This window comes from Abramis brama (assembly GCF_963993115.1).
Source record: "Abramis brama genome assembly, chromosome: 13".
NCBI classification, from domain to species: Eukaryota; Metazoa; Chordata; class Actinopteri; order Cypriniformes; family Leuciscidae; genus Abramis; species Abramis brama.
In genome coordinates, this window is record NC_139975.1 from 6,862,707 (window position 1) to 6,980,033 (window position 117,327).

General features: G+C 37.6%; 9 protein-coding genes across 18 annotated transcripts in view; 6 read left to right on the forward strand and 3 right to left on the reverse strand.

Annotated features, from left to right (window-relative positions):
* The window catches only part of LOC311095302 (uncharacterized protein), a 5,528-nt gene extending 2,484 nt beyond the window's left edge, over nucleotides 1–3,044 (forward strand). For both annotated transcript variants that reach the window (XM_084133771.1, XM_084133770.1), the window contains 4 exons: nucleotides 987–1,191; nucleotides 1,293–1,394; nucleotides 1,783–1,854; nucleotides 2,308–3,044. In XM_084133771.1, the coding sequence (XP_083989897.1) occupies nucleotides 987–1,191; nucleotides 1,293–1,394; nucleotides 1,783–1,854; nucleotides 2,308–2,541 (613 nt within the window). In that variant the 3' untranslated portion in view covers nucleotides 2,542–3,044. The remainder of the gene's footprint in view (nucleotides 1–986; nucleotides 1,192–1,292; nucleotides 1,395–1,782; nucleotides 1,855–2,307) is intronic.
* A 4,943-nt stretch (nucleotides 3,045–7,987) lies between these two features.
* On the forward strand, nucleotides 7,988–23,459 carry nxf1a (nuclear RNA export factor 1a). The gene is made up of 21 exons (XM_084133131.1): nucleotides 7,988–8,150; nucleotides 12,576–12,771; nucleotides 12,869–12,986; nucleotides 13,346–13,429; nucleotides 14,441–14,545; nucleotides 14,626–14,706; nucleotides 15,118–15,187; nucleotides 15,351–15,439; nucleotides 16,408–16,515; nucleotides 16,681–16,790; nucleotides 18,483–18,519; nucleotides 18,867–18,935; nucleotides 19,020–19,075; nucleotides 19,182–19,286; nucleotides 20,343–20,401; nucleotides 20,489–20,604; nucleotides 20,691–20,733; nucleotides 20,811–20,883; nucleotides 21,134–21,316; nucleotides 22,650–22,710; nucleotides 23,106–23,459. Exons 1-21 carry the CDS (start codon nucleotides 8,114–8,116, stop codon nucleotides 23,142–23,144), a joined length of 1,839 nt encoding a protein of 612 aa, XP_083989257.1. The 5' UTR covers nucleotides 7,988–8,113; the 3' UTR covers nucleotides 23,145–23,459.
* An 805-nt stretch (nucleotides 23,460–24,264) lies between these two features.
* On the forward strand, nucleotides 24,265–47,080 carry atg2a (autophagy related 2A). 2 transcript variants are annotated; one of them, XM_084133223.1, is made up of 42 exons: nucleotides 24,265–24,803; nucleotides 25,708–25,870; nucleotides 25,980–26,129; nucleotides 26,487–26,589; nucleotides 27,546–27,684; nucleotides 27,964–28,167; nucleotides 28,580–28,682; nucleotides 28,885–29,052; nucleotides 29,578–29,702; nucleotides 30,303–30,378; nucleotides 30,482–30,734; nucleotides 30,823–30,964; nucleotides 32,146–32,244; nucleotides 32,357–32,524; nucleotides 32,631–32,895; nucleotides 33,271–33,358; nucleotides 33,467–33,635; nucleotides 33,709–33,851; nucleotides 34,031–34,185; nucleotides 34,796–34,950; nucleotides 35,104–35,254; nucleotides 35,347–35,531; nucleotides 35,774–35,854; nucleotides 35,950–36,056; nucleotides 36,144–36,236; nucleotides 36,319–36,389; nucleotides 36,472–36,548; nucleotides 38,072–38,242; nucleotides 38,316–38,442; nucleotides 39,241–39,464; nucleotides 39,620–39,849; nucleotides 40,753–40,888; nucleotides 40,960–41,172; nucleotides 41,252–41,353; nucleotides 41,455–41,539; nucleotides 41,870–42,023; nucleotides 42,106–42,175; nucleotides 42,368–42,450; nucleotides 42,549–42,670; nucleotides 42,796–42,950; nucleotides 44,864–45,016; nucleotides 45,148–47,080. In XM_084133223.1, the coding sequence occupies exons 1-42, from the start codon at nucleotides 24,633–24,635 to the stop codon at nucleotides 45,382–45,384; spliced, it is 6,066 nt and encodes a 2,021-aa protein (XP_083989349.1). In that variant the 5' UTR covers nucleotides 24,265–24,632; the 3' UTR covers nucleotides 45,385–47,080. The 2 variants fall into 2 exon arrangements, with proteins under 2 accessions (XP_083989349.1, XP_083989350.1); XM_084133224.1 differs by having other exon boundaries at nucleotides 28,888–29,052.
* Nucleotides 47,081–47,704: 624 nt separating this feature from the next.
* trmt112 (tRNA methyltransferase activator subunit 11-2) lies at nucleotides 47,705–49,759 on the forward strand. Its single transcript, XM_084133250.1, has 4 exons — nucleotides 47,705–47,923; nucleotides 48,417–48,518; nucleotides 48,690–48,782; nucleotides 49,408–49,759. Exons 1-4 carry the CDS (start codon nucleotides 47,849–47,851, stop codon nucleotides 49,504–49,506), a joined length of 369 nt encoding a protein of 122 aa, XP_083989376.1. The 5' UTR covers nucleotides 47,705–47,848; the 3' UTR covers nucleotides 49,507–49,759.
* Nucleotides 49,760–52,321: 2,562 nt separating this feature from the next.
* On the forward strand, nucleotides 52,322–60,274 carry tgfb5 (transforming growth factor, beta 5). Of its 2 annotated transcripts, XR_014608746.1 has the most exons (8): nucleotides 53,332–54,403; nucleotides 55,331–55,494; nucleotides 55,683–55,815; nucleotides 55,925–56,035; nucleotides 56,315–56,492; nucleotides 58,230–58,380; nucleotides 59,486–59,694; nucleotides 59,805–60,272. XR_014608746.1 is itself a non-coding variant. In XM_084133239.1 (7 exons), the coding sequence occupies exons 1-7, from the start codon at nucleotides 54,058–54,060 to the stop codon at nucleotides 59,642–59,644; spliced, it is 1,242 nt and encodes a 413-aa protein (XP_083989365.1). In that variant the 5' UTR covers nucleotides 52,322–54,057; the 3' UTR covers nucleotides 59,645–60,274. The 2 variants fall into 2 exon arrangements, 1 of the variants encoding a protein (XP_083989365.1); XM_084133239.1 differs by having other exon boundaries at nucleotides 52,322–54,403; nucleotides 59,486–60,274.
* A 6,247-nt stretch (nucleotides 60,275–66,521) lies between these two features.
* Nucleotides 66,522–74,665, reverse strand: kcnk4a (potassium channel, subfamily K, member 4a). Of its 2 annotated transcripts, none has more exons than XM_084133233.1 (8): nucleotides 74,553–74,665; nucleotides 73,593–73,719; nucleotides 72,970–73,198; nucleotides 72,206–72,320; nucleotides 71,971–72,131; nucleotides 70,805–70,991; nucleotides 69,392–69,528; nucleotides 66,522–68,466 (listed from the first exon to the last, which is right to left on the reverse strand). In XM_084133233.1, the coding sequence occupies exons 3-8, from the start codon at nucleotides 73,156–73,158 to the stop codon at nucleotides 67,633–67,635; spliced, it is 1,623 nt and encodes a 540-aa protein (XP_083989359.1). In that variant the 5' UTR covers nucleotides 73,159–73,198; nucleotides 73,593–73,719; nucleotides 74,553–74,665; the 3' UTR covers nucleotides 66,522–67,632. The 2 variants fall into 2 exon arrangements, with proteins under 2 accessions (XP_083989359.1, XP_083989360.1); XM_084133234.1 differs by having other exon boundaries at nucleotides 72,970–73,222; nucleotides 74,553–74,662.
* Nucleotides 74,666–77,928: 3,263 nt separating this feature from the next.
* LOC311094963 (uncharacterized protein) lies at nucleotides 77,929–100,027 on the reverse strand. 6 transcript variants are annotated; one of them, XM_084133230.1, is made up of 17 exons: nucleotides 99,786–100,027; nucleotides 97,518–97,736; nucleotides 96,124–96,320; nucleotides 94,976–95,079; nucleotides 94,647–94,690; nucleotides 94,276–94,540; nucleotides 92,133–92,314; nucleotides 91,329–91,454; nucleotides 89,963–90,091; nucleotides 87,860–87,982; nucleotides 85,810–85,945; nucleotides 82,737–85,126; nucleotides 81,240–81,433; nucleotides 80,867–80,999; nucleotides 78,990–79,857; nucleotides 78,714–78,869; nucleotides 77,929–78,596 (listed from the first exon to the last, which is right to left on the reverse strand). In XM_084133230.1, the coding sequence occupies exons 2-16, from the start codon at nucleotides 97,677–97,679 to the stop codon at nucleotides 78,739–78,741; spliced, it is 5,184 nt and encodes a 1,727-aa protein (XP_083989356.1). In that variant the 5' UTR covers nucleotides 97,680–97,736; nucleotides 99,786–100,027; the 3' UTR covers nucleotides 77,929–78,596; nucleotides 78,714–78,738. The 6 variants fall into 6 exon arrangements, with proteins under 6 accessions (XP_083989356.1, XP_083989353.1, XP_083989354.1 ...); XM_084133227.1 differs by having other exon boundaries at nucleotides 80,867–81,002; XM_084133228.1 differs by having other exon boundaries at nucleotides 78,710–78,869; nucleotides 80,867–81,002.
* A 1,743-nt stretch (nucleotides 100,028–101,770) lies between these two features.
* On the forward strand, nucleotides 101,771–106,325 carry LOC311094977 (protein RD3). Its single transcript, XM_084133248.1, has 3 exons — nucleotides 101,771–102,060; nucleotides 102,937–103,238; nucleotides 105,102–106,325. The coding sequence occupies exons 2-3, from the start codon at nucleotides 102,937–102,939 to the stop codon at nucleotides 105,463–105,465; spliced, it is 666 nt and encodes a 221-aa protein (XP_083989374.1). The 5' UTR covers nucleotides 101,771–102,060; the 3' UTR covers nucleotides 105,466–106,325.
* stx5a (syntaxin 5A) lies at nucleotides 106,183–113,718 on the reverse strand. The gene is made up of 11 exons (XM_084133240.1): nucleotides 113,610–113,718; nucleotides 112,220–112,475; nucleotides 111,420–111,487; nucleotides 111,236–111,291; nucleotides 110,424–110,494; nucleotides 110,079–110,195; nucleotides 109,817–109,873; nucleotides 109,523–109,604; nucleotides 108,929–109,035; nucleotides 108,664–108,785; nucleotides 106,183–108,118 (listed from the first exon to the last, which is right to left on the reverse strand). Exons 2-11 carry the CDS (start codon nucleotides 112,286–112,288, stop codon nucleotides 107,959–107,961), a joined length of 909 nt encoding a protein of 302 aa, XP_083989366.1. The 5' UTR covers nucleotides 112,289–112,475; nucleotides 113,610–113,718; the 3' UTR covers nucleotides 106,183–107,958.
* Nucleotides 113,719–117,327: the final 3,609 nt, after the last annotated feature.

The window sequence follows — 117,327 nt, forward strand, 5'->3', positions numbered from 1 at the left end:
CAACAGCCAGTAAATGCCCCACACAGAGATCTTATCTCACCATCATCGAGTTTATCTGTGATTACGTGAAGAAACAGAAAAACTGAGACAGACTAAATCTAGAAGAACTGTGGCAACGTCTCTAAGACGCTTGAAGAATCTTTCCTGCAAAGATACAGTACTATGAAAAGTTATAGGCACTTGCTATAACTGTAAAAATGCTGTAAAGTGAGGATGCTTCCAAAAATAATGTCATAAATTGATTTTATTTATCAATTAACTTCTATTAACTAAATCAAATCAATATTTGGTGTGAGCACCCTTTGCATTTAAAACAGCTTTTGTCCTGATACACTTGCACATAGTTTTTCATGTGCAATCATCTTTGCAGGAAGGTTTATTCAAATGTCTTGGAGACGTTGCCACAGTTCTTCTAGATTTAGTCTGACTTAAAATACTAACATGCCTAAGACTTTTGCACAGTACTGTATATATTTTCAGTTATGGCTGAAATAGTTTTGGAGGGCCGAACCATTGAGCGAAACTGTGACATTTAATTAGCACTTCTCTGATGATTTGCTTTGACCATGTCGTACACTTAACGTGGACAAGCTAGAACAGGTAAACATGGTGGACACACTTCATTTGGACCAAAAGGGATGCCAAAGTAGCAATATGTAAAAACATTTAGGCTGAAATATCGAGAGGCGTCTTGTTAAAGAACTGTACTATGACTGGTTTAATGTATTACCTGGGAACACAACACCCTGAACTGAATACCAACTTTAGTTACCCAATTACCCAAATGTAACTTTATATTCAGTTTTGGTTTTCAGCTATATGAAAACATCCATTTTGGTAAAAATTTTATTTGGTGAATCATTAGTTTTTAATATAACCCATGTGTCCAAAATACCATTTTAGTTTGCTACTCTACTCTTCATTGACCTTATAATCTATTTGAACAATAATACAGTACCATCTAGAATCTTTGGCATTACTTGCAGGACATACCAAGAGGAGGAGATCAATAAGGCCAGGACCAACGCCAGCGTACGCTCTGATATGTATCAGAAGATGGTGAAAGTTGATCCGGCGGCTCCCACTGCAGAAGAACACGCACAGAAAGGAGTAACAAAGCTGCGTTACCTGCAGTGGAGGGATGACAGCAGTTCCACCTCATCTCTGGGCTTCCGCATAGAAGGCATAGTGGTATGAAACATGAGGCTAAAAGAGTTACAAGAGAGACACTGTATGGTCATTTATTTATATATTTTACTGTTTTTCACTGTTTTTTTGTTTTTGTTTTTCAGATTGGGAATGGTAAAGTGTTACGAGACTTTTACAAAACACACACAGAAGCTCAAGTGACAGAAACCCTGCTATCCTTCACCAGGAGCCAGGTTCACATTCTAGTGAGTGGACATAAAAACTCACACACAAATATAAACAAGTCAACATTCACTTGCTTAATTTCTGAAACGACTTTCTTTTCTGGCTGACATCAGCAAGCCCTTTTATTTTACCAATAAATTAAACACTTATTGGTTCCTAATAGGTAAAAACTAATCCCACCTTACATTTTATGTTCACATATCTTGTTTCACTCTGAATACTTCAATTTCAAGGGTAAATTGGGTTGTGAATGGGGATTCATGTTGAATTTAAGCACTGTTTTAGTATGTTTTTGTCCCATATAACTTTTTCTATTATTCAACACCAAATATGCCTACTTGACAATATAATTGCAGTTCATCCCAAATATATCAAAATATTCTTCATTTGTCACTTTGTGTATCTCAGGAGGCCTACGAATCCAGATTACTGGCACTGAGCGAAGCACTAAAGGAGTCAACCTTTTTCTACAAACACGAGGTTATTGCAAAACGTTAAACTTGTCTCGGTTTTCTTATACACTACATTATAGAGCTGTTCACTTTGAAGCTTTAAAAACCAGAAGAGAACTGGCATTTCAAGCCATTGAGTTTCTTGTTGGTTTTAAAATGGCAAATTTCGATTCATGAGTAAAATAAGACCTAGAGACTATCACGTTTTGTTCTACAACATACATTGGACACAATTATCCCTCAAGCATGAAATTTAAATCTGCATTTAAAAAAAGAAAATAGTTAAAAAATGGCCAAATATTTGGCAAAGGATGTGGGTTTTACGTGTTTGACGGATCACAGCTAATTTCACTCATTTGGAACCAGAGTTTGGCCTACGAATGATCTCACAACTGAACAGCTCTATTTTTCATCTCAAAACACAATTTATGGTAATTTTGTTTCCTCTCTGCCTCTGAATAAACATCTCAACTTCTCACAGATCATTGGCAGCTCTTTACTTTTCGTCCACGACTGCAGCGGCAAAGCAAACATATGGATGATAGATTTTGGAAAGACCATCCCAACCCCAGAGGATGTCCAGCTGAGGCATGATGTTCCATGGGTGGAGGGGAACAGGGAGGACGGGTACCTAATCGGATTGACCTCCCTCATCTCTCTGCTGAAGGAAGCCATCAAGCAAGCAGGGGAGCAAAGCCAAGAGGAACCACTTTGATAGTGACCTCACATAAACTCCAGTAAATGACACCAAAAAGACAAATGATTTCACCTTGGATCCAACAATACACAATCAAACTGTTTTTAGGACATGCCAGGTCTATAAAGCTTTAAACAGTTAAAGGGATCGTTCACCCAAGAATGAAAATTCTGTCAACATTTACTCATCCTCAAGTTGTTCCAAACCTGTTTGAGGTTTGATGATATTTTGAAGAATGTTGGTAACCAGACAGTTGACGGTAGCCATTGACTTCCATAGTAGGACCAGAAACTATTTGATTACCAACATTCTTCAAAATATCAGAAGAAAGAAACTCATAGAGGGTTGGAACAACCTGTGGGTGAGTAAATGATAACAGAATTTTCATTTTTGGGTGAACTATCCCTTTAATAGTATTAATGAAGCACTTCTGTTGCTATGGTCGTTGTAAATGTTCTTGTGTAAAGCATGTTACTGTTTTTTTTTTTAAATATTTGTCTATTAAATGTTTTATATACTATAGTTGGTTCTACTTGTGTATTCCTTCGGTTTGATCCACAGCTAATGGCTGTTTTATAAAACATCATCACTTTATTGCTCATATATCACATGGTGGTGGAAAAAATATGGGATGGGAGGAAAAAAATATTTTTCAAAGCTTATGCATTCCCCCATGAAACGTTGTGTTCTCTCGCAAAACTTTTGCATTCTTTTGCAAACTTTGCATTCTCTCGCAAAACTTGTGAGTTCGGACAAACACTTCCTGTTATTTGTCCAGCTAGAAAATATTCTTTGTGAGAGAACGCAAAAGTTTTGAGAGAGAACAAAGCAAAATACATATTTTTTCCTCCCATCCCATATTTTTTCCACCTCAATGCCCCCTTTAGTGGCTCCGTACATATGAGTGTGTTACCTTGCCACATATGCACATGCATAATACCTTAAAAATAGCTTGTTGAGGAGAGATGAGTTATTAATTTTCCAAGCAATTAGGCTTACGATTTTCACAAGCATATGAATTATTGTACCTATTTACTTTGAAAGAGGGACCAGAGCCATATCTAGAGACAATTACATAGAGACTTGCATAGAGACTCTTTTTACTTGGATAAGCAACCACCAACACCTCAGCAACTGCATAGTAACACTCTAGCAATAGCCCACAACACAAACAACTCACATTTTCTTAAAAAAAAAAAACCTAGTTAAAAAAAATGAAACCCTTTTTTTAAAAAAAATCTCAAAGCATAAAACTGATGCTTAAGTTATTAACTCAGCTGATAATAAATTATGCATTTTAGATATTTTTGCTCTTGCCTGTTAAATATGCACGCTGCCACGCACATGTTTTCGAAGCAGGATGAAGCAGCACGTTTGCACAGAGTCCACGTGCATCAGTGAGAGCAGTGCACGCGGTCGCGCCCGCGGTTCACGTCACGATGATTCGGTCTCGGGAATTGTACCCCAACCTGTCTGTGATGATAACACGGGTTTGCTCTAGTTCAGGTACTAAAATGATCATGATTTAAGTCTTTAAATGAACCGATATGGTTTGGTGTCTTGTTAAACTATAGTACCGAATCGAAGTTGCACTCTGCATGATATTGATTAACGTTAAGGCAGTGATTGACAGGTTGTTCATGGTCAGCTGCTCATCTTTACATTTTTATCGCGTTTTTATATTACTAACTTTAACACGTCAACGTTGGTTATTTGGTGCAAAAGGTGAATCACCTCTCCTATTAAGAGGTCGTACTGTTCTTTGCTAATCCTGCACATTCATGGTGAATCTGGGTCAAATGAAACCCAATCTTTTGAACAGGATGCAGGTTTTAAACGGTTAGAATACATTTTAAAGTTAGATTACATGTAGGACCGCGTGTAACTTGTTTCTGGCAATGTAGTTGCTTTTTACACCACTTAGCATAACAAATTTGAATACAAAAATATATATATTATATTACCTACAGCATGCTTATTGTTAATGTTTAATTGTCAATTAACAAAAAAATTCTACCATTAATATAACATGTATTTGTATGTATATTATATTTATATAATTGTATGGTATGGATTATATTTAAATATTACAATCATATAAGTTTATTAATAATGTACTGTTAAATTGGCGCTGAGAAATGTGAATGTCAGTGCATTTTGGGAATAGTAGTTTTCATTAACTTTTAAAACGAAATAACGTCTTTTAGATTTATTAATCTCAATTAATCATATTCTACTGTTCGTTTTGAGCTCTTTGCATATTCCCTATGGTTGAAAAAAAAAAATTTTTTAAATACACTGCTCAAAAAAATTAAAGGAACACTTTGAAAACACATCAGATCTCAATGGGGAAAAATATCATGCTGGATATCTATACTAATATGAACTGGGTAATGTGTTATGAACAAAAGGATGCCACATCGTTTGATGGAAATGAAAATAATCAACCTACAGAGGATTGAATTCAAAGACACCCCGGAAATCTAAGTGAAAAAATGATGCAGCAGGCTTGTCAATTTTGCTGAAATTTTATTGCAGCAACTCAAAATGGTTCTCAGTAGTTTGTATGGCCCCCACGTGCTTGTATGCATGCCTGACAACGTCGGGACATGCTCCTACTGAGACGACGGATGGTGTCCTGGGGTATTTCCTCCCAGATCTGGACCAGCGCATCACTGAGCTCCTGGACAGTCTGAGGTGCAACCAGGTGATGTCAGATGGACCGAAACACAATGTCCCAGAGGTGTTCTATTGGATGTAGGTCAGGTGAGCGTGGTGGCCCTTCAATGGTATCATTCCTTCATCCTCCAGGAACTGCCTGCATGCTCTCGCCACATGAGGCCGGGCATTGTTGTGCACCAGGAGGAACCCAGGACCCACTGCACCAGCATAGGGTCTGACAATGGATCCAAGGATTTCATCCCAATACCTAATGGCAGTCAGGGTGCCATTGTCTAGCCTTCAGAGGTCTGTGCGTCCCTCCATGGATCTGCCTCCCCAGACCCTCACTGACCCACCACCAAACCGGTCATGCTGAACGATGTTACAGGCAGCATAACATTCTCCACGGCTTCTCCAGACCCTTTCCTGTCTGTCACGTGCTCAGGGTGAACCTGCTCTCATTTGTGAAAACCACAGGGCACCAGTGGCGGACCTGCCAATTCTGGTGTTCAATGGGAAATGCCAATCGAGCTCCCTGGTGCTGGGCAGTGAGCACAGGGCCCACTAGAAGACGTCGGGCCCTCAGGCCACCCTCATGAAGTCTGTTTCTGATTGTTTGGTCAGAGACATTCACACCAGTGGCCTGCTGGAGGTCATTTTGTAGGGTTCTGGCAGTGCTCATCATGTTCCTCCTCGCACAAAGGAGCAGATACCGGTCCTGCTGATGGGTTAAGGACCTTCTACGGCCCTGTCCAGCTCTCCTAGAGTAGCTGTCTGTCTTCCTGGAATCTCCTCCATGCTCTTGAGACTGTGCTGGGAGACACAGTAAACCTTCTGGCAATGGCACGTATTGATGAGCCATCCTGAAGGAGCTGGACTGCCTGCGCAACCTCTGTAGGGTCCAGGTATCGCCTCATGCTACCAGTAGTGACACTGACCCTAGCCAAATGCAAAACTGGTGAAAAACAGTCTGAAAAGATGAGTGGGGAAAAAATGTCAGTGGCCTCCACCTGTAAAACCATTCCTGTTTTGGGGGTTGTCTCACTGTTGCCCATCTAGTGCACCTGCTGTTAATTTCATTAACACTAAAGCAGCTGAAACTGATTACCAACCCCCTCTGTTACTTAACTGACCAGATCAATATCCCAGGAGTTTAACTGACTTGATGCTATTCTCTGATTAAAAAGTGTTCCCTTTATTTTTTTGAGCAGTGTAATTCTCGTTAAACACAGTTGTTTTGTAGTTTTACTATATCAGAAGCTGCTTGTAAGTTAAGTTCATGAACAACAACAATCTGCCTCTGCCTGAATCTTTCCCTCCAATTCCCTTAGATTCGAGTGGCTCTGCTGTGATGAGAGAGGTGTGGAACACTGACAGCTCCTTTACAGGTAAAACTGTAAAACTTATTTATACACTCACACACTAAAAGTCACGAGTTTTCAACCGCAGCAGTGAACCTGCTGCTATTTAGAGCTGAACTGAATATGCATTTGTATCCATATAGTTATTTTGAGTATTTAAAATATATTTACTTTAAAGGGATGGTTAGTTCACCCAAAAATTAAAATTCTGTCATTAATTTCTCACCCTCATGTCGTTCCAAACCCTTAAGACTTTCATTCATCTTCGGAACACAAATAAAGATCTTTTTGTTTAAATCTGAGAGCTTTCTGTCCCTCAATTGACAACTACCAATTTGACGCTTCAAAAAGTTCATAAAGAGATTGTAAAATTAATCCATGCTGTATGAATTGAGCAGTTCAGTCCACATTTTCTAAAGAGACTCGATCACTTAATAGGATGAGCAGATTGAATTTAGTTCATCTTTTATTTTATATTTATTTTTTTAACATACATCAACTCAGTTGTGGTAAACGGAAGCTCAAGCATGTTTGCCTGACGAGCGAGAACCAATGAGGTTCATTCCCATGTTACACAGCACATTTGATCCTCTGCAAGAACCAATGGGGTTTGTTCTCGTGCACCAAGCAGGTTCGGTTGAGCTTCTGTTTATATTCGCTGATCAATGCTTATATGTGAATAAAAGCCTAAATTCAATCTGTTCATCATATAAAGCAATCATGTCTTCAGAAATTTTGGACTAAACCGCTCAATTCATACAACCTCTTTTTATGAACTTTTTAAAGCGTCAAAGTGTAGTTGCGTAGCTGCCAGTGGAGGGTGTGGTAGATTTTTCTTCTTATGCACCTGACTCCTAATTACCTGGGGCGTCTCCAATCGACACCCAAGCGTCTACAGTCGACACTTAATAATATTTACCTGGGGCGTCTCCAATCGACACCCAATCGCCTACAGTCGACACTTAATAATCTTTATACTCTAGAACTGCGTCTACAGTCAACAACTGGCTTCGAGTCGGACGACGTCTCGTCCCTTTTACTATAACACTATCAAAGTGTCTAGTAAGCTTCCCTAACTAACTTTCTGCGCAGCATTAACTAGACAGACTCCAGACAATGCCTTTGAATATGCTTTAATCACGGCTAGAGGATCTCAGACAAATTTCAGAGAGAATCCCACCAGCAAAAAGAATACAACAGTTTTTATAGAATAGGAGCATGGCGAAAATGACATAATACAGTTACATGATTTCCCTACAATTTGATTGGTTTTTCATAGGCAGACCCTTCTGTTACTAGATGGAAGCAAACTCTGTTTTCTTGATTACCTCATTGTTAAGCACAAGTTTTCAAACCTAGACACCTGTCTATTTCATTTCCCCAATTTGTTATTTATACACTCACACACTCAAAGTCACGAGTTTTCAACCAAAGGGTTTGGATTCAAAAGCATATGAATGTTGTTCCTGCAAGAAACATAAACGTTAGTTATGATTAATTAATAAATCCATCACAAGGGACAGAAATCGTTCAGATATCATCAAAAGATCTTCATTTGTGATCCGAAGATGAAAGAAAGTCTTTTGGATTTGGAACGACATGAGGGTGAGTAACAATGACAGGATTTTACTTTTTGGGTGAACTAACCCTTTAAATGAAATATACTTTAAATATTCCAAATAACTCTATTATGGGTACAAATGCATATATATATATTCAGTTCCATGGGCGTCGGAAGCAAACAAAAATGTGGGTGGGTCATCCTCCAAAATGTTTTTACTGGAGTAGATTAAGGGTGTTCCCGAAGCCAAATACCTTATCTAAAATCTCTATGCAATAATGAGTGAAGTGAATGAGTGAGAGTAAAAATGAAACAAGTGCATAGATCCGTCTATGCGTGCATCTCTCAGAAGTCAGAGCTTGGCAAGAGTAATATCAACTATAATAGGCTACTACATCATATACATGTTCTACAATATGATATTGTATATTATTGTATGTATATTTAAATGATTTAAGCCTTGTGCAATATGATACTCGAATGAATGGAATAAGCACGGCACGATCACAAATCAAACAGCGCATTAATTGCCGTCTCTGCGCATCTCCGTCTCTCAGCAACCAAACCAGCTCTAATAGCCTATAATCAACTAAGATTCATATACATTAATTACTACTTGATATGTCTATTTAAATGTATTAAACTTATTTCCTGTGTAGCGCTGAGGAGGTCTCTGGATATGCGGCATCTGGATGGTCTCAATGCCAAGCTCAATGATGATAATAATAATAATAATAATAATATGTTTAATTTATATAGCACCTCAAAGACGCTTCACAATAACCATAAAGAACAAATAATCAGTTCATACATAGATGGACAATAGACATTTGCCCAGTCCAAGAAATGAGCGATTACAGTTGCATATCACATTGCAATTGGAATACAGACAAAAACAATAACAGAAATAAAAACAACACTATTTACAGACAGCATAGAAGGTGGGCAGTTGAAGCAATGGTCTGATGCAACAGACTAATGGTAGGTAAGGAAACATTATGACTAATACAGAGTTATGGAAAATGTAAAAAATAAAATAAAAAATTGCTCCATCGTAAAACTGCCCTCGAAGGCAGGACAGGGGCAAGTTTAAGTTCAGGGGCAGTAGGACATCAGTTGCCACCTGAGTCAAATCCATTCCTGTTGTTGAAGACACCTCATATAGACCTATAAAGTCTTGATGAGGGACAAGATTATATAACGGATACATATGGCCTCTTGTTCAACCCCCGACACATCCTGGGTTCCATCAATTATAATGGAGTAGTGCAGGTTGGGCAACCCCTGAACAGTATTTGCAATTCCCCTAACAATGGAGTTGGCGATGAGATTCAAAATCACATTTTGAATTTCAGCACTGGTATAATTGTTGGTGGGCTTTCTTAGCCAGACTTTAAGCACATCGTCATCCTCTGTTCTCAGTTGCAGAAGTTGCCTTACATTCCCTTCATCATTACCATGGCCATGCAGAGCTAGACCTTGGCGGGCAAAAAAACGTATTGACTTCATTATTTTGACCAGGCATGATCTAGCCTCTCTCTGCTGCTGCTCCTTCACTGTGGATAGCTGTGATTCAATGCTTCTTTTTTGGTGGGTGTATGTTGTTGTTGCCACTTTATGAGCTTGACCAATTTGTCAATGGTTCTTTTCCAATTTCGAAACCCAGTTGAGACAATAGCTGGATCCATATTTTTGGCAAGTGTGCTGCTCTGCTCTGTTGCATGGAATGAAAACAAAATGTGCCTTTGGCACTGGGAGAATAATGAAGCCATGGATAGGTTTCAAGAGTCATCCACTTGTCATCCTGACTCTCACTCTCTTCCCTGCCTAATCTTGTGCCGCCTTTCTTTCCTTTCTCACTCCCTGGCTCTCTCTCTGGCTCCTAGAACTGAAAAAAGATGTTTGCCATACTCCTAATTACTGGGACCCAAAACTACTGTACACAACAGCAATACCACTGCTGTTGCTTTGTCAAAGTAACTTATTACACTTCCTGAGTAACTTGCCCAACACTGGCCATAATCAAATCAGTTCAAGTTGAGAAAGAGAACCTTTCATAATGTTGTCAAAAAAAAAAAAAAAAAAATCAAACTTACCTGAGACTCCCTGTCTCTCACTGTCTGTGCCTGCCTATCTCAGGGTTCCCGCGGGGTCTTAAAAAGTCTTAAAAAGTCTAAAATTCTGAACTTTAAATTTAAGGCCTTAAAACGTCTTAAAAACGGCCAGATTTCGTCACTAACTTGAATGAGAAGCAGCAGAAAAAGACGCAGCAGAATACTCAGGTTGTCCCTGACTCTGCAAACGTGGAGAAAAACATGCTGTCTGAACGACGCCTCTGACATCGTAACGTTAGCTATTTCCCCTTACCTAGCTGCTTTGATGCTCTTATCCATAGCTCTTATCTTATACTAACTAGCATGGAAACAAGCTATGGTAAAGTCAGTGAATAAAAGACTAACACAATGATGAACAAGTAAAAATAATCGCAATAACATGTGGTTTTACTGAATAATTAAGTAAATATAATTTAAAGAAACCTCATTGCTTGACTTGCTACTCTCTGCTGACTCAGACGACGACATCTTCCGATCCTACGTCGGCCACCGTAGCTTCTCATTCGAGTTTGCAATTTGAATGCTTGGCCTTGAGTGACTGACTGTTTGGAATTCGCAAATCTCACCACTAGATGCCGCTAAAAATCACACACTGCACCTTTAATTCTTTGAGATAATAGGCTATAGGGTTCTTACTTTGCGTTTCGGTGCACTAAAAAAAAAGTCCTGATGTCTGTCTTTTTTCTGCCAAGATGGTTAGCTGGCTGGCTAACACACACACACACACACACACACACACACACACACACACACACACACACACACACACACACACACACACACACACACACACACACACACACACACACACACACACACACACACAGTGTTCAGGTTATTTACAGTAAGAGAAGGACTTTGTTCTTTCATCTATTACCTTCTATAATGGGTTTCAATGTTGCTAGTCAGTGAGGATAACCATACAGTAGCACCTTAGCTTTAATATCAACACATAGCACTGGTACAACAACAAGCTTTTCTCATTGACCAGGATTCAAAGAGCTGCTAACACAGGTTGATTGATGTACTGTAGCTAGCTAGCAAGCCTGGCAAAAACGTCAGATAACTGTAAGTGTTATAACAACATAGTTTAAGTGTAACTGTAGTTCAGTGCTGCAACAAAGACTACATGATGCCTTTAAAAGCAACAGGTGATCAAATTATGAATGAACATTCACTTAAAATACCAGCTTGTTTAGTGATAGTATGTGAGCACACAAGCAGACCCACCAGAGCTAGATATCAAAGACTAGAAAGACAGTTCACTTCTATTACTTAAGAATGGGAGAAACTGTCCCGCCTTCTAAGTAAAAGAGCCAATCACTGATTGGTAAAGTCATTGCATCACTACATCGATCTGTTAGAAGCTACGGTTCCCATAGGAACCTGAGACTCGCGCTTAGGACAGCACATGTGCATTGGCTTGTCTAGCCTGAAAAGTAAGGGTTTGGTGGGACTCTGAATGTATCAAGTGGAATGGATTTGAGCAGCTGCATGGAAATCAATGCTGTAGCTAAAACACGGAATGGAGTTTAATTTGACTGACGGCGCTCTGAAAAGTGAACAGACATATGCGCTGAATTAGAGACGGTAAAAGTGAGTAGGTCCAATATCATTGGTCTTAAAAAGTGGGTGGGTCTTGTCCCACCCATATACAATGGTTCCAATGCCCATGTTCAGTTCAGCTCTTCGGCATGTGCACTTAAAGCAACACCAAAGTACCTTTTTGTACCTTAAAATAATGTTTCCAAAATCGTTTCAGTGGTTCATCAACTCGTAACAGGGTGAATGGATCTTCTGCATTCGCTTTGCGACCCTCTATCGGCTATAACCGCACCATGCAAGTTTGCCAGATCGGGTAGCGAATCTGTAGTTCGACTGAGACGGCAAGCGTTACTATAGCCGATAGGTGGAGCCTATATAAAAAATAGCTGTTTCTGATGTCGCAATTTTATAAAATCATGCAACATACTCTACCTTAGTTTTTTCCAAAGCCGATGCTGGATAAACAAATGGCGTGCGTGCGACGGTAGGCTGCAGTAGGCTAAATTATTTATGATAGCGGTAATGGACAATTCTGCTTCCAACCTGTAGGGGGACCGAAGAAGAAAAGTGCTTTGGTGTTGCTTTAACTCAAGCATATAAAATGCAATACATGATAATTCTCAAATACAGTAATTCTAGATACTATTTGCCATGTACCTTGTTATGCGTAATAACAGTAAGATAATTTAACTAAAAACATAACTAGCCTCTACAGAAATTAATTCCTCCTGATAAACATCATGAGTTGTCTTGTGTGGCTTGAGTGTATCTTTTTCATGTCTTTTCAACTTTGTGTTTTGTGTGTTTAAGATCATGACGGCCGCTGGTTGGGGGTCCATCAAAGTTGGGGGTCCGTCAAGGCTAGTTTACACAATGATCCAGTACACTTGCAGCATCGTGGTGGAGCCCCAGGACCGTCTTGGCCGGGACCCCGCAGCAGGTTTCAGAACGGCTGTGTTAATGTGTCTGTGATGGGTGGTCAGAATGGGATGTCCAAACAGAGATTGTAAGTATTGTTGCAAATGATTCAGCTTCATAAATAAGGATTGGATGTTTGTAATGTTTGCATGTAACTCCCTGCCCATGTTATGCTTTTCCTGCAGTTCTCCATATGGACGTCCCAGTTGCAAAGGAGAGAGGCGAATAGACATGATCAGAAGTGCACACAGATTCATTGCAGAGGATAAAGGGAGAGATGAAAAAACATGGTTCAAAATTACAGTAAGAGTTCAGCAAGAGTTCACCCAGACATCATCATTTTTTCAACTTTACAGTGTTCCTAAATAAACCCCATATAATTCTGCTAAAGATCTCTTTTGTGTTTCACAAAGAATTAAAAAGTAGAATTGGATTAGAATGACATGATGGTGTGTAAATGATGAGAACTAGTCCTTTAACATTAGTGTTTACTACATCACAATAGAGTTAACATCATATTAACCACCCAGTGGTAAATGAATTAAGTATTAAGCTCCACAGCAGAGAGATTTATCCGCAATAAGATATTAAACCTAACAAGCAAAAGCCATTAATTTATCTAGACTCCTGATGACTGTGTTGTTCATACTTTTGTTTCACAGATCCCACATGGAAAAAAGTATGATAAAAGATGGCTACTAACATCACTACAGAATCTCTGTCCCATTGCATTTACTCCATTACACGTAAGTGATCGTAATGATATATATCGTTATTCTCTATATCTGTGCGCACTGTTTCTGAACTCCCCGAAACGCCTCCATTGTAGTCTCGAGTTTTCTTCCAGGGACATGCGTGTCACCTGGGCTGGGCTTACTTGTTTTTTTTTTAATAACAACAAAAAAAAGTAATATTTTTGGCAAATGTAAAGGCACTTTCACACCAGAAGTGACCTGAATAAGCCTCAGGCTAAAAGAAATGCAAATTCACGCCTGTACACTAAAGGGTGCAATAAAAATAAAATAAAAAAACGTTTCAGCTGTTTAGCCTTTCTGGATTGAAGAAGAATAGGATGCAAGAGGAGAAAGTTCAACACTTACTTGAGCATTAAATAATTTTAAAAAAAATGAAACAGAAATGTAATGTTTATCTAAAGTAATATTTGTTTATTGTTATGGTTGAAGTGGATCTCTGAAGGTCAGCAGCAAAGGCATTGGTTAATAAAGTGAGATAAATACATTAAGTATATTTGTGTAATTTAATATATTTAACTATTGCAGTTTTGCGTAAGATTCTGAGATTGCATTTCACTGTTTTAATTCATTTTATGTAATACTAAATCTGTTTTTGTTTTTTGTAAGTGAGATGAGTAAATGGCTGCTCACATTTATTCTAAGACTACAATAACCATCATGTTTACACATCAAACACAATGCCTGTGAACTTACGATTTCTCTCAAAATGGGGACTGGAGAGCTGCCAGTCAATAAATGGGAAAAAAAATAACTTTGTGTTACTTATTTGAAAAAGTAACTCCGATATTTTGTTGTAAATTAATAAAGTAATATGTTACTTTATTAGTAACTTGAAAAAAAGTTATCTGATTACATAACGTAACTCAAGTTACTTGTAATGCACTATCCCTAACACTGGGCATAATAGGTCCCCTTTAAATCACCAAATTACCAATACATTGTTTTCAGTTGATGCTTCACATCTTTGTTTGTCTGCTTGTGTCTCTCTGTGTTTTTGTCTAGTACTCCACAGAGGGACATGCAGTTCATTTCTATCTGGAGGATATTGCCACTGCCAGCGCTCTGTGCAAACTCACACGCAGAGTTACAGACAGTAAAGGGCAGAGGGTACTGTCCTGCTTCATGAGTTCTTAAAAACATTCATCTTGTACTAATGGATCCTGAATTCCATGTTTTTTGTTTTCCAGGTGGTCGTGCTTATGAGCCATTGTTCCAGTCTCCCCTTCCTCCAAAGTGAGCTGAAACCACAAGATCTGGAACATTTAAAGGTCTGACCGACAGCTGCAGTAACATTTGTGGCCTACAGGTGGCAGCTGCTCCATTCAAAGTCAGCATGAAATGGAAATTGCAATAGTTTTTTCTTCCCTATTGTGATGTATATCCAAGTGAAACGGCTTCTCAAAAAAATGAAGGGTGGGACTTGATTTTGTCCATCGGGAATTGGATGGTTGTGGTTTGCTATTGGTGGATCTCATGAGTGACAGGCTGTCAGAGAAGAGAAGTCGCTGCAAGAGGGAGGGGAAGATATTTTGATTAAAGATTATGATGGCACATGAATTGAAAATAAAATGATGTGCACGGTTAAATTATTTATAATAAATGCTGCAATATTCCATGAAAACAAGAATTGTGAATTTTGATTTCATGGCAACTTTAACTGTTGCTATTCTTTTCTGCAGCATTGCATGTCCAAACGCTTCGATAGTTCCCAGAAGTCTCTCAACCTGAGCAGCATCCGCACTGATCCAGGTAAAACTATACTGAGGGTTTGAGTGCTCAAAACACTGACACTGCACAAAAAAGTTCAATAAATTCCCCAAGTCAAGATTAATACAGTTATCCATTTGTCAGAAATGAGTTGAGAGCTTTTCAAAGTGAGAAATTAGATCTTTACTTTTCTTTTTTTCACCAGACTTGGTTTCTCATAATATTGAGATAATCTTAAACCGAAAAAGCTGCATGCAAGCTGTGATCAAAATCATACAGGAGAATATCCCAGAGGTAAGACTTGGGGGCGGTTTCCCGGACAGGGTTTAAGTAGTCCCAGACTAAAATGTATGTCAGAACTGTGTAAACTAAAAACAGCGTGCACTGACATATCTGCAGTGCCATTGTTTTGTCTCAATATACACAACATGTAATGTTTTTTGTAAGGTAACTCTTTAAATGTCCTAATATAACTAACGCAAAGTCCTGGCTTAATCTAAGCACGTTCTGGGAAACCACCCCTTGGTGTTTGGGGTTTGTTCAAATTATTAACCAGAAATATAAGCAATAGTAATACTGATTGATGCCTTAGCAAATACCACTGATTATTCTCTTTTAAAGTGCATTTAACTGGGTAATGTTGGCGACAGAGTAGCTTTAAGATCCTTTACATTCACCATGATGTTTCGAGAAGTGTGTCAAAGGCCTGGTGTTCATTGCATCACAACCTTTTTCCTTCATCTAACCACCGTGAAGTATAAATATAGCAGCTATATCTAATCAAGCCAAGCTCAGCCATAGTGTCTAGACAAAAATAGGAAATCAAAACATCCAGCTGGTGGAAACGTTGAACTATGTGGTTATATTTCTAGGATAAACAGCTGTGGGTACGTCACGGTCAGAAACTTATTCCAGGAAACATTTGTCAGGTGTCTCAGAGTGATATGGGGTCAGAGCTTATTAGCACATGCATGATAGTAGGGCCTGTCCAATACCAACACTTGTGGTCTTGGCCACTTGACAGCGTGTACATGTGACAGGAAGTAAGTGCGCAAGAATGTCCCAGGTCGGAATAATGCTCAAAACTCAGCGCCCTTCTCTATCTCTAATACCGCTTCAGAGCTGTATCTAAAGTTAAACGTATCCCATCATTCATCATGTTCAGGAACCCAATTTGGGAAACCCTGCTTTCATGTAAACAAACGTTTAAAGTTTGAAGGAACATTTTTTTTCTGTCCCAATCTCTCTTTGATCCTTCACAGATGTTGTGCTTGAACCTGAGCAACAACAAGCTGTATAAGTTGGATGACATAGCAGAACTGGTGAACAAAACCCCCAACCTGCAGTCACTGAACCTGTCTCATAACGAGGTGAGAGACGCTCAGGCCGCTGCTATTACGCTCTTCTATTTACATCGATAGTGAGATACGTTTGTTATATTATTAGCCCACTTAAATCTTTAGCTTCAATTTATTCTGCAAGCTACACAGAATTTACTTTCAGTGTCTGTTTGACCTGATTCTCTGTCTCTGTAGCTGAAGTCGGAGCAAGAGCTGGATGTGGTGAAGGGGTTCAGGCTGGTGGAGCTGTGGCTGGACAGGAACCCTCTGTGTGATCACTTCAAAGATCAGACCTCATACATCAGGTCAGTGCCAGTGAGCTGGGACACACATTGTGAGGTTAAAGGTCAAGGTTGATATGATTAGCTGACAGATATACTAAATCTCGGTTCCTTATGAGACATAACAGCAGACCTGTTGGTTACGTAACTATCGAGATGAATTCCTTCACAGGTTTTTCTTTGGAGATCCAGGGTTACCATGGCCTTGAAAAACTTGAATGTCTAATTTTAAAAGTGTGATTTATAGACCTGGAAATGTCATGTTAATTAATAAAATCTTAAATATATCTATCTATCTATCTATCTAAAAAAACATTTATTTATGCCAAGCTCCAAAAAAGTTATCAGAGTAAATGATTACTCGCATATATTATATATTTTTTAAATATTGCATTTATTATTTTATATCTGAATGACATCCATGATGATCCACCTAATTTGTCAACATGGCCGTAAGCTATTTTCTGTGAATGTGCGAGACTTCTGATTCATTAGCTGCTATAGGGAAATAACTAGAAGAATAACAATGTGCAGTAAACGTTTATGACTATGATGACCATGTCTACATGCCTAAATGCATTGAGCTGCTGCCATGTGATTGGCTGGTACACTAATAAAGTGTGTGCGTATAAACACTATTGTTCTGTTTTTGCAAACAAATAAAACTATATATACATATAGAGAGAGTTTTATGTGTTTGCAAAAACAGAACAATGGTGTGAAAACCATTTTTATCTGGTTTGCTTTTCATTTTCATATATATTTTTTTAATTCCGCAAAACTAACTGAACTAAAAAGAATAAATAACTGTTAATATTATACTTGCCCTGGTCAGGTTATGGGACTCCAATTAGGATCAAACTAATTGTTTAAATTAGTGATAAACTGATATATCAGGCCAATTAATTGGCTGATATTTGTCAGTCAGAACAAGTGTAAAGGCTGACTCCCCATTCACTTTATTACTGTTTCTCTCCCAACTAACTCCATTCTCATGGCTAAATGAAGCTTGCTGGAGTTCGTTGGCTATTTCTCTATGGGATGCTTTTTGATGGATATCAAGTCAGCAGCCATCATTGCTTCTGAAATGCACTCATCCAAAGTCAGCATTCATAAAAACCACATCAACAAAACCACAGCATCCACAGCAAGTTTGTTTTGGTCGTTTGATTGTGTCATTGTCTTATTTGTCATTTCTTCCCTGCGCTTACATGGCTTTCATTTACAAAGTCATTTGAGAACTTGTCTGTCTGTTAAAGTAAAAATTCTTCTCTTCTTCTAGTTTAATATTCAGAGACTGCTGCAAATAAGCAGTTTTTAGGTGAAAGCATTGCATCCTGAAAGTTATAGTCCTTTTTACTTTCAATAATGGTGTTTTTTTTTTTTTACACGTTGGGGTGTAGTTGGGTGACAGCAACAGGTAAGTGAAATTTGGGTTTAAAACTCTAAAAACTGAACCAATCCATCCAGAGAGTGTTGAATAAAAATAGGGTTAAAACTATTTTTTTGGGGCTGATCTTGCCACGATATTACTTCTAAATATTTTATTTCATTAGTTTCTTGATCAAAACACATTTCAGCAATCATTCATTGTATTTGCATAAAGAATAAACACAAATCGATTAGGAGAAATTACTTGAGAATGCACATGTGATTTTGGTGTGTCTGCTGTAATAATGAGGTGCATCACTGTTTTCCTCTTGTCTCCCGTGACAGTGCTGTTCGGGAGCGATTTCCCAGGCTTCACAGACTGGTGAGCTTTTTTTGATTTGTCAATAATGTTTTGAACCAACTGGACTGAATGTACGGTGCAGTTATTAGTGTTTGTCAGAAATTAAGTCAGTCAATCATTGATTAGTCAAGGACAGGATGCCTGATTCCAGACTGGCTTCCAAAAGAACACACACCGATTAAGTGTCATCAGACACTCTCCTGACTGGAATAAAGCAAACGTAAATCAAAAATGTGCATGATTCATCAGTTCACATTATTACAAAGAAAAAACAATGTTCAAATTTATATCATCAAAATGTAGTCACTAACAGTTGCATGATGTGAATAAAACATGCAGTTTTCTTTGTAATGTTGTTATTTCCATAGGACGGTCATGTGCTTCCACTTCCGATCTGCTTTGACTTGGAAGCACGCACACACATCCCTCCTTGCAAGGTAGCCTAGAAGTCTGCACTGTTATATTGACCTGAAGCATGTCAATTAAGTGTTTGACTGGATGTGTCTGTAACACTAATTCAGGGCAGTTGCTTTGTCTCCGATGAAATCCAGGGTCTCATTCAGCGTTTTCTGCAACAGTAAGTGCATGTGTGGAAATGTTTTACCAGAGGTGCCTCTTAATGTTTTCCACTGTAAGCATGCTTTTATCAGCAGTGATGTGTGTTTGTGTTTGTTTTGTGGAAGTTATTACTGTGTCTATGACTCTGGGGATAGACAGCGGCTGCTGGAGGCGTATCATGATGGTGCCTGCTTCTCTCTCAGTCTGCCACCCATAAATAATCCCTCCAGGTGCAGTGTGATCGCTCTCTGTCCTTAAAACACTACTCGTCGAGATTAGCATTAGGCTGTCTTTAATATGCCATTTATCAGATGTATCACAAAATCTAACATAAACAGGGTAATATTAATTTCAAAATGAAAAGAAATAAATGGCATTAAAATTGTGTATATATATATATATATATATATATATAAATATATATATATATAAATATCACATATGCATGCATGCATACATACATGCACTATATTGAAGAAAAATGTGATATGCGATAACTTGTTTAATGCAATACGATAATGCTTTAAGTGTAAAATCAAAAAATTAATGAATTAAATATGTATTGATTCATATTAAAGCTACAAAAGTTATTCAGTCAAGAGCAGTGAGTGATTTTCTGACAGACCGCAGCAGGTTTACTGTATTAGGCTGCTGTCACATAAGACCCAATGCATGAATCCTATTGACACACAACCGATTTCTTTCACAACTGTTTACGTTACTCAAGTCTTAAGACATAACTGACTGTGTTAACATGAATACTCTCTAAGACAGGCATTTTGACATAACTGTGTGTATCTGACTGTTTGACTGCAATAAGCCGCAAAAGAAAGTTGAATTGGGTTTTGTATGCTGTTCGAGAGGCGTTTTTTGTGTGTGCACTTCTGGTGTGTGTCAGACGCAAGAACCACAATGAGTTGTTTTCCGCAGCTTATTGAGCTTAATAACTCTTTTTATCATCAAGCAAGCCACACATAAGTAACAATCGCGTACCCGGTCTGTTCTCTGCAATATGCATCAACCTAAAACTTTGACTTTTCGCAACTTTTTGAAGTAGCCTATTATAACAAAAATAATATTTTTAAATTATTTATAAATATATATATTGTTTCATTATTTATTTTGGGGGTGAAATGTGACCCAGACTTTTGTTAGATGCATCCACATTGTACACTTTTATTAGTGGGGAAGTACATTTAAATGAAAAATAATTTTTAATGTTTGTAAACGTTGCAAAATTGTACCGTTTATTTGTGGTCTCATTTCTTTTTCCTATAATTTTGCAGGTGCAGGTTGAAAGATTATCATAAACACAGCCGCAATATCAAGAACATCAAAGATCCCTGTATGTTTCAGGAGAAACAAGCAAATTAGAGTTTACAGTGTTAAAAATATATATATTTGTCATGTACAGCCATCTTCTTCTTTATAGCCGGTCGGTTTCGCTTGCTAAAACGCACTCGCCTGACTCTGGTCGCCTTCCTGAGTGAGCTCCCAAAGACCCAGCATGACATTAATTTAATCAATGTTGATGTCAACACATACACAGTAAGTTCCTCAATGATTTTAACACTGTTATCACTGGAGCTATTTACAATTTTTGACGTCTTGTTGTTTTCCTGTCTTTTCCATAGAGCACTTTATTAGTGTTCACAGTGAGTGGAGTGTTCAAAGAGGGTGAGTCTTGCTTGAACACAGTTACATGTCAAAATGACAGTGTGTTCATCTCAAAATGTTTATTTTCTTCTCTTCAGTTGATGACAAATCGAGAGACTCTGTCAGGGCGTTCTCTAGGGTCTTCATCACAGTTCCAGCTCAGAATTCTGGGTAGGAAAAGCCAACAGTAAATCACAACCGTGACTAGATAAAAACACTGTCTTGCTTTTATATGGTTATCTTAATTTACTGGCTTCTCCCTGTGGACACACTGTCCAGCTGTTGGGTGAATTTCACAGAATGAATGTTGACTGTCCAACAGCCAATTAAAAGAATCACCGTTAATCACTTGAGCAAATATCCTCTTGGTAACATAAAGTTGATTTGATGCATGTTTATTGGTATCTGTTGCATCTTGCAGCCTGTGTATCGTGAATGACCAGCTCTTTGTGAGGAACGCCACCACTGAGGAGATCCGCAGTGCGTTTGCAGCACCAGCTCCAACCCTCTCGAGTATCCCAGTGCCCAGCATCTCTGCACCCCTGCAGGAAATGCTCTCCGCCTTCTCTCAGAAGTCTGAAATGAACCTGGAATGGTCTCAAAAGTGAGCAGTGAGGAAAAACCATGCCCTTACACTTGTAGGTCTTACAGTGCCCCTATTATGCTTTTTAGTTTATTGGCTTTCATGAAAGCCCGGAGATTCCGGAAAATACATGGATAATGTGTCCCGGGATCGTTTGATTTTGGTTCATTCACACTGCCAGTGATTTTTCCGGAATCTGTGAGTGCATTCACACACATCCCGTAAAGATCCCGTAAAGACACGTGACGTCAGGATGTGTTGTAGAAAGACAAGTCTAATCTTCCGCTACGGCTCTTTCCATTGTAGTCGTGCACTTGGTGGATTTTTTTTTACGCAGCGTCTTAAGTTTACTAATGATCTGCGCTTTCGATCTCGAGAAACCAAGCTCGAGGATTTTTTTCCGTACCGTTCCACAAAGCTGGCGAACAATCTCAGCTTCAGCGCGGATAATAGGAGCTCCTGGTCTCTGCTTCATTCTAGTTTGCACACATTTTTTCGTTCTTTCTTTGTTGATGACGAACACAAGCAACATTGGTCCTGGATTGATGAAATTTATGCATCATTATTGTTCGTATCACTGTGTATCACGGAGCTGAAATTCAGATGTGGTAATGGGCGTTTGGTTTTCTGATACGCCCTGTAAGTGGTCGACCAATCACAACAGACTGGGCCATCTGACCAATCAGAGCAGAGGAAGCTCTCGGAAAGGAGGGGTTTAGAGAGACCGAATCCTTTATCGAACAGTTTCAAACACAATGAGAAAAGAGCTGATGCTGCAATGTGTATTATGAAAAAATCTGTGTTTTTTTTGTGTTTTTTTTACTTTAGATGCATGTAAACCTGTTGAATGAGACCTCCAGAACAAAATTAGGAACCTTTAAAATAGCATAATAGGGGCACTTTGATTCTAGAACTAAATATGGATGTTTCTATGGATGATGTGTGAAATGGTAGGGCTGGGTGATATCAAAATCTCTGCTTTTGTAAATAGCATCATATTTATTTGTTTCCAAGGATGTTGGGCTGTAAGTTATACTACAGTAGATATATTTGTGCAGTTATTTGTAGGACTGCTTTGCATTATTTACAGGTGAGAGTCCCAAAAAATGAAGTACCTTCTATTTGAAAAATATTTCATTTAGAAATGGGCATTATCACATGGTTATTTAGGATATACATTTTTTTTTTTTTTTTGAATTTCCAGTGAAAATACTATACTATACTATACTATACTGTTACTTCGTAAAGTTGCATTTATTTTAAAAGACTTACTAATATAAGATTTTGGTCATACCGCCCAGCCCTAGTCAATATTATCCTGATTCTGTTGGTAAGGCTTGTGTGTTGCTGTTAGATGTCTGCAGGATAACGCGTGGGATTTTCACAGAGCAGCTCAGATTTTCACGGAACTAAAGGTATGAATCTGCTTGGCCGACAACAGAAATGACAGTTTTTAGTAAATGGTGTATAATATGTCCTCATTTCATTTCAGCAGTTCTGTGCTGTCAATAAACCATTTTTTAAAATGCATTAACTATTGAAAACCTGACTTAGTTTAAAATGTTCCAAAAGCTGATTAACCATCTCTAAACATGATGTCTATCTTTGAATAGTCGTGCTGAAATTTTAATTTTAATTCCTTCTTTGAGATCAGGTGATTTGTGAACATGTAAATCATTACAGTAAATTTATGTTGGTTTTACAGTGATCAGATATATAGTTTGAGGTGGACCGTGTGCTATTGAAATCTCGTCACATCCATTTGAGACTTAAAAACTAGCCATTCATCATATATTTTATTCTCTTTTAGGCTCAAGGAAAGATCCCAGAAGCTGCTTTCATAAAATGAAAACAACAAACAAACAGAAATATATATGAATACCTGTTTGTATGTACATAGTTTTATTTGTTGTTTAACAGGCATTTAATGTGTGATGTCAAACTGAAATGAAACAAAATCTTGTTTTATATTAATTGTATTATTTTATTTTATTTTTTCCTTAAAAAGGATGATACATCAGGTTTGTACATTCTACAGCACTGTTTCTGTATTCATTTTAAAAAGTACATTTCTGTTTTAATTGTGATTGTCTAAAATATGTGCTGCGCTTTTGTTGGTGTTGAGCTAAATTTTCGCAGAAATAAAGTTTGTTTATTCAGGCTATTCTCAGCAAGATAATAAAACATCAATACCTAATTAAGTCTTCACTATATTAAAGAAAGATCATTTTGATTATTGCTAAATATAACTCTACAATCATGAGAGAACACAGGAGGAATATTTGGCCCTTAGAAATTCCAGATATGTTTGGGAACATGTGACTGAATTTATGTTGGAGCAAATAAATGAAAAGCAGCCAACAAGTGCATAACATACATCTGACAGTGGCTAGTTGCATAAACTTAGCCTCTGTTAAGACTATCTTAAGAGATAATTTGACCAACTAGAAATTACTCAAGAGGTTATCAGACTTTTCTGATTCAGATTAGAACAATCTAACTTTTTATGCAACTGACTTTTAAAAAATTAGGACCAGTCTTCAAGAAAATCTTCAACTAATCTAAGCATTTTATGCAACATGATGCACTCCTTAAATACTGTTAAAAAGTTTTGATTTGTTTAACATTATGGTCACAAAATCACATAAGTGATTTCATAGTTAAAGTCTCACTATAAAATGTGAGCATTGTAATAATGTTTTAATGGTACTGTAAGCGCTATTCTGTTATAGTACAGTGATTACATATAGCCTACATATGGCATATATGGTAATTCTATGTAACGATACTTGCGTTATTACATAGTGTTTATTACACAACGCTCTTCGCCGTAAAATATAAATAATATCATAAATCTACATAATATTTGGTACAAGACGTTTGATTATTTGTATGATTGGATGAGGTGTTGACCGTCCCAACATGGCGGACTGACGCCTCCAACTTCTGGCATCTGCGCCTACGTCATCACGCACTCTCGTTCAGTCTGAGTATGAAAACAATAAACAACCCGTTGACCAGAGGAACCGCAGAGGACCTGTCGCAAATTTGAGTGACATATTATTATAAGACAGAACCGGAGTGACCATTTTCGACACAAAGAATCTCTTGTAAACGCTGCTGTGGACAAACTTACGCCCGAAAACGAACAACCGGGGGATTTTGGTGTCAAAAGACAGGAAGTTAGACGGTTTCACCCGCTCTTGTCCATCCTAGTTGGCTTGTATTATTGTATTCTCACTTTCACACACTACCGAGGGGGGTTTAAGTCTGTTATGCAGGACTGGTCTCTTGTTCCACCACCTCTCAGCTCCCTCTCCCCGTCTGCTCTGGCCCTATGTCTCGGTGGCTCTTCCCCTGGTCGGGCTCAATAAAGAAACGGGCCTGTCGGTACCTCCTGCAGCACTATCTGGGCCACTTTTTGGAGGAGAGACTCAGTTTGGACCAGCTGAGCTTGGACCTGTACAATGGCAGCGGGGTCATTAGTGAAATTAACCTGGATGTGTGGGTAAGTGTGGGGTAAGACATGCCCAGGCCGGTTTCCTTGTCCCCTTATTGCCAGTGTTTCGCAATATCTGGACTTGAGTTTGAGATCAACACATCTTGTTGAAGGAGCAACTCGTGTTTCCAAAGGTTTGATGACTTGTGCAGAAAAGACTGCATCTTAGATTCTCTTCCTGGTCTCAAGACACAGTGACAAAGGTTTACTAACTTTTGCTTTCGCACACTTATGTGGTGGTGTCATCTGGGGGTTGGTGGAAAAGTTGAGAGAAAAACTAAATAAATAAATAAATAATGAAATGGAAAAAAGATTAAAATAAATAATAACAAATTGATAAATGAACAAATCTAACATTATGATAATATATTTAAAAATATGTATATTTTACATATTTATAATATACATTTTTCCAGAGTATAATTTGTGTTTAAAAGTTCAACAAATCAGTCAATATACTACTATTGAAGTAGTTAAAATTGTCATTCATATCAATTAATGCATCACCTATTTTCATCATAACATATAGGTCTGGCCTACAGGAAAGAACAGTTTATGTTTAATCTATCTAATATTGTGTTGGTCATATTATACAATGATTTATTGCATGTCTTTGTTGAATAATACAGAAGATAAAAAAATAATTGTATATTAAATTGCAATATTGGTAAATAAATAAAAAACCCAATTAGATTATTTTCCAAATTCGTTCAGCCCTACTTTATACAAATATATTTCATAATTTTAAATTTTAAAATAGGGGTCAATTGAACAAGGATGATCATATTTGGGAGCATGGTTCATGAATTAACACAACATCTTCCTGTTTCACAGTAATTTTGACATCATCTGTTCTTACATGTGATAATTTGACCTTCAGATTCACTAACTATACTCTGAATCTTCTTTTCAGGCAGTGAACGAGTTGTTGGAGTCGTTGGGAGCTCCGCTGGAGATTGTTGAAGGTTTTGTGAACACCATCACAGTGACTATTCCCTGGGCAGCACTTGTGACCGAACACTGCACCCTTGAAGTCACTGGATTGCAAATAACATGCAGACCCAAATACAGAACCAGTGAGTTCTGTTGACCATTCTTTGTGGACTCGTTTGGTTTGATACGTATAGCCATATTTTATACAGGATTGAGTTACTGCTCAATTAATTGTTCTCTGATCTCTGTTAGACGGAAACTGGGATTCTCAAGGGTGGTCGTCATGCATGACGTCCAGCATGCAGCTGGCCCAGGAGTGCCTGAAGGACCCGCCCGAGGCGTCAGAAGAGCCGCCTGCTCCACTGGAGGGGCTGGAAATGTTTGCACAGACCATCGAGACAGGTGTGTGTCAGCTCTTGAGTCTAGTACATTTGTATATTGATTCATGAAGTTAACCTCTGCTTAACTTTCCTTGATCTATGACAGTTGATTTTCATCCATAGCTGTTATAGTTAAAAATAATTATGTATTTATTTCTATTCTTATTTAGTTTATATATTTAATTTAATATATATTTTTATTATTAATTTAAAACAACAAATATGTACATGTATTAATTTACATGGTTAGTATGCATGGATAATATACTCTCAGCCAGTGATTATCACTAAATAAGCCTTACCGGGTGATTGAGACCCTAATGTGTGGCAGACAACCAGCTTACTGCAATTTATCACATGAACATGTGTGTGTTTGCAGTCCTACGTCGAATAAAAGTCACCTTCCTGGACACTATAGTGCGAGTAGAACACCATTCCCTGGACGCTGAGGCTGGGGTTGCCTTAGAGATGCGCATTAAACGGTGAGGCCATCATCCTGATACATCTAGGGATGTATTTTGTTTTTGTCTGTTTATTTATAAAGTGTGATGAATTAATAGTGTGCCGGCTAATGTAAGTCGGTAGATGTGCCATTAATAAATGGGTCAGTATGATGTTTTAATGTTTGTGAGAAGGAGTTTCTCGTGCTCACCAAGGCTGCATTTATTTGAACAAAAATACAGTAAAAAAAACAGTAATATTATGAAATATTTTTACACTTCAAAATAACTGTTTTCTATTTCAATATATTTTAAAATGTAAATTAATCCTGTGATGTCAAAGCTGAATTTTAAGCATCATTTCTCCAGTTTTCAGAGTCAAATGATCCTTCAGAAATCATTCTTATTTTCTGATTTGCTGCTCAAGAAACATTTCTTCTTATTATTATCAATATTGGGAACAGTTGTGCTGCTTAATATTCTTGTGGAAACTGCTACTTTTTTTGTCAGGATTCTTTGATGAACAGAAACTTGTTTTTTTGTAACATTCTAAGATCTGGTTTCACAGACAGTGCTTTGATTAAGCCAGGGTTAGGCCTTAGTTCAATTATGACATTTAATTCGCTTTTATAAACATGCCTTAGAAATTACTGGTGTGCATCTTGAGACAAAACAATGGCAGTGACATATTTTAAGATATCTCAGTGCAAGTTGCTTTCAGTTAAAACAGGTCTAACATGCATTTTTGTCTGGGACTAGCTTAAGCCTTGTCTGTGAAACCGGCGGTAGATGTCTTTACTGTCACTTTTGATCAATTTAATCTAAACAAAAGTATTGTACTATGTTATTGTAAAAACATTTTTGCCAGTCGAAATATTTTTGTTTTACATTTTTTACATTATTTTAGTCGATTCACAGGTTAAGCTAAAAATACTCATTGGCTCATGTGCATTCCATTGTTTGTGTTTTGTCCCTGGTTGTGGTGTGTGGTACTGCAGGGTGGATTATTGTGATGAGGCTGTGAGAGACTCAAACCAGACAGTGCCTGTAGACATCCACCAGCCACCAGCCTTCCTGCACAAGATCCTTCAGCTCAACTCCGTACAGCTGCTCTACGAGACCCTGGGAGGATCACAGGTGAGGAAACTATACAACCTGTTAGTGTTTACGTTTAGTATAACTCCCCTTTTTTCTGCATTTCTGTTCTAGCTTATGTACTAATCTAACTTTTACTTTAAACTTAAATATTGTGTACCACAAATATTGTTGGCTATTATGATAAATCGCTTGTGATGTTCCTTATTTTTAAGGCGCTTTGTTTAAAAGCATCTGTTAAAAGCATAAATATAAATGTTGCTTTGGCAAGCATACTTTTCCTGTCTGTAATGGACATTGTCATTCAACTCATCCATTTAGGGGCTGATTAATTCTGATGTCATGGCGAGCAGCAGGGAGACGGATAAGACAGATGAAGATGATGAAGAGGATGATGCCTCCGATGCCCCTCAATCATTGCATCCCACCCAGAAGCCCCCTGAGCCTCTGCTGATTGGACAATGCTCTGGATTCATAGAGACAACAGTCAAAATCAAACAAAATGAAATGCTGCCTGGGCCCAAGGTTTGTGTGCACAATAAGGAATAAAAAAGACTGAATAAATGAATAAAGGCTTTTGCCATGTTTGTTGTTAGATATGTTAACTAACCAAATAACATGTATAATATTATAGCTGTATATTACTGCCATATGGATACACTCAATTTCGTTGATACACTCATATCTGGCAGATAACAGAATACTTCCTAATTGTATCATTTAAACAAAGCAACTTATTGAATTGAATTAAACAAATATTGAATTGAATAGGAATTGTTATGTGAGATGGACAATCATGATTCTTTTTAATCAGATTAAATGATTAGATCATTGCTTGAGCATGCATGTAAGATTTTGATGAGTTCAACCCAAAAGATCCATCGTTGTTTCATTGTTCACACAGACAACTGTATTCTGAACTTCTTTTTCCTCTTAGTTTGAGTTGGATGGTAAAGTAGGGTGTCTCCACCTGCTGCTGTCCCCCAGTCAGATCACTCAGCTGACAGACCTCCTGTCCTCCCTCTGCATCGAGACATCAGGTAACATGAGCACTCTTTGTGTGTTTGGTCATCGTCTTTTAACATGCATTATAATTCACTGTCCCTTTTGAAACATCTTAAAGTATAGTACAAATGAGACGCATCAACAGTCATTATGTGGCTGTTTGCACCAGCATGAATTTAGCCATTTTCTTGTATGATTGACAGTGTCCAGTGCTCTCTCTCTCTCTCTGTTTGTCAGAAGGCAGTGGTGGTGCTGGTCTGTCTGGTGGGGGTGTTTCTAGGCCTCTGGGTTCTGATGATCTGCGATTGATTGAAGAGGATCTTAGTAAGCAGCTGAACACAGAAATGTATGACAGAGACCTGGAGTTGGACTCAGAGCCCTATATCAGCACCATGGTGAACGGAGGTGAGGATAGGCAATATTGAGGTTGAGGTTATTATAGATGACTGATTATAATTGTGGGTATGTTCAGAATGGCACACTACTAGATGACTGTTTTTTGCAGTAATCTACTGGTCTAAAGTTTGGAATAATAATTATGATTTTTTCTTTTCTTCAATGTTTTCGAAAAAAAAGTCTCTTATGCTCACCAAGGCTGCTCATTTGATCAAAAATACAGTAAAAACGGTAGTGTTTTAAATTTTTATTGTTACAATTTAAGAGAACTGTTTTCTATATGAATATATTTTAAAATATAATTTATTCCTGTGATGGCAAAGCAGAATTTTCAGCATCATTACTCCAGTCTTCAGTGTCACATGATCCTTCAGAAATCATTCTAATATGCTGATTTGCTGCTCAAGAAACATTTTTTCTTATTATCAATGATAAATACCTCTGGAACTATTTCTAGTTCTGTATTTTGCCAGAATTGCTTCATTTTTGTTTGTTATTCTGTGTGTTTTGATCTTGACCGTTCTTCTGTCTCAGACATGTTTTATTCAATGGGTCCTGGCTATATGACCAGCAGTGTGTTGTCGACACGCTCTGGGAGTGAATTATCTGACAGCGATATGGAGTCGTCCATTCATAGCCAGAGCAGCCTGACTCCACAGGTCAGTGCTTATATGTGCAAAGGTGTTGTCTCATCAAGTTCACAATGATTCATTCAGGTGTCCGAACTTTCTTTCAGAGAATGACAAAAACATTTTGCCTTGTTACAAAAACATTTATACTTTTCTCTCGTTAAGTCACATTAGATTTTGCTCTATTGTATTTTGCTGTATTAAAAACAATTAGCTAATTCTTTAGTATTATGCATGCAGCTTTTCTGACCACATATTAATTGAGAGACTACATTTTTGAATTCAGTTCAGTAAATCAGCACCAAAACAAATCTAAAGAAATTGACCATACACAGTTCCTGTATCTTAGAGCATGGCACTAACAACGCCAAGGTCATTGGTTTTATTCCCAGGGAATGCATGAACTGATAAACAGTATACCTTTTTACAAGTCACTTTGGTTAAAAGCATCTGTCAAATGCATAAATGTATAATATACAGGGTCTAAGATATCACACTTTCCCTTGTACATTCAAATACATTCAAAACTTAATATATTGATGTTGATCAAGTCCATAGACCTGTTTTGCATCAGGTACCCATGTATGTATGTGTATGATTGGCCTGCTCTTTATGATGCGTCTCTTTCAGGGAATGCTCAACTGTCCTCGTCGTTATCCTGTACCAGGATCCTTATCTAGTTTGCCTCAATGTAGCAGACCTCCAAGTATGTATCTAAACCTGTTTTAAACACATGTTGTGTGTTTCTGCATTCCATTAACTTTTCATCTTGCAATCCGTCAACAGTGTTTTCGTTTCTTTCCCAATAGAGCGGTCATCTCGAGACGGCCAATCAGAGCCGATGAAACCAGATTCGTTGCTTCGCCTCTCACTGGGCGGAGTCACCCTGACTCTTTTAGAGCAGGACCCGCCTCCTGGGCCGGATGGGCTCTCCTCATTGGCTGAGGTGTCAAAGTTGTTTTTCCGTGAGCTTGCGTTCTTTAAGGACAGCATGTTCAGCGAGAGAGACTTTCAGAACCTGAGAGGAAGCTTTGCTAAAGCATGTGCCCACTCCCACATCAGGTACGACAGGAATCAACTGCTATGCTCACTGATTGTATATGTAACTTGCACACACTTCTTTTGACTCCCTCTGACCTCTGGTCCTCAGGGTGACCGGTGCAGCAGTGCAACTGGCATGTGAGATGCGTAGCGCAGGGCGACACATCCGAGCCACAACCTCCGACCTCTCCTTCAGCAGGCTGGAACTGCTGGAGTGCCTGTGGGACTCGGGCGGTCCGCAGTACACAGAAGTAAACAGCACATCTTCAGACTCTTACACCCAAATGCTATTATCTATCAGGCTTTCTGGGTTGGGTGATGGGTTCACATTTTATGTGTTTTTAATTTTCTTCTGAAGTCCACTCATAAATTTAGTTTCTTTTACCAAAATCAGTCCTTATTTATATATTTGTTAATCTTTACTATAAAGTTCAGCAACCATCTTCCCAAACTTTTCATGAAAAATGCTTATAAACCAGTTGTTGTCAAAAAAGAGAAGTCAGTGTCCACTTTCCTGCAGAGTTTTGCTCCAATCCTAATTTAATCAAGGTTAAAGCTAAACTCTGCAGGAATGTGGACCTCGAGGGACAGAGTTGAGAAACCCTTGCTTTATAGGCTTCCTGCAGTTTTCTGCCCAAATAAAAGAAATGTTGGATGTTTATAGAATGAAGAATGACGAAATTAAGACAGTCATAAATAGAATTGAAATTTTTGTTGTACTGTAAAATAAAACAATATATTTTGTAAATCATTTTTTACAGTTAAATATTACAATAGTTATTTTGTTTCATATTTCTATTTAGAAGTAGTAGTAATAATAATAATAATAATAATAACCATTAATAATAATAATAAATTAAATCTAACTCATTAACTAATGTTAACGAATTGAGCAATATTGTAAAGTGTTACCATTTTTTATGACCATTTTCTCCCTTCTCTCTGACCCTTAAAATGATAAAAAGCTTAGAATTAAATAGCTGCCATTTTAAGACATGTAAATGACTTATGATTATGATTGTCTGGCCTCATACTGACCTAATATTTGAACTCTTATTTCACGTAAAGTGCAGTAATGTCCTGTTTTTCATTAGATGTCCTCTTGAAACACATTTGCTACATAATTTTGTAGAATATTTTGTTTAATTATATTTTTTTTACCCTGTTGCATTCTGGAATACAATCTGGATGGTCAAAACATCCACACGGCCTTATTACCAGAAATTTACCAGTTGTTCACCAGATTATTACAGTGGTGTAATGGTTTAGTATTTCAGTAGCTTTGCCAACTGCTCAAGGATAATCTTAAACAGATGTGAATACAGTTTGAGTTATGACAAGTCAGACTTGCAAATCCCCAGCAGGAAACATCTTGCAGGCTGATGAAGGTTCTGGAAGTTCTTTTGAAATGCATGTGTGTTTCTTCTCCCAGCTTTTGCAGTTCCAGTCAGCCGGTGTCTTCACGATGGGCACCACTGCCAGACCCTGTGCCCAGTTCCACCACAGTCTTTCTGAGAAGCACATGCGTAAGGTACTGCAGCTTGACAGAGTCTTGTGGCATTGACTTGTGAGAAGTGTTCTTGTCTTTTATACTTTCGCTATAGGTCTATGTTAAACTGTTCTTGCTGTTTTCTGTCGTGTAGAGGGGAAGCAGGCGGCGTGTCGTGCGCAGAGACAGCTCGCTGCGGGTCGAGCTCGGGGAGCTCAGCTCCGAGTTGGACCTTGATATTCTGGGCCGACTGGAGGACATCCTGCAGGCCCTGAGCCACTGTCCATCGCCACCACAAAGAAACACAGCTCATGCTGCAGAGGTCACTAGATGCTCCTGTTCAAAAATAACCCATTCCTCACCAAAAAGGCATTCACAATGAAATTGGCTCTAATGTATAGTTTATTCCTCTCTCTTTTTCTCTGCAGTCTCATTTGTTGGAGCTCCACTCTTCTCTCCTGCTTCAATCTCCTTATGCCGTGCTGAAGGTCCGTTTCCCCATCCCTGACCTTCGACCCCCGGGGCTGAGGCGGCCTTTAAGCCAGCGGGCAGTGCGAAGTGAGATCTTGAGTCTGCAGATCTCTAATCTGGAGCTGAAGTCTCAGCAGGGGCCAGACGTTCAGCAGGACGGCCCCTGCAACACAGGAGCCAAACTTACCAAACTACTAGAGGCCTGTTTTACCGATCTGCACGGTAAAGCATCCAAAGATCATTTATTCTTTTCAGTCATCACATACACTACCACTCAAAAGTTTGAAAGAAATGAATATTTTTATTCAGCAAGTAGTGTGTCTCTCTAATGTCTCAGCCTTATATGCTGGGCTAAATGTCTTTTTTTATTTTATTATTATTTTATTTTATTTTTACAAATGAAATTCAATTTCCATTTCCATTTTTTTTATTTATTTTTTTATAAATGTTGCTGGTCAGTGCACATTTTTCTAAAAGTAAAAAATATATTTGCTGTTACATTTTATTTCTGTTTATATTATTTCTACTGTCTAGTGTTGAGGATTCAGTGTTGTTTTCTTTCTAAATTAATTTGATGTGTGTTTGTGTGTGTTTTAGGAGTGTATGAAGGCTGGAAGGGAGAAGCATTTCCCTGTATCCGTGTGCAGAAGAGCCCAGATCCGCAGAACCCTGATGGCATTCCCAGGTGAGTCAGTGAGTGTATGTGTGTCTGAGATTATGCTTTGGGTAAAATATAATACAATATGTTACACAAATCTTTAGATTCTTAGCTCCCTCTCTTTTCCACCTGTAGGATTCAGGTGCGAGTGAATGAGGGAGCGGGATCTGACGGTGTGGGTGTGTGTGAAGGGGTGAACAGGGATCTGGGGCTGGGCTCCATGTCTCTGGAGAACCCATGTGAACTACGAGAGAAAAACAGCTCTCCCTTCTCATCCAATCGCACCATGTTTGAGACGGAAGAGGTACGTCCAGTCTGCCCGTCTGTCTTTCTTTCATTCATTCCTAAACTTCACTCATTCTCTGCCTCTTTCTCAGATGGTGATCCCAGCTGACCCAGAGGAGATGGAAGAGTTTCAGTCTCAGTGTATATGTCAGTGTCAGTATGTGGTTGATATCACGTTTCCTGTAGCTTACATCCTTCTGCCGAGTAAAGAGGCTTTTCTGAGCATCTATAACAGGTATCGCTCAGCACTTACACATTCAAAAGAACATTGATTTCAAATACCCTTTTCAGCATAAATTAACATTTTAGATTATATGCATGTTGTGTCAGGTACAAAATTAACTTTTTTGCCAGCCAATCCTTTGTATTTTCCAAAATAAACTAAAACAAATTTCTTTAACTCTTTCTCCCCAGGATTAATAATGATCTGTTGATGTGGGAGCCTCCTCCACCTCCTCCGTCCCCTCCTCCTGCTCCTCCTTCTTCTTTTCAAAGTTCTCGTAGTCCCTCCCACCAGCACAGATCTGAAGAGGATGAATTTTACCTCTGTAAATCTGCATTCAGGCTGGGTTAGTCATGATCATCTGTTTCATATTTCAAATTATGAACAGTTTAGCTCAGGGTTGTTTTAGTATTATTTATATACTACATAGTGTATATTCATATTTTGAATTTCAACTAATTTCAATTAATTGTCATGGCAAGTTTAAAAAAAACATTTTTTCATTCAATGTTTAGATTTTGTTTTAATAGTTTTAGTGAACAATTAGTGTTTTGGATTGTGCTGTGTTGAAAATCCTTTACCTAATCATTTAAAAAATGATCTGCATTTGAAATTGCTGGTACATCTCCCATAATGCTAAATTATCAAATATTGGATTAAATCTTTTTGTCACCTTGTTTTCTTTCAGTTAGCACAAGTTTTTAGCACAAGAGCTGACTGAAGCTTATTCACCTAAAAAAAAACAGATGTGCATAAGCTCAGATCAATAAAGTTACAAGGTGGGGAATGTTAAAAAAAAAGTTGTTATACCCTGTGTGAGCAAAGTAAGTAAATTTAGTCCAATGCGATAACATCAACTAGCATTTTCAGGAAAAAGAAAATCCTCTCTGGGTCAAAATGTCCAAAACACAACATGAGGGTTAAAAAATAATTCCTAGTGTTTTCATTCATGCCAGAATCTGACTCTGAGGAAGAGGAGCCTCAGTTCTACTCAGCCAAGCAATCAAAAAGAAGGAAACACTCAGAGCCTCAGTCCAGCCACGCACTGAGTCTGCTCTGTTTAACAGTGCTGATTGGAAAAGGCCGCCTTCAAGCCATGACAGACAGCAAGGTAAATTAAATGGAAAAATAGCATGATACATTGGTGTGGCTTTGGTGTAGAGTTTGAAAGCAAAATTTCAGAAGTAGACACCAATACCAGTAAAATTTTACTTTTCCAATTCAATTCACATTTAACAAATCCAATTTTGATATCATTTTAAAGAATGAAGCTGGACGTAAAGTGGACCTCTGTCACGGAGAACTCATTTTGGACTTGGAAGGGGGGAAGATTTTTAGTGTGACGCAACACCAGAACAATCCCAATCTCAACTTCCTGACCATAGAGAGCAAAAGAGTGGAGCTGTATCATAAAGGTGAGCTGTTAAAACTCTTCCTGTAGTTTTTGCATGGGGGAAAAGTGTTCTGAAATGACTAATTATTTGTGTGTCTTTGGCTCTTTATACAGCGGAGGTGCCGGACTCCCCTATTCCTGTGAAACTGGAAATGCCCAGGTTCACTTCCCCAAGTCATCTGGACCCTACCATTTACCCCACAGAGGTGGGGGTGAGCAGCGTCGGTGGCCGAGAAACCGGCGTTCAGATGCTGTCAACTGCCATTAAAATCACATTAGACCTTGAAAGGAATGTCAAGGTTAGTGTATTTACTTTATCAGCATACATATAGCATACTTGCAAAGTGTAAACTATATTACCGCACAACTCTGATTTGCTTAATGTGACTATTATGCATTAAGATATTATAAACATTAACATCAGGATTTTTTGTACTGTGTACTGTGAAAATTATTGTTTAATCTGCTTTTCGCCTGTCGGTTCTGTTAATAATAGTTTTTTGTTTGTCACCTATAAGTATTAATCTAATTTTCTCTGTAGGAGTTTGTGGTTGCGCTGCGACTCCATGGTGCTACTTTACGACATCACATGGTGTTGACCAATCACAGCTGGCATGAGCAGGTACCTGTTGGGAACTAGATTAGATACGTACTTTAAACATGCGTGTGGATCTGTCATGAACGTCTGGCTGATGTCTCTCTTCATTCTCTATTCAGATTGTTGATTTCCTTGATGTCATTGATGATGACATTTTAGGCTACACCCCACCTGCCGTCATCACAGTTCTTCACACACACCTGGCCACCTGTGCAGTGGACTACAGGTATTGCAGTAACACTGAATGTTTGGAGAAGTCTGGCAAATGCTCTTTGTTCTTTCTGTCAACTTTCTTTGTCTTTTCTCCCTCCAGGCCTCTTTATCTTCCTCTGCGAGTTTTGTTTACAGCTGAGTCCTTTTCTTTATCCAGCAACATCATTGTGGACACCGCAACCTTTCACCTCAGGTACTGGTGACTGTAGTGTGATCCTAAACGCTTGCACGAAGATTAATTGATTGGATCTAACCACTCTGATATCTACTTTTAGGTTTATCTTAGATGACTCTGCATTGTACCTGTCTGATCAATGTGAAAGTGATACGGTGGATTTGAGGCGAGGTACAGAACAAGCATAGCTTTTAAAATCTGAATTTGCATTAATGTGGGACACCTCTAATCACACTGTTTTTATGTGTCTCAGACTATGTTTGTGTATTAGACATTGATCTGCTGGAACTGGCCATAACGACTTGGAAAGGAACTGACTCAAGTAAACTGGTTAGTTTCATGCTAATCTTCACCGGCTTGAAGATTTCATAGCATTTGACTTATATTAGTTCATATATTAGTTAGGGGTGCACCGATCCGACTTTTTCAGTCCCGATACCGATACCGATGCCTGGGCTTTGTGTATCTGTCGATACCCGATACCGATCCGATACTATAGTTGAATTAATAATAAACTGTATACCTTCCACCTTATACCTTCCTTGAAGAGACTAAAGGCACCAGACTTTACTAACTAAACATAACTAAGACAAAATAACAGATGTATGTAATGTGTTGAATTTTTATTTATTTAAAAAACAATTGTGCATTCAAATCGAAAATAGCATATAATCAAACTTCTTTGAATAAATGTAAAAAAAAAAAAAATGTAGCAGTGGAAACAAAAAAACAGTGTATTGGTCAAACATACAATAGTAATCTGACAGTTTCCAAAAATTGTAAACATGTAAAAATATAAAGTGCAAAGTCCTGCAAACAGGAATTTAAAATGCAACATAGCAGCTGAACCTGAGAATAAAAAAATAAAAAGTTGGTCGAACAACAACTTGATCACACATACAAATAATAATAACCAAACATTGTAATGTAGTGCAGTGTCACACCACCATCACAAACATGACCTGTGAATGCTCACTTAATAAGCAATGGCAAATTTAAATGTCAGTTTTAATGATCATTATGTTTCATATTTTTAAAAATGAAAACAAAAAGAAGCAGGGTTGTGTTTTATATTTCGTGTTATAAATATATGCAGTAAAGATAATCAATGTACGTGTTTGCCTGAACCACATTTATGTGGCCATTAATATGTTTAAGATTTTTTTTAAATGAAAAGAGGCAGAGTGGTGTTTTATAACATACTTCGTTTTATTGTTGGCAAAAATATACATAAAGAGATGACCGGAGTAGCCAGAGCGAGCTGAGTGACGCGATCAAGAGCGCTGCTGTTCCATTTGCAGAATAACCGGACTCGCGTCCTCTCGTCCTCGGGAGTTCGTTCTCCTGAGTCGAACTTGGCAAGTCCGAACTACCAAGGACGGACGCAAGTCCGAAGTTTGCGTACTTGGTATTGAGAAACGGCCTCTGGCTCGCTCCATGTTGCTTCTAGCATGCGACACACGTGAAGCTGACGAATGATGTAGGTTCTGCTGCGACGACAAAAACAAAACAAAAACCTGGATCGGCCCGTGGATCTGTTATTTTTTTCCGATCCCCGATCCAGCTATTTTATCAGTATCGCGGCCGATATCCGATCCTAATATCGGATCGGTGCACCCCTAATATTAGTGACTTGCAGTGCATTTTTTTGTAAAATAATTTAAATATGACGAGTAAAATCACCAGTAAACATCAATATTTAAGGTTATATATTTATGTTAAATAATAATATTGCAGGACTTCTGCTGCTTAAAATTGAATGTCAACTTCTCACAAATGTTTTTTTGTTTTTGTTTTTTTAAATCTTCCATTTTTGTTAATAACTATCTGTCTGTCTTTATGAATATTTCCAGACTCAGCCGCTGTTTGAGCTTCGTTGTTCTAATAATGTAGTTCACGTACACACCTGTGCGGACTCGTGCGCTGCTCTAGTTAACATGCTGCAGTACCTGGTTTCCCAGGGCGATCTACACCCTCCCCCTCGCCACACATGCCCCACGGAGATCGCCGGACAGAAACTTCTGGTGAGATTTGTCTTTTAAAGTTGTACTATAGCTTCTTTCCCCCTGCTTGTTTTCAACAATGTCTGTCTTTTAGCTGTCAGAAAGTCCCGCATCCCTTCCGTCCTGCCCACCAGCAGAGACAGCAGAGATTAACCAGTGCGACCTCACAGATGCCTTGATCGACACTGAGAGAATCCTTCAGGAAGAGACGCAAGATTCTGGTGAGACTTTGTCAGTTGTTTATATAAATCTAAGAAAAGAACATGTAGAAATCAGTTAATGTTTTGTTTTATGACTAATATTTTATAATATATCATTTTAGAATATATTAGGAGTTTGTGGTCGGTAATGTGTTTATGAAAGAAGTCTAATGCTCACCAAGGCTGCATTTTTATGATGATAAATACAGTAAAAACGGCCAAATATTGTCAAATATTTTCACTTCTGTTAATAATAGGATGATTGTTGTTTGTTTGTCACCTATAAGAATTCATCTAATTTTCTCTGTAGGAGTTTCTGGTCGCACTGCGACTAAATTATGTTTTTGAATATATTAAGACTAGTTTGTGGTCGGTAAAATGTGTATGAAAGAAGTTTCTAATTGCATTTTTATGATAAAAAATACAGTAAAAACAGCGATGTTGTGAAATATTATCAAATATCATTTTCATGATAACAAATACAATAAAAACAGCAATATTGTGAAATATTATTACTATTTAAAATAACTGTTTTATATTGTAATATATTTTAAAATGGAATTTATTCATGTTATGGCAAAGCTGAATTTTCAGCATCATTACTCCAGTCTTCAGTGTCACATGATTCTTCAGAAACCATTCTAATATGATGATTTGCTGCTCAAGAAACATTTATTATTATTATCGATGTTGAAAACAGTTGTGCTGCTTCATGTCAAATTACTATTTAATGCATCCTTGCTGAATACAAATATTAATTTCTTGACCTTTGAATGGTATAGATTAACGGTTATTCAAATTTGTGTATTTGCCCATCAGGTTCTCCTTCCATCCGGCGAGCCTCGCCTGTCTCAGTCTATCTGTTCCCGGGAGAAGCCCCTAAGCTCCGCCCCTCTGTTCTAGAAGGGGAGGAGTCTGATATTGATGGACTGGTCACCACAGCTTTGGAAGCTCACGCAGATATTATGTCAGAGGAAGGCTCAGAGGGTTCCACCGACAACGATGATTTCTGCATCCTAGAGGCTCCTGGGATGGGCATCCCAGTATGTACCCTCATTTGTAATGTTCTTTTAAGTTGCTTTGAAAAAAATGGGTGTACATTTTATTTTATTTTATTAGAAAAAAAATATTTTTTACACCTTATTTCTTTCTTGTCCTTTTCTCTCTTGTATAAGTTAATAACTTGTCTCTCTGATAGCCTAGAGACGGTGAGCCTGTGGTGACCGTGCTCTCCCAGGGTCTTATAAAGGTGCGGGATGGATACTACTCTCGGCCACGGGGCAGTTCAGATCTGCTTCGCGCCCCGGCCCGTTTCCCAGTGCCTCAGAACAGAGTGGTTCTCCGAGAGGTGTCCGTTGTCTGGCACCTGTACGGTGGCAAAGACTTTGGCGGCAAACCCAGCTCAGCCCATACACCACACAGCCATAAGTAAGTCTAGCAGAAGGTCTGAGAAGAGAGAATTGTAGGGTGCTTGGTTTGATTACCTGGTCCGAACCTGTGTTCGATTGTTTCCAAAGCGTCAACACATAACGGCAATTATGTCTATCTGCCGCAAATTTACTGCAAATGTTCTAAAGAACTCGGGAGTCCCATTTTTTCTGAAGGTGGGCAGAAATGAGAAATACATTCTCTCTGCTTGCAGTGTGTCATTCACGCTTGTCAGGAAAGTGAGTGAGAACACACACCGGAACTGTGCGAACCATACCAGAGTTTACATGAACCGTACCGCAGACCACCCTTTTTTATGCGGACGGTTTTATTCAGGTATGGTTGACCCGGGTGCGCAACAAAAATGCCAGCATTAAAGCACCTTTCATGAATGCATGGAAACGTGTGGAGCATTTTCAGACCTGTTAATTGTTTGCTTTTATCCAAAACAGGAATTTAAATTGTTGCAGTGTTTCATTTTCTTCTTAGTTCAGTTCGCTTTCACAAGGCAACATTTCAAAGCGTACCAAAATGTGTTTATGAAAGTTTTATGGCTGAGTAAAACCTGTGTCAGAGAAGAGCAATTACACAACATTTCAAAATGAAGAGGCTCATTGGTTCTCAACTGTGATAACTGATGTGCTCACCCACAGAATCTGACACTGCTGCTTTTTTTTCTAACGCATTATGAATTTTGAGTGCTTTCTCATCCCCGAACTGCTCCAGAGTTCGTTTACTATCGGGCCAAGATTAGGCCTCCTCTATCAGGCGATCTCGAACCGATCGTTTAATGCGGATCCAAGTGTGATTGCAGTGTTCATATATGCCGAACCGGCGCCGAAAAACAAATGCTCTAAAGATCCAGGTGTGAAAATTCCTCTCAAGGTTGTTTGTGTCTCTCAGGGTTCGCTCAGCTGCTCCCGGAGCCCGTGGTTCTCCCTCTCGTTCGGCAGTGCCCTCACGGCCCCAGAACTCTTGGCGGTGGGTTGGAGGAAGTGGGCGGCAGCACACACTGCTTATGGAAATACAACTGACAAAGGTATATTGTACTGAAATAAGCCATTTGAAGATTCAGAAAGCCTTGTTTCTTACTACTTTCTCTCTCTTCAGGTCAGTTTCCAGCATGAGACGTACCCAGTGGTGACGCCTCCTGCTGCAGGACTGGATGCAGAAGGACCAGGCCTTGGGGAGCAGCCTGTTTCCCGACAGGTGTTTATCGTCCAGGAACTTGAGGTGCGAGACCGTCTCGCTTCCTCTCAAATCAACAAGTTCCTGTACCAGTACACCAGTGAGAGCATGCCGCGCAGAGCCCACTCCAACATGGTGAGTTACAGAGAGGAATAGGAAGAAAATAAGATCCTGTTTGTGCTTGTGTTCTCACCTGTCCCACTCGCTGCTGTAGTTGACAGTGAAAGCGCTACAGGTGATGCCTGAATCAGGTCTGGGCGGACCGGAGTGCTGTCTGAGAGTCAGTCTGTTACCGCTGCGTCTCAATATCGACCAGGTACACATTACTCATTATATAACATTTTTTCAGCATAGAGCAAATAATGTTTTATATCAGGCTCGGTTAAAGCCAAATACACATTTGTTTTCATTTCCCAGGATGCACTTTTCTTCTTGAAGGACTTTTTCAGTAGCATGGCTGCAGGAGTTAATCCTTACTTACCCGTCGACCCTGCAGCTGAGGGTAAGTCTGCCCCCTGTAATAGTTTAGATTTAGATTTTAGATTTTAGTTTAGTTCAGTTTTTTATTTCCATTTAGTAATTTTTAGTGCTTAACTTATTTCAGTTAGCCAAAGCAACATTTCTAATTTTCTTTTAGTTTAAGTTTGTCATCTAATATTTACATTTTATTTCAGTGAACAAAAAAAATGTTTTAGTTAAATAAAAACCCTGATATGTATATGTATTTAAATGTATAATTTTAATTGCACACATTTCTTTTTTTAGTCATTTTAAATTTACTTGTGTGTTGTTGCCATTTGTGTGATCTTTATTTGTGATCTTCTGATCCCAGTGAGGACTGACGCTCCTCAGAAGGCTTCAGACGACACAGATCCTGCCTCTGGATTGGGCCATGATCTCGCTGCTTCTGTAGAAACAACCTTTAGTGAGCAGAGTTCCTCCTCCGCTGGCTCCTCGTCCTCCTCTGACCAACCCATCTACTTCAGGTAGAAGATCTGACGTCAAACTGCATGACAAAACAAATGTATAAATCAGAATCAATGTCTGTTCACACTCTTTCTCTTTTAGAGAGTTTCGTTTTACCTCTGAAGTTCCCATCTGGCTGGACTATCAAGGAAAGCATGTAGTTATTGAGCAGGTCGGTGATGATCACCTATATAAAATAACTGATTATTTATGTTCATGTGGTCATAAAGCCAGTTTATCTGTGTAGTTTGAGTGCTGAACCTTAAAACAACAACATAAGCTGTCCCAGTTTTTCTGAATAATATCAGTGGTTTGTTTATCTTAACTGCTGTTATAATAATGCATATCATCTCTGGTTTCATAGGGAACATTTGCAGGCATTCTTATTGGTCTGGCCCAGCTGAACTGCTCTGAACTGAAGCTGAAGAGATTGTGCTGTAGACATGGGTAAATGCTTTCATTCACAAACACATCTTCGTCTTTACTTTTTGCCTGCGTTACTATTTTAATCTAGATCTGAAAAGTGAGTTGTTGTTTTGCCTCAGGCTGCTGGGTGTTGATAAGGTGATTCAGTACGCAGTGAATGAGTGGCTCACTGACATCAGGAAGAACCAGCTGCCGGGGATTCTGGGAGGTGTAGGTCCCATGCATTCTGTTGTACAGCTCTGTGAGTATTTCTGTCTCGTCTCAAGTGCTCTGGCTTTTTTTTTCCAGTGATGTTGGAATTTAATGGCCATGAGATTAATCTTGACTATTCAGATTGAATGCAATCAAGTTTTCTGTCCTCTGCAGTCCATGGTGTACGTGATCTATTCTGGATGCCCATTGAGCAGTACCGAAAGGACGGGCGCATTATCCGAGGCCTCCAGAGGGGGGCGGCATCATTCGGCACCTCTACAGCCTCTGCTGCCCTAGAGCTCAGCAACAGACTAGTGCAGGCAATTCAGGTAAATACACACACATATAACCAAATCATACTCTAAACTACTGTTTATAGATATATAATATCCTTTTTTTTTTTTTTTTTTTTTTTATGAAAGTTGAATGTTGTTTCTGTTTACCATGTTACTAGATATTTTTCTTTTTGAAAAATTATATTTATATATTTTAATTAATTATATTTAATTATTTTATATTTTAAATTAGTTAATTATATTTTAATTATGTATTTTTTATAATATTACTTGTTACTAGATATTTTTAATAGATTTTTCTAAATGACATTTATTTATTTTTGTATTATATTTATGTGCATCATTTGTATATCATATTATACACAGAAATAAATACCATATTACTAGATACGCAGAATTCGTTTTTTTTTATTTTTATATATATATATATATTTTTTATATTTGTATGTATCATTTGTATTAGGGTTGGGCGATGTCCCCTAAATTGGCAGTTGACGATGTTTACAGTAAAACATCGCGATGGACGATGATATCGGGGGGGGGGGGGGGGTGGGGGGGGGTGGGGGGGGTGGGGGGGGGGGGGTGGGGGGGGGGGGGTGGGGGGGGGTGGGGGGGGTGGGGGGGGGGGGGTGGGGGGGGGGGGGTGGTGGGGGGGGGGTGCGCTACGGAATCGCGCTGACCATCACGAAGAGAGAGAGAGAGTAGCTACTTCTACTGTGTTTACGCCACTGGAATACTCGGCTTGGCATTTTGAAATATTTATATGTTTATTTGGCCGTTTAGGCTCGCAACCGAAGACAAAGACTATATGACTATATACGCGCACAGCATCCTGTCAGTACAATTCAGGTCTCTTTCGCGACTTATCGCGCTTTTAATATTTCTTTTCAATATAAAGCACATCCTGCTCTTTTCTTTCTCATTCATTCATGTTTTATTATTAATAACTTTAAACAGAATCGTCAACTGAAATCTGCGCGGATTATCAACAATAGGCTACGACACATTTATAGGACATAAAGGGTCTCTGCGGACTGCGGCAAAAGTGAAAGTACCAGCGGCCAGCGGGTAAAATGTTTCGAAATGTCTCTTTGAACAGTAAAGCACCCGTTTCAATAAAAGGATATATTAAAGTTTATATAGCCTACTTTTACATTTTCGCTGCTGTTCTAAAATGATTTTCGCCATCACCTTAAACAAGCAGCAGCTGCTTGAATCTCAGTGCAGGAGCTGTAACTGTTAGGTTACCACAGAAACGTAAGCGGTTAGTTGATTGCTGTGGTGACTCGTGACACTCGCGAACAGCACTGAACACGCACGTCTTAATTTTTTTATCGTTCGTTGGTAAAGGGTGAGAGACCTTGCGAGCCACATGATTTTTGCCTAAGAGCCAGGTGTGGCTCGCGAGCCAGGTTCCCAACCACTGGTGTACACATGAACACGAACTGCCGTGAGACTGGGCTGGTCTATCACAGGGTGGGGGTGTGGCATCACGATGGTGGCTCACCATCGTGATGTCGGTCAGCCATCACGATGGACGATGATATCGTCCATCGGCACAACCCTAATTTGTATATCATTTATGTTTTTATTTGTGTAAAACTTTTATAATTATATTTATTAATATATTACATAATTGTATTTTTTATGTTCATTATTATATTTGCTGCTGGTTTACCATGTTACTAAATATTTTACTAAATCTTTTATTTATTTGTATTATATTTATATGTATCATTTTGTATATCACATATATTTTGTTTTGTTACATTTTGATAGTTATATTATACATTTATATTCATCCTTTTTTTTGTTGCTGTTTACCTTGTTACTAGATATTTTTAATTTAATATTTATCTGTCGTACCACACAGTAAATAAAAAATAATAATAATAATATTAACCTAATGTAATATAATAAGAAGCCCTTTTCCTGTGTATTTCTAGGCCACCGCTGAGACCGTGTATGACATCTTATCTCCAACCCCACCTCTGACACGTTACATCACTGAGGGACGCCCCACTACCCGTCCCAGACGCACCCCTCAACCAGCTGACCTCAGAGAGGGTGTGGCCAAAGCCTATGACACTGTCAGAGAGGTACGTCCCTATATCATTACAAACATCTTCATCTCTGCGACTATTAAATGTAATAAATGTATAATATAAAGTGTTTTTGGCAAATTCAACTCATTTTATTCAATTTGACATTGCTGTCTTTGCTTTCCCAGGGTGTGATTGACACCGCTCAGACTCTGTGTGACGTTGCGTCTCGTGGACATGAGCAGAAAGGTCTTCCTGGAGCAGTGGGCGGGGTTTTGCGCCAGATCCCGCCCACTGTGGTCCGTCCACTTATAGTTGCCTCAGAGGCCACTTCAAACCTACTGGGAGGAATGCGGAACCAAATTAAACCAGATGCGCGGAAAGAGGAGGACTTAAAATGGCGCACCGAAGTTGGCCAAGATTGAGATTGACGGGCGTTTTTGTTAGTATGAATGTGAGAGTGTGATTGTGAGTTCATCTGTGAGTATCAATGCAAAAACAAATGATAATTGAACCATTTTTAAGTGGCTTCCACATAGTTGCACACTTTGTTTCATGCAATGCAAATGTTTTCCACTTGCACTTTTGCTAGAAGCGAGCGCTCTAGACCGCCAAGTGCAGCTCAGTCTCATCTTGTCGTATTGAAACGTATGCAATCATATCAGTCTGTAACTTTACCTGTGAGCTCAAGACCGGATGTTTCCCCTCTCCGAAATACGCCATTTAACATCTGATTGAATTGTTACTCTCCCTCTGAAGTATTACAAACATAATGTTGAATTTCTTATTTAGGTAAGGTGAAAGGCTCATTAAATACATTGAGGTGGCCTTACCATACTTTTCACTGAACACTAGGAAAGTGATTCTTCTTGTCCACGTGTGTTTTAAACACAGTCCTCTATCTTGATGTCTTTGTGCCATAATTATACTGCATTGACATTTATAAAGATCTTATTTTAAACTGTCCTGTTTAACTCTTTCTTAAAGCCTAAACTAATGCATTGATTATTTGAGTGGTGCAATCAGTCCCAGAGTCTCTGTACGGGAATGATCACTCTTGTTTTCTGTTCATCCTCTCTTCTTTCAGAATGTAATGAAGAATTGTTGTCTTGTCTTTTGTCTTGGTGAATCTTGCAAAATGTCCAGGGCTGGGTTTCTCAAAAGCATTGTGAGCGAAATTGCTTCCACAATCTACTTATGCTTATGATGCTTTTGGGAAACAAAGCCCAGGTCATATTTCACCTCAAAATAAAAACATATGTCATTTATTTAGTCATTCGATTTTACATAAAGAAAATGAAGCCTGTTTTAGAATTTCTTACATTGTGACTTTTATTTTCTTGTCAATTTGCATCTATTGTACATTTAATTCTCCTGATTCTCATTTTCAATGGTGATTTTGATTTCTGTATTTAAATCAGCATAAAGGCAGTACAACAAACACCCTCATTATATATAAATAATATATCATTATTTTTTCAAACCAATTTTTCATGCCAATAATGAGAATTGTAGAGAGAAATGTGCTAAATTGTCAATAAAATAATGTCACAATGCAAACTTTATTTTCTAAAATAGAATTTTCTTTCCTTTATTCTTGTGGTGAAATATGCCCAGATTGAGCCTTTTACCTCCCATTTGCTCCTAAATCAAACATGCTTGCTTGCTATCATCTCATTAGTTGCCTTCCTACATGTTTTAAATATTTGATTTCATATTTGTGATAATGGCTAATGAAATGTAAAAACTGATGATGTTGAGCATTTGATGTACTTGATATGCATGAAAAAGCGTTGGGCAGTTGGTCGGTTGACAAAGGGCTTGTGGGTAATGTTACATTCACTTATTTGTTTTTTGTTAATGGCATAACTGTGTAAGGGAAGTGAGTTTTTGGTGTGTTTTTATGTGTGTCTAAACTGTGTGTGTTTGAGTGAGTGTGTAAGGACATGCATGTTTGTGTATTGATGGTTGACTGGCCGGCTATGTGATTCATGGCTATCGGTGAGTTTCTTCTGTAATTACAACTATATCATACGCTGTAAGAATTACCTGTATAGTACCAAGACAATGTGTAAACAAATTAATACAAAAAAAGGAATAAAAATGTGCATTTGAAAAATATTGCAATTGACTGTTGTAAATGTTGTATACACAGAGACAATAAAGGGATTTAAAAAAGCATTTCATATAGCTTTATAGGGCAGATTTAGCCCTAAAATTTAAATTAAATCAATATTTTTAAACATTTGATAGTTTTACATATATGGCTCACCGTAAATAAATAAAAATGGGGTGTAATGTCTTTTTTGGAGTCTGCCACTAAATATCCCATTATTAAAAATGCCATAAAACAGTTATAGGATACAATTCATAATCAAACTTGTTATACAATGATATCAAATCCTTGTTTTATACATCTTGCCCCTGCCTGACAGTCTGCCTTCATAATTCTGTTGATTCTTGCCTGAAAGTATGCTAGTGTAGGTTTATTGTGTTTACTTGTTTCCCAACATTTTAGTTAGGAGGACAGAATTCACAAACATTATGATCATTTAACAGCTTTGAACAAGAAGTTTGGAATCATTATTCAGAACCACCAGATAAACGCGTGTGTGTAATTGTAACTCAGTCACTAATATATAATCATATTATTACCAATTTCTATTCAACTTAAAAACGTTTTTAAAAAATCCAGTCAGCTCTGAAATCACACCACATGCGGAACCAAACACGCCGCACTTTGTTTCTCGGGGAGTTTGTTTTAGGGGTTGCACACAGTCATCGCGAAAAACGCATGTGGTTGTTATGCTTATGTTTGTAATTCAACGCTTCTATAATCATCAAACTTTCGTGCTTTGGTCCTGAAATATATCGCCACATTCCGCCGAAATGAAGCTGTTAACGCATAACATGTTAACATCGCACGTGAAAGGCGTGGTTAAAGGATATCCACTTGTTATCAAGGTGAGATTGACGTACATTGTTTTCATTACTGGTTATTTATCAGAGAGGCATGTACACATTAATACAACATGCAGTAGTAATTTAATAGCGCTTAAATGCTTTTTCTGCGGACTCAAAAATCAAAGTTAAAGAGAAGTTACATATACATGTCAATGTAACTTTTTTTTTTTTTTTAAGATTGTTGGTGACTAATCGCTTTTTTGAAGTAACTTAGTCCTGCAATGTGACAAATGTTACATGATGTCTCTGAATTACTATGAGCTCGTGGCAACTGTTTAAATGCATAAATTAATCTTTTTTACAATAGTTTTAGAGCATGTCACTGATTGATATCAACTGCCCAAATAAAGATATATCACACTGATAAACATGTCCTACGACCAAAAGACCTCTTTATGTTAAAAATACAGAAATTCATTAAAATAAAAATGTATATACATGGTTAAGTTTATGACAAATCTGAGTCTTGTTCTGTCTTGCCTCATGAATGAAGGCAACAGAAGTGAAAGTGAATGAGTTGGAGTTCAATGCTCAGTTTGTGAGCCGGATGATCCCTAAGCTGGAGTGGAGCGCCTTGATCCAGGCAGCAGAATGGGTGAGTGAACATGCTGCGCTTTATACAATTTTAATTATAATTCATTAAGAAGGGTGAATTTGCACAACTTTTCGGTAAGTACTGTTTGGAAAGCATGCGTTTTGTTGTCTGTGCATCATGCATGATATATGTGTCCCATTGCACCATTAACCTGATGGGTGTTTTTAACAGCTGGGACAATCTCAGGACCTGCCCAGCACACTCATACCAAACTATGAAAATGATGAGGAGTTTCTGCGCAAAGTTCACAGAATTCTTCTAGAGGTGAGACGCATCAGATGAACAGCCTTTTTGAAAGAACCTCATTTATTATTAGAACCATTAAATATCTTAATGTAATTTCCTATGGATCATTTTCACATTTCTGAGGTTCTCAAAAGCAGAAGTCACAGTTCGGGAAACTACAATACATATAATTTGGCCATTTCCATTTGCCTCAATTGCAAAAAAACAAAAAAAACACAATCGCGTTTCTCTGATTTTCCAAAAGAGGAAAAAAAGAATTCAGGAAATTGATTATGTTGGTCAGAAGAAAGAAAAATATCAATTTTGGGTCACTCCATCCGTCATATTAGAAACAATCATTCAGCAGTGTTAACTAGTTTTCAGAAATGTTAATGTCAAGGTGAGTAAACAAAGTATAGTGTTATATTGTCGTGGCCAGTAATTCACTAAGTTTGCTGCTTCAGTTGTTGTAGTGTTGATTCACATTGTTTCTAGGTTATTGTGCCGAGTGACCAGATGCATTTTAAGTAATTGCAAAAGGCTTTATTGGCAAAAAACTCAAAAACCCAAATTTCATTGTCATTTTCACATAAATATTAAATATTTGATGTAATGAGCTTTGTTGAAGTGATTTAGTGCTAATAGCAGTGTTCTCTCCTCGCAGGTTGAGGTTATAGAGGGATGTTTACAGTGTCCTGAATCTGGCAGAGAGTTCCCCATCTCCAAAGGGGTTCCCAACATGTTACTCGATGAAGGCGAGTAGATCAACCCATCCCAGAAGAGAAGATCTAGACTCTTTACTGGAGCCAAATGTTTCTTTTAGAGATCTGGGGTGCCGTTTTCTTCAGACAAGGAGGGATAAAAACGCCATAATTCACTAGTTATTCTGATTTACACAGACATGTTCAACTACTTTCTCATTGAATTTGGTAACTGTGATAATCTACATTGTGTTGTTTCTGTCATTGTTTGTGCTTTGTAAAATATTAAATAAATTTGTATTAATTTACTCTTAACTCTTAATTTTACACTTATTCTATTACCTGTTGGTGCGACCTCCTATTAATAATAATCTTTATTTTTATCTTTATTATTCTATCTATATATATATAGAGAGAGAGAGAGAGAGAATTCAAGTTTAAACATTTTATTATAATATTTGTTTAAATATTTGCTCGTGTCTTTTTAATGGAAATTGACATGAAATAATGCTGATTTGTCTCTAAATTGTGAGGTTTTTATATATGCCTTATGTTTTATATTAAAATTTAATCAGTGTCTTCAAAATTACCATAGTTTTTTTAACATGACAATACTGCTATTATTATTATATTATTCTGTACCATGGAATCACTGCTTCCTAATGAAACTGCTGTAGTTTCATCAACTCTCCTCTTGCTTGAGATTATCTAGGTCAGCTGTAATAGTTTCTTGCCAAAGACTCTCATATCGCACAGAAAGCTCTGTGAGAGCAAGATGACGTGGCAAGGCAGGGACTATATTTAGTTTAAGGGAGGTTGAAGGAAAGAAACAGCATAAGCTGTTTTCGAGGTCTCTATTTTTAAATCTTATATTGCAATACCGCAACTAACCACCAGAGCGTTTCATCCCCCGCGGCCGCCTGGTGGCGCTCGAGACTCCGCATCCACGGCAGATTAGTCCACGTTTCCTCAGATTCAGTATCAGAGATCAAACGTTGAATTCATGTTTGAACAAGAAAATAGCTTTAATGAAAATTCCAGCCCTCTGGTGTCGTTTTCGTGGGGTTTCTAATGTCGTTTCTCAAGGCTTTCGGTGTCGTATACCTTCTGCCTTCACTTGAAGTTCAATTACAGCCCTCTTGGCCAAACTATAATAAAATCATAATGGAGAGGTGGAGAGAGCGGCTACAAAGCTGTTTTTGACAGATTAACGACCATGTAGATGGGGAACTGTAATTAAAAATGAGAAGAAAGATAGGGAGTGGAAGTGAAGTAAGGAAGGGTGTACCTAAAATGAAAGGATGTGAAAGCTTAGATTGAGGCCTTGGATATCTATCATTTCTCTTCAGGAAACAAAATAGAAGGTGAAATTAATATCCAGTAAATCTATTTTAAATGTGCCCAGAGGTTCTTTTTTTTTTAAATGGTTCTGTTAAATGCATGATGGAAAAGATTGGATTAGAAAAGCACATTGTCTTATTTCCAAGGTAAACAAATTAAGAAACAGTTGGTCTGTAATTTCATCCTGCAGTGGTGGATATTTCACTATTTGTAAAGATTTTTGTTAAACGTCTGACTGCTGCTTGGAAACACTTGGGAAGGAAAAATTCCCAAAAACTGTCACCATTGTTATGCAATAAAGGCATCTGGAAAAGGTCGTATGTGAGAAATACTGACATTACTTTTCACAAGAAAACTGCTAAATAGACTTCTGCAGCTTAGTTTTGGTGACTTTTTATAACAACGCTGCCAAACATTATTACTTTATTATATTATTTATATAATACTTAACATGGTTATCTAAAATGTTCAAACAAATTAATAAAAATAACAAACACCTTTTCTATGAAGAACATGTTTTATATTTCTGGATCAGTTAATATGGATACTTCTGTGTGGATAGTTAAAATAAAATCTCGTTAAAATTCTTGATATAAGTTTGGAATATTTCATTATTATCTCTTACACAATAAACAGTAAGGTGATTCAATTTTAAAATAATGATGTTTGAAAAACTTTGGACTAAATCAAAGTAAGTTTGGCATCACCAACATGCATGAAGCCATTTTGATGTGCATGAAAATAATAAAACAGAGATATTGAACATATCTTGTCCTTTAAAAAAAAAAAAAGTCATTTATTTTAAGGTGAAACAGAGCAACCCTAACAAAACTAATAATTCATGTCTCAAAAATATAATAATAAAATATTATTTAACTTAAAATTTGTTAAAAGTTGTGTACACCTCAAATTTATTCATTGTGCAAAGAGTGTTAGAACTTTTACTCAGTGTTTACACCATGTTATGTTTCTAAGAGCTTGACGCATTTAACCTTATGTTGTGTTTGGATGTACTTTTCCCCAAAAATATTAGATAATGTTATCGCATTGGACTAAACCCTACAGCCTTAGCTCACACAGGGTATAACTATTTCCCAAATTCTTTTGGTTCATTTTTGTACTTTTTTTTCCACCTTGTTACACTTGTTAGTCAGTGAGGCCTAATCAATTAGTTCCAAAAAGAAATACCTGTCCTAACTGAGAGAAAACAATTTGACAAAAAGACTGAATCCAATATTTGGTTATAAAATAGCATAACAAGAGATTCACAAGCTATGTTTTTGTAGACCGGTCATTTTTGACCTGGAAAACCACAAGTGTGACTTTATTCCATTTTGTACTAAATAAAAGCATTTCAAAACAAACTTCCTGGTTAAACATTAAAGCACACTAGTGTGATAAACAGTGCAACTTTTTGCAATATTGACAAAATTATCCTCTCTCTCTCTCTCTCTCTCTCTCTCTCTCTCTCTCTCTCTCTCCCTCTCCCCCTCCCACACACAGCTGCTCTATGTTTTTCCTTCCTCTCAAAACTTCAGAAAACTTTAGGGACTTGTTTTGTTGAAGAGAAGTTTTTGGTAGCTGTGAAACCCAAAGAGGGTTGTGTTTTTAATTATAGCCAGGTAGTTAAGTTCACACCTTCAAAGACTCTCTTTGACTTCTGACGTTTTTGTTGATGGTCTTGTCGTTTTTCCCCCCCTCTCTCGTTTGAAACGGATTATTCTTCGCAAAAGATGTATTCTGGTAGGCCAAGCCTATACTAGCTTTTGCTCATTTTGTTTATATTAAATCCAGTTCAACTTTATGCTGCTGGAGACAGTCAGTCTTTGTCATGGGATAATTTAATTTTCCTAAAGCAACTTCAAGGGCTTGATTGAACATTTGGATGGCAGATCTGCATCTTGACTTTGAGGCTGTGAGAAAAGAGAAATAAAATCTGACCTGATCTCTTATAGTTATAGTCTTATAATGGGAAAGGAGCTGGAGAGTCACTTTAAAAGAAATACTAGCGGTCCTCGCTAAAGCTCCAAGACAAACCACAAGAATTCAAAACAGCACTTGGAGTTTCTCTCTGAATCATTGGATACCAGACGAGCATGAGGAACTGTACTGTTTATTACCTTACCGGTAAATACTTAAAATCCTGGGAAGCATGATGGAAAGGCTGTGTTTATAGACTCCATAGAGACTAATATAATTGGGATGGTCTGTAATAATGGACAAATGTAGTATGCTTGTCATTAAAACATGCACAGAAATCAGGCCAATATTTCACATTTGCTTTACCTGAGGTTGCTCTTGGGTTTTTGGGAGGGTCTGAACCATAAAAAAGTCAAATCAAACAGTTGGGGGTCTTAGAAAGTACTTACAGCCCCACTAAGCTGGTTAAATTTAACATGTTTTCAGAAAAAAAGGCTTCTCAAACATTTTAGCGTTCACAAAGCCTAGCTGTAACGTCCACAAAGACCCTCACAAACAGAAATAGTTGCCACCTGAGAAGGTTATACACTGAAAAAAAAAAGTTATGACAACATGTTTTTGCATTGCTTTAACTCATCAAAACAAGCAATTTCCAACTATGTTATACAAGATTCAGCTACATTTTTCAGTCAGTTTAATGTAATTTAAGTTGAAATTACTTAAACATCTAAGTTGCCTGTACTTAAAATTTTAAAGCAACAACGTTTTATTTTTACAGTGATAGCAACGGTACGCTGCGCGAGCAATATCCAATTTTGGTATAGCTACATCACATAATTAGGTGCTTGTTCCACTTTATTGTATTTTTTTTTTTTTAAATTACATGCAGATTACAAAAACACTGTTTTAAAAGAGTTTTGTTGAAGACATTTGTTTAACTAACCGCCAGCGACGCTAAAATAGTTTTAGTTAGCCTACGTAAGACGTACCTTATAGGCTCGAAAAAAAAAATACCTTTAAGATAAAACTGACCTCCTTGAAATTGCTTTAAATTCACACAGTGAACTCAGCTAGTGTCCTCTGCCCAATCTTCTTTCTTGATTTTGACCAGAAATAGATTATACGAGTACACAAATTATACGTGAGGCAGTGTATGAGGAGGTAAAAGCTCGTATCTGTCAGAAGAGGAGCTCATTCACCTGGTGAACAACACAGAGCGCGAGCAGCGCAGCCTACGCACTTTGGGTTTGTCCCATTGCAAAAGACGCGCTCAGTGCGCGCGCTCCCCGAGGACATCCAGTGACCGGGAGTTATAGAGGAGCGCTTCCGACCCTCTCATCTGTCAATCAACCATGTGGTTCATCAATCTAACTTTGCTCGTTCTCAAACTGTCCGTGTCTGCGGAAGGATTCTCCACATGCCATTCCTACAACTTGGACGACCACAAATCCAAAAGGATCGAGGCGGTGCGCGGACAGATTCTGAGCAAGCTACGCATCCGCAGTCCACCGGACCCCGAAGCCAGCCCGCAACCATCGGTCCCGGCGGAGGTGATGTTACTTTACAACAGCACGAAGGAGCTGCTGAAGGAGCGCGCGCGCCAGGCCGAAAGCGCGTGCGAGCGGGAGAGCAGCGAGGAGGACTATTACGCTAAAGAGGTGCAGCGGGTCAATATGATGCCACTGCGCACAGATACGAGTGAGTGATACGCGTTTTATCAGAGATGGCTCATTAATGCACCATTTAAAAATGCATTGGGTTCTGGATGTGTAGTTAAACCTTCATTCTAGTGCATCGTTTAGTTTGGCCATCCGAAAAGTGTTTATAGAATATCATTCATTAGATTGACTGAACCTGAAACATTGTCAAAGAACATTCCTAGGTTGTTTTTCACCCCAAAACAAAAGTAAGAAAATAATTTCAATACATAGCCTATATTTTATTATTTTCATGCCAATACTCATATAAATAGTAATAATATTATGATAATGTTACCAACATAATAATACTACTATATAGATAGATAGATAGATTTATGATGCCATTCTATTTATACAAATTTGTTTTGCGATCTAAATGGTCACAAACGTATTTTTGTGCTTGTTTGAATACGTTAAGCTATTTTTCTTGTGAATACCTTTTGTAAATTTTGTACCATGAAAAAGAAAACTGAATATCTCTATAAAATATTAATCAAACAGATTATCTGTTTGTCTCTAGTTATTTATTGTTTTATATTATAGTAAAAATACATCTGTAAAGCAACATTTAAAAAAAAAATGAATAAGCACATATTGCTGTATTACAGAAATGATAATCTGAGGAGAAACACCATTAAAATGAATGGGAATTACAAAAAAAACACTAAGTACATTACTGATAATTTGGGAGTAAAATGTGCTTAATCTAACAGCTAATACTGTACCTATAATATACAGCTTTGTTGCCAATAATAAGTCAGCTAAAGTTCAGTGAGGCCTCTGAGAGGCTGAAAGGGGTTAGTCATTGCATCTGCTGTTTTGGCACTAAAGCAAGTTTTATTTCCTTGAGGTTGACCCTCTGAATACCACGCTCAGACCACAAAGTGTAAATAAGGCCAAAGTGAATCCTGCTTTTGTTCCACAGACTCAATCAATCCGGTTCCTCAGAGCCCGTACTTCAGGATAGTGGGCTTCGACGTCACCAACGTGGAGCGAAATTCCAGTACTTTGGTCAAAGCAGAATTTCGCATCTTCAGAGCTCCAAACCCACAGGCTCGCACCACTGAGCAGCGTGTGGAAATATACCAGGTAATGTGGTTTTTCCAGACAAAAGGCTCGAGTTGTTCCAAAGATGAGCAGTGAGTCTGTACTGTAGTGACTGCATCTGCAACGGTTTGTTCATGATGTATTTTCATGCTGTACAGTGCAAGAAATAGAACAGCTGATGAATGAATGAGTCAAATAAGCTTGTGGTTTGTTTCCCTTCACACCCACAGATTCTCAAATCTGAGGACGTGACGGCCCCGTCCCAGAGATACATCGACTCCAGAACGGTAGAGCCTCGTGCCAAGGGGGCGTGGCTTTCAGTCGATGTCACGGAGACTGTGAAGGAGTGGATGGCGTTCAGGGGTCAGTGAGTTCATCCAGAAGTTTCAACATATATTTACTTCTTGATGAAGCAGAGGAGGTTGTGAAGCATCTCCTTCTCTAGGAAAAATAATCTCTTTTTCTCTCTTAGAGAGAAATCTTGGGCTCAAGATCAGCGTTCACTGTCCCTGCTGTACATTCGTCCCCTCCACAAACAATATTGTCCCTAACAAGAGTGAAGAGTTGGAAGCCAGATTCGCAGGTCATTTTCTCGTTAATCTAAATGTTTTGTTTGATTTATTTGACTTTATAGTTATAGAATCAATGCTTAAGTTAGTTCAAAAGTATGAATATTATTGCATTAGATTAAAACACAGCACAAGCACACTTTTTCATCACAAAGAAAGTTTAAAACAATAAATACGTTGTTCAAAATGAAGACGAAAAGGGATACTTTTTAGTTGTCTAACGTTAGTGAGAGAGTAGGAAAAACTCTGGCATCATTTGTTGTTATTGACATGTTGGATCGACTCCTTCCCAGGCATTGATGACGACCTTATAAAGCAGAACAGAAGACCAGGTGTGACTAAAGGACAGATTGAATTTAGCACAAAAACCCCACATTTGATACTAACCCTGCTGCCCACCGACCGCCTGGACAACCCTACCAAGAAGAACCGCAAGAAGAGATCAGCAGCGGACACGTCCATATGCTCAGGGTACAGAGAGAGAGCTCAAGCGTGTGTGTGTGTGTTTGAATATGTTATTTATTATTACTCTTGTGTGTGTGTGTGTGTGTACTTGTACAACTATCTTTGTGAGGACCAGTTTGAGTTTTAGACCATTGGACTGAGAATTCAGAATTCACAGTTGCAAGTTTATTTCTCATAATTCTGACTTTTTTTCTCAAAATTGTAAAATATAAATTCGGAATTGCAAGGAAAAAATATGGATAGTGAGATTTAAACTCGCAATTATGAGTTGTAAAATCTGAATTGTGAGATGTACCGAATATGGAAGCTGGTTTCCGCCACAGAATAAAAAAAAAATGCTACTTTTTATCTTATAAATCTGATTTTTTTATTTTTTTTATCATAATTGAGAGTTATAATGTCAGAATTGCGAGATACAAACTTGCAATTCGAACTTTTTTTCTCTGAATTACATCACACAATTGCGACTTTGTCACGCAATTCGAACTTTATAACTCGTAATTGCGAGTTTATATCATGGAATTCTGAGAAAAATATTCACAATTAGGAGATAAAAGTCGCAATTACATTTTTTTTGTATTATTCAGTGGCGGAACAAGCTTCCATAGATATAAACTCAGTTATAAAGTTTGAATTGTGAGCTCACAATTCTGACTTTTTTCTTACAATTATAAGTTTCTCACAATTCTGAAAGTTCCAATTACCTTTTTTATTTTTATTTTTATTCCATGGCGGAAACAAGCTTCTATAGTATGTTCCTTACCATCGCACATTAGAAAAGCTAACTTGTGCGACTCAAAACGGAGTTTAGTATAAAAACAGGTGCAAAAAAACTAGTATTAATGGCTTTGAAGGATTTCAGTATTAAGCTTAATATTCAGTATTTGGTGAGCGTAAACCTTTGATGGATGGCTAGAAGCTCAAAAGTTCCCAGTTAATGCAAGAAAACTAAACATTGCTTGAAAAACAAAAAAACAATAAGAGACACATAGAGCCAGATAAGATCGATCCTAAGTGTGTGCATGTAAAATAAATTCTACTGCATCACACACCCACAGTACGCATGCAGCGACTCGCCCAAGGAGTGTCACGTCTGATATGCAGAATTCATCTCGTCTGCTCTGGAAGTAAATACTCTTTTAATGAGTGTTTGTTATGTGGAGTGCTTCCTCTGTGCTAAGCAACATAGAAATGGTCATTAGAGCCACATTTATGTCAAATCAGAGTTTGTTGCCAGAGTCAAAACTTGGACAGCAACTATTAAAAGGGATGGTTCACCCAAAAGTGAAAATTCTGTCATCATTTACTCACCCTCATGTCGTTTCAAACGGACTAACTTTCTTTTACAGAGCACAAAATGTGAAAAAGAAAGAAAGTCCTGCATGCTTTGTTCAGTTGTTCACTTGCCACGGGAAGCTAGAGCGCAAGATTTTTCTTCTTCTGAATAACGGCTTAAATTTTAGTCTGTTGCTTACATAAAGCTATTGCATGACTTCGGAAGACTGGGAATAAGTCGTGAGGTCTACTTTTATGGGGCGTTTGCGTTCTTTTGCCCATTCGTTGTATTTGCATAAAAAACAGCGACTAGAGCATTATTCAATTTGTTCTTCATTAGGAATAAAGTCGTGTATGTTTGGAATGACACGAGTGTGAGTGTAAATGATGACCAAATCTTCCTTTTTGGGTAAACTGCTCTTTTAACGCACCATAATGCACTGCAACAAATCACTGTACCTCTTCCAGGACTGATCAGGGCTGCTGTCTGAGGTCTCTGTATATTGATTTCCGCCGGGACTTGAACTGGAAGTGGATCCACGAACCCAAAGGCTACAAAGCAAATTTCTGTGCGGGGAACTGTCCTTACTTATGGAGCGCAGACAACCACTACAACATGGTAAATATTAATCAGGCTGAGAATGCTTAGAGAAAAAAAATGTTAAATGTTAAAAGGATCAGAAGTGCTGTCTCAAAGATTATACAGTACAGGTCAAAAGTTTGGAAACATTAGTATTTTTAATGTTTTTGAAAGAAGGTTCTTCTGCTCATCAAGCCTGCATTTATTTGATCAAAAATACAAAAAAAAAAAATGTAATATTAGGATATATTATTACAATTTAAAATAATTGGTTTTCAATTTATTATACTTTAAATGATCATTTATTTCTGTGATGCAAAGCTGAATTTTCAGGATCATTACTCCAGTCTATCACATGATCCTTTAGAAATCATTCTAATATGATGATTCATTATCAAAGTTGGAAACAGTTCTGCTGCTTAATATTTTTTTCATAACCTGTGATACTTTTTTAGGATACTTTGATGAATAAAAAGTAAAAAAAATTAAAAAAAGAAGCAATTTGTTTTTAAATAGAAATCATTTGTAACAACAATATACACTACTGGTCAGTAATTTGGGGTCAGTCATTTTTTTTTTTTTTTGAAATAAATCAATACTTTTATGTGTTAAATTGATAAAAAGTGATAGTAAAGAATTTTTTTCATTTTGAATAAATGCAGTTCTTTTTAACCTTTTATTCATCAAATATATTAGGCAGCAGAACTGTTTCCAACACTCATAATAAATCAGAATATTAGAATGATTTCTAAAGGATCATGTGATAGACTGGATGTCACATGTGACACTGAAGACTGGAGTAATGATGCAGAAAATTCAGCTTTGCATCACAGGAATAAATTATTTTTTAAAGCATATTCAAATAGAAAACTATTATTTTAAGTTGTAATAATATTTCATGATATTACTGTTTTTTTCTGTATTTTTGATCAAATAAACGCAGCCTTGATAAGCATTAGAGACTTCTTTCAAAAATATAAAAAAATGTAATGTTTCCAAACTTTTGTCCTGTACTGTAATGTGCCAAACAAACTTGTGCACTTGAATGTTGGACAGATTAAGTTCAGATTCATTCTGAAACGTTGCATGTCGATGTTGCTTTCGGTGTCTATTTACAGAGTTTCTCTGTCTGTCTTCCTTTCAGATTCTCCCGCTGTATAATAAAATGAATCCAGAAGCATCAGCATCTCCGTGTTGTGTCCCCCAGGACCTGGAGCCCCTCACCATCGTTTATTTCCTAGGCCGAACGCCCCGTGTGGAACAGCTCTCCAACATGGTGGTCCGGTCCTGCAAGTGCCGTTGATTCAGTGGAGAGAGAGACGACAGAGATCTCAGAGAGAGGACAAAAAACAGGTGGATGAGAGGAGAGCAAACACATATAACTCACATCTTAAAGGGATAGTCCACCCAAAAAATGAAATTCCATGTCGTTCCAAACGTGTATGCATTTCTTTCTTCTGCAGAACACAAAAGATATTTTGAAGAATGTTGGAAACCAAACAACATTGAAGCCCATTGACTTTCATTTAGACGCAAAAACTCTTAGACCTTCTTTTATGTTCCACAGAAGAAAGAAAGTCATACAGAATAAAAATTTCTGGGTGAACTATTCCTTCAAACTTGTACAGATGAGAAACCGCATACATCAAGCATCTTGAATACAAGCAACACACCAACAATACAGCATTAACCGTCTCCTGCATTGGTCATAGTCTGATAAAATAAGCTTTTTTGATTAGTATCTCCTCGCATTCTTAGTATCACAACAGTGACTCACACAATATACACCAGCAGTGCATCCTTTTTAGATTTTGTATGAAGTTTACTGTAGATCAGTTTATATTTTTGGAATTTGCAAGTGTAAATAGTTTTTTGTGCGTGTGATGTTTATATGTGTTTATATGCTAAATGCAATAAATTTTGATTATATAATAATATGTTGTGGCTTTTTAATTTATATTCAGCATGTTTATAGAACTTTCTCAAAGCTGTGCATTTATATTTATTTATCACACGGCCCAGCGAGTGGCCTACTCTCAAGGTTTTTTTTTTTTCTTCACTCGCTGAAAATGCAGATTTGACTAGTGGACTCACCAGCCAGATGCGGTTCGAGGTTAGAAAATCTCCGACGTAAACAGGATGTGAACAATTTCCAGACACCGACCACTCACGGAACGCCAGATTTAAACGCTTGGGTTCAGGGTTTGTGGTGACATGGCAGAAAGAACAGTGAGCGAAAAGCAGGCCGTCCCGCTAAGGCGAAATTGCCTGCAGGATGCGTTTTAAACGCACCATGTGATCGCTTTGATTTGTATAATCTTGCAGTGCCCCTCCACACCCTATAATGCAGAGCGATATAATTTAGTCTGATCTGTGGGAAGTCGGAAGGAATTTTGGCCTACATATATCGCCTGTTTGTTTTCTTTCTGCCTATAAAGCCTCAATGTGCCCTTTGAAAACCTATAGCGGCTGGCATGGCGTTAAAAGTTTGTTTCTGAGTGAAAAGCTTTGCTTACATGTTTATCTGTGGCCGGTGAGAATGATCTGTAGGGAATGACAGGGTTTCTGTGTTTGGTTGCCAGGGCTAAAACAAGCGAATTCCTCTCTCTTGCTCAGTGAAAACAACTTGAACAATGAAAAGGGGATGCAAAAGGGAAGAGAGTTAGAAGCACATTGTTACATAACAGTCCCTAAAATGAATCAACAAAAATACTTCTTGTCGCTTACGCAATGTTGACTCAGCGTCCTCCGCAAAAGCAGATTGGGGAGTGCAAATATGAAACCTCAGGGCATGAAAGGGGACGATCAGCCGTCTGAGGGCCGTGTGGTTTGGGAAGAGCAGTCTGGGTGTGAGAGTAGCTTCGGGACACATGGTTTAATGGGGTGTGAATGTGGATGTGTGTCGTGAGAGTTGCTTATGAGACTAGACTTTGATCTCAGTTGCTCAATGAACAATCAGCCACACGCTGAATCCTCTCTGATACTGTAGATTTACATTTTTAAGAGCTTTAACTGCATTCCTGTAGCTCAAACCTGAACGCAATCTAAGTCGCTTTGGATAAGAGTGACTGCCAGAATGCATAAATGAGAAACAGTTCTAAATTAGGGTTATTATAACCTAAAATGTTTGCGTTTCGGTTAAAATGTTATACAAGCCACAAAGTATACAGTACCTGTAATGTTATTAGTTCAATAAATGCTACAGTTTAAAAATATGCATGTGCAAGTAGTTTGTGGCCATACATATAAATTAATTTAATATTATCCCAATTTTTCAGGTAAGTTGTCATCCCAGTATCTGAGAGCAGCTCTGGTTCTTTGCGCATCCAAACTTCACCAAGACAGTTATACTGAATATTGCTTTGTAAATATGCAAACTGCAGCACAAAATGTAGTGCAAGGAAGCCATGATCATAAATGTGATAGTCTAGACATTTTATGGGGCTCCATGTCCACATATCTTGTTCCAGAACCAAATCAACTTCAAATCAAATACTTAAATTGAGATCTTTGGCATTGCTGATTGAGTCTTTGTTTGCCTTTGACTGAAGCAGAGTATGGAAAAGTAAAATAGAGAGACAGACAGATATTCTGGTAGTTCATGGATATAAACAGGAAGATTTTTCACCATAGCAGTGTGTGTGTGTGTGTGTCTGTCTTACAACAGACTCAACAAAATCATAGATATGCTTTTATGGAGAGGATGTCAAAAAAATTCTTTATTGCATTAAAAATATTTCACTATGCCCTAATTATTATAAAACTACATGCTAAATTATAACCTCCACTACAGCAGTTACTAAATTACTTGTGAATGCATACATGAATATAAAAATAATTATTTATAGTTTTGTTTTTATATTTACAGTGATGAGGCCGAATGTTGCTTCACATCTGCATTACTATATATAAAGTTAATGTAAAGCTTTAGCTTTCCACCGATATTGCTCAAAATAGGGCTTGAAATTATTAAAGCTAAACTATGTAACTTTTTTTGTTCAAAATTAACCAGTCCATACATCATCAATCCTACTTCCAAAAGGTGTTTTCGTCTTTATGTTTATAATTTAGAACTGCAGGATGGTTTTCGTGGGAAATTACGTACATACGTCACTCGCCCATGTGTCTCGTCATATCTGTAAATATAGAGAAAAGTTGCTCTGGATACTTTGGCGTGTGTCTGGTGTTGGAGTGGCATAGGTTAGTTGTCGCAACGAGTGCGAAATGTTGACATGGAGCAGCTAAATCTCCAACCTCTGGAGAATCACCCGTTCGAGAAAAAAGAAAAACGCTAAACAGAAGAAAGTCTGCTGGAAAAAAGAGAACGAGACAGAGCTTGTAAAAAAACAAGAATCAACATTGGCTTGGCTTTTCAGAGATGGTGAGAACTGAGGGGTTTGAAATGTTGTTTCACGAGTTTGTTTGGCCATATAATCTTTAAGCTTTTAAGGTTAAACGTATTTGCTGTCCGCAGTGGAGGGGCTCTACTAATGCTTGGAAGACGAGTATGGTAGCGAGATGCTTAAATTATGTTGTTGAAGTTGGGGAAGTGGAGGGATGCCAAAACAGCTGTACTGGAATTTATTTAATAGGAAATTCTGTGTCTATTAATGGGTAAAGCTACAGCAAGCGACAGTCATGCAGAGCCGAAGCACAACCAAAACTATGTTCCTCTGCAAAATGCATGCAGTTTTGTTTTATAACCACAAGAGGGCAAAAAGTGTGTACCTAAAAAAAAGAAAGAAAAAAAAGATACTTATCATTTAGCAAACATATTCAATAGTTTTCACCACAAACCGATATATTTGTGCAATATGAGTCGTGTTGTGAGATAAAAACTTGCAGTTGTGAGTTAAAAGGCAGAATTGTGAGATAAAAAGTTGCATTACATTTTTTTTGGTGGCAGAAACAAGCTTCCATAGATTTGTGCATCTCACGCTTTTAGTAAAGGACATCATATTTCTGGAATGTGCCTAAATATTACTGCATTTGCCAATGGGGGAAATTCAGAAAGAGAAGAACACAGAAAGCATTTAGAGAGGAACTGATTTGAATTAAAGTATTATGTCATTTAGGGTGTAATTCGTAAGACTATCAGGTTCCTGGCATCTCACAACATGAAGAGACGTTGGTGTTATTGAAATGTTTGACCCGTAATGCCCATCTGCGGATGAGCGCTCAAGCCAAAAGTGAATCATGGCTTTAAATGTAAACCGTAGCATGGAAACACCAATTAAGTGGTTACGAAATGACTTCATGTCATCTTAGACAACTTCATAGTTAGATTTTGCTTTTGACTCGTTATTGTTGATGGTGGAAATTTAATTTGTTTTGACTTTTCTAGCCACTGTCTATATAAATGTGGTCTTTAGCTAATCAAAAACAGCAATATTGACCCTTCAAAAGTACAAATTTTGTGGTCTCACTCGTTGTATAAAAGAATAATAAACTTTAATTTCCCTTTTGTGGTGTCACAGAGAAGAGAAGCAAATCATTCTAGAACATTCCTCTAGATAGAAACCAGCACACCACCTCAGTGCCAATGTATTTGTATCCTTTCAGTTCATAATGTGATATCACCAACCACACAAATGGAAATGAAAAAATCAGAAATGTCATGGAATTTATGATCTGTAATGTAATGTTCGTGCCGTGAACCTGATGAGATGTGAAGTGCTTTAATGTGTTAAGATTTTCAGAGGTTACGTTAACATGTCTTGCATCCTGTTTTTTACATCAACTCCCAAGACAAAAAGAAATTTGAATATTCTCTGCCAAAATATCTAAACTGTATCTGCTTCAACCATTCTAAAAGCAACAGCTGTTATTGATTAGTCTTGAACTCTAATATAAGTGGAAAGTATATTGCAAATGTACTTGAAGGCCTTTTTTGGGCAGTTATGTCTATGAGGCGGTCTGTACTTAATACTGTACCTAATACATCTTTGCTTTAGCGGTTATATGTTGTTTGATGTACCATGTCATAATCATCTATATGCATAGTTTCATAAAGTCACCCAACAGCAATGTGACAGCTGGCAGAGAGCATGCCAAGACGCATGAAAGCTGTGATTGGAAATCATGGATCATTCCACCAAATATTGATTTTTGAACTCAAAACATTAGTAGCATGTTGTTTAAAAATTAATACAAACTTGTTTTCTTTGCATTCGAGGTCTGAAAACATGGCATCAGTTTTGTGATTTTGACCAGTTGTCATTTTATGCAAATAAATGCTCTAAATGACAATGTTTTAACTTGAAATTTGGAATAAATGTTGGCAGTAGTTTATAATAAAACATAAAAATGCCCATTTACTCAAACACATACATATAAATAATAAATCCAGAGAAACTGTTAATTTTTCAGTGGTCTCTTAAAGGTAGTTTAGGCAATTTTCGGAGAGGCTAGCATTAGCGAGCTAGCTTTGAAAGCATGAGATCACACCCTCCCTTCAGAGCGTCTCCAAGCCACGCCTCCTTCAAAACACATGAATGCTTACAGCAGGGAGCAAACAAAAGCGTCACGAGAGACACAATTAAACTACCTCATGTCTCAAACCACATAACATTAAAATAATAATGAACATAAACAACTTAAAGAGATCCTTCCACAGATGATACACATTTTGACCACTTATTTAGTGATTGCTTTCTGGATATGAAGACTTTCAACCAGCATAACAAAATATGTTTCTGGAACAAATCACCCACCCTGTCTTTAATTCATTCCAGGGCTGTTTTTTATTCAGTTAGGAATACTAATTAATAATAATTCAGTTAGCTACTCCATTATGATCAATTATATTTTACATAATTACATATCTGAATTTTCATTAACACTAAACTCCTTTGCGTGTTTTCCCAAACCACACATCCATGTGTCACTGGCCACTTCTAAAGCAAGACGACGCTAAACATTTTCACTCAGAAATTGATTGCAGTCACGCTCGGGTTACGCAAGTAAACAGCTTCCGATTTGAGACATCAACGTTGTGGGTGTAGAAGTTGTGTTAGGCGGGGCTGAAGTGCAGAGGTAGAATTTAAGGGTACATTGGAAGCCCTGCGGAAAAGCTCCTCTGTAAACCGCCACCATGTGTTTGTCCTCTTCCCTCTAAATACCCCCTTCACTCTGCAACCAGCATTTATCCCCCACAGCCTGGGCCTTACAAAAGCCATTCCTGGAGCGGTCTCACGCTGGGACATATCGTTACTCGCTCCCTCTCTCATTCGCCTCGTCTTCCCACACCAAGGGCATTTAAAATCTCATCTAGCTCCTGCTGTGAAAATTCACCATCGAAACGCTTTCTTTTTGTAAACTTTTTGTCTGTGTAACTTGTTACACGCTGTAAAATATGTTTGGATAGATGTAGATGTCCGCTCTGGGAAGGTAAACATTGTGTTCAGAGCGGGTCCGTGCGTGAATGTTAAGCCACAAGCTGCAAATATAACATTTGTACAAATATCTGAATGATTTAAGCTGTGTTGCGCCTCTTTTAGGCAGGATAGCCTAAAATTTGAGACAGATTTGGGGGGGAAAGGATTAGCCCATATCAGATAACCACAAGGGGGCGCCTACTAAATGTGTCTGTGCTTCAATACTAACTGAGATATATCCAGCTAAACCGTAAGGACTGTAAGCCCCTTCTGGTAGATATTGTAACTACATCCTCTAACCAAAAACATCTTTTCATTGGCCCTTCAAAAGTAGCTGTGTTCTCTGGAAATAAATTATTATTATTAATAATAATAATAATAATAACAATAAAGGTTTGCCATTTTCAAGGTATTATAGACAGTTGTCAAAGAAATAGAAAGAAGCATCACTCAACAACCACAACTGTTTTTTTGTTTTGTTTTTGTATTCATGACAATAAAACTATAACCTAAAATTTGGCACACAAATAAAATGACATTTCAATAATGTGCATCTTATATCAAAATGTCTCTATTTGCTCAGAGTTGGCTATATCATGCAAAATATCAAAAGTGGAATTTTTATGACTGAAGAAATGCAGATTAGGCAAGGCACTTAAAAACAGTCCTAAAATATAACGACATTGATGAGTTTTTGGTTAAAAAGCAGAATACTATCCTATTACATTTACATACAATTTACAGTGAATTTCTTTATTAAATATCTGAATGACTAAATGTGACAAATGATCACTGTGATAGTGTCTTAAAGGGATAGTTCACCCAAAAATTAAAAATTCTGTCTCCATTACTCGTTCCAAACCCGTAAGACTTTCGTTCATCTTCAGAACACAAATGAAGATATTTTTGATGAAATATGAGAGTTTTCTGTCCCTCCACTGACAGCTGCACAACTACCACTTTTATAATTTTTTAAAATATCTTCATTTGTGTTTTGAAGATGAACGAAAGTCTTATGGGTTTGGAACGACATGAGAGTGAGTAATTAATGACAGAATTTTAATTTTTGGGTGAACTATCCCTTTAATCAGTTCAATCAACAAATGAAAAAAAAAAAGATGTTTAACGTGGGTGATGTTACCACAGCTTCATCTGGAAATCGATAGTCAAGGCAAGCAAATTGCATTGTGGGATAGGGATATTTAGGGCATATTTCAGCAAGTGTTGTAGGGCATCTGGGCATTAGAACTTGTTATGCACAATAAACATTTAAAAGTTTGAAGTCAGTAATTTATTTTTTCTAAATAACACTTTTATTCAGCAAGGACGCATTAAATTGATCAAAATGACAGTAAAGACAATTACACTATGTTACAAAGAAATTGCATTGCAAATAAATGCAGTTCTTTTGAACTTTCTATTCATCAAAGAATATGAAAATATGAACTGTTTTCAAAATTTTTGAACGTTTTTTGAGCAGCAAATCATCATATTATGATTTCTGAAGGATCATGTGGCACTGAAGACTGGAGTAATGATGCTGACAATTCAGCTTTGACATCACAGCAATAAATTATTAATTAATAAATTAAGTTATTTGCAATTAAATTGAAAAAATATTTCACAACATTACTGTTTTACTATATTTTTCTAATTAAATAAATGCAGCCTTGGTGAGCATAAGTTCAAAAACATATATTACCAAAGTCCCTTTGTGATTCTATAGATTTTGACATTACTGACCCCAAACTTTTGAGCGGTAGTTTACACACTGCAGAATCAGTATGCTATTCTGAACAAAACCTCTTTATGTTTGTTTAAGCTATATTTACATGCGTATTTGTGATGGTCTGCATCAGTTATGTTTGGCATCTTAAACTGTGATGTGTAAAGCAAAGAGCCAAATGTTCATTTCTCAGGTCTGAGGTGGAGGGGTCGGAGTGTGTGCTGGGGGTTGTAGTTCACTACTGATCTCCCTCTGTAGTCCAATAGGTTGCGAGCGGGGAATCTGTCTCGTCATACTCCTTCTCTTGGGTTTGCGTTTCTTTCCGGCTGGTTTGACACGATCGCTAAGAGCGTCTGAAGACTCGTCGATGTACGCCAAGTTCTCGCCAAAAAAGTCCAGAAGGGAGGGATGGGGCGGACTGCAGTTGTCAACCACGATGACAGGAACATCCTTTCGACTTTCCAGTGATCTCTGAGACCCCTCGGCTCCAGATTCCAGGTCCTCTGAGTTGGGGGAATTGGACTCATATTCCGACCAGGATTCTGAGGGTGTCTCGGATTCAGAGACTGATCCTGATTCAGATTTTGAAGGGGACGTGGACATGGCTCTGGACCCGGGTCTCGATGGTGGTTTCAGGTCTACCCGTGAGATGGATCTTGACGCAGGTCCTACGGTCCGCCTCGATCCTGGTCTCATCTCATACGCCCCGTCTAACCTATACCACGACCTGGATCGGGACAGCACTTCAGACCTATTATCAGACGCTGAGGTATACTTACACGACGGCCACCCGAGGATCAGATGTCCGTTCTCTCTGATGACATCGGCATCGAGGGAGATTCCATGAGCCAATCCTGCCGCGCTCAGTCTCAGGCGGCGGTGATGGCGGTGGCGCTTTCTTCTGCGTCTCCGTTGGAGCTGAAAGGGGTCGTTGAGATCCAGTGGCACTGGAATACGGAAGTCCATGGACATGTTCTGGATGTTCTGAGTCCAGTCTGTGGCATGAGCTCTCAGCTCCTCCATCTAGAAGAGAAATATAGTACCATTAAAACTAATTTATGGGGGGAAAGTGAGAATAAACCCTGCTTTTTGAAATACAAATGGTAAAAAGGTGCGTAATAGCCTAAAAACATGCTAAAAAATGTTGCCATACTATTTGTTGGACAAATCCTAATCTCACACACTATACACTTACCATTCAAAATTTTGGGATCAGTACGATTTTTACAAAAAAAAATCTCTTTCATGCCCACTAAGGCTGCATTTATTTGATCAAAAATATAGCAGTATTGTGAAATACTGTAGTATTACTATTGAAAGTAACTGTTTTATATTTTAATACATTTTAACATGTAATTTATTCCTGTGATCAAAGCTGAATTTTCAGCATCATTACTCCAGTCTTCAGTGTCACATGATCCTTCAGAAATCATTTTTGATGCTCTTTAAGAAACATTTCTGATTATTATCAATGTTGAAAACAGTTGTGCTGCTTAATAGTTTTTGTGGAAAATTTTCTTCTTTTTTTCCAGAATTCTTTGATGAATAGAAATTTCAAAAGAGCAGCATTTATTTGAAACAGAAATTTTTTGTAACATTTAATGTAAACATAAATGTGTTTACTGTAACTTTTGATCAGTTTAATGCATCCTTTATGAAAAAAGTATTAATTTCTTTATTTTAATTTTTATTAACTGTAGTGTATATCTCACATACGATTAATGTGCAAATTGGGATGCAGGCAGCCTAACTGACTCAAATTTGGTCTACTGATTAATCTGTTTTTTTTTATTTTTTACAGTAGACAGAAACATTTAAAGTAACCACAATTGACTTGGATATGATATAATATTTAGGGCTGGATTAATATTGAGTAGTTGGTACTACAATACAACCAGTGTGGAAAAACTGAAATGGATAAATTCATTGTTCATTCTCTCTGTCTCACCTCTGCACGCGTCTTCTTTGACAGCACTCTAAGCCAGTTCCCAATCATAGTGAGGATGGATGCAAAATACGCCAGACCAAACACGATCCACAACCACACCAATGGCTTGTACAGGGGTGTTTCCTCTCTTCTGTTCTCTGGAGAAGAGGAAAGAGAAAGGTAATGACACAGGGCTGGTGCGGCCTGGTGGTTAAAAGCTCAGGACTGGTGAATGGGGAAGATTGAGCCATGATTAATCACCTTTGTGCTCATGAGCAAAGCACTTAAAGGAATATTCTGAGTTAAATACAAGTTAAGCTCTACCAATAACACATTACCATTCAAAAAATTTTAATTTCAAAATTTTTTAATGTTTTTGAAAGAAGTCTCTTCTGCTCACCAATTTGATCGAAAATATTGTTAGACTTTTAAAGAGCTGCTTTCTATTTGAATATATTTTAAAATGTAATTTATTCCTGATGCAAAGCTGAATTTTCAGCATCATTACTCCAGTCTTCAGTGTCACATGATCCTTCAGAAACATCCTTGCGGATTTGATGCTCAAGAAACATTTCTTATTATTATCAGTGTAAATAATAATAATAATAATAATAATAATAATAATGCTTAATATTTTTGTGGAGACCATGATACTTTTTTAGGATACTTAGAAAAATATAATGTTTAAAAGAATAGATTTTTTTTTAATAGAAATCTTTTACAACATTATAAATTTCTTTACTGTCACTTTTGATCAATTTAATTAATCTTTGCTGAATTAATGTATTAATTTCTTACAAATAAACAAAATAAAAAATGTATATAAATAACTGACCGCCGTGACCGGAAATGTATATTGGATGCTCTCAATTACCACATGAATCTGTTACAGGTCTGTTACAGTTTGAGGCCTCATTATCATTGACAAAAAAACAAAAAAAAAAGATAATTTAGTCACTAAAACAGAAAATGGACTTGAATATGGCATGACAAAATACTGACTAAATTTTAAGGACATCAAAAGACAACAAGTATGAAAAAAACTGTAAAAATTAACACAAACACTTCGGAGTTTGATTGTTGAATACATCACATAAAAGTTATACAGGGAACACTGAATTTAAATGGATTGTAAGTCACTTTGGACAAGATTCTGTTAAATGACAAATGATTAACTAACATCTCAAACGATTCTCACAGATAAAAGATTAGTGCAAGCGCTGGTCTAATATTACAGCTATTACAATTAGTGTCTAAAATACAGATCATTAGATGGTATAAATATCTGCAACGTCTGGACCACAAAACATCCTGCAGTTCCTGGCGTAATACAATCTTGAGTTCTTTAACAGAATTACCATACGCTCACATGACATAGTAAACTAAATAATATGTAACGATTATTGTATGTAGACATGATAATTATCTGTGCACCTGCCACATAGTCCCCAAAGCCCACCGTGGTAAGAGTGATCACGACAAAGTACACTGCTTCCAACAAGCTCCAGCTCTCCACTTTCTGAAACACCATGGTCGGCACGGCAATGAAGACTAGGCAGCCAATCAGGATGGAGAAGACAGCGGAGATTACGCGTACACTGGTGGGCTTCACACCCTTGCGCTGTTCAGCAGAAAACAATCATGGTGAAAATTATTAAAAGATAGCAACATCCAGACAACTGTGGGATTATAAATGTAAGAATCAGTTTAAGATCTGCTGATCAAAAGTCCAAACCAAACATCACTTTAACTAGCATTTGGCAATCAAGATGAACATGATGGCATCAGTTTACTAATTAGATTTAATAGTTTCCAGTGAGGAGAACTATCTTCTTATGGAGGCCCTGTTTACACCTGGTATTAAGATGCGTTTTGGTTGATCGGATCACAAGTGGACGAGGATAAATACAGGTGTAAACAGGGTCTAAATTGTTGTCCACTTTCGACCACTTCCAGATGTAGTCGAAAACGCATTCGCCCGGTTTGATTTCGTAGTGTTGACGCTCATGTGGTCGAATGTGTTCGAACAGCCACAAAAGACGCCTACTCTCCACCTACTGACCTAACGCGTGAACATTATGAGAAGAGCTCTAGCCAGACGGGATTTAAACTGTCGGCTGAAGACACAAGTTTGGTTTGAAGATGAAAACGTACCAAGTACAATGTTCTCTCACCATTCCTGATTTCTAACACACACTCACAGCGTTCGGCTGGTCTTGCGGCTGTCAGTGTGTTTTATGTTGTCTCTGGGTGCATTCATATGTAAATTGTGTGAGCTTATTTTGTCCATTAGATTGAAAGATCTGAAAAATACCATGCATTTCCCCGCCCATAGACCCTCCCCTCCAAGAAATCAGGACAGAAGTGGTTGAAATTGTTTCCACAGTTATTGAACTGAACTGACTTAGGTTGAACTGACTGTTGTCTTTTCAGAGCTGCTTTACAGAAGAATTTGTCTCATATTTGATTAAGTTTGATTCTGTTATTTATTTTCCTGTTTATCACTGTAAAGCTGCTTTGAAACAACCTGTATTGTATAAAGCACTGTAGAAATAAAGGTGACTTGACATAATCTGAATTTGTAAAGAGAAGCCACTCACCAAAAACAAAGTCTCAACCCTTGCCACCGCTCTCCGCAGAAGGGTGCCCAGGTGGTCTCCAACCCCGGCTAACAGGATCCCAAACATGGGGATCCCCACCAGAGCATAGAATATACAGAACAACTGACCGCCTTTCGTCTTGGGCGAGATGTTTCCAAAGCCTGGAGAAGTGGAGAACTTGTGAAATCAACCTCACAAGATGATGATGGTCTAAAGTGAAACGTGTTTATCTCACCAATGGTGGTGATGATGGTACCACAGAAGAAGAAAGCATTGGATGGATCCCATCTGCTGGTATAATTTGATGTGCTTCTGGCGTCCACACCTGCCTCAATGGCATCAACCACTTTCTAAAGAGAAAAGATGATGGATTTATCTACGATGCTTCAAAGTGTCTACAGAGAATGGGAAGAATTATATATATATATATATATTTACACTAAGAATTATCAATATCTAGAAGAAGTAGAGGTCCTTGGACATATACTGTGTATATATATATATATATATATATACACACACACTGTATATATATATATATAATTTGAAATGTTGGATATGTTTTTTTTTACTAAAACTGAAATAAAATTAAAGCTAAATAGATTTTTTTTACATAATAATAAAAATGACAAAAGCACATAACAAAATTACTAAAATGTAAACAAAATGTTTTTTTTAAACTAAATATACATACATACATACATGTTAACATGAACTAAGAATGAACAATAATTCTATAGCATTTATTAATATAATGAATATTGACTACTATCTTTTCAGAGGTGCTTTACAGAAGAATTTGTCTCATATAAATTTTTACAGCATTTATTAATGATGAGACCTTTTTGTAAAGTGTTACCAGCTATTCAAAATATGAATAAATACTATAATATTAGGCTATATCAATAATATTGTGCATTTTTCTAATTTAATAAAAACATTTCATTACAAATTCTATTATCAGCAAAGTTGAGTGATTTTCTCAGCATTCATAATGACCTCCATGAACTCTCTCAGTCTGCAATCCGTGACGCAGCTGTGGTTCCGAAGGAAAGCCATTTGAGACGTCATCAGCTCACGGTGAGCCGATTCCTCCCTGGAGGACTCCAGCCAGCCGAACACCAGAGCTCCCAACACCAAATACAGCAGCACGGCTGCCAGGATGGTCAACAGTGTTGAGTTCCGCATGGCTACGAGGGGCTGGTGACGTCAAACAAGATGCTGCATACTGTGGATGAACGTTGTGGAAACACTGACAATCATGTGTCCATCAGGTTAGGTGGAGCGAAGAGAAGAACGTCAAGGGAAATGGTCACAATAATGACATTATCTCTGGTTATCATGATAAAGGTATTTGGCAGAAAGAATTTGGAGTCACTCAAAAGTGTCATGAATCAAATATCTGAATGTCATGGCACTAGATAACAAAATTAAAAACGAAAGTGACTTTTGATTGATCTTGAACTTCTTTTATGTGAAATGTTCAGCTTGAAAAGTGTTACATGTAACCTTTATTTTGTTATCTATTGCCTTGACATTAATTTTTGTTTAAGAGCGGCCTTATGTAACAATATTTCTAAGGTCACGGTATATGTAATAGAAAGCAGAGATTAACTATTTACCTTATGCAATAAGGTTTTCCAAATCCACCGTTTTCTCCTTCTCCTCTTCCATATCAGATGTTTACTGTAGAGGTTTATACACTCTTCTTTTCTCCGTACAGCCTCTTTAACTGGCCCGCACAAAAACCTGTGAGAAATAATGGTCAAAAATGCTCTAGACAACCTGAAACTGACTCCAGATCAGCTTTGAGCTTTTGGAGGCTTGACTCAGTCCAGACACATAACAGGAGAGCGGTGAAGGCAAAGAGGTACTAAGAAGACAACACATGACGCCACTGAAACAGAACTTCTGGCAAAGGTCTATGTAAACAGATTGTTTAACGGTCCTCTGACAGGATCTTGATGCTCACCAGGGCTCTCTAGGACTTGCTTTGTAGATGCATGGTTACCGTATATTATGGTACAAATTATGTTGTCACTTTCTGTATTTGCAATTAATTTTATTTTACTGTGTTCTATTTCATATTGCATTTATATGCACATAAAGACACTTTTTTCTCCCCAGTGGAATAGAAAAATAAAATAAAGTTTGTTACTTTTTGCATTGAATGGTTACGGCTCTTACAAAATGGCATAGCTGAGTATAACAAATAAAAATAAAACATTCTTAAATATTTTATTTATTAAATGAAAATGACTTTGGTATCACAGATAACACTTACATGTTTAAAATAGATGTTTAAAACAGTGCACTCCAACATACCTACTTCAACCAAGTATTGATACATAATAGGCTACAATTGCACACTATCTATATTACGTTTTTTGTTTTATTCAAGTTCATTCAAAATGAATCTTCCAACTCAAAGGAAATTACTTGTTTTTTTATGAGTATTTGCAATGCAACAGGCACTAAACAGTAAGTGTTTACCTTAGGCTAGTATCTACTTCCAAATGTAGCTATTCATTAAATGTGTATAATCCTAAACGAGACATGTTCGTGAAGGAATGTTCTCTTACCTCAGCGCACGGTTCCGTCGGGAGTGTGTGACGGTAAGGAGTTCCCTTTCTCCAGCAGAATACTGTGAAGATACATACACTCACTCATCAGGACTTTCCCCATTCCCAAGTCTTACGTGAACCTGGCAACATGAGAAGAAAAAGAGCAGGGAAGAGACCGAGAGAGGAGGGGAGGAGAGAGCTCGGTTTGGCATAGACACAAATGAAAGCTGACAGTTTATTTTATCTGTTTCAAGTGTTTAACATTTTTGTTGAGCACTCTTCTCTCATCTTTCATCTCCGCTTTGTATAAACCCCTGTGGTATGTCGTGATTTTGATTTTTTTGCATATTATAGGCTCCGAGTCCAAAGGCATAAAAACTCGACGGGTTGGAGTAGAGTTCATTGTTGTTATGAAGAATACAAGTGAAGTTTTCACATATTATAATCCTGGATGCTGATTGGTTAATGCATAGAGCCAGCTAAAGGCTTAAATGTAAGGTAGGCCTTTTTAACGCTTCTTGTTATACTGATTGAAACTCTCTTCACATCCTGATAGCAATCAATAATAGAAGTGGTCTAAATATTAAAAACATGTAGGCTATCTTCTGTAGAATTCTCAGGACCAGCATTTTTTTGTCCAATCACTGCATTCGGTCCGACGACATCACACGTCATCAGCGCATTACGTAAGGCTATGCAGAGTTGTAGACACTGATCAAAGTTAGCCATCCTGAAGGACATCTCAATTCTCGAGGAACGAGGAGTGAAGAAGCTTCCTGAGGAGCTGTGAGAGAGGATTCACAGGTGTATTTCTTGTCGAGAAGCCTGATGAACATATAAATTCTCCTCCACCTTCACGTCCGTCACAATCATTTTAATTTATGCTTTACCTTTGCAGTTTAAATAAACCATATATCACACATATTTCAACAGGACATTTGGCTTTATTATTTATGAATTTCTAAAATAAGCAAACTTCAACATAAGGGCAGATCCCTTGAGTGCAGCTGATGATGCTGTGAAGTGACGCTCAAGTGATCAAGAACATTCCAATACACATATGCGACCCTGGATCACAAAACCAGTCACAAGTCGCACGGGTATATTTGTGGCAATAGCCAACAATACATTGTGTGGGTCAAAATGATCGATTTTTCTTTTATGCCAAAAATCATTAGGATATTAAGTAAAGATCATGTTCCACAAAGATATTTTGTAAATTTCCTACCATAAATATATAAAACATTTATTTTTGTGAGTGAATGCAGGACAATCGTGAACATAAATGGACAACTTTAAAGACGATTTTCTCAATGTTTCGATTTTTTTGCACCCTCAGATTCCAGATTTCGAATAGTTGTATCTCGGTAAAATATTGTCCTATCATAACAAACCATACATCAATGGAAAGCTTATTTATTCAACTTTCAGATGATGTCGAATTCTCACTTTCAAAAAATTGACCCATGTGACTGGTTTTGTGGTCCAGGGTCACAAATAAGATTTCCTTCAATTCTTACGTCCTCGTTTTCTTTATTTGCAGCCGTCCCTCGTAGAGCCGAGACGCGAGGAAAGGAAATGAGGATGCACAAATTAGAAATGAGAAGCACTCACAGTCACAAAAGGCCACAAATCAACAGCAGACACATTTTACAGTTCCTCCTCGACCAGAACAAGCTTATGCTGCGTTCACACTATGTCCCAACCGTAATTACGATTGCAACCCCTGACGCTCGTGCCGTTCACATCCTCAGATTCATATTTATGCGTTTCTACACCAACCGCGAAATGAATCTGCAGCAGTCAGGTGGTACAAGCAAAAGCTCTGTAAGTTAAGTTCATTATTATTGTAATGTTATGTGCTTCAAGACATGAGGTAATTTAACACCGTCTTGAGACACTTTGCAGACTCTGCTGTGTGTTGTGTTTTGAAGGAGGCGTGGTTTTGGAGACGCTCTGAAGGGAGGGTGTGATCTCATGATTTCAATGCTAGCTCGCTATTGCTAGCTTCTCTGAAATTGCCTACCCTACCTTTAAAAATGAATCATAATTAACATCAGAAATGAACAATAATAAATGCACAAAAAATAACATTATAATGTCCGGAAATGAATTCTAGTATTATGAGACATAACTCGTTTAAGGTGATAGTTTCATCCTTACATCTACTATAATACAGTATGTTATGATCTTGAGAGTATTTACATCAATGATTGGACTGGTGGTATAATTTTTGTTAAGCGTGCCAGAGGTTCTGGGCTCTAAATTTGGCTTCTTTTTTTTTCTCATTAAACCCAAAGATGTTCATCAGTGATTGTATATCAAGAGCAGGGAATGATGTCAGCCATGGTGATGACCCAGCACTAAATGGACTAGATGTCTGTCATCTGTGGACAAAAGCTCAATGGTAAATCAACGTCAAACATGAAAGCTCAGAATTCAAAACATTCACTGTAAGGACTGCAGTGGGCTCTCTGGATCCAGCCAAAGCTCAAGAGAGAATAAACAGAAGTCCCTGACCGAGCTGATGTAGAGACCAAAATGGCCTTTAAATCCTTTAAAAGCTCTGATATGGGATATCACATCTCTAGACATGCCTTTGATTTCTGCTCCAACAATGACTAACATTTTGCTTTTGAAAATACAAGTGCATAACACCATGTTCAAGAGTTATCTGAATCTATTATTACATCATTCTGCAAAACAGGTTGTAATATAACTGTGGACATTACTTGTGAATAAAGCAGGTTTGTGTGATGCCAAGTCCTTTTTTTTTTTTTTTACAGATGAATAGAAATGTTGTGAAATAGAGAACACGGACTGTTCGAACAACCTGTTCAGCCAAGACAAAAATGGAGAAACTTTAAAAACACAAGAGATTGGATAACAGTTGCTTATACTTAACTAAGCACTGAATCCACTTCGTTTAGAAAGGCTTGCATATAGATCTGCTGCACATGAATCTAAAAAGTCATTTCAAATTCACAAATAAAATATATGAAATTAACAAATAAATAAAATGATACACAAATAAATGGCTTTTCACAAAAAATAATAGGCTGACTAAATTTGAGTGTAATTTGCAACAATGACTGGCTGATTTTATTATATGGCTACTTACCAAATAAATCAATATAAAGATATTGTCAAAAATATTTGAATAGGAGAAGAGTGCGGATACAAGACAAAACAAGCATAGCTTTGTAGGAGATTATAGTGCAAAACAAGTTTATCTGTCATTTCAAAAATATACATATAAAAAAAAATGCTTTGGTTGACCAATCAAAATTAAGCATTTCAAAGACCCATGTAATAATGCAAATTACCCAAAGAACTGAAAATTAAGCTTGCACAGATTTCTAGAATGCAAAAAGAAAACGACCCATCAACATGGACATTTGGATTTCATTTACGTTTATTAAATGTAAACATTCCTAACTGAAAATTCTACAAACCATTTGACATTTAGAAGAAACGTACACACAAATACTAAGATGACTGAATCAGATAAACAGATTAATCTAATCAAAAACATATCCATTTCTCAAAACTTCTCAAATGCTTCATTACAAACGGACAGTGATATAAATACTCCACTGCGTTATAAAGCTGTTAGATGACAGAGAGAGAGAAAGAAACAGTCTGACAGTGAATCACCATACAAGGAACGGAAACAAGCTCAGGTTGATCTGAGTCATACCACAAACACACACACACACACTCTCTCTCACACACACACACACACACACTAGTGCACAAAGGCAAGTCTTCGAAAAGTGTCTGTCAATAAATAAGGCTATTCACAAAATTCAAGTCTCTAAAAGAGGGGGTATCACCACCTTTACGCAAACAAAAATATATTACATTGGTATTTCAAGCTAATTTGTAAACGGCTCCATTACTCAAACAAAACCATATGACATGAGAACAACAAGGAAAAAGAGAGCGCAAAACTTCAAAATCTACATCACATGACAGGGCAGGACTCTCTGTCTTGGTGATCAGATCGTTGACGCTTACAGTAGCATTAAAGAGGCAGTGAAATTCCTTCAGTGTGGAAACCTGAAAACAAATACAGATGATGCTGCTCTGAAATGTGAATTATATTAGTAGAACCAGTGGAAATGACTTCAAATGCTTCTCTAAATGTGTTTCAGAGCAAGCACAGTAAATACCTACGGGAGGTATCAGGTGTGTGTGAGTACTATGGCTCTATTTCATCATCTTCCTCTTGGGGCGTGGCTTCTCTGCGTGGGAGGGGCAGTGCATCAGTTCCCAGAAGCCCCCTGCGCAGGACATACGGACAAGCGGGTCCACTGGGGATGTCAGCAAATCCTTCAGGAGACAAAAAGGTGCAAAGACCATTCAGTCTTATAATAATGTACAACTTTCTTCATTGGAAAACAAAGAGAGACATTTTGAAGAATGTTCACGCTACTCGGTTTCCCTTCTTACCCTTCATGACGACCTCGGGCAGGCCGTACGGTTCATATTCGGTCTCGTCGTATGCGGCAGACATGCGGTTGCGGTTTTGCCGGATGCGTTCAGCAAGGTGAGCTGGGTCGCTCATGGGGAACACGCTGGATAAGAACAGTTGGTTCGTAACAGTCTGTGGGGCCAGAGAGAGGGGCGGCGAGTCTGCAGACTCTTTCTTGACTTCATCTTGCTCCGTCTCCAGCTGTTCTCCATCTGTCTGAGTGCAGACATGGATGGGGGAATGCTTGTCCCTCAAATCCAGCTCTCGGCTCTCCTCTGTCTGAGTGGACACACTCTTCACCTCTGTTCTGTTAGAAACGCCAATGACCTCGCTAACCTCTGCCCTTTGACCATGAGCTGGTTCATTCTTGAGTGTTTTTTCCACAGAAGCATGTGGTTCACTCTGTTTATTTGTTGCATCTCCATGACAATGCCCATGTTTTTCCAAACCAACAGTGTCTATAGTTTCAATCTCATTATGCCCAGTGCATAACGCATCAGAATTCTGGGAGTCGGCAGTCTCACAGGACTCTGTGATTGGATTTGAGTTGATTACCTCTGTCTGATATTTGGTTGAGATGGAAACACTGATTAAGGCATCTTCCTGGCTGTTCGCACTGGCATCTGCTGCTTTGGTCTGATCCTCGAGAGACACTGAGGCAATCGGCTCTGAATTACTGTAATCTGTTGGTTTGGTCGGTAGAGGGGACAGCTTGTCTTCAGTGTTGCTACTCATTATATTTGAGACACAGACAGGAGGACTTTTGTCGCTGTGGTTAACAGAGCTGCTCTCGCATTCATGTTGAGCATGTGCTTCGGTCATCACCTCATTTCCAGTCATAAGGTTCTGAAAACAATTACAGGAATAGATCTGTGATCATTGAAAGTCTTAGACCAAAAAAAAAAAAAGAAAGCTCTATCGTCATCTACTCACCATCATGCCTATATAAGGGATGCATGATTTGGGGGAAAAAAAATCTAAAGGCGATTTTTCTGAAAAGAATTGTGATTGTGATTTTAATTTTAAAAGGCAATTTAAAAAAGCTCCAGGTTTGCTGTGGGGAACAATGTGGGCTAAAATGTTGTGATTATATTTCATCATCAGTTGAGCTGAATTGGATATGAATATTAAAAGCTAAAAGCAGCTGTTTTATCATATGTATTAGTATTTTTTTTACAATCAGATTCCAAAGGATAGCACATAAATTCTGTTTGGGGGTTCAGGGTTGTCATCTTAAGATAAACTTTTGAAAAATGTAAATTCAGTGTAAATCAATCTGGACCACTTTTATGCTTTCCTTAAAATAAGAATCTACAAACAACAAACAAACAATGTACATAATCTAATAATCAAAGCAATCTCATTACAAGCAGAAAACAAAATTAAGCTAGTCATTTCAAAGTTTCAGTTGTCCATCCATGCCAGAAATTATGATCTCTAACTATTTTTCCTAATTAGAACATTGTTTATTATAAAATGCTCTGAATATGCTAATAAATAATGCAAAATGTACATGGAAAAATGCCTAGTCTTAAGGCACCACGTCATTGATCATTCAACTAAACTAAGTTTGACAAGTTAGAGTCATTGATATATATATATGAATATATATATACACGTTTTTTTTTAAACAATTTTACTTTGCTACATTGTTTTAACAAGTATCAAGTACCATTCACTTTCATTGTGCATTCTGCTAAATTTCTCCTCGTGTTCCACATAAGTCAGAATAGGAGCAACATGAGGGAAAGTAAACAGCAAATTTCCATTCTTGGAAAAGTACAGTTCAACACTTTCACCAGATCAACAATTTCCCATATGTAAATAATGCCATGCGTTATGAAACGTTATTTACCTCAGCAGGCCCTTGAGATTCTCTCACATCATGTGTCATTTGGGTTTCAGGCGACACATGCTCCCCCAAGTTGGTCTGGTCGTTTGTGTCATCTAATCCAGACCGATATGTCACGTCTCCGACAGTGCGCTGTCTGCTGTAGAACCATGATGCACCAGAGCACAAACTGAAGGGTCTTGCATTAAGGGTCCTACATAAACATCCCTCATTCACTGAACCTGTGTTTACTTTCCCCATCTCAGAACCAACAAACCCATAATTCACGTTAAGTACCTCGCACTGCCTTTTAAATGATTATGAACAAACACAATTTACATTTCTATGTCGCTTATCACATAATTATCTTCAACAAATGCCAGTCAAGGGACATTACCTTGTTGTTTGGGACTGCGTTTGCAGCTTGCTGGGACTGCAGGGGAGGAACAGCTCAAACTCTTTTAGCACGATGGAGGGCGAGTTGTTGCCCACTATTTCTTCCATGGTCGAGAGCTTCCAGAGATCTAGTTCTTCAGCTTGTGTCCTGTTCTGCTCAGAGAGGTGCTGGATTAGGTCCTGTAATGCCTGGATCTTTAATATGAATTAAAAAGAATAAATTCAACATAAAATACATGTAAATACATGCAAATAAAGGAAACGTTTTTTAACAATTAGTTAATCTAGGTAACATTAAGGGTTTTAATACTAATAGGGGTTTGTTTAAATGAGCACTTAGAGTAGTGCAGAATAGTTCAATATGATGTTTCGGATTTATCACTTGCTTTATCGTTTTGCACCGGATCAGGAAAAAGTGACATTGAGGGCGTGTTCACACTTGTACTTCAGTTCACTTGGTTAGTTTGGTCCGAAAAAAAAATAAAAAATAAATAAAGGTAGTCCTGATCCGCTTAGCGTTCACACTGTCATTTTATCACCGAACCTAAAGATACCGAACTTAAAGGCATAGAGATAAATTCACAACCTGATTGGTCGGCTTTTATTTTGTATATTTCGTGACAGAACTTACCGAACATCCAACAATGCTGTTTTCTGGGATAAATGCGCTTGTTTTATATGCATAGCCTACATATGATGGTATTTTGACCAGCTGAGAACTCATGAAGAGCTTATAAAATGTATAAAGGAGTCAAAACAGCGGCAGGAATCCCTCCTTCACACAAACAAAGAAAGATCTGCTGCGAGGAGACGCGGTTCAGACGCCTGTAGCGTACTCATGACTAAGACGAGATAACACAGGCATGCTTGATCATTCTGTCCTTTTTAGGGTTGCATCTAGTGACATGTCCTGTTTTTGTTTAGTTTACATGTCTTTGGTCCGTGTTGCGTTCATATTTCTGTTGAACAGCACCAGACAGAGTTCGTTTGGAAGTGGACGAGATTCATCTATTCAGCGGTCTCGGGTCTGCTTGTTTGGTGCACACCAGGGTTCGGATGGCAATGTTCACACTTATTCAAATAAACTGCATTTACAGAGCAATCGCACCAGAGTTCGTTTTAATCTAACCAAACATGCCAAGTGTGAACACACCCTGGCCTGAAGATCAAAGGACAGTTCGTTAAATTTGTGTAATATGTTTATTCCGTATTGTTATGTACAAAAAAAGAAAATAATATTAATAATTTTTAGGGCTTTTATCCATCAGCTGTTGATTGGATGGAGGCAGACCTGAACTCAAACTTGCAGTCGATTGTAAGAAAGCGGTGTGGTTTAAAAGGTCAAAATTATTGGAAAAGACGTACGTCATTAGAGAGAAGTCTATTGTTTCACCAGAAGATTGAGTTAAGACATTCTGATTAAACAAATTGACAAGGTGACTTTCCATTTCATGCCAAGTTTAAAAAAAAGAATATTTCCATTTTAACTAAAAATTACCTGCTCCTGAAGAGACTGAACCTCTGCTTTATAGTTTTCATGAAGAACAACCAACTCCTCCTGTGCTAAAGAGGAGCTGGTTTGTAATCCTTTGTTTGTACTTGACAATTCTTTGTTTTCAGTGTTCACTAAAAGCGAGGCATCTTGTTCCGCACAAGTGTCTTTGCCCAAGTGCTTAAGTTTCAATTTCAACTCTTCATTCTCTCGTTTAACAGTCAGAAGCTCTTCCTTTATCACACCTCCTTGTGAAACAAGCTCCAAATTTTGAGACTTTAACACATTCAGCTCAAGTTGAGTGACTTGTAATTCCTTTGTTACTTGTTCTTGCTCCTTGATATCATCCGTGGAAGGTTCTGGACTGTGATGTTGGAAGTTCAGAACATCCAACTGTTCATCTGGGAAGAGAGAACTTGCATTCTCTTCAATCACCTCAGAAAGCCCTGGTGCTTCTGAATCTGCACTAGAATTTGGAGCATTTTCACAAAGTACGTCTGAAGCGGGACATAATTCAAGTGGCTTGGAAGCTTCAGTCACTCGCAGCTTATCAGATATCTCACTAGTGTTGGTTTGATCAATGTTTTGACTAACAGAGTGTTCAACAAGCAGCTGTGCAGTAGGCTGTGAGACCTTCTCCTTCAAAATCAGTTGCGTATCGTCACTAAACATTTCATGGTCACTTATACTCGTGTTGCTGAAGACAGAATCGCAGCTAAGTTCTCTTGAGATCTCTGTAGACAGTTCAGGCGGCGTAGAGATGTCATTTGGGGTGATGTCCGTCCTAGTGTGTTTTTCTTCAAGACGACGGATTTTCTCTAGACATTTCTGCAGTTCCTCACCCTGCTTCTGGAGGGCGCATTCTTTATCATGCAACTCTCCCAGCAGGTTCTCGATGTGCTTGCTCTGACTTTCAAAAGCTTGGGTAAGGTGCTTAGTCTGAGTGGTCACTTGCTTCTGTAAGTCCTCCAGCTTTCCTTGAGCTAGTTTCGCCTTCTCAGACTCTCTTTCCCGCGCCGCCCTTAAGCGCTCCACCTCCAAAACTAAAACGGTAGTGCTGTCCAAATCTGAAGCATCTGTGCTCAATGCTCGAGTCCTGCCTGTCTCTGCAGCTGAGGTCTTGTCCTCTGTTGGTTTAGTTTGTGCTCCAAGATCCATAATTGTTCTGGTTTCTTTGCAGACTTTTGCATTGTGAAGGTTCACAGAATCACAGATGGACTCTTGAATGTCAGGAGAAGGAACCAAGTCTTTGTTTTCTATAACAGCAGCATTCTTATCATCGTTTGGGTGGCATTCTAGTTGTAAATATGTGACGGGAAGATTGTCTTTTGATATTTTCTCCTCTAAACTCCTAGACTTTTGAAGATTGTCCAGCTCTTCTTGAAGCTGTGCAATCTTTATTGCTTCTACTTCCTCTCTTCTGATCTGCTTCCTTTCCTCATCTCTCTCCCTCTCTCTTTCTTCCCGTTCCTGTGCAAGCTTGAGCTGAAGGTCTTGCAGGTCCTTTTTCATTCGCGTTATTTCTTCCTCCATGTCCGTCTCCTTTCGCTTCATCTCAGCCAAGACGTTCTTCAGCTGGGTTCCTTCTTCCTGGTCTCTCTCCTTCTCTTCCAGCCTCATCTCAGCTTCTCTTTCTAGTGCATCAAGTGTTTCTTTCAGTTTCATGCTCTCCTTCTTCTCTTGTTCCAGCTGGGTTTCCAGCTTCGTCACACTGTCTTTGAGCTCAAGAGATTTGGCGCGTTGCTGCTCTGTCTGGGTCGAGTGCTTGCGGCTCAACTGTTTCAGTTTGGTCCTGGCCTCCGTTTCAGCTTTCCTCTGGGTTTCGAGGTCTTCGAGTCGCTTCTGAAGCTCGGATTTCACATCTCTAAGTTCATCGCGAAGCTCTGCATTCTCCTTCTTTAGATCTTTTAGAGGCATCGAGTCATGTTTTTCTGTCTTACCTGATGTGTCATATGCAATGTCTAACTGTAGGCTGCAAGAGATGTCCGATTCACTTTTAGGCATCATACCGCTGGTTGAGTCAGATGTAAACGAGTCTGTGTCCACATCTTCAATACCAGTGTCTTGTTCTGTCACTGAGGTGTCTACATCTATTTCACTCAGCCTCAGAGAGCCGCTTGGATGTGTTTGACCGCCTTTTCCTTTAAATTTCTGTAACTGCTCAGACTCAAATTTACTGATGTGCTCCGAGTCGATGCCCTCCCCTGGCTCTCTGCCGGAGGGGAACTTCATTCGATCCTCTTTTGTTCGTCCTATTTTAGGGGCTCTCTTTGCCTGGGAGGAGTGGTTGTGAGGAGGAGACTGGTTATGATGGAGGGAAACAGAGGGAGAGAAGCAGTCTCCTGAAGAGCTGGAGTGAGGAGCGGCCACAGCTGGAGGAGGTGAGGCCAGCTGAGCTAAAGGAGAGAGAAATGATATGGTAAATATTCTTCTAAAATTATCGGGTAAAAAAAGAAAAGTCCCTGAATCCCAGGGTAATATCACAGTAAAGCATTGCCTCAAATATCTTACTGCTTTTATTTATAACAGTGGCAGAATCAATATGATAAAAGCCTAATAAAGAGTTACACTTATTCCTATAATAATAATAATAATAATAATAATAATAGACTAATTAATTATACTAATCAGTGAAAATGTGCATCATTATAATAATAATAATAATACAATTATGCTCATATACTCAGAATTTAGAGTTGGAATTTATCCATTTCAGGAAAAAACAGTAAGCCAAAAGAGGCTTTGTATAAGTCATTTTACCATTATGAAACTTTGCTGAACATGTTTACAAGTCTTTAAGAGAATTCTTATATATATATATATATATATATATATATATATATATATATATATATATATATATATATATATATATAAAATGAAGTTTGAGGGGATTTGAGGGTCTACTGCTTTGACTGGCTTGTCTAACCAATCACAGACTTCTTGTACAAAAAGATTTTTGAAGGTGCATTGTCAAAGTCTGGCCAGAAGGGGGAGGCAAACACATAGGATGTGTGTAACAGGGCAGGGCCAACAGGGCAAACAGTTCTCCGTGTGGACGTGATTCTTTCAGACTCACCCTGCAGTTCTTTAATAAGCTTGAGGGCATCAGCAAGCTCTTCGGTCAACCGCTTCACTTCCTCCTGTAGAGCTTTCTCCTGTTTCTTCATCTGCCCCAGAGACACAGTGAGACCCTCGTTCTCCCTCAGCGCCTCCTACAGGACAAGATGAGAAGTGCACATATAGAACAAAGTCAAATGAGATTAATGATTAAAGATACTTTTCATCCATGAACAGCCATAAAACTAATATATATATTAGTTACACAAATAAAATCTAATAGTGAAAAGCAACCAGAATCCTCATAGGTGTTCAGGGTGAGGCATGCTGGACAAAGAAGACACACAACAAAATACACAAAATGAACGTATTCAAGCAGACAAAGAGGTTATCCAACTGCAATCTTGATCTGCATATAACATTACTCTGCACTTAAACATCATAAAAGCTTTTTTGGTGATTATAATACACGACTCTTACATTGTAAGTCTACTGTAAGTCATACGGTCTATAAATAAAGCGCTTAAACCCATTAAACCCAAGCCCCAGTGTGAAACAGAAGTTGTAAGGAGATAATGGTGCTATATCTGAGACTCTATCCAGCTGAGTCAGTAACAGTATTGTCACACTGGGAGCTTCGCCGGTGTGTCCCTCTCTATGTCTGTGTGTCTCTGTTCAAAAGTTTGGGTCAGTAAGATTTTTTTTTAAATATTTTTTTTGTACTATTACTTACTACTATCAAGTAATAGTACAGACTTTTACTTTGCTACAAAAGAGTTAAGTACAAAAAAAGCTATTCTTTCATCAAAGAATACTGAAAAAAATTTATCACAGTTTCCAAAAAAAAGTATTAAGCACTATCACGATTTTCAACACTGATAATAATAATAATAAAAAAAAATTCTTGAGCATCAACAAATTAGAATGACAGGAATAAATTACACTTTTAAATATATTAAAATAGAAAATAGTTGTTTTAATTTGTATTAATATTTCCAAATATTACTGTTTTTGATTAAATAAATGCAATGAGACTTTTAAAAATCATTTTAAAAAACCAACCCCAAACTTGTGAACGGTAGTGTACTTTTGGGGACATTATCAAAAAGCAAATAAAGAAAGTTTATGCATTTGTAAAAATACCCAAACCTGTATATTAGGGTAAGAGTTACAGTCTATAGTAACTATAAGAAGCTTAATTTAGTAGTCAAAATGAAGACTACATTTAAATAGCTGGTTGTGTGCTGTTGTTGATTCTGGTCTCTGTTTGTGTTTCTCTCTCCAATAAAATTGTGTCAGATTGGACTTTGACAATGCTGTTCAATAACAATGACACTCTTGTTGAGGTAAGCTAACATTTTATTACATGACTAATACACTGAACACTGATGCATTTCTTCCCTTTTAATGTTTTTAGAGTGGCCATGTTTGAATAAAGGCTTTTTAACATTTTTGAACCAGAGGAAATGCCTTGGATCTTTTTTCTATAAATGCACAATTTATTATATTTTGAGGAATGTGAAAGAAAAACTGGAGAGGTATGTGTCTGATTGGTTGAACATCAGTGCATCTCTGTCCCATCGTTCATAGTTAGTTATTCTGTACATTTGATCTTAAAAAATTAAATTAAATAAAAAATTGGACCTAGGTGCACCAAAATGCTTATAAATATCCCTAGGAGTTAACCAAATCCTAAGATCTCCTTTTAATGACCTCCCCAGAAAGAGAAACGGTTAATAAAGAGACTAAATGCCTTTATATTTCAGAGCAATATAAATAAAAATGAAAGCCATCATTGAGATACACCACCGTTCAAATGTTTGAGGTCATTTGAGAAATGTTACAATACAATACAATAATAACAGTAATATTGTGAAATATTACAATTTAAAATAACTTTTCTATTGAAATATATTTGAACATTTATTCCTCTGATGCTGCTTTTGTAACATTATACGGTCTTTACTGTCACTTTTGACCAATTTTATGCATCCTTGCTGAATAAAGGTATTAATTTCCTTCCTCAGTTGGAGTCTCTCAGGTCAGTGTGATTATGCATGTTGTTGTACCATGAGTTTGGCCTCAGTCTGTGTCTCTCTCTTCTGACTCTCTCTCAGGTCCGTCTCCGTGTTCTTCAGTTTTCCTCTCACATCCTCTAGATCTCTCTCCAAACTCTGCTTCTGCAAACACACCTGAGAGAAAGACAAACAGTCAGCAGAAAGATAAGACCGTAAGCTAAGACAAAGAGCGCGGATCTTCATCATGCCGTGTTTGTGGCAGATTGAGTCATGTGACTCAATTCCATGCAAGACGCCACACAAACCCATGATGATGAAAAACATGATGAGATTTATTCATGGAATGTAAATGCAAAACATTATTTTCACACATCTTGCAGTTTGACCAGATGATGTACAAACCATGCAATATTTTTTTCAGTTTACTGAAGTGAATCTGAAGGCTTATTCTTGTTAATTAGGCATTCATGCAAACCACACATCTAAAATATTTGTGTGCTCACTATCCAGATTTAGAATCATGTAAAATATCTTAAAGAAGGGAAACATTTCAAAATTCCCATAAGCAAAGTAGAGGTCAAAACAGCACATTCCATCACCTCAAGTCATTTGAATCAGTTTTGTGTCCCACCAGTGTAAGAGACAACATTATTTATCTGTGTATTGACACATTTGTATCACGTCTCTTACTTCAACACACAGTATCTTATCAGCACTGTAAGAATGTCTTATTCTACAAAAGCAAAAAAACAGGGCTCAGACAAGACTTAAATGCTTTAATTATCACCAATCTGTGAACTATATGTCAATAGGGGATATTTTACAACCAACATACACACACCAAACTTGGTCACCTCCATATCTCGTCGTACCCATGTTTCTGGAGGAATATAAGACATTTGTGAAAGAACATGCCATGAGTTTCAAACAGACATCACACTGAGATTACAACACTGACCTTCGCTCTAGTGTCCTCTGATGAGGAAAACAGAAAGAGGAAAAAAAAAAGGAATAGAATTGTGTGAGAAAACACATGAGCAGTGGGAGCATGAGAGAAAGAGAGAGGGGTGACATTAGTGCATTGACCAGCGGACACCCGTTCTGGAGCTCCCATGAGACAGAGAGAATAAAGAGAGACAGAAAGCAGAAGCTACAGTTTAAACTAGAGTAGATGAACTACAATCAGGCTAGCTTTCTGGAAACATGAAATTTCTGCAAATTAGAAATAAGTAGCTGACTGCACTGAAGCTATTTAAGGAAACAGAAGTGGTGCTCGTCTAAACACTAGACGGGACATTATTGCATTGCTCTATGTGTTCTAGTTGGTTGCTGGGGCACTGCTATGTGGTTTCTAAAACAAAAGTACACTAGTATCAGGGCTCTAGACTAACGTTTGAGAGCAGTGGCACCAGGAGCACCTGACTTGTTAGCACCAGGGAGGAGGGGGGTATTAATAATATTACATGTTTTGTCTATTGGAAATGCACATTTGACAGTAATTTGAATTGACAGTATAGTAGCTTCAGCTGAGATGCGGATGCAAATTTATTTTCATTAACAAAAACAACATCTGTAAAAATGAACGACCAAAATCTAAATATGCTGACTGAATTAGGACTCAACTCTAATTAAAAATGTTCTTCCGTAGTATCATACATTTGTAAATCATGATAACCACAGGTAAGATTCATGCATGGCATCTCATTACCATGGTAAAAACTAAATGGATTCTATGTTTTTTTTTTTTTTTAATGAAAAACAGTAGCCTTAAAACTTTTAGTAAATGCAAACACACGAAAACTGCTATAGCTTAAAAAAAAAAAAAAAAACAGGTCTTCATTAATAATATAATAAATTTGATATACTGAAAATATCCCACATTTCTGCCACAATACCATGGTTACTGTTAGCGTTATTACAATAAATCCACGGAAAAGGTTTGTGATTTGTGGATTGAAACGCCTCCGAACTGGATCGTTGTGGCACAATGTTTCTCCTGTTTTCCGTGTCACTGTTGTCGAGAATGCCACCGCTGTTTCATTTGGCTTTTGAATAAAGCTACACTATTTTTAGAAAGGCTGAGCAACTCCTACATTACTGCAGTCAAGTTAATAGGGTCGCTACATTTAGTTAGTCGCTCCTCAGCCCTGGTACCTTGTCATGCTGCGACTGCAGTGTGTTGTGAAGTGTTCTGGCCTGCTGGATCTCCTGGTTGAGTCTGTTGCTCTCCTGCTGATGTTGTCTCTCCAGAGCCTGTCTCTCTCTCTGCAGCTCCAACAGCTCCTACAATACACAAATCACAACCATCTCTTAGTTCAGGGGTGGGCAAACTACGGCCCGTTAGGCTGTTTAATCCGGCCCGTCGAGTATTTAAAAAATTGTCTTAAGATCGCATTCATTTAGCCTTTTTCTTGCAATACTTTGCGTAATATATATATATATCGCGTTGCATATATTTGACAATCGGAATATCAGATATTGCATGCCATAGCTAACAAATGTAAAAAAGGAAAATATGACAAAAGCAGATCATCATTCATTCAGCGCTGTTGTGGCTGCGGTGCGTCACGTAACGTAACAAGCAATGACGCGTCACCATGGAAACCAAACAGACTTAAGCGCATAGACTTGTTGCACGTTAATGTTTTTTTACTTTTTTGGAAACTCACAGAGAAAAAAAAATGTTTGGTAACCGCTTGCACACCTGTTTAGTTTTTCCTTTGATTTGTCTGCTATTTAGTTTCTTTGCTCCTCTGGATTTGTGGATGTATCCTGACTGATTCCGTTTACCGACCTTTATCGTCCGGCTTTCGACTACGCTCCCCTGTCTGCCATGTACAGAACTCGGTTTTGTTCATTAAATGTTCTGATCTGCCTTTGCTTTTTATGTTTTATTTTATTATTCTTAAAATAAATTTGTATATTCGTTTATTTCATTTATTCGTTTTCCACAAATGTATGACTTTTTGAAGTGCAAATTGATTGCCATATGCAGTTTTAATGAAGTTGAATTAACGTAACCTTCTGTCATTTTTACTCTTCTAAGTGTACACTTTCTAATTTACTGTTAGGCCCATTAAATAATAAGGATTAACAATATTTAAAAAGTATAGGCTATAATTATCTAACATATGACTAATTAAAAATTAACCTCAAACATTTTTGGCATATAAATGGCACGAGAAATAAAATTTGTGGTATAGATACGCACTTTCATGAGATCGTGTTTCATAATCTGCTACTGGGCCGGCCCTCTGTCAAATTTTAAAACCCAGTGTGGCCCTTGAGCCAAAAAGTTTGCCCACCCCTGTCTTAGTTACTGTAGGATGTTAAGAAGGATTTTTTTATTAGGCTGCTTTGAATTAACATGCATTGTGAGGAGTGCAATACAAATGAAACAAAATCAATTCCAAGACTGTAAGATCACAACTCAAAGCTAAAAATACAACTGCAATGGAGCTGTAGATTTAGCAGTGCAGGAAACAATGAATCACACGCATGTCCATGTGCTCGGTCTCACCCTCTGATGTTCTCTCTCGAGGTCTTTCCTGCGCTGTTCTGCACTGCAGCGGCTGCTTTCGGCATTCTGCCTCTGACACTTCAGCTCCTCCTGAAGTTGCTTGACTTTTTGCTCAGCAGACTGGACCTACACACACACACACACAGGTATAATTACATTTTCTAAACATTCAATGTACACAAAATGTAGAGACTCATTCTCAAAAAAAACAAAAATAAATACATAAACTTGCTGAAAAATCTATTATCTAACTATATAGTAACACTTCACAATAAGGTTCAATTCGTTAACAATAGCTAATGCATTAGACATAATAAACTAACAATAAATATTTTTACATAATTTATCAAAATCAGCTTAATGTTAATTTATACATACACTACTGTTCAAAAGTTTGGGGTCAGGAAGATTTTTTTTTCCTCAACAAGTATTCATTAAATTGATATTTAGACATGCAATAGGTTACAAAAGATCTGTATTTTAAATAAACGCTGTTTTCGAACTTTCTATTTATAAAAGAATTCCGAAAAAATATTAACCAATAATAAAAATAAATGTTTCTTCAGCAAATTAGAATGATTTCTGAAGGATCATGTGACACTGAAGACTGGAGTAATGATGCTGAAAATTCAGCTTTGCATCACAGGAATAAATTACATTTTAAAATATATTTAAATAGAAATTTAGCCGTTATTCAAATTTATATAAATTTCAATAATATATCACAATATTACTATTTATTGTATTCTTGAGTTACCAGTGATTCTCAAAGAAAAGAGATTCCTGCATTCAGTGTGCGTTTACCCGGTCAGTCTCCTGTGTGATGCGGGTCTGTGCGCGGGTCAGCTGGTCTTGGCTGCGTGTCAGACTCTGTTCTTTGGTGCTGATCTCTCTGCTAGCCTGAGCCAGGCGAGACTCCACGTCCTTCAAGCGCTCAGACTCCAGCTGTGCCTCCCGCTGTAGATCTGATACACGCACACGCAGCGCTGAGAGAGACAGACACTCACTGAATTATTAACGTCATCACTCTGACCTTCTGACTGTTTCTGGCTCTTTTGAAATAAAAGAGTTTGATGTGCTTCTGTATGTGCCAAACACTAATGTTCACAGTGCAAAGCTTCCTCCCCAATACACCAAAACCATTTATGGAAACTAAGCTATACATAACTTCTTTCATTTCTGAATGACACCACAACCTAATTAACATATGGCTGCATATATCCATCCATCGATTTTTTTTCCTTCTTTTTTTCTCCTGACAATTTAGCACTTTCCCGTCATACGCTTATTACTTACAATGAAAAGTATTCTTGTTAATAAATTCAGAAAAATGGTTTTGCTTTATTTTCTTCATGTAAAATATAATTTTTCTTATTTTCTTTTGATTTTGGTCATTTATATTTGGCCATACCACTATACTAACAAAGACAGCCTGTTTAATTATAAAGGGTCTGTTTAATTATAAAAGTAAGGGAATTAGTGCAGTAACTTAAATTACAATAACTTTTGATGCAGCAAGAAAAAAAAAAAAAAAAAACTTGACTCCAAATGCTACCAAAGCGTTGGACACAGTCCCTATAAAAGCCCTCTGAACCACCTGCCACTGTGACCGTTTATTACAGCTTCTTGAGGGGAATTTACATTCCAGAAAATGTTACATTCCTGATCCAGAAGTCATTGGAAGGGAAGTGTTTGAAGAATCAGTGATACTGTGGTGTAGAGCTGTCAGAGTCAGCTGTCTGTGGAGACGGCAAACCCTGATGACCTCACTGATGACTCATCAACACAAAGAAACAAAACAATGGAGAACATTCATACCACACACACACACACACACACACACACAGAGTAATACTGATCTCTCTTGCTCAACAGACACACACCCACTCTCTCACTAAACCACCCCGCATCTCACTATAAATATGGCAAGAGATAAGACCAGCATGTGTCAGAGTGTCCAATTCACTCATTTCATTGTATCCATAGTACACTGCATCAATGGCAACACAATCCTCAAGGCTCTGCAAACTGCATATTGGTCAATATTAGCATATTATGCTAACTTGCGTTATTCATTAGATTATCTATGCCAATACTGGAAAAAGACAATCCCCCGACATTGCATCACAAAAATAAATAACATCATAATCTATATTCAAATAGAAAACAGTTACTTTAAATGCTTTACTGTACTTGTGATCAACAAACATTTTTAAAATCTTACCAACTCCCCAAACTGACAGTAGTGTATTGTGCTTATTTTATACATGGGCAAAAACAAAACTTATTCACTGGCCACCGGTATTGGAAGAAATGTGTATATCAGAATGATCACAGAAATGGGTTCTATTGATGGGTTCTGTTTTGGGCCTCCTTTACTGGGATAGCTTTATTGGAAACCTGACAAAAGCATTCAATATGAATCAGGTTGCTTATGTAAATAAACCTGACATTTAATGAATAAACATGATCCTCCTCACTCAGTTTATGGGCAAACACAGCTGCACTGAATAAATAAAACTACACTTCATTTCCTTAAACTACCTTAATCGTAAACACACACACAGAAATGCAGGTATGCATCCAAATTATTTCCAGCTCAGTCTGAAGCTACGACTGCTGAAGAAATCTCCACCCTCCTTAACATGCAAATACTACACAAATCTGCTCATGCCACGGATGAGGTGGATTAACTTACTCTCATTGGCTGTCATGCCAACATGTTTTAAACAGTGACTGCATTCATTTATGATTATTAAAGAGCAGACAGGCAAATGTCCTGGATTCAAACAACCCAGGAAAGAGAGATGTAACTCAATCTGAAGAGTTCGACACAGTGAAGTTAAGTCTCTGGGTTGGTTTTACTCCGGGATGCCTGAACATTTAAAATGAGATTTTAAATGAATGGAAAACTCCTGAAAGCCCAATGGCATGAGGAGAAGCTCACCATCTATCTCGTTCCTCAAGGCCTCCTCCATACCAGAGTCATTGCTCTTGATTATGATGTCACTGGATGAAACCGAGGAAGCTGGTCGTCCTTTGGGAGTCGACCACAAATCACCACGTTCCCATGGAAACACAGAGGTGGGGGTGGAGGGTTCTGATTGGCGGACGTTGCGTCGAAGGGGTGGGGATTTATGCGGTTGCTGTGGAAACGGGGTGGAAGCCCCGCCCGCTGAGGGCTTGGGAACGTCTCCAAACTGCAGCTGCTGCTACAATGGACAGAGCACAAACAAATGAGTCAGGAAGTATATTCATAAACAAAATATTCCTTATTAAGTGGTTGCTCTTAATAGGGTTTGTGCATTGGAGACTTACTCTGACATGCTGTGTTTTGCTTTCACTCTCTGCTCTGAAACCACCTGCAGAGTTAAACAGGTTATAATAACAGCAAAAGAATAATGATGAAAAGGTCATTCTAGATGGACATCACATGGACAGACATGCACACAGAGCCTGGGTACAAAGTCAAAATGTAATCACATTTTACTACGCAATCAGTCCTCCTTAGGGACACTCAGAAAAATAAAACACCCTTTTGCCTACTTTATGAGTGGATACATTTTGCAATCTTTAAAGAGAGACTTTGTGAACAGACAGTGAATAAAACACTGAAAAACAAAGGGACAGAGCGTGAGGGATGGTACCGTTGTTGTCCCAGGGAGAGCTCAGGTTCCAACAAGGTGTGGAAAACAACGTTGATTCCCCAGAGCTGTTTCCATTCTGCAGCTTTTCCAGCTCCACCTCAAGCCTACATGCAGAGAGAGAAAAAGAGCTTGTTATAGGTCAATATAGGCAACCGAGTAATGGGGCAAACACATTTCTCAAAGATGAATTTAAATTCTTTTTAGTGCTTCTAGGTGTCCAGAAATCACTACACAACACTACTTTAATGTTAATAACAACCTTATGGCTGACTATCACCAGTTACAGTCCTCATCACGAGTGTCAAACCAGTGTTATAGACCTTAGACGGCATATTGAATTTAACGCAGACGAAAACGAGGCTGTGAGGGATAAACTTACAGTCCTTACAATGGTACACATTGTATAACAATCCTAGATCACATAATTTTCACAACTTGCAACTTTTAAAACTGTTCTATGGAGTTTGTCTCAACTCTAAGCTTTTTTTTTTTTCCCAGAAATACATTGTCAGCTAAACAAACGGTATGTTGTTAAACAACAGCACAATCTATTAAACGCACTGTATTTCTTTTGTTCACAGCCTCGCTTTTGTTCCTGTAAAAAAATATTTATTTTATCTACTTTAGTATGAATATATATATATATATATATATTTTTTTTTTTGTAATTCATTCTTTTTTTAAATAGTTTTTTAAATATTTACATATAGCTTTAATTAATTTATTACGTAAACTCGCTTTAAACAACAGCAACGTTTCTAAAAAATTTTTTTATAGGTTTTTTTTCCAGCTTCATTTCAATAAAAGAAAACATTTTTTAATAGGTTTAGTTAACAATTGGTTAACAAACCGATTTGGTTATGAATTTGATTATGTTTTTAACTACTAAATAATTGATTTAAAAACTGATTCACACAAGAGTGTGCGATATTCCCATTTCCATAGTAACAGCGACTTCTCCGATTTTCGGATCTCTCTTTAGGAGTTCAAAAACATTTGCGCAACCCTAATTTGGATCACTCCTTCATTCTGAATGCAGTAGTGATGCAAGAATCTAAATGACATGTTAATTGCTAATCAATGTTACATGACCTTGTTCAGTTTGGTGTGTAAATGGACAGGAAGGTTTGTGTGCACGCGTGTCTCACCGCTTGATCTCCTGTGTGAGGTTTTGTGTCTGCTTTTTGGCAGATTGGAGTTGTCCCTCTAGCGAGTGCACTTGAGCCGTTTTGACCTGCAGGTCGTGAGACAGGCGGTCTCTGGTGCGCACCTCTGCTTGCACTGCCTCACGCTCTCCTCCCAGCTCTCGCTGAAGCACAGCCAGCTCCACACGCACCTCCTCATACTGACAGAGAGGAACACGCTACATCACACATCCAGCACTGTTTGAGCTACAGCTGTGCTGAGAGTCTCAGCCAACTTTCCATTTGGTGTCCTTTCAGGCAGTCACTTCTGCATTGCTGGAGCGTCTCTGTTAACCCTATGAAGCCTGTTGTATCCGATCTACTACAAGCCTTCTGTCGTCTGATTGACAGTTCACACTTTTTAGCAGGTAAAAGACCTTTTAGGGTAATTGTAAAATGTTCACCAAAATATTGTGGTGCACGAGTCTTTAATCATTTTTATAAAGGAAAAGCAAGAATAAATTTTGTATCGTTATTCGTTAGTAAAATATTGGTAAAACTTCACAATAAGGTCCCGTTAGTTAACACTGGTTAATGCATTAACTAATATTACCTAGCAATGAGCAAAAAAAAATTTTTTTACAGTATTTATTATTCGTTAACTTTATTTAATAAAAAAAACAACCATTAGTAGTCCGTATGGCATAGCTCTTCTTCACATTTTTCTGTAAAACTTCTCGATTTAAACTTCTAATTCATCTTCTAATTCATTTTGCTCTTTCATCTGCACTTCCGCATTCGTCAATTCTCACTTAAGCTACGCCTACGTCATACGTCGGGTCAGAGGTCACCCTAGGATGGCTTGAGGGTGAGTCAATTATGTGACAATTAAAAATTTTACTTTATTATCCATACATTATTTTAAGTAAAGAAAAATCATGATATTTCAGGTTTTTGAGGTATGTTAGTTTGTCTCTTTATCATCATTGTACTGCATTGCATTATATGTTTTGCCCCCCCACAATAAAAAAATTCAGAGCTTTGATCATAAAACTTAGCATTTAATTATCATCTCACCAAGACATATTTATATGCATTTTATGCAAGTAGTCTGATATACTGTTATAAATATCTAATTGTTTTACATTACAAGCTATCAGAATTTCATCTTACTTTTTGGTCATTTAAATATCAGCAACCTCACCAAATTGCATGTTTTTGCAGTTTGGCCCTCTTAATAAAACTGAGGTGTTTTTTCCTTCTCGAATCTGAGCTCCATGTCATACTATATGAGCCATAAACAAAACTGATGCATCAATTATGATGCTCAACAAAAACCACATATGCACATATTTTTTATAATTCAATAAAATTATTATTTCATATGTCAGGCTATATACATATCTCTCGACGCTCACCTTCTGCTTCTGTTTGTGCAGAGCTGCTTCTGAGTTGTCCAGCTGCAGTTGCCTCTGCTGTTTTTCCTTGTTCAGCTTCTCATTCTGAGCCTGAAGCTGCTTAACCTTCTGCAGGACGTGACCTGTCAGACCCACGGTCCAGTCGTCTCCGGCCCAGCTCATCGCTGAAGATGCTTACAGACTGAGGTTTCAGAGAGCTTGGCCGATCATCTCCCAGAGCTGAAACGTTAGAGATATAGAAAGGTCTGGCTTGAGCTGTTGTTCATGAGGATCCTGTGTGCTGCCTTAGGGAAGATACTCTCAGCTGTCTGTACTTGTTTCAGACCAGAAATATCAGTTCACATACTTATCACATTCACTAATGACAAAAATGAACCAGTGTATCTGCGTCTTTATATAAAGGAAAATCACAGCGATCGTGTGGGTGTGTGTGTGTGTTTGTCAGAGTGTTCATGGAAACGTTCTTAAGGGACTTCTGCTGCCAAAACACCAAGTAAAACCAAAAACAGAAGATTCTGTCATCATTTCCTCACAGCATGTCTTTCCAAACCTGTATGATGGCTTATTTTCTTTGCAAGACAAAAAAAGAAATTTTAACAATTGTACTGGTTGTTTTTATTCATGCAACTACAAAGAATGGGGACTGTCAGTTGAGCTCATAAACCGGATAGGTCCGATTCGTGAATGAATCATTCAGACTACCTTTTGTGAACTGGATCAACCAATTCAATTCAATTGTTTTACTCATGAGAACACAGATTGGACACAGTCACTACTCTAGCTCGGGTAGACGTGAAAATTGCCAATGCATTATTGCGGTTTTACACATAAAATTTTCATAAGTCATCAGAAGGATTACTATGGAAGTTGGTTTCAGCCACTGAATAAAATATAAAAAAAGTAATTGTGTCTTTTTAAATCGCACAATTCTAACTTTTTCTCACAAATCGCGAGTTTACATCTTGCAATTCAGACTTTTTTTCTCAGAATTGGACTTTACAATTCTGACTTTTTCCCCCTTGCAATAGCGACTTTATTTCTCAGAACTGTTTTTATCTTGCAATTTTGAGAAAACAGTCAGAATTGCAAGATGTAAACTTGCAATTGCGAGAAAAAAAGTCAAAATTGTGAGATAAACAAGCTGCCATATGAGCTGGAGTCATATGCAGCACTTTAAAGGGATTGTTCTCCCAAAAATGAAACTTCTGTCATAATTTACTCTGTCCCAAACCTGTATGACTTTCTTCTGCTGAACACAAAAGATGATATTTTGAAGAATATGGGTAACCAAACATTTGATGGACCCCATTGACTACCATGGTATGGAAAAAAATAATTTGTGTGTGTTCAGCAGAAGAAAGAAATTCATACAGGTTTGGAACAACTTGAGCGCGAGTAAATGACAGGATTTTTATTTTTGGGTGAACTATCCCTTTAATGATACTTGTTTTGTTTTTAACGCACATTCACTTTCATTATAACAAAAAGAGTGTTCTGCAAAAGAAAGTTACATGGGTTTGGGACGACATGAGTATGAGTCAATAAAGACAGAGATATATTATATATTTGGTGAACTAGGGGTAAACTATCTCTTAAAGAGAACTTGCAATGCAAAGGTTTAGATCCTGAAGTGAACAGTCCCACAGACACACACATATAGTGAAAGTGTCTATTTATATATTATCACTCAACCTCCTGTATTTGGTTTCTCTTCTCAGTCACCAACAGTAAGAACTGGATTGCAGAAAGAAAGGAATGAGGAAAATCCGGCCTGTGAATCTATAAAAACTGTGAAAATAAACATCCCGGTACCTGAATTTCCATTACAAAGCATCAAAGATGAGCTTTCAAATACAGATGACGCCGGGCTACCGAGATGAATATAACTTACACGTTCAACAACAGTCTTATAATTACCGTAATTATACAGTAAATAGTGGTAAGACTGTTGTATACATTACGTATACAAACCTCAGCAGATTTATAAATCCTACTATGGCGAGTTTCGGGTCATGAATATCAATTACACTTCGTGAATGGAGGCAGCGAGAAAGGCTACTAATTAATATTCATGAGAAAAGACTTCGCTTTAGTAGGATTTATAAATTCGCTGGCGAGTTTTGATTAAACTAGAATCTGTAGGCTGTTGAAAGAGCTAGTTAAGAAAAAGAAAAATAGTTTATTTATTGGGTAAAACAAATAAAGACCATAATCCTGTCAGGTAAAACGAAATGCTTAAGTGAAATCAAACAATGTGGCATTACTTACCAGGACTTCTGATATGTTGATCTCTTTAAAACGCAGTGATCCTGATGTCTTGAATGCCGTTTACGTGTCTGTTAATAAAATACAACCGATATGTATATCTATAGCATCTGAAGCGTTTGACCGTTTAACGTTAACAGATTGTCGTTATTTTCAACAGTCAGAACTGGGCGCACGCGGTCGCTGTTTCTTGCGCCCCGAACCGCCGAACATGATTTGACGCGAGGCGTGGGGGTCCGTGACGTGTACAAAGAGGCGGGGCTTTAAGAGGTAACCAGAAGTGCAGTAGCAGTGTGGCACCCACGGGTCAATACGGTTTTTTGTTTTGTTTTTTTTATATATATATAAATTGATTTAACACTGAAATTATATATATCGAATTAAATATTATGAATTCAAATGTTAAGTTGCTTAAATTGAGGACACAAAATCTTTCAACTGTTTTACATTGTTATTTTTTCATTTACATTATTTGCAAAGAAGAAGAAAAATATTGGACACTAGCTAGCTAGTGTCAGAAATTGACCAGGCATTGGGGCAAATAAATAAATACATACGCTCTACATACAAAAGTGTGATTTTAAGAGCTGAAAAAGTAATGGAAATGTCTATAATGAATTCAAAATGTTTGTTATGCTTGATCACGACAACCTGGGAAAGAGTTTAATAAGGGTTTTAGTGTCTCTGTTGACACAATAGTGACCTGTAGCCAGCATTTACTCTTAAAAATAAAGGTTCTTTATTGGCACGTTTCCCTGAAGAACCTTTAACAGCCATGGAACTTTTCCATTGAGTGGCTAGCTAATATTGAGTGTTTTATTTTAGTTATGTATGTGTATGTGTGTGTGTTATGATTTCTTGTGCATCATTTATGTCTACTTTAGTAGTCTATTTAATGTTGATTTCATTTTATAATCGACAACCAAATAAACTGATTCAAATAATGGGCTGCACACAAATTCCAGTTCCATACCTTTATAGTTTCTTTCTTCCGTTCAACACAAAAGAAGATACTTGATAATATCTATTTGGTAAAAAGAGTGTTGTAACCGGACAGTTGGCGGCACCCATTGACTTCCATATTATTATTATTATTTCCTTCTATGGAAGTCAATGGGTACCGTCAACTGTTTGATTACCAACATTCTTTAAAATATCTTATTTTGTGTTCAACAGAAGAAAGAAACTCGTACAGGTTTGGAACAACTTGAGGGTGAGTAATGACAAATTAAAATTTTTGGGTGAACTATCCCTTTAAATCAGTGCTTTTGTAAACTAGTGTCAAACTCTTGAAGGATAAAGAAAAGATTAAAGCCTTCAGAAATTAGGTACAGAAGCGGGATGCACCTTGACTATCAGTCATGCATTATAGCCCGAATGGTCACTTTCACTGGTCTAATCCACCGGCATAAACAGCATATAATCAGATTATCCTTATTGCCGTGGCCCTTGTTTCTGAGAAGAGTGTAGGAGTGCAGTGTAATCCATGATCACACATATGCAGATTAAATCTCCGAAGTGCTGAATAGAGTGAAAACCCTCACAGCACCTACAGATCTATTCCCTCTCCATCTTTCGGTCCGATTGGACACAGACTGCTTGGTATAGATACGCAATGATTAAGACAGCGTGTGCTTGAAAAGCGGGTTTCGTAACTCCTTAAGTACCTCTGAGTAACTGACGTTACCACCTTAACAATAGAGCTAATGGACACTTTATACAGCTCTGCCTTTTACAAATCATTACAATGAAACAAGCTGTTAAATTCCATTGCTTTACTTTGCTTGAAACTTAAAAGTTACATTTTGTATCACAAATTAATCCATTAGAAATTCCTTTATAATATTTAATAGATGCAATGCTACAATATTATTTGCATATGCATTAGTTATAATAATGCATATGAATATCTATGTATATGTATATATCTATCTAGGCCTATATATAGTTTGAATGCATTCAGTGCACACATGTTGTGCTGGCAGCTCAGGATGAGCAGGAGGTCACACTGTATGCAAGGTGTGTGTTCAGCGCGCTAATCAGATGGCTAAATACCAGCTTGCATATTTATATGGGATTACATACACACACATTTACAGTGTCTGAATCATCGCAAAGGAGAGCTGTCTCATCTGGAGTGCTCAGACTGGAAACTAAAAACCCTGGATTTTGAGATTTTGAGACTCTACATTTATTGCACTTCGGGTCCAATTTGGAGACATTTGACTTTAAACCAGGAATATATTGTCAACATTTGAAAACTCACATTATCTGAAAGGTAATATCATTTTTCTATAACTTGAGTGGTTTTAAATGTATATGGCAGGTGCAATTTTTCACCCTAATTTCAAGTAATAATAATATTTTGCATCCCATATAGGCAGTATACTGTACACCAGAGCAAATACTGATTCTATTTGCACAATTGTGCACATGTTTGGATATCTAAACTATTATTAATTGGATAGTCAACCAGACAATTATCCAAATTACTGCAAAGACTATATCAGGGTGCAAAAAGCTGTGCTGTGTTGCTAGTGTTATTTAGAGGAATTAAAAGTCTGCATATTGAACTAAAGTTGAGGACACAAAGCAATAAACATGGGGCAAAAAAAATAATAAAAAAAATACATAGCCAAACACGTATTACAGCTCCAGAATTTTATTTTTGAAATGCAAAACTTTACTTTGCACTTAAATTTGGACCTGGGATCAAATAGTCAGATATATCTTTAAATAAATAAGTACAATTCAGAAATAAATAAAAATCATTTTCGCACATGAATTGGCTCCTCTGAGTCCAGATCTTAAATTCATTGAATGTCTTTGGGATGTGCTGGAGGAGACTTTACAGAGTGCTGGACTCTTGCATTGTCAACACAAGATCTTGAGCAAAAATTGATGCACCTCTTGATGGAAATAACATCACAACATTTATTTCCATCAAGAGGTACATACCTTTTTGGTCAAGATCTAGAAACATGCTAGAAACATAATAATCACTGCAATAATGATCCAATCATAGACTCTTAAGCATTTGCCTAATTAAATCCAAATAGCAATTATTATTATTTTGTCCGGGCAGGGTGTGTGACAGACAATGTTACAACCTGAACTTCATAACTCAAACCTCTAATGGTTTTTGCTCTCACAGATGTTTCCCTGGTCAGCAGTGTTCTCCCTGGAGCCGAAGGTTCCCGGACAGCGCACTTCAGAAGAGCTGGTGACCAACACTCTGATGCTGGAGCTGGGTGCCATGGTGAAACGGACCGAGCGGATCCAGCTGGAGAAGGCAGCAGAGGTGCGCAGACGCCGAAACTCCTCCTCTGCTGACTACAGCTGGCTGGCCGACCCTCAGCCTCGGGCCCCGTACGAGCTCACGCCAGGAGAGGTTCTGGACCTGCAGGAGCTGTGTGCCCAGATCCCACCTCAACAGTGTGGGCCGGTCATTGTCAGGTAGAGCCATGTGTTACTGGGATACTGTTATAGTATACCGTATATATACGATATATATATATATACACGAGATATATATATATATATATATATATATATATATATATATATATATCGAGGGCTTGGAACAAGAGGGGTGTAAGTGGCTTTTGACAAACTTTACAGGAGAGACAAAACAAAATTTTGACCACACTTCATTCACCTGTATTATTAACCTTAAAACCACAAACATTGTAACCACAGGCCTACTTACATAAATGAGTATTTAAGTAATTAACACAATGAACATGTTCTAAAACATTTAAAAATAAAAAAAAATATGGCAAAAACGTCAGATATGCCTTTTTGGCACCAAACATTTCCAAGTCTTCTATGAACATATTGGGCGTATCTGCTGAACAATGCAGAAAATAATTGGTCAAAAGGGGAATTGATTGAATAATTAACACTTGAATAACACTTGAAAAAGTCATTAATTTTAATTTAACTCAATTAATTAATAAATTTTTCATTTCACTTTTCCATTCTGGGCATCTGCTGAACAGTACAGACTGTAATAAAAGTCACTGAACTTGCTAAACACACTTATGATTGGCAATTCATGAGTTGTTCAATTTATTTCATTACATTCATTCATTTTTTTTTCCAAATACTCTATACAGCTGACAGTTCTCTCGTGTTCTTTTTACTCATTTCACTTTTCTTTTTTGTTCAACCATTTCAATTACTCTGTGAGTCTATTCATCGACCACATCCAAAGAATCATGTCGCGTCTTATTTGCTTTTCTGTTCACTAGTTTGTTTAGTTCTACTCACTGTCCACTGTCAGAGCATTGTAGAACTCTGCGTATGTGTGAGGAATACCCTCACCTACATGTATTTTTCAGAGCCAGAAGGGCGTAAGTGTGGACTTACGCCCCTCTGGCTCCAAACATTACTCACACTTTTGTGTTAGGTCTTTATTGTTTTGTTGCTATATTCAATACAGTTTGATATGTACTTTTTTGCACCATTGGATAGAGCTCATCGAGACCTTTATTTTGATATCAATAACTCATATTCGCCCAAAATGCCACTAACGCCCCTCTGGCTCCAAGCCCTCGATATACGATATATATATACGGTATACATATATATATATATATATATACGGTATACATATATATATATATATATATATATACGGTATACATATATATATATATATATATACGGTATACATATATATATATACGGTATACATATATATATATATATATACGGTATACATACATATATGTGTATATATGTATATATGTATGTATACCGTATATATATATATATATATATATATATATGTGTGTGTGTGTGTGTGTGTGCGTGTATATATACATACATACATACATATATATACACATACATATATATATACATATATATTTAAAGCAATTATTAACCTGTTAACATTAGTTAGTAAAAATGTATTTATGTTAGTACAATCACAGTGCATTAACAAATGTTAACAAATACAAACTTAGATTTTAAAAATGTATTAGTAAATGTTGCAATTTCCATTGACAAAGATTAATAAATGCTTTAGAAGTATTGTTCACTGTTAGTTCATGTTAATATAGTTAACTAATGTTAACAAACCAAACCTTATTGTAAAGTGTTACCTTTATTTTAATACATCAAGTTAAATGAAACCGAGAAGTGTTTTCTTTTTAACTAGCTGAAATAAAATAACTTTTAAGTTTTTTTAAATAGATTTTCTCAGAAGTAGCTAAACATAAATGTTTTTATTGTTTTAACTATAATAACCCAGGTAGTGACAGAGGTGAGTCATGTATACCTCTCAAAAGATTTTGATATTTTGTTGCAAAGGTTCCGGAAACTAGTGTCAGAGTTTGAGCCGGATGTGACCGAGGTCCCCAAAGTGTTTCGGGGCGTCCTACAAAACTGCCTGGATGAGCTTCAGGGAGATGCAGAAATCCAGAGTCGGATGAACCGTTGGGAAAAACAGCGCAGCAAGAGCCTTTCCTTTGTCACTTTCCGGTCCAAGTTCCGCACCCTAAACCACGGCAAGGGAAGCTTCGGTGGTTCCCGCAACAATCTGCAAGAGGAAAACACATGGTCCGATGAGGATGAGGAGGCGGCCGAACAGGTGGCAACCACCCTGCGCGCCCGCAAGGGACGGAGTCACAGCATGCCAGATATCACCCCTCTTGAGCAGGCCACACACAGCTGAACAAGAGGAACACAAGAGAAAGACAGAGGAAAGAAGGAAAGAGATTTGAAAAGAAATGCAGCCTGCAAGCTAAGCTGGTGATGGAGGAGGAAGAAAAGAGGTGGAGGCAGAGAACAAGAGAAGAGAGGACAAATCTGATTATACGAAACATCTTGAAAGACTAAAGTTTGTGCTATCAGATTGTAAGACAAACACTGTTAATTGTTAATAACTGTTTATTACACCAAAGAACACCAGTATAGGCATATATAAGAAGCCTATAGCCTAGTCTTTTTTTTTTTTTTTTTACCTTTAAATGTGTTCTTAAATTTTTAAATATTTGGATGTGAATATAAATGTGAATATTTGGCATAAATTTAATTCACAAAGCCTGACAAGTGCATGTTCAGGTCAGGTCTTTTTTATATATATATTTATCTTTTAAAAAATGCTGGAAAATGTGGGAAAAATAATATTTAAATTTCATAGCACATCCATCAATACAGGGTTAATTGTACTGCATAAAAAATACTGTATTCAATTTATTTTAATCTCACCATAAGAAATTAAATTACCCACCAAAATTCCTCAAAAGGTGAAATGCGCTTAATTTTTAGTATGCAACACATTTCTTTTTTTGATTTTGGTGTGACCCAGAGTTTTTTGGCAAGTTTTGTGAGATTCACTGCATAAACTCTTTACAGTCACAGCAACAAATGCAACATTAGCCAGAAACACTACTTCTCAGATGTGTTTTAATATGTACTGTTTGCTCTTACATTACAACAGTGTTCAGTTCATACAAGAGATGCAGATCATCAGCTAAAAAAGCCTGGAAACAGGAGTCTTCATAAAAAGTGCTTATTAAATAATACACTGTACATCGTTCATGAGTTTGATTTGAGTGTGTGGCGTGTGTGGGAGAGAGAGAGAGAGAGAGTAAGTCTGTGATTTAGCAGATGAGAGAGTTTGACCTGGAAAATGCTGCTTCTAAGTGAAGACATCATCTCTGGCAGCTCCTCCTCCTGTTTCATTATTCACAGCATCACAGCATGAAGGAGCTGATCTTGTTCTTTGTGCCGTGGCCAATACTTTCATCAGGCCAAGGTTGCTCCTCAAAAATAAAGGAAAAGCACCCAACGCAAACCGATCAGTTTCATTGCCAGACGTTCAGCTCCAGAACAACCAACACACGAAACGGTCTCAGCACAGACCTGGAACGAAACATCCTAATGTGATGAATGAGCAGATTATAACCATCTGGAGTCTCTTTGGGCCCTTTAAACCTCTTTTAAAGTCTATACTACTATACAAAAGCACTGGTCTTCATTTGCACGTTGTTTATTACTGCCTGGAGCAAAATCATAAGACCAGGTAACTTCCTCTAACTCCTCCTCGTGTATTTGGCAGAATCAAACTCAATAAAAAAAAACCCCTCAAAGTCTCTAAACAGTATATTATATCGCAGACCCCATATTTACAGGGCCGGCAATCAGAAGGCCTTAACACTAGAAGGTAGAATCTCATGAAAACTGTCAGGAAATGCCAGGCTCATATTTCACCACCCAAACAAGAAAAATAAGTATATTTTTAGGACCATTAAGATTTAGAACTAGTTTCTCCAAATTTTCATGACTCATGTTTGAAAATATATATACATGATTTATAAATGTACACATGCATTTGCACATTTTTAAAGTACGTTTGTAGTATATCATGGTAGCATTTGTTGTATTTAATTAAATTTGCATTTATTAATAATAAATAAATCATGCCATATACACAATCATTTTCATCATACTGTAATTTTTTTTCTTCACATTACATTAATGAGAATTATAAATGAATTGTATTATTGATTACAAATATTTTTTTCCTTTCATTTTTGGGGTAAAATATGACCCTGATATTTCTTTGTGAGAATGACCCATAAGTGTCAAATAACTTTGATATAAAAACAGATCAATAGAGATGAATGGGGGGGGCATTATTATGATCAGGAACATTTTTATAAAGAGAATTAGGTCAATTAAGTTACTGTAAAAATGTTATCGATGATTACGGATAACACTGCCTGAGAAAAACAAACTAAACCAGTTTGAAGAATCAAACCACTTGGGGAAAAGCCTTCTCTTTTAATATGTGATTATTAATAAGAAACGAAGGCTCAAATATTAATGCAGATGTAGATGAAGCTTAAAGAGAACAGAGGAATCAGAACACCCTCCTCTCTGTCTAAATGCACAGTAAATCTCCACCTTCTTCAGCATCAGTGTCATCATCCTCCTCCCTCTAGAGTGAGAGAGTCGAACATGGACAGTCACTCTGACCAATATCATTCCACCAATGAGCATCAGAACCCCCCCGCCCCAAAAAAAGTCAGAGTCCCCTGCGGCCCAGTCCAGTTGTGTTTGTGTTTTTGCACATACGCCCATAAGTCCATCGCCTGTTCCTCCTTCCTTCAAAACCTTTGGCTCCGTTTCCACCCCTTCTTACACTCAAGGTTGTTCCTTCTTAGGCGAAGAAGACCACGAAGATGATGAAGAAGATGATGAGAACGAGGAATATCTTGATCATGAGCCAGCGATTGGAGGAGACGGACTGGAAGTACTTCAGTATCTCGCTGTGGGCCATTTCCACATTCAGCTGGGTGTCCTCCACATTGGCGTCGATCCTGGTGGTCAACAAGACACATGAACAGCTCAGGCTTTTGACAGCATTTGACAAAAACATCACAATTAAATCAATAATCTTTTCACTTTTTATTCTGTATTTTTACTGTTTCACTATAAGAAATTATCCTATAGTTATTAGCAACAATTGCCAAAAACAATGTCTTCAAATTGTCCTAAAAAACAAGTTTAATTTTCTTTATGCAAAATAAAATTTCTTATTTTCTTTTTTTGATTTTGGGGTGAAATGTGACCTGGACATGTTTAACATTTTCTATAAATAATAATAATAATAATAATAATAATATTTCCCCTGTAGAGGCAAATTTAAGTGCTACAACAATCATAAAATGCCAATAAAAAAATACTCATTTTAAATACTAATATGCCATTTTATTGTGCAGCAAAAGATATATTTATGACACATTTCTACGACGAGAGAGTGGTAAGTGTTTGTGTGGTTTGTACAGCATGTATCTGTTGAGTCTGTGGTTTTGCAGTATGCATATTCATATGGTATGCATGTGTTTGTGTGTGATTGTCTGACCTCTGAATCGTCTCCTCCTGCTCTTTGACCATGTGTGCCAGCTGCTGAAAGATGGAGCCCAACTCCACGATGGTGCTCTCGATGTTCTGCATGGTGTCCGCTCGGCTCTGGATGTACGAGTCCTTCGCAAACACAACAAAGGGATATTTAATCATGAAATCAGACATTCAACATTTGTCATACATGCAAATTTTCATCAACAAGCAGCAGCCTAGTCTACAATCCATTCCTAACTCAAGAGGCATTTCCTCTGAGAGACAGGTACCTGTTCGTCGATGAGCTGCAGCTGAAGAGGGTTTGCTCTAGAGTCCATGTCGATGGCCACCTCTCCTCCCATACTCCTGGACTCATCCTGCATCAGAACTGAGCTATCTGCGAGAGGCAAGAAATTAAAAACACTAAATAATCAGTAATGGCACCAAGTGTGTCTACAAAACCAAATAATTCGACGAATGGGACACGGTGAAGAATTCTATTTTCTAAATAATAATAAAAAAATAAATTAATATAATAATAATGATAATAATAATTGTTATTATAATATATTACAATAACTTAGAATAAAAATATATTATCAGCAATAATGTTATATTATACACTATATACATGTATACATGTATAATATAAAATATAACAAATAATAAAGTTCAATAAAAGTGTGGAATGTTAATACAAAATTAGCACAAAAGAGAAGCTCAAATATAAGGACGTTTTTATTCGTTTAAAATGTTTGGTCATTGTTTGTATCATACTATCATCGTGTGTTACTTCATATATAGTTATGATTAATTTACCATGAAGAAAATATTGGTAATGATTTGAGTGCATCTGCACAGCTCATTAAAAAGGGGTGACGTACTGAAGTTATTGGTGAGCAGAGGAGAGGCTGAGACAGGAGCCTGGGAGAAATGCTCTCTTCTGCTGCGCTGCTGCTTCAGATTCTAAACACACAACAGTTATAATATTATATTCACTCATTACAGATGTTTTTGTTTGGAATATACAAGAGGACCATGATGCACAGTAAACGCACTTTGTGCATTTGTTCTTACTAAAGAGCTGATTGAATATTTAAAAGCATAACAACTGCTTGGCACAGAATTGATGACATTATAAAAGTGCAGCACTGGTCATAAAGCAAAAGAAAACTCACCTCTGTTCTCACTTCCAGGACTGACTTGAAATCATTTGACATTGATGCCAGCTTGGACTGCAACACAAACATTCCCAGATTGTTAACATCATATACTTTATTGTGGCAGGAAAATGAAAGGTGTGGCGGCTATTTAAGTCATTTTATATGTCAATCTAAATAAGATCATCCACCCCTACTGTCTACAGCAAGGGATATGGGAGACTTCCTGGAGTGTCTCAAATATCTGTGCACTGGAGGAATATCAGATATAAGACTGTACCTGCAGGGAGACAACAATTGTGTTGGAATGTGTCTGGATGTGGCGGCCATTTTGCCCAGTGCGGGATCGCACAAGGTCTTGCAGCTGCGCTATCTGCTTATTCAGACTGGTGATGTCCTGATGAGAGACAGACAGAGAGAGACAGCATATCAGATCACACTGCAAGAGGTTTGATCTTTCACATTATGGAAGTTAGCTGAGGGATTCTGATAAACACAGATATAAACAATCCTACAGGCAACTTCAACATCAATGCAAACTAAGTGATATAAGCAAGTACTGAGATTCATATCAATATGTTTTCATATGTTGAATAGGGAGAAGGACAACAAAGACGTCACTAACCTGTTTAATGATGTACGTTAGCTCCTCAATCTCCACTGCTTTATCATCGAACAAAGACTTCCTTTTGGCCACTAGGAGTGAGGGCAGAATAAAAATTCATATTGAGACCGGACTTGATGCAGTCTCTAACAGTTACAACAAAATCAGTTTAAACCACAATGTATTGAAACATAGTTCACAAGAAAAATTAAATTACAGACAGTAATCTTAGTCAAAAATGAAATACAAACTATTCAAAAGTTTGGGGTCAGTAAGTACTTTATAAATAAATTAATACTTATGCAGCAATGATGCGTTAAATGAATCAAAAGTGACAATAAAGACATTTACAATAGTACAAAATATTTCTATATCAAGAATCCTGAAAAAACTAAATATTTCAACAAAAATATTAAGCAACTGTTTTCAACATTGATAATAGTAGAAAATATTTCCTGAGCATCAAATCAGCATATTAGAATGATTTCTGAAGGATCATGTGACACCGAAGACTATATAATGATGATAATGATCATTATGAATATTTGTTTTAGAATTTTTTTTTTTTTTCTATGAATAAAATAATAAATGCAGCCTTGCTGTTTAGCATAAAAACATTTAAAACATCTTACCAACCCCATACTTTTCGAACAGCAGTGTATTTTAACTCCAAGTCAATACATTATACCAGGGAACTAGACTAGGGAAATGCCAAATAAACATGGACAAGCATCAGAACTATTAAATAGGCTACACATTCCTCCAACACAAACAAGAGTCTAAAAAGAAAAGAAGTGCAGTCTTCTATTTAGTGTTACTGACATGTTACTTACAAATTGTAAGCTTTTCAAGCTTGGCAAATGTGTTGCTCAAGTCTTTCCCAATTCTCCTGTTACAGAGAAACAAAACAAGATTTCAGGGAGGCAAAGATTCGAGGAAACAGGACAAGACAGAGTTGCTCTGAAGCGAAAACACACTGGGCAAAGATCAAAGAGAAACATGGATCTGAACTCTTACTTGGCCATGAGAGTGAAGTCACTGCGCTGTTTAAGGGCATTAATGGCAGGTTTAGCGTGAGTCCCATTCTGAAAAGACAGAACAAGAACTCTTGGTACATGTGAAAACTTTAATAACATATCAAGTAGGAAATACATTTTTGCCCATTACAAAAAGTGCGATATGATTTAAAAGAACAGCCAAACAACAATTGCAATTGAACTTCCATGAAGCACAAAAGGAGAGCTTAGGCAGAAAGTCCAAGCTTCTGCTCCCACTTCAAGAAAAGTGGATGGTGATTTATATTGCTTTGCATAGTTTTTGAAACTTGCAGCTTACATAACCATTTAATTTTTTGCCCAGTTTCACAGCCAAGGCTTAAGCCTAGCCCAGACTAAAATGCATGTTTGAGCTGTCATAACTCAAAGCAACTTGCTCTGACAATATGTCTCAAGATGCACACCAGTAATGTATTTCTCCAAGGCACATTTATAAAAGCTACTGAAATGTCCTAATTTAACTAAGGCCTACTCCCAGCTTAATCTAAGCATGCATGTCTGTGAAACCAAGTCTTCATGTATGCTTAAGAACAGCTCACATTCTTCCACGCATTTCTGTTTCGTGACAGAAATAAAAAGGTTCAGCTCAGTAAATTATAACAGAATGTAAATTTTTAGGTGAACTATCCCTTTAAAATGTTCAAATAAAGTATACTGTCATTTTTCCTCTAAGATTATGTGCAACAGGCTACATGGTTTTAAGCATCTGTGAAAACCACATTATCCACACTGTAGCTGTAGATGTAGTTAATATTGTCATACCTGTAACTGTCTCCCCTGCAGTGACTTACAAGCCGACTGGAACTCAAGTGTGCGGTCCCGACACGTCATGATAATGCTGCAGAAGCTTTTCCCCTCGACGATATCAGGATGTGTGTGTGTGACAGTGAGTCTAAAGTGATCCGGCTGCTGTGAAACTCTACTGGCGTCTTTATGGTGCCAAAGCAAACAACTCAGACTTCAGAGGTTACTTAGAGCTTGGCTGAGCTGACTGTTCTTCAGCGACTCCGCACATCATCTGAGGATCACAGAACGATTCAATCAATCACCTGAACTTTGGTTGTTGTTGCTGAGAAGAAACTACAGTGTTCTAGAGAAACAGTGTTCTTTGGACACTTGAGAGTATGAGTAATATTGCGTTTGGTTTGATAAAAAAATAAACCAAATGGTAACAAAATAATGCACAAGCTTTTCATAGAACTAATGCCACCTTTTTAATCAATGATTTTATTAACCACTTGGTGTGAAGTTGATTTTTAATGGATGTATGAAGCCAGCTCCCCTGCAATTTGATATGTAGAATCCATGGAATTAATCATTTTGAGCTGAATATAATTTTAAAAATGAAAAGAACTGGAAAACTGTCTGTGTAAAAACATTACCAAGTCAAATGGCGCAAACAAATTACATTGTGATCCTTTACTTTCATTTAGTTTTTGTATCACAGAAGGGACTTTCCATTTACTCGTTCGTGAATATTGTATCCAAACCAAATATATTATTATATAATAATAATAATAACTGCAATAAGATCTTAAAGTGTTACAAGAGATATATAGTTGGATCAAAGCAACATTTCAAGCAAATGCCATTCTCTGGGTGAGAATGCCTTCACTGAGGGTACAGTAGGTAAACACAAACAGTGTTGTCTTTCACTTCAACATCCAGAAATACTTGACAGATATAAGATCTGCTAATACTGATCCCAACTCCTCAGTTTGCCCTTCTTTACAATATTAATAATGAAACCCACTTTAGATAATGTCTACAAATAACCCGCCCATCAGTCAGCTGGGCAGAAAGGTAAACTGAACTCACATGTTATCGGCTTATAGGCCACCTAGAATATTCTGGCTCCACAGGCAGACGTGGAATAGCACAAATCAATACGACAACTCAATCTCCGAGAAGATCTATTACAATCAATTTCTTACATGTTTTAAAAAAGAGTTATATATTTAAAGGTGTGTACAGGTTTGTTTACGTCTGTACAGTGACTGACACCGTCTTCAGCCCAGCAGTACGCAGTTCTCTGTGCGCTAATTGACCAAAAACTCGACAATTTCTATCTTAATTTAAACAATAATAGCTCAAAATTAACCTAAACCACTAGCTAACATATTCCTGCCGTCATTTAGAAACGTTTACTCACGGTTATTGTGCCATTTCGTCGTTTTTTACAATATTCCCGGCTTGTCGATGTTAGGGAGGTCGGGGTTTCACTTCCAGTCCTGACCGCTTCCGGTGTGCGTAACGTCACTGCCACGTCCACGAACGCGCACGCTCAGTCCCGCTTTCCGAAAGCGTGATTTGTGACGCAAGATGACCAGTTTGTGTTTTGAGCAGTAAGGTTGAGTCACGCAATTTTTATTTAGTTTCTAATTTTATGTAATAAGTCATTGCATTGCATTTTTTAAATAGTTTTAATTCAATACTTTTTCTAGCTTTTTTTTCCCCATTTTCTTTTTTACTTCTTTTTTTATTTATGTTAATTAATCTATCTACGGTATTAATGTTTTTAATACTCCCAACCACAGGTAATCTCTGTTTATTATTTTAATAATTAATGCGTGCTAAAATAATTTATATTTAAGCTAGTTTTGGAGCAGTGGAATTTAATAAAATGTTTGTTTTGGGTTAGCCTATCCAATTATTTTAATTTGTAATAACAGGTGCGTTTTATGTCGAATATTCGTGGCTTATATATAGGCCTAGATTTTATAATAGACAGTATAAGAAGGGATTTTATCAGAAAAAAAATGTATTGACAGTAACATTTTAAACCACTATAACACCAGCAGATGTCGCCAAAAGAATAGCCTATAAAAAGTGGCACTTGCTATGTTGTCGAACAATAAAACCATCCAGTTAATCATTTTGAGGCGAGTATGATTTAAAATATTAAAATAACTTTATGCACACTGACTAAAACTGTGATAAGAGTTACTCTAAATATGAACATAAGCAAGCCAACTGACAATTGTAGAGGGTGGTTTTGAAAAGATTGTGATCCTTTCAAATATCATAACAAACATTTAGGCTACAATTGTGTTCATTGTTGGGACTCTTGTTTTATATTTTGAGCCTCTGATATTTTCTATCCCTTAACCCTACACATAACATCATCACACAACTGTTTTCATTTTCATTTAGTATGTTTCCTAATCCATTTTCATCTTTGGATGATTTCCAAATCATTTTAGATTTTACTATCATTATGTGAACAATTGGTCTACTCTCCACCAGTATAGGAAAAATTTGACACACAAACACATTCATATTCTCTGCAATTCAACATGAAGCAGCATGTAAACTGTTTGATGTCCTCTCAGCATAAGAGCTGTTTGTGCTCCTTATCTCCTTTGTGCTGATCAGCTCAACTCCCTTTGAATCCAGAAAACCCCGTAACTTATCTCAGGATCTGCATTATTTTGAGCTTTTTTGGACTCGGATCGAAGACACGGCTCTTTTCAGCCCATTTGAGACAGGGTTCAATAACATCAGTATTTCTCCAGAGGAGAAATGCTCATAAAAACACATTAGAAAACACTTTTATTGACTTAAACATGAAGGTTTAAAAAAAAAAATTCTCACATACACACACACATACTGACGCATAGGCCTACACACAGGCTTCACTCAGCCAATGTTGTCGTCTCTGCCAGATAACATCACAACGCACACATATTCATGTTGTCCAGATAGCATCCAGACCTGCTAGAACACAGCTGCTTCAACAAGACACATGGAAAACACGACTGATGTTTTATCATTAGTGCCACTTTGGGCAGCGACACACTCGCACATGTGAGAGCAGGAAAAAAACACGGGACTGTGTGTTTTTAGCTGGAGATGAAAAAATAGGTGAGCCTGGTAGAGGAAGTGGGCGGCCCTGGAAAATATCATTTCTATAATGCCTTTTAAGAAGAGAGGGAGGAAGGGAGAGAAAGTCAGAAAGTGGCACAGAAATGTATTCCATCTTCTGGACGGATGAGTCACTCTCTGTTTCTCCCTCAACAGTTTTTTTGTAATCTTGCAGGCGGGCTGCTAAATTTAGTTCTGGCTGTGAGCCCTGACAGACAGGTAGGCCAGCATCAGCCTCACACACACACACAGTCTACACACACACACACACCCTGTACAAAACCCACTCAAACACACACACACACACACACACACACACACACACACACACACACACACACACACAGCCATCATTTCAGAAGTGAAGTGGGGCAGACATGTCAAGTGTAATACAATTTTCCCCTACCTTTGTCTATAGACAGGTTTTTTTTTCTTATATTTTCCTTATGACAATTAATGATTGGTTTATGTACTACAAGACTTGTGCATTAAATCATCATGGATTTTTCTTACAGTTATCACAGAATAAAGAAGTAAATGTAGGCTATTTTATAGTTTCTATAGACCTTATGTAGTTCCGCCCCTTTTCAGCGCTGCGCTCGTTGTCTTTTGACTTCCGGTCTGTATTTTCACAGCGATTTTGCGTGTTTATTAATGAACGGCTCGTTTTAAAATCTTCCCGGTCGACTGACATTTGTTTAGTCATCTGCTTTAAACATGGCAGTCCTCATGATAACTTTCGTTAACTTTACATTAAGTAAATCCACTTCAAAAGCTAATTACTCCTGGACAGCAATGCCATAGAAATATACAGAGCGACCGCAAAACGGAAGTTAAAAGACAATATTCTAAAGATGGCGGCGCCCTCGTTTCTCTGGCGCATAAGGTCTATACTGTAATAAAGGGTGTCAATTAGCACTGCATTCATTTACTTACTATACTTTACTATAGTGTTGAAAATACCCCGAGATGGCTTGAAAAACACACAAACCATATATTGTCGCCATTGTGTGTTTATTGTCTTCATTTTTCATCAGGCAAAACGTTTTTTATTCAGCTACAGAGATGGCTGGATGCCTTTCTCCATATAAGGGATTTCCTGGAACGTCATAAGCATAGACAGTAAAAGAAATGGACACAGCGACCCCATTGGTTTCAACGGAGAAAAGTGAAGTCAATTAGAAGCTCTCACTTCCTGATGGCTGACCGTACTGCGCAGACTCAAACTGAGCTTGACGACGTAGATGTGACGTGAGCAACCAGTCTGTCTTCTAGTAGCTGTGCCAAGAGAAATCTGACTCATTCCCTTCCGAAACTTGCAGAGACGGAGAGTGTGAGTAGGAGGTGTCCATGAGCTAGGAGCAGGAGCAACTTTTGCTATGTATTCTGATTAATTACTTTGTAATTTTGCCTCCACGTCTCCCCGATTGCCCGCGAGCTTCTCCTCCTGTCCATACGGTAATCTCTCTACTGTGCGACAGAGAGTCGCGTGGTTATGACACAATCGTTAGCCTATTTTTACAAAAACTGCATCTACGGGGCCATAACGTAAGATACAAGGTAATGGAGCCTTTTATACATTTTCATGTTTCTTTAGAAATAAATAATGGACAAATGGAGTCTTTAAACGCCTCAGATGTAAAGTTATTCGCTGTCAAAGTGATGACAAAATGAATGGGAGTCAATGGAATGCTAACAGCAGGTGGGGGGTCCGCTAATCAATGGCGGCGCCCGGGGAAGCTTCAATATTTTATGAAACCCTGCCCCCCTGGTCATAAGTGTACTGACTTTATGAGTCTCACTTGTGAACTTTCTGCGCGAGGACGCCCTCTGGCTTCCAGGATGAATTAAAAAAGAGAGTGTTTAGCGCTCTATGTTCACATCGAATCATTTTGGATAAGAATGAAACGTCAGGTCAGGTCAGGCATAGACTATCTTGTCTCTTTGAATGTAAATCTAGATTTATTCACATTGGTCTATGAAAACCACAACGTGAACACATTTGC

Bases quoted from the DNA above. Each gene is read 5' to 3' on its own strand.
- tgfb5 (XM_084133239.1), top strand. From the start codon at position 54,058: ATGTGGTTCATCAATCTAACTTTGCTCGTTCTCAAACTGTCCGTGTCT. The intron at 55,816-55,924 runs GTCAGTGAGTTC...TTTCTCTCTTAG, and splicing joins GGAGTGGATGGCGTTCAGGG to AGAGAAATCTTGGGCTCAAG. The intron at 56,036-56,314 runs GTCATTTTCTCG...ACTCCTTCCCAG, and splicing joins GTTGGAAGCCAGATTCGCAG to GCATTGATGACGACCTTATA.
- stx5a (XM_084133240.1), bottom strand. From the start codon at position 112,288: ATGACGTGTCGGGACCGCACACTTGAGTTCCAGTCGGCTTGTAAGTCA. The intron at 111,292-111,419 runs GTAAGAGTTCAG...TCTCTGTAACAG, and splicing joins GACTTCACTCTCATGGCCAA to GAGAATTGGGAAAGACTTGA. The intron at 109,605-109,816 runs GTGAGTTTTCTT...TTGTGTGTTTAG, and splicing joins TCCTGGAAGTGAGAACAGAG to AATCTGAAGCAGCAGCGCAG.
- atg2a (XM_084133223.1), top strand. From the start codon at position 24,633: ATGTCTCGGTGGCTCTTCCCCTGGTCGGGCTCAATAAAGAAACGGGCC. The intron at 30,735-30,822 runs GTACGACAGGAA...TCTGGTCCTCAG, and splicing joins TGTGCCCACTCCCACATCAG to GGTGACCGGTGCAGCAGTGC. The intron at 41,540-41,869 runs GTAAGTCTGCCC...TTCTGATCCCAG, and splicing joins CGTCGACCCTGCAGCTGAGG to TGAGGACTGACGCTCCTCAG.
- LOC311094977 (XM_084133248.1), top strand. From the start codon at position 102,937: ATGTTTCCCTGGTCAGCAGTGTTCTCCCTGGAGCCGAAGGTTCCCGGA. The intron at 103,239-105,101 runs GTAGAGCCATGT...TTTGTTGCAAAG, and splicing joins TGTGGGCCGGTCATTGTCAG to GTTCCGGAAACTAGTGTCAG.
- trmt112 (XM_084133250.1), top strand. From the start codon at position 47,849: ATGAAGCTGTTAACGCATAACATGTTAACATCGCACGTGAAAGGCGTG. The intron at 47,924-48,416 runs GTGAGATTGACG...TCATGAATGAAG, and splicing joins GATATCCACTTGTTATCAAG to GCAACAGAAGTGAAAGTGAA. The intron at 48,519-48,689 runs GTGAGTGAACAT...TGTTTTTAACAG, and splicing joins TGATCCAGGCAGCAGAATGG to CTGGGACAATCTCAGGACCT.
- nxf1a (XM_084133131.1), top strand. From the start codon at position 8,114: ATGAAAGAAAGTCTTTTGGATTTGGAACGACATGAGG. The intron at 12,772-12,868 runs GTAAGTATTGTT...CTTTTCCTGCAG, and splicing joins GGGATGTCCAAACAGAGATT to TTCTCCATATGGACGTCCCA. The intron at 14,707-15,117 runs GTCTGACCGACA...TCTTTTCTGCAG, and splicing joins AAGATCTGGAACATTTAAAG to CATTGCATGTCCAAACGCTT.
- kcnk4a (XM_084133233.1), bottom strand. From the start codon at position 73,158: ATGCGGAACTCAACACTGTTGACCATCCTGGCAGCCGTGCTGCTGTAT. The intron at 72,132-72,205 runs GTGAGATAAACA...CCACTTCTCCAG, and splicing joins TACCATCATCACCACCATTG to GCTTTGGAAACATCTCGCCC. The intron at 69,529-70,804 runs GTGCACAGATAA...CCTCTTCTCCAG, and splicing joins CTTTGGGGACTATGTGGCAG to AGAACAGAAGAGAGGAAACA.
- LOC311094963 (XM_084133227.1), bottom strand. From the start codon at position 97,679: ATGAGCTGGGCCGGAGACGACTGGACCGTGGGTCTGACAGGTCACGTC. The intron at 94,541-94,646 runs GTAAGTCTCCAA...TGTCCATTGTAG, and splicing joins GCAAAACACAGCATGTCAGA to CAGCAGCTGCAGTTTGGAGA. The intron at 81,003-81,239 runs GTAATGTCCCTT...ATGGTTCTACAG, and splicing joins ACGCAGTCCCAAACAACAAG to CAGACAGCGCACTGTCGGAG.